This window comes from Psittacula echo, assembly GCF_963264785.1.
Source record: "Psittacula echo genome assembly, chromosome: 1".
NCBI classification, from domain to species: Eukaryota; Metazoa; Chordata; class Aves; order Psittaciformes; family Psittacidae; genus Psittacula; species Psittacula echo.
In genome coordinates, this window is record NC_137735.1 from 144,127,431 (window position 1) to 144,271,609 (window position 144,179).

At 41.0% G+C, this 144,179-nt stretch overlaps 1 protein-coding gene across 1 annotated transcript; it reads right to left on the reverse strand.

Annotated features, from left to right (window-relative positions):
- Positions 1–20,930: 20,930 nt before the first annotated feature.
- PLXNB2 (plexin B2) lies at positions 20,931–102,265 on the reverse strand (the record flags this gene model as incomplete). The annotated part of the gene is made up of 35 exons (XM_080636246.1): positions 100,900–102,265; positions 99,054–99,236; positions 96,495–96,617; positions 92,640–92,740; positions 90,348–90,474; positions 88,500–88,650; positions 86,065–86,179; positions 85,242–85,344; positions 84,673–84,774; positions 80,982–81,074; positions 79,706–79,787; positions 74,509–74,681; positions 72,097–72,245; positions 68,993–69,101; positions 52,636–52,772; positions 51,804–51,971; positions 50,094–50,202; positions 48,067–48,294; positions 47,411–47,587; positions 46,819–46,958; positions 45,660–45,760; positions 43,209–43,438; positions 42,182–42,363; positions 41,366–41,432; positions 41,108–41,254; positions 37,719–37,875; positions 36,788–36,888; positions 35,810–35,894; positions 30,161–30,315; positions 28,738–28,898; positions 27,459–27,606; positions 26,892–26,956; positions 26,078–26,153; positions 24,015–24,089; positions 20,931–21,035 (listed from the first exon to the last, which is right to left on the reverse strand). The coding sequence occupies exons 1-35, from the start codon at positions 101,995–101,997 to the stop codon at positions 20,931–20,933; spliced, it is 5,523 nt and encodes a 1,840-aa protein (XP_080492372.1). The 5' UTR covers positions 101,998–102,265.
- Positions 102,266–144,179: the final 41,914 nt, after the last annotated feature.

Below are 144,179 nucleotides of genomic sequence, written 5' to 3' on the forward strand. Positions count from 1 at the left end.
CCTTATCATCCCACTGTGGATCTCTGTCACTCCTTCTGGACATGCCCATCCTTCTGCCCCCAGTTGTGTAGGGACTGTAGGAGAGTAGATAGGCTGGAGATAAACTTTTAGATAGCTCAAGTTAGGCAATATGAATTAGGACTAAATCCCAGGGGTCAAATTAATGCTGTTACGGATAGCTTGAATTCTGATATTTCCCAAGGTTGCTGTAGCTCTTGAAAGAGGTTTCTTGGATGCGTATGAAGGGGTCCGTCAATTCCCAGGTTGCCTCAAAATAATTTACACACAAGTTGCACAGAAAGCTGAACTCTCTAGAGATCAGAGAAGTGCTAAAATGTTCCATTTCTTCTAATGTAACATTTCCAGGTGAAAAAATAAGGCATGTCCACTGAGACTTGACAGCCTTGATGACCCAACAGTTTGAGCTGTTCTCACTGCAATCTCTGTTCTTTTGACAAAGATTTTTCACGTTTGTGAAGGTGTCACAAGCATGATGTGCAATGAGCTTGTAATATATGATTTTGAATGGTGTCTTTCATTGCCTAGAGACCTTTAAAACAGGCTCTCTGTGTCTGCTTAGGGCAGTAGTATTGAAGTGGAGGCAATTTTACCTCAGCAAAATAAGAAGGTAAAATCTAGGCAAGAATGCAGTTCCTGAGTCTGAATTATATTTAGCTCTAACTCCTTGCAGGCTGTATTTTCACTGTCAATAGCAGATGTGCTGTTTGCAGTGTATGGCTGAACAAATCTATTTTCAAACGTCTCCTTGATTCCTTCACAATCTGTTACATTGCATCGGTGGTACAATAAGCTGCTCAGTTGCGAGAAGAAATGTGGAATATGGGAACAAACTTGACTTTATTAATTTTGAGGGGAAAAAAAGGATATTAAATAAAAAAGAGGTTTGGGTTCTTTTCATGTATTCATTAATAAGTCAAATTAAGAAATCTAGTTTTGCAACTTCCGGCTTCAGGAATGGTGATAGAAACAATAATAAATATTATCTTTTATTAGCAGAGAACTCTCTTTTGATTACTTACAACTGCTTATTTGCATATACTGTTTAAACTGTACCCGTGCCAGAAGTGCCTTTTTAAACAACCATGTGTGATCTTTCTCAAGATCTCAATGCATTGCAACATTAAAAACTATATACCACAAATACATACATTAATTCTCACTCAGCATAGTTATAATAAATCAAATTTTTACTCTGAAAGTAAACAAATTTTAAGTTGACAATTAAATGACTCATTGAGATTGACAAGAAACATTAAAGTTTCCCAAGAACATTAACATTTAAGAGCCAGGATTAGTTCCAAGGAATAGCTGTGTCTTCTCTGACTGGGTTTGAATGATTGTCCTTTCAATGCTACCTTATGTCAGGGTGAAAACCTTCTGAAAGAGCTTTTATAGAGTGATGAAAACTTCTGAAGCCTAACACTAAAAGTGACATTCCCAGAGTCTTCCAGGTGAGCACTTCAGTAATTTGGTCAAGACACAAAACCCGTGAATTAGGGAAGAGGCTGAAGTTATGATACTTATCAAAAAATAAAACATGAGGGTTTTCTTTTTATTAAACTTCTGAATTTTAAACCTAAAAATTAATGTTTCACCACTGGCACTGGTTTATGGGGCTGGAGCTTAGAAAGGGGTACAGTATTTCCACAAGAGCCCAAAATAAGTGGGTATAAATCAATTTAGTTCCATTGCCTTCAGCTACATATGTTGGTTAATGCCGGGTAAGGGTGTAGCCAACTATTAATCCTATAAATACAAATACATGTTTGTTCACCTGGACTGATTCCCGAGAACAACGTGGATATGTCATTAATAGCAAACCCAGTGTGTCCAGTGTTGGTCTCTGACACTGAGATCAACTGGTAGGAAACAGGCTATGCCTATGCCATTAAACTCTCTTGTCTGCCAAAACTGGATCAACTCATGCAGTTTGCCTCTTGAGAGTGGTATGCTAATGCCTGAATAATGGCCAAGAATTGTGTGGAGGAGTATTTCTTGGTCCTGGCCATCAGTGTGCTGAGAATTTAGTTTGTGAGTGTTGATCCTAGCCTCGCTTCAGCTGCATGAGACCATACACTGCACATTCTGCTGCACCTCCAGGAAAGAACAAGGCGGAAAATGATAATCTTGCCTTGGTTACCCCTAAACTTGCAGAGCTACTCCTCAGGCATCCTTCTCACACTGATACTGTAATGGTCAAAATGTGTGTGGTGGGTTGGCCCTGGCTAGCAGTCAAACTCCACCCAGCTGCTCAGCTGGCGCCGTCAGAGGGATAGGCCATGGGGAAAATAGGAATAACTGGAGCAAGTGAGCTCATGGGTTGGGATAAAGACATTTGTTGTCTCCTTAGCTATTTCTCATACTTTTTGTTCCCTCCTCCTCTGACTGTCTGGTATTTCCTCCCCTTTCTTCAACAATGTGATCACGGGGGGCCCAGCATGTTGGCTGGCAGGGCTCAGCTGTGCCTCTGGTGGATCTGTTCGGGGTGGCTGGAATTGCCTCTGCCTGGCACAGGACAGGGGCAGGCCCTGGCCTCATCTCACATAGGCCACCCGTGCAGCATCCCTCTCTGCCAAAACCTTGCCATGGATACCCAAAACTGTGTCCTGGAAGGGTAACAACAGAAAAGCGTGGTCTGGAGTATGCTGTCCAAGCTCTGAACATACCTGATGAGGTTGTGCTTAACAGTCCATGAGATGAAACTGTGAAAATAAAGGGATCATTAGTAGAATTAAATTTGCATTTTCTATTGAAATAACTTTTTCTTTCTGCCATGTTAACACTGTGCAAATGGTGGTACTCTATTTGCAATGTTTTCCATGAATAGAGTTAACTTTCTATGTTATTGCATTTATGTTATATAGTGCCAATTTTTAGATCAGTGTAATGTTGTATTAATTCAGCAGACCTATAAAAGTCAAAGATAATTGTGGATATATGACACACTTAAACAAAGTTGTAATATCAGTTTAGAAGTAATTCAGGTTCACTTGACAAGAGCTATTTCCCTAAACCCATGTTGACGAGGGTTTATTACATTCCTCTCCTCTAAATCTTTTTAATGTTGAACCAATGAAAAATAGTATTTACTGATTCCAGAAGGAAGGTAAAAGAAAGAAGGTAAGTGAAAGAAAGAGGTAAGTGAATGCTCACACTATAGGAATGAGGGCAAGATGGCACTGATGATTTAGTTTAGGGAAACATAGTAGCACTTCTCTAGCAACCCCTCTTCTGGGTTTTTTTGCTATCTGCAAGCAGAACTGAAGTCTCCAGATCACTTAAAGAAAGTGAGAGCATAGTGACGAAAGGTTTCTATTCCAAGTCACAACAACGACAACAACATCAAGCCATTATCTAAAATAGTTCACACAAGTAAAGGAAGGGTTAAAGAGAAAAAGCTGAGATTATCAAAACCCAAGATTCTCATTGTTATACCCCAAAGGCTATGTTTGATAAATAAGACAAATGTGAAATTGGGAATTAATGAGCAAAATTTTATGTGCTGCATGCTGGGTCTAACAATGAAAGCATGGGCGGCTGGGCCTATCCGTATTTGTGTGACTGTAAATATTAATGACAGGAGAGCAGATGGACTGGAAGGAGCAAGCTTTACTCTAGTGACTGCCACATGCCCACCGTTAGGGTTGTGGGACCCATGGTGACAACCCTGCACCTTCAGAAGCACGGAAGTGTCACCCGCTCAGACAGCTGGAACCTGATTCGATCACATCCACTGTGTATTTCCTGAATATAACTTATTTTTCCGACTTCCTTTTCTTGATTCTTATCTTTTCTTATCTGGTTGTTTATGCCTTCTCTTTAACGGAAGTTTGTTTCAGCTGACTAAGCTTGAATCCTTTGCAATGTTATTCTAAGCCTGTAGCCAAAAAGGCAGCTAAAAGAAAATCTTTAAACAACCTGATGCTTGTATACATCTGTGAGTGATAATGTTATACATGCATCTGTCATTCTTCAGCAGAGTTGTAGCAGAAACAGAGCCTGCATTTGTTATCTCTTGCTTTTATGTGGCTTTCTCCAATTGTGTTCAGAAAAGCCAGATCAGGTTCCAGCAGAAAAAAAGCAAAAAGCCTCCCAGCTTGTCTCTAAGTTTTTCTCCCCTTTCCCTTTCCCTTTCCCCTTCTCCAGTCTCTTCTCCATCTCCTGACATGGGCTGTTATTGTAGCACCATCTCATGTGTTGGCAAATGGAGAAAAAGTTGGTTCTTTATGTAATTTTTCTGAAGTTAAAAGAAAGGGCAAAGGGATAGTTATCAAATGAAAGTCTCTGTTGATGCTTTTCAGAGCTCAACCGGGTATTTGTTTTCTAGTTTCTTTCTTTTTTTAAACCTTAGTTTAAAAGTTTAATCATGCTATTCTGCCATAGGAAAAGGTCCTTATGAAGTCTCTGCACTTCAAACATCATCTATTTGTTAATCTCTGTACAAGATACAAGAGAGAGGTGCATTCAGTACATTTGTACTCTGGACCAGCTAATACTGAGGAAATGAACATGGCTTATGTTTATTGAAAGCCCTCTGGCTTGTTACCTGGGGGGGCTGAAATACTGTTTCATGAATCACAGAATAATAGAATGGTTTGGGTTGAAAAGAACCCACAAATATCACCTAGTCCACTCCCCCTTGCTATGAGCAGGGACACCTTCTGCTAGATCAGGTTGCTCATAGCCCCATCTAATCTGGCTTTGAACACTTTCAGGTATGGGGGATCCACAACCTCTCTGGGCAGCCTGTTCCAGTGCCTCATCACACTACAAAAATTAGTTTTGTTCAGCAGTTTAGTAAATTCTCTTCTCCTTCACAACAGACTTGTGTTATGTAGGACCTTTTGGCCTCCAAAATACCACCCTTGACCTTTCAGCTAACTATTGAAGAGTGCAGCTCTCTCAGGGCCAAATCATCTTTTCCCTTTCATGTTCTGTAAGCTGGAGAATCTGGGAGGAAAAAAAAGTCGTCTGCACAAAACTAGGTAAAACCCCATGGAAATATGAGAAAGTTTCTTTCTGAGTAGGGTATTTCTGAAGGGCCCTGGTTCTGTGTAAGGTCAAAATCAAGGAAAAGGTGCCGCTCTAAATGCTTCATGCTTCTCCCCCAATCAATCAGCAGGGTCTAAAATGATCTCCTAGGAAGGCTTCTCCTTCTCCAGTCTAGTCGCATCTCTCTTTGCAGGAGGACAGCAGACACCACCACTGTAACAACCACCCACTGGAATTAATAGGGATCATCACACAGCTCCTTCATGGGTATCATTATGGTTCACTGTTATCATTACGTGAACAAAGAGCATAAATCTGACTCTCAATCCAGCCTTCTTGTACTGTCAGGCATTTTTCTTTCTCTTTGACTGTTCTCTAGTGTAAAGCATTCAAACCACAATTGCCTGCCAACCTCTAAGGTGTCACAGTCTGGAGGCAAACAATGAAAGTGCTTCTGGGCATATGGGCTTTGTACAGTAGCACACTTGGCTTTGGCTAGACTGTGTTTCACAGTCTGTTGCCATAGCAAGCCCAGCACTGAAAGCAGCATAACTAGCTTAGAGTGGTAATGAGAGAAAGTAGGCTGAGAGGTAGGGTAGGTTGGGCATGGTGCCATGCTATATGCAGGTTCAAACTAATGCCGCCTGATGATCCACCTCTGTAGGAGCATCTAGCTGTACTCAAATAAGTAACCTGTCTTCAGAACCTAGACTGCACAGGTGCTCATCTTAGGGGTCCTTTGTAACTATTCAGAGTAGTAGATAATTGAAGAACTATTTTACCAGGCCTCAGGACCACTCCCTGCGAGTGTCATTCTGAATCTCTTTAACCTGTTTCTTCTGGCTTGCTGTGAGCTTGAAGCTTGCCTAGTGCTGCAGAGTAATTTCATGTTAGGTTAGGAGGTTCTCATGAATGCTCTGCTCTTGCCTCATGCTGGCTAGGGAAGAAGACTTTGGTATACAGAACATATAATGAAAGTGAAGCATTTCACTTTATATATTCCTTATTATTTCCTTAAAATCCTGATTTTATTTCTTCATTTGCTATATTCCTTTTTTTTTTTTTCTCTTATCCAGTTGCAGGTGTGTGTGGATGACTGCCATTCAAGGCAGGCTTTTTACTCTTTAAAGGACATCAGAAATCCACAAGGGCCAAATAACCCTGCATCTGCTCTGTGCAGGGCATGAAAACAGGGAGTATGGAATCTAACTCTAAATTCAGGTTCTTGGTAAAGCTTGTCTTTAGGTTTAATTGGTGCCCTAGAGGAACATGAAGGCCAGAGTCACCTCTGAGGACTAAAGTAACCAGCCTTTGGACTTAACCTTGTTAACCATGTGTGAAACCACTATTGTGATTTCAAAGTCTCACAAAGTATTAAATATAGAGCATGCCAGAAGTGATTTTGCAGTTAATAAAAATGTTCATCCATTTAAATAATCAGGCTGTAGTCTCATTACAGCTGTATTGCATGAAACATTATTTGTAGAGAAGAGTTCTTAATCATCCTCTTCAGTAAATTTTATAGGGAAACCAGCTTTAGTGAGTGAGTTAATTTCAAAGAATAACATGTTTGGTCTTGGATTATTCTTTCACAGCTGAAAAGAAAATCAGTATTTTGAAAATTATTCTGAAAGAACAGAAAATTATAAACAACATAAAATGAATGACTTGTAACTAACTGCCCCTTTGCAAAAGAGGAAAATAGAACTGACGGAACAGATCCTGCCTCCAGTAAGAGGAACTTATGTACAGACAACACTTCTCCCAGCACAGGAATCAGGCACCAGTTCAGACTTTAGGGAACATAAACTCAGAGAGACTTTCAAACCTTCCAGATGGAAGATTTTACCCTTTTACCCAAAGATCCTTTTAGCCAGTAGACAGTGTTGACATTGCTAATGAGAGATGGCAAATACCTTTTTAACTCTCTCTGTGGTCTTGTGTGCTGTTGTAAACAATACACCTAATAACAGCGGAAATAAAGTCTTTGATGCTGTTACTGGCTGGGAGGGGGGATTTTGGATGACTTATGTATCATGTTAGTAACAGATATTTTAATGTTAATATGCATGGTTTTGTAGACTTGAAAGGAAAGTGTAGGCCAGGGAGTGCCATCTAAATGAAATGACGCGTGTTCCTCTGGCCACAGGCTCATCCAGGGAGTTCATGAAATGGGTGTTTTGCCCATGCATGCTGCCTGTTGTTCTGCCATGCTGCACTATGAAAAGCCTGCCTCTGTGTTCCTCCTATTAGGGTAGTGGGGGGCTGCTCTTGGGTCTGCCTGAAACCAGGGTACTCAACCCCATCTTCCTCCCCTCCCCTCCCAGGAGGGTGCTCCAGCACCCAACCCTTGCTATGGCCCTACACTGAACATGTTCCAGTTGATAGATATCTTTCTTGTACTGATTGAGACAGACAGACCAAGCACAGTACTCCAGGTGAGGTCCAATAACTTCTAAGTAGAAATGGATAATCTCTTCTTGAAGTAATTTCCAACCCGAATTATCCCATAATGCTATGGAATGGGTGCTGGCTAGTAGGTCCAAAAGTCGTAAGGAAATAAGGGTGGTTGAGGGGGGATACTTATAGGAGGGGTGTTATAGGAGAGAAGTTCTTGAGGCAACAAGGGAGAAGTCACAATAAATAACGCTAGAAGTCTCACCTCCAAAAGTTCAGTAAAATAGTCCAAGGTTTTGCTAGAAATCATGGTAATCTTCTGCAAATGGAGCTGATGAACTTCAGAAGAAAATCCCTGAAACAGAACCTGATGATTTTAGGGTATAAGAGCACACGAAATTGTGCTCACTGGAAATGTCTTTTCTGTTATTACTGCTTTCAAATGCAACACTGAGAGGAAGAAATAGATACAAGAATGCTTGCAAGCTTCTTAGTTTCTGGGCATGCTTTGGCATACTTTAGCATTACAGTCCATGGCAAAAACCCTCCCTCTTCTCCTGGCTGAGAGGGGAATAAGATAAAGAAAAGGGGAGGGCAACAAATGATACCATTCTGTTTCTCTGAGCTAGAGACCAGGTTTGTCACTGCCTCATCAGAGTGCGTCCTAAGGTTCAGGATATTTTGTGTTTTCTTAAAGGTCTGGTTGCTAAAACTGAGAAGAGAGCCCTTATGGTTTTAGAACACCTATTAAAAATTGAGGACATTGCAAGGTTTAGGGCCCAGAGGGTAAATACTGCCAACCCTCTGTTTCGCACTTTTCTCTTTCCTTTTTTCTCCTACTCCCAGGAGTAAGTTGGTCAAACTGGCCACCATAATGGCATTTCTACCTCCTGGGACACTAATGGCTCAGACAAACCTGTGGTGAAAATGGAAGATGTCATTTCTGGGTTTTAAGCTACCGTTTTACCTGCTGATGGTGAGAAGCTTTGAACACAAGTTTGTGCTAGGGCAGATGATGGAGGAAGTGGGTTCTGTGCTGTTGGGGAGCAGTGGCAGTCCAGATCCTAGATGCCCATCTCCTGTCTGGTCTTCAGGGGCTCTATGCTGGAGAAAGAGAAGGAGGAAGAGATTTTTTGCATTCACCATAGCCATGGCATAGGACTGGAGTAAATACCTACTGGATTTGGAGCTGTTTCCTACCATAGGTGGTCTTTCTTCTCTCATGACAGTGGCTACATGCACCAACATGGTGACCTGCAAAGACACAGGTACTGCATCTGAGAAACAGGGGCTGAGAAACAGGGCTGTACTGAGAAACAAGGGATGGGGTACCTGAGGTGCTCCACAGAGCCACTGCCTTGGTGGGTACGTGACTGGATAAAATTATCCTCTTGTAAATCACCCCTGAGAGGAGAAGAAGAGAAATGTGATGTGCCCCAGCTCTGAAGGATCGTTAGTGCAGCAAGCTCCTTATACCTATTCCAGTGATGAACGTCTTTGACTTGAGTTATACAAAATCTGCTTTAAAAATTCATGTTTCCTTTTTCCTCCTGCCCCTGTTAGCTCTGTGTGCTGTTTGAAAAATGACTCACCCCTCTCGAGACCGCTTTAAATTCAAACAGATGAACCACTGCTTTTGACCGATGTTTTGTTGAGAGATTCCCCTGGCCTTGCCAGCTCTTTTGGGCAAACACCTTTTTCGCCTTGCCTTGCTGATACACTTGTGTGTCCCATCAGAGAGTGCAAGATAAAGGTTTTGAGCCAATTCTTGCTGGAACGGTGGAGGCAAACTTCAGTTCAATGTGAAAGTCAGGCCAGGAAGCGACAGCTTAGGTGTGTGGAGTGTGACCTGTCCTGGGTGAGCCTGAACACGGCGTGGCTTCATGCTGTGCGTGCAGCAAAAGGTGTGTGATACAGCACAGCTGAGGGTACTGGAGGGGCTGGGTATTTTGGCTGCTTTGGGGTATATTGTTGTTACTTGTAAATAGATGTTTAGGACAGTTTTGTATTCTAAACAATGACAGCCTGAGACAAAAAGACTGTCATATGGGTATCTGAGAGTTAGTGTAAAAAAGCTATGATCACACAAAGGAAAAAATACAGTTTCTTACTCACCAGAACAGTCAGGAGTGGACAGGGTTTATGTCGATCACAAATACTCACAGATTTTACCATCTTGCCTGCAATAACACTAGGTCTACATTTGCTTCTGGAAAATACTCTAGATGCATGGCATGGAGGCTAAATTTTAGCCAAGCTATTTCTTTCATGATGTAGCTGTTCTCTTTCTCATTTGTGTCTTGAATGGGTGTTGATAAATGTTCCCATTTGCAGTAAAATTCAGAGGCAAAGAGGGTTTCATCTTAGTTTTGCAGTGACCATACGTGATCAGGAACTATTAATATTGATCATCACAATCTAATTCAAAGCAGAGAGCAAAACTCGGGATGTTAAAGCCTTGGGCAAAATCATCATAATTTACTGTTATGGGGAAAACCTGATGGTTAGCTGCTTAGATTAAAAATCCCTGAGAGTTTTCCACAGGAAAGTTTTATTAAAGGCATGCCATGTTAAATATAGTTATACAGCACTCCTTGCTCACATATATAGTTACATATATATTTATGTATCTGTAAAAACTAATTCCCTTGCCTATGTTAAATGACATTTTAGATCATTTAAGGGGGGAAAAAATCTTTAAAATACCATAGAATTATTTGTATCAGTTGTATTGCTTTTTTCTAACTTCTTATATTTTATTCAGCTCAACCAAATGCTTTTTTCTCCCCCAAAATCCCCAAAGCTAAAACCAGAAGGATCAGTCAGCTTCCTCAGGATAACTCATTCCTGTCATTGTGTCTGTGTGGAAATATTTTATCTGAGCATAACTGGTTTTGCACCCTGGAAATATTTAGCCCAGCTTGAGGAAACCAGTTTGGTGTTCTCAAATACCAGGTTAGTGCTGTGAGGTGGGGTAAGGCTGTGCTTGCTGCCTGGGCATGCACTCAGTTGGCCTGTGGGACAGGGACGCTGCAGGAGAGGGAGCACAGGTTCCCCTGCCACCCCATCCAGGAGCATGGCAGTGCCCAGGCTGGACTGTGGTGTGTGGTGATGAGTTTTGTCAGGGCAGCGCAAGCTGGAGCTGACACCGGCCTGGAATGCCTGAACCTTGTAAATGGGACTGGGAGAGGGGAACAGTGCAGCCCTTTTCTCGCTTCCTGAGATGGCTCTGTGTGTCCTGCAGGGCTTTGCCCACTCCTGGGACATAGAGAGGGCCCAAGCCTGTAAGGATCATTTTCACACTGATGTTCACTTGATGAGGTAGGTACAGTGAGCTGTACTGCAAGAACTGGAGACATGACTCCCATGGTTCAGCCAGGGGTGATCAGTTTTATTAGATATCATCTTAGTGAGAAGCACAGGGCAGCCATGGCCCTGGGGACTGCAATGGGATTGTGGATGTTGCCAGAGATGAGCTGCCCTCATCCTCAGGTGGCACCAAGCTCTGTGCCACAGGTAACCATGCCCAGCTGTCATCCCCTGGGGTGCATGCATCACCATACATCACCATGTATGTCCATCCTTATGAGGCATTTTGGGCAATTGTAGATGGTACCAAAGTTACACTCTCAAACTCGTTGCAGGCTGGCAGAGTTATATTCTGCCCACATTTATAGAATGGACTATTAAACTGATACGATGGGTCAGACTACATGCTCAGACACACTAAAAACCCAGCCTCATGTACCCACTTCATAGATACTGAATGTCCACAGGTTGCACACTGCAACCTGGGCAAAGTTCTTTTCAGCAAACTGCTGTATCTATTTAAGTGCAGGTAGTTTTCCTGTGAAGGATAGTTTTTGAACGCAGGGCACCCTTGCCTGGCAGGTTTTTCTTTTCCCAATCTTGTGTCTGCATTTGTTTCTCTACAAAGCCATGGAAAATTGTCAGCTTGGAGATAGCAGTTTAGCTGGATCAATTTTCACTTTTCTCTGTACATGGCGTGCTGCCAGCAGGTTAGAGTTGAGGGCCAAGCATCTGGAATCTGAAGTTCTATTCCCAGCTGTTCCATTAACTTGTTCTCCAACCTTAGGCAAGTGGGTTTGGGGTTATTTTTAATTGCATCAACAGAAACAGTATGCCACCTCAGAGGGTTTAATTAATGTCTGTAAAACATTTCAAGATTGTTGGATGAAGACAGGAATGATTCCACATGGTACCCATGGTGTCTAGTGGCCAGGCCCAGGGCATGCCAGCCCTCTGTTTGCAGAACAGGCACTAGGACATTGGTATCAACCTGACGTATGAGCTGCTTGGTTCCCTTCGCTCCCTACCTTAGGCACCTTCATCAACTGCCAGTTTCTTTTCTCAGCTGATCATGTTAAAACTCTAATTGTATTGATTTTAGAGCAAATAGAATTGATTTTAGAGTAAATCACCTGGAGATTGTAGGGGGATCCAAAGCCCGTTTAAATCACTAGGGACCTTCCATACACTTCGGTGGATCTGGAGTGAGCAAGGGCAATATTTGCAGCATAGTAATAGACAGATCAATGCTCCAACTGTGTTAATACTTAAGACCATGTTGAAAAGATAAAGAAATGAAGATGGAGCTGATCCAATCCATTCATCAGCTTCTTTATTGCTTAGCAATCTTGTCCCATTTACTTCTTGTTATAGGCATGGGTGATACGGCTGACAGATAGACACAAGCTAGATCATTCTTGGTATCATGAAGTCCACATTCACACAGCAGAATTTGGCTTCTTCCCTGTTTTGAACAATAAACTGAGATGAAAAGGATTGTGTTGCTAGTTATGTGAAATGTTTTAAGTGAACTTGAAAAGAAAAAAAAGCCTGGTTTATGACCAAATCAAATAGGTTTTTAGCCTAATGAGCAGTGTCTAAAACTGCCCTGTGTCACATTCTTGGATCTTACATCCAAGCAACACACATTCTAACAAGAACAGAATTCAACCCAATTTGTAAAAATTAAATATGCAGGCTTATAAGGCTGAAATTTCCTTAGTGAAGGAATTTCCTGTAGTAAAAAAAATCCTCATTAAAACAAACAAAAAGACTCAAGGAGAAGTGCCACTGAGAATTTAAAGTATCTGGGTTTTTTATCAGGAACTGCATATGTAATATTTTATGCATATAGATAGCCTGTGACTGAGCCCAGCTGTACACTGCTAGAATAACAGATCTGTCTGCATCATGCTCTGTGAAGAAGCTTGTAAACAGAGGAGGAGAGTCACTGTGAAGTCTGGGAAAAAATAACTATGAAACATAAGACAGCTGTGAACATGACTTACCTCTGTGGTGCAGCCATTCCTCAGTGAAGCTAAAAAGGTCTCATAGCACTAAGGAAAAAGAAAAAGGGTGCAGGAAACTTTTATTTCCTTAAAATCTTAACATGTGCCTGTTCAATGTTTCTGCAGGAGCACCACAATGGTCAGAGCTATGAAAGTGCAGATACTTCATGGATGATCTAGAGACTTTCTAATACAGCTATCAACATGCAGACCAGTTTTCTCAGAGCTGCTGGTAACTGCAAAAGGTAGGTCTGAACTGGGTTATGTTTCTAAGATGCTTTTTAGATTAGCTTCTCTTTATAACTCCAGAATCCAGAGTTAGTTGTGACCTTTGAGATGTCTTTATTCTTCTCAGCATTGTTTTGACTCTCTATACTCTAAACTAAGGTATCATTAAATAAACTACATTTAATTTAGGTGCTCCTAACAATTAGCCCTGTAAGCCACTCCTGTCTCTAGATCCACTGAGAGCACCATGAGGAGTGCCTGCATATAAGAGTGTCTCTTGGTGCTAGCTTTGCTGCTGCAGCACTGGAAATAGATGACTGGACCATGCTTGACCAAGGTCTGCTTATTGTGCCATGTGCATGGCCACCTATGCAGATGCAGTTTTACTGTTTAAGTGTTGGAGCAGACTTGGCTGAGCAATGCTGCCTGTATCATGCCCTGGTGCAGTTCATGCCAGGCTCAGATCTTTGGCAATGGAAAGAGGAGGGAAAAAGGGGGGGAATTTTGGCAGCACATTCCCAGTTTGCCATCTAACACTGTTCCGCCTGAGAGTTTTAGCCTGCCTTTTGGCTTCCTGCATGTCAGCAAGGCAGGAAATGGTGTATTCACAGTGATTCCCAACTGGGGAGACCAGTCCTGGGGGTTGCTCTTGTAGCAGCCATTGCTCAGAACAGTTTCTTCTGGTCTTGAGGGTTACATGCCTATGAAGGCAGCCATCTCCTTCCTCAAAGCTTGGCAAGGCTCAATGATCTGACCCTCCCTCAAGGCCCCACTGCTGAGGCCTTGCAGTGATCTCATCTGTCCTTAGGTTTGTCACTTGCTTGGAGAGGCTACAACTAGCATCCCTTCCCAGCAGTGTTAACAGAAAGGTTTTGGCCACAGACATTCCAGTTGGTCATCGGTAGTGGAGCTAAACTTCTGATGAGACTCTGAAATCACCTGTCAGAGAGCAGTTTTGGGTTAAATAGGAGCTAACCAAAGGCCAGCCCATCAGCCAGTAGAACTGCTAGTAGAACCCCACAAACCTCTGCTGGCCCAGCAAGTGGGGTGATGGCCATTGCTGGTGACCAGCACAATAGGACTGCTTGCAGGGCAGAGCCTTGCAGCCTTGCTGGCAATCCTGCAGCTTACCCAAGCAGCACGTGCGTGCAGGCCCCCAAAGAGAAATTGCTTAAAAGTTTAATATTAATAATTCAGCACTCCTTTGATTTATGAGTTTTACCTAGTGCAGAATGTGTCCTGCCACATCACTTCAACCTTGAAATGGATCACAAAGAGATGTGATTCAGACTCTAAATGTTTAAAACCAGAATCTAATCTTAGATACCTTATGTATGCTGTCATCTCAAAAACCCGATAAAGACAGACAATGATGGACAGCACAGATTGAAATTAAATTCAAGCTCTGTATTGAAAAACCTGTCCTACTAATTCACATGAATGATTAACCACAAAGAAACTGAAGTCTGTGAGTTACAGCAGTGCTGAAGCGGTCTGTGTCATCACTGGCTTGGTTAACTTTAGAACAGAATAGTCCAAACCCACCACACAGGGAAAGGACATCACCTTCTCTTTCCCCTCTTTTCTCTCAGAGATGCAGCTAAACTATTATAATTTTCCAGTTAAATGGCAAATGAGACATTTCTAATCTTCCTTTCACTGGAAAAAGAGAAAATCACAACCATAACCTAAATCAAAAGCTATATAGCACTTGGGCAGTTACAGGCTCTTACTACAGATAGATGGGTCAAAGCAATCAGCATTTGAATCTTCACACACAATGAGCAAAAACGTAAGTCAACACAGCTCTCCATTGAATATTATTGTAAGAGGAGTAAGCGCAACAGGGTATGACCCTATTAAATACCAAACCTGTAGCTCCAGAATAGCACAAAACCCAGATGGATGATCTCACCTCGAGCAGTAATGTGCCAGAATACAAATAGAGGATTGCAAATGCTTCAAGTGCACAAGAAAAACAGAATAAGACTGTTAAAATAAAAGGTGGAATATATAATAACAGCTGAGCAGAATGAGGGATGCTAGACCTGCTGCTGCTGCTGAAACTGATGGTGATCTTTCTGTTCCCTTAGCTGGACTTTAAGGCCTCGTTATGGGTCTTCTGGATGTTATAACCTTATAGCAGCCTCATAAACTAAAAGCAGCAATGAGGCTAAACACCCCCATCAAGTGAACTAGATGTGGATATTTAGCCTTTTCTAAAGGCTAAATAATGGCAATGTCTGTATTGGTTTTTAGTTTGGGGCTAGCATAATGCACCCACCAGTCTAGGGTAGGGGGTGCTGCAGACTTCAGGTGGAGCAAAGGTCAACTCTGAAGGGCCAGTTGCATATCAGGTATGAATAGTATTGTACATAACCAGTGGGTGTTTCTTAACAAAACAAACACAATTTAGTTTGGACAGATGGAAATGTTTTATATTTCAGTAAGGCTTTCTGCTCTGGCATAAAAAATCCACTGCTATCATTTCCCAATGAGCTGAGACTGAGAGGGCCTGCGTGCCCATGGGGGCTTCAGGTACGAAAAGTAAGCGCATGACTAATCCAGGCAGTGACTGTTTCCTTCCTTGGGCTTTCAGAGGAATGTAGGGTTGTGGTCCAGCAAGTGCCACCAAAACACAAGGTGAAAACCCACACGAAGAAGGATTGTATGAAAGAGGGTAAGGAAATGAGCCAGACCCACAATAATGAAATTCCAAATAACATCCTGGAGGCAGCTTTACAATTATGAGCATTGCCATGGACCCAGATGCCGCTGCAAGAAACATGGATTTTGGTTTGGTTTCTATCCCATGGATTGGTGTCCAGGCTCTGCAACTAGCAAGTATGATCTCTTACTGAATAGGAGCATAGCCACAGGAGAGGGAAGATTAGGCGTATCAAAGGAATACATTTTTCATTTCACTCCTTTCTTATTACAGCAGATTAAAAGGGGGAAAAAAAAAGAGTTTTGTTCAACATTCAATTTTGAGGAGAATTAAATAAGCCAAAAACATTGTTCAGAATTAGAGCAGTGAATAAAGGATTTCAAAAACACAGTGTGTGGTTCATGGTGGGATTTTTATTTCCTTTTAAGATGAGCCATATACAGCTATTGTCCCCTGTCCCACTGAGGAAATAGTTTCTTTCTGAAGTGTTCAATCTGTTAAGACACATAGGTGCTTTAAAAGCTTAAAAAAAAAGAAGGCAAGCACTCAAACTCTCTTCTGGTTCAAATGGCAATTATCTGAAAAGCAGCAAAGAAACAGGAATAAGTGGATAAATGAAATAGCTTTTGATTGCTTGGCTATGAATGATAGTAGGATTTGTCCTCTTTGGGAATGACACTCAGTAGCTCACAATATACACCGGCAAGACAAAAGTCAGCCCTGAATGACTGGTACAACGGCAGTGATCTTATATAACGTGGATGGTTATTACAAGCCTGCACAGGAGCAGCCACTTTCTTCTCTAATGGATGGAGAAATGCTCCTCATCATCAAGCCGTAAGTGGGCATGAGCAAAACTCTTAAAAATTTCCTGATAACTGTGGATCTGGAAAGTCTCTTTTCTGTAGGGATTGTTAAACACTAAGACTTCCACAGTCGTTGTCAGGCTCCATCAAAACAAAGGCTAACAAAAGAGGAAGGCTGGAAGACCAGCTCTAGTTTACAATTCCACCATTCAAATCCATCATTCATCAAACAAAGGAGGTTTTCTCAAAATAAAGACAGAAACACGGACTAGGCAAGCACAGAGCCTGAGAAAACAATTACTGATCATCTTAGCATGTATGCTGCTGTCATTGATTCTCTAGAGAATCCCATGCTCCAGGCAGATCTGGCAAAGCAGACCTCTAAGAAGAGAGGAGCTTGTGTAATAGAGAACCTGGAAAGCTTCAGGTGCTGAGCTTGATGGTGTTGAGCTGGGAATGAGGGATGAAAGCAAGTCACAAGGACCATCGTGCTGAGATTTGCAGTGCAACAGCTCTAGTGACTCAAAGTGCCACATTTCAGTCCTTCAGAGTGTAAAGCAGAATAGCCCAGGACTTGAGCCAGCCGTTGGGAGAAGAATGGCAGCCAGCCATCCTCCTTTAAACTTCTGAAGTTGACAGTCTCACTGCTCTGCCTGTGAGAGGAAGAACACAAACCGCTTCTCCTATAAGCTTTATCTGAGAGAAGACAACAGACTTGGAAGAGGCCTTGGGAGAAGGCAACCTCTGCTCAAGATTGAATTCTTTAGCAAAGAAGTTCTCCAAGAACTGTTACACCACGTGCTTAGGTACAAAAGGGAAATCTGACTGGACCCTTAGTTTATCAGGGTAAATGGAGGTGTTGCAGCCATGGGCAGTATGTGAAAGTGGGGTTTCCTGATCACATTCAGAGACTTTATTTAAGGCTGTAGAGGTACATACTACCAGGGCATACTATGGTTGAAAATGGTGATGTTACTAACAGGACTTGAGAACCTGGAACATTAAAGGACTGGCTACAAAATCTCATTAGTGCTGACAAATCCAGGACAGCTGCATTTCAAGCTCAGAACTATTTCAAGTCTTTATGCAGCTGGCTAAAAATCCCATATTATGACTGTTTGGGTATTTGTGAATTTATGAATTCCAGTCTCAGTTTCTGAATTCCTTGTATTGTTCTGTTTATAGTCATGGCTCTGCTGGCCTTCAAAAGGTTGAACAGCTCAGGCTGAGCAGGCTGAGACACATATGTCCAATATAGCAGCCTGCAGAAGGGAGAGGCTCAAGTATGGCTGGAACAGACCAATCAGAGAAACCATCTTGAGGAAGCACTATGCCTCACTCATGCAAGCTAGCCAAGATCCTCTCCATCCATAACTGCTTGCTTATAATCTATAGCATGCAGAGGAGCAAAAAGATCTGGTAAGGTGTCAGAGGGAAACCTGGCACTAAAGAATAAAGAGTAATTTCCTGGCCAGAGGCAAAAAGCCCCAAATTTCTCTTCAGCTGGGTGAGTTGCTCCATATTAGGCAAGTGTGGGCATCATCTGAGCTCTCTATGTGCTTGTTTGCTGGTGAGGAGACAAGCAAACAGTTTGGAGAGGCTACAGTGAGCAGTGGGATTCAGACTTTCTGGTGATGGTTGACAGCCTGCACCCACCTCTGAACTGCATCTGGGAGATGTCCAGTCAGGGGAGTTTTGTTTGTAGGTGCCGCTATGGAGTACAGCGGCTCCCATTATGCAGAGGGGAGGTTCTTGTGCTCGAAGAAATGCCCTGTAGAGGGGTTGCAGTAGGGATGAAAAGGAGGGAGACCCCCAGTGAGCTTTTTTCTTTTATCTTGCAGATGAACCAGATGGCAGGAGCAGCAGAAACCAAAGGAGGAGCGTGAAGCCTTTAAGAATCAGATTGCTAAAACACAGGGAAAATTGAAGCCAAAAACTAGGCCTGGACAAAACCGAGCACCAGAATGGAAAAGCAAGCACTGGAGAAGCTTAGCCAAAAGAGGAAAGAATAAAGTAAACCAGCTCAGTTCTTCAATTCAAATTCCAATTCTGTGCTTTCAGGAGAGGAGTCTTAGAGAAACTGAAGAACTGGCATTGCCTCCTTTGTAGCTGCAGCTGCTCACAGTCAGTGCCTCCGTGTTCCCAAACACAGGCAGTGCCAAGAGCCTGGAAATTTCCCAGAATGTAGAAAAAGAGCACCCCAGAGTGACCATCACAAACTTGCACATGCCAGGAGACCCACATGCTTGTCTAACAGGTAAGAAAGGTTCTGCTGCAGTATGCCACAGCCCACGGCAGCTCATTATCGCCCGCAGCTGCTCTGCATCGAGTCATTGACGGTGGTGGGCATGTAATGTTCCCGCTGAAAGCCCTACTTGCTCAAGCAGGGCTTTCTGAGCCCTCTGGAGAGGTGCTGCTGAGCCTGTGTATTAATGGGCTTTCAGGTCCCAAGACAGACTTATCAGGCAAGAAGCCCTCGCTACAGGATGTTGCACTACACACTCTTCTCAAGAGTACCCCCATTTTTCAGAGCAAATGCCCATAGAAAGGGCATGATGTCAGGCATACCATCTGCAAGATGCGCTGTGCTCCTCCATTACCAACCGCAGACTGACAGACGCTGCTGCTCTATCGCCCCTGGAGGAAGCATTACAAATCGCTTTCAGCACCCACCCCCCCAGTTTCAGCAAAGATCCATGACACTTGGTGGAAAAAAACAACATTGTATTTGATTTACAATTAACAGGATTTACAAATAATGACAAAGAAACAGATTAGCCATGAAATTAGGATGCCTTTGTTGATGAAGGAGTAGCTGGCAAAGCACCTTTATGCAGAAGTCATGTACCTCAGTCCTAAACAGTGTAAAATAACTTACAGCCCAGGCAGGTTCAGGAATGATTATACACAAATACAAGGAGTTGAGTACAAAACAAACCAAGAAACCCCTCCCAACCAACTGGGCAGGAAACCAGCTCTGGTGAGGCTTTTGCTTGCTGGAAACTGAAGGAAAGGCCCACTGACAAATACTAGGAAATTGTCAGAAAGGGTGGGGGGGAGATATAGCAACAAACAGTAAAAGCCACTGTGTGACAACCTACCGGGCAGGGAGAGCGGGCAGCAGACACTGCGTCAGCTTGCTGAGAATCAGCAGAGTCTGGGCGCTTGGCAGGACAGTGAACGAAGGAGTACAGATGGCAGCGCTTCATTAAAATGCTACGTTACTGCCAAAGACTTGCGAGACAAAGAGGAATAAAGTTCTCTGATGTGCAATACAGCAATTTAAGAAGACGTACCTAACCTTTTGATTTGTACGGAGCTTACCTCTATTGTAAACACACACTTCCTGACAAGTTATTTCAGTTTTCTTTGCTATGGGTCATGGTGTGTATTCAATCAAATGCAGCATTCCAAGGCTCAAAACTGACTGAGTGGTTTCCAATAGACAGGTATATGATTTTTCCAATATCATACTAGTATTTTACATCACAAATACAATAAGAACAAGTGATGGTATTTCTAGGACAGTTCCAAGATTCAAATAAAAAAATCATCAGAACCATTCTAAAATAAGATATTATACATAATTGAATCATGTTAAACAGCACACTCTCGGCAAGCAGCTAATTACAAGCATTCTGCTGGTCATGTTTTTCACACAAAAGTCATTCAATAGCACATAAATATTTCTTTTCTGATCTGCTTCTTTTTACAAAACCATTCATCAGATTCACAGAATTAGTACAAGTAAGGCACATTAGCATATATCATAAAACTCACAATAATAACAAAGAGTTGTAAAGTTTTAAGGACTAATTCCTTCTTTGCAGTGATTTCTGAACTGCACGAGGCTTTATCAGTAGAAGACCTCCTACACAGACATTACTCTTATTTCCGTCACAGCCAGCCGTGGTGGGTGCAATACTGTGCATCACCATGGACATAAATAATTAATTTAAAGAACTGTGTGTGACAGCAAATCCCATTTTCAGATCTTGCAGAGAAATCTGACACGTTCAGGATGTTCATTATGAGCACAGACTAAGTTTTAGAGCTATATGGAAGTCAATTTCCAGTTATCAAAATAAAAGGGGATATTGCATGGGTCTCTGAGAATGTTATTGTTTTCCTAGTACAAATATTGCTTAACCTAGAAAGGATGCTATAGTATTGAATTTACTTGCATAATGAATCCTAAATGCTGATGTCTCAGATTCTACTAAATTAAATGAACGATAGGTTTTCCTTCTTCCACCCCCCACCCTGGCCCAACCGAAGGACTCTCCGTCCCACAGAAGATTCATTTACACACGACACAGCTTTTAATTAGAAGCATAATTTACAGTAAAAATTCTTTACATTACACCTCTGCTATCAAAAAAACATGAAATCTTTCATTTAAAGTTGTAATTATACATTAAAAAATAGAACACTATTTCCTTAACAGGAAGAATGAATTTGAACATCTTCAGATCAGATTTCTTTATTGCGGCTTTTGAGTCAAAGGTCAGTCACTTTATTTTCTAACGCAGCTGCTATTTGCTGTAAACGGAAGGCAAGCTGCATTTTTTGTGCAGCTGGATCCTCTTCAAGTGCATTTATAATCTGGAAGAAATAAACACAGAATGTTTAGAATCATTTAGCTTAAAATATATGACAGTTCCTGGACCCAGCGTTTGATACTATGTGGGTTGTAAAGAGTCTTTTTCATTGACTCTATACCAAAGATAAAGTCCATCTAGGAGGTCCCATGTTCTATTTTTACACAAAGGCAATAAAAATTATTGTCTCCATTACTTTATCTAAGTTGTTGTAATGTTTCCCCTTATGCTGGGATCCAAGCAAATTAATAGGTAGGAATTTATCTTGTGAAATATTACATTCCAAGATGGAATCTTATAGCTATTTATCAATTATCTTTTATATCTTTATAATCTTTTATATCTTTATAATCTTTTATATATATATCTCTTATATTTTTATAATCTTTTATTCTTTATAAATATCTTTATAGCTATTTAAGAAACAGTGCCTTTGCTTACAGTGCACCCTACAAGGCTTAAGGGTCATTTACCAGCAGTAATTGAGTCCCATCCCCATGAGCTTTGGTTATGAGAAGCTTCTGGGTGGTCCATGCACAAGCATGAGGTAGTGCAACGCAAAATCTCTCATTTCTGTAGGCAATATGAGGAAGAGAACAGCCTGGCCGCAGCATCAGGGAGCTGCCCTTTGGCTCTCACTGAGAAATGCCAAGGCTCTGGCCCAGCACCACGTAACTCAGGAAGCAAAGAGCTCATCAGAGGAGCTCCCCAGCATCCCACATGCTGCCCCTGCTCTACAGAATATATATAGGAAGGTATGACTTGAAGACACCAGGGATTTGGAAACAAGAGCTAGAAAAGGTCAACTGTTATGAGAAGGCTTTTCTTCAAATAGAGTTTTTTAGGGCTTCTCAAGATCAAATTTCAAAGGTTTTGAAAGGTTTTAATTTCCACCATCCTTTAGGAAAACTCTTCCACCAACTATTAGATTTCTCCATTAGAAGAATGTGTTACATGACAAAACTGTTTCTTTTCTAGGACTGGCTTTATGAATAGAAGTCAGACACTCTAATGAAGCAGAAACCTTTAGCTTTTGTTTAAATACTATATCAACTTGAAAGTAGAAGAACTGGAGAAATAGAGTTTGCTTGTCACTACCTGCGGTTCTTACTACTTCTTGCACATCATTGACAATGGAGATTAATGCAGTCACTACCAATCTAGCCAATAATTTCATTTTGAAGGGCTGGTATAGCATTTGAGTTTCAAACAGTGAAGCAGACTTGTTTGGAAATAATTATTTTAATGGATCAGGTTTTAAAGTGTGAAAACATTTTTACAAGACAGAGTTAATAAATATTATTACTGTATTTAAATTGGGCCTAATTTAATTTGATATTGTTCTCTTAATTTAAACAATTACATCTAGCTATAACTCCTCAAATCTAGAATAAATAATTCATGATTATCTCTGCTGGTGAATATATCCTTCATATAAATGTGGACAATTAGAATGTACCCACTTAGTCACTGTCAAGCCCTGCAGAGATACAGAAGGTACAGCGCATGCTGGGAACCACTGCGTCAGTAATAAAGACAAGGGCAGCTGCAAAATGTTCCAATTTATGCAAATGAAAACATTTTCATGGAAAATAAATAAGCTCCATTAATTTTACTGAATGGTTCTTGACAGATTATCTCCATAACTCTGAATTAGCAGCCTTTTGATCAGATGCACTTTGTTGTTACACAGTGATGTATGCAGAAGCAAGAGCTGTAGCCGCACACTGGGACTTGCTGCCTGCCACTGTTGAAGTTCCACAGACTGGTGACTCCACCTGACCCTGCCACCAAATGTGAAGACACGAGGGGAAGCAGGGACACAGGGGTGTGGAAGAATCAGGGCTTTATGGTTCAATTGTCATTCAGGGTCCCTGTGGGTCTCCGTAAGAGGTCAGGCCACGGATCCATTTAGGAAGGTGTTGAAAGACAGCTTGGTTGGTGCTGGGGATGAGGAAACCAACACCACCAGGTTGGCCTGCATTCCTCTGGCTGCTTCCCCTACCAACCCCTGTTGCACGACTTCTCAGGGTAATTTGATTTTCCCTGCTTACATCTGCTTAAATGCTCCAACAGGCTGGCTGCTCCTGTACAAAGCAGCTGCAGTGAAGCTGAGGATGAGACTCACTGACTTCAGTGCTAAATATAAGTGAAAACATGAACTGTGCTGAGGTGCAAGACAAACCAAAGAGAGCTCACATGTGCTGTACTCCTTTTTTATTCAGCATCTGTTCTTGCTTTGATTTAATTCTGAAAGTTTTTTGGAGGCATTCATTTCCATGGAAACCTTTGAATAAAAGTTTCCTTCTCTCTTTTTGTTTTCAGATTAAGTTTGGAGAGCCATAGCCACAGCCCAGCTACACTGGGAATTTCTTTTTCCCCCTTTCTACAGGGTGTGAAAAAACAGAGAAATATTTTGGACTGAATCCTCTTGAGTCAGGCTATATTCAACAGTTACTCTACTTTGGTTTACCTGGGGCAGGGACTTCATTGGGCACAGCAAAATGGGGACAGGCGCACGCATGGGAGTTTCAAGTGCATCTTAACTAATAAGAAAGGCATGGCCTCATTGCTACAAGCAAAACAAGTTTAATGGACCATTCCTAATAAAAAAACCTCACTGGCTTGAAACTTGATACAGCTGTTACAACTGCTTTTTGCTCAGTGACATTCTTATGTCCTAATTCTTCAGAATTAGAAATGTAGATCTGAGGAGAAATGATTTTTAAATCTATTTCTCTTTCAGATCTCATTAAACTCTCACTACCAAAACCAGATAGACCATAATGAGATTCTTTGTTTATAAAAGCACACCCTTGACCACTGTAATTGTGAAGCAAGGTGTATAACTGCAAAGTTAGAGCTTTCTGCTCAGCATTGCTTCTGCCCAATTATCCAGGGAATTCCAGAAGTTGTCTTTTAAACGGATGTTATAACTTTTTACCATTGATATTAAAAAGTGAAAACAAGAGCCACAACTTACCTCATCATAGTATTTGTTAGTGTACTGGTAGAGTTGGTGTAGAGCCACAAGCGTATTTAAGGAATCGGTATGTGCCTGTTAAACACAAGCAGGAAGCAAACGTGTCAAAATGTGATCACAGACAGCTGAAAGTTATGCACATCCACAACTGTTGGAATCACTTTACAAGATTTCCAAATGCAAACTCTGCATCCTGTAACTTTCGTTCAATGACAGCTGGGGCAGAAAAAAGGGGTGAGAAAACTCTTGTTCGGTGATTTTTAGATCAAGACTTTCCTGCTGGTCTTTTTCCACTGAAGGTGGAAAATATTTTGATCTTGGAATAGTAAACCGCAGATTACAGGCTAAACATCTGCTGACAACATGGGTATGTATAACTAAGGCATTTACTCAGTACAGTCTACATACTGTTGAGATGTTAAGCATTGTTTCTGTCACTGTCATGACTGTTTGAAATCCTTTCTCCAGCTCTTTTTACCTCTTTGAAACTATTCATGCCTCACTACAGCAAAGGTGTAACTCATCAAGATCTCGAGCACATGTATGTTTGGAAAAAGCCATCTGAATCATGAAGATGGGAAGAGATGAGGGGTAGAGAGAGATAGAGAGAAAAAGGACTATAAATGAATGAGGAAATAACCCTTCCATTACCTCTTCCTCTCTCTCCCCCTGACATTTAACTTAATTAGTGAATGTGTTCTACCTAACAGATGTTTTTCATTCACAAGTATAGGACTTCAGTCTTTAGCTATGCCTTTAAAGTTAGCTAAGAAAATGAAGAATTGCAAAATATTGCTACTGGCATAAATGATTACCCAAGGCATAAGGCAGCAGAGAAACATCCATTTTCCCTTGCTCTGTACAAGTCACTTCTAGAACTGGCCAAGATTTGCAATGTTCGATCACTCCTTCCATATTCATTTTATCATAATTTATAATGTAAGTAGAAAGGATCAGCATATTCTGCTGAAGTTAAAACATTCTATTGAATTTACTTTTAATCACCAAACATTTTAATTTTACATTCTTCTCAATTTGTGTAATAAATAAAGTGAACTGGAAAATTAAATGCCACTGCAGATGAGTTTTGTAGTGAATGACTGAAAATAGAAATGCTCTCATGAGGATGTTGATCTGCAAAATTGTTGGGTTGTAAGTGCAGTGAAAAAAACATACCACAAAAAATTCCCCAAACATCCTCCTTATGCTAGAACTCTTCAACTAAATTAAGCAAATAAGCAAACCTGCCAGTAATACTCTGTCTCTTCACTCAGACTAAACATCTTTTCAGACTGGTGCAGCCCTGTCCTGGTTCTCCAAGTTAAACTGAGTGCTTCAAAGGTGCGAGCCTGCTCTAACTAAGTTGAACTGTTGCACAGACAGGCTCTTTCAAGACCGAAGCAGTGTTTGTAGTCTCTTTCCTCCACCAGTCTCCAACCAGAGTCCCCAGTTAGCAACCACCCCCTTCTGCTCTTCTCCATGAGAGGTAACCCCCAATAACCTGTAAAGCAAAAAGAGTGTCACTGAGCGAGCACAAAGAGTGTCACTGAGCGAGCACATGGTCAGCTTCTCACATGCAGCGTGAAGCAGAAGTATTGCCCTTGTGTAGACAGCTCTAAAATAGGCTGTACTTAATGTATGTGCCTCCTCTTTCATTTCTGGAACCTATTTTTTGCTGTGGTAGCACTGTGAACTCAGTCATTACTTGTTATCAGTATGACCAATGCTAAAAATCCTCTATATGCTGGGAAGAGAAAACACAATTCAAAAGTGCTGTAAGTTTTCCGCAATGGATGTGAAAAAATCCAAACATTTTGCTCTGGCACCTACATCACCCAGATAGACTAGTGACAATAACTACTCTTGGTTCCAGTCAGCAATCAACATTCCAAATGGCTGAAAGGCATGACTACACTTAACAGGACAATTTCAGAGCATGAAATAACTCATGTGATGTTTGCACATACAAGAAACCCACTTGTTAAGTTAGGAAGAGAAGACAAAGAAATATAGTGCTACACTTGGCTCCAATTTCAGGACAAGAAAATGGAATTGGCTCTTACCCTAGAAATCTCTGCTAGATGGGTATTCATGTCTTGGTCACTCACTGGCACCATCTGACGAATACCTTTGTAATAACTGCAACAGATGAAAAGAGACTTTCAATAGGTGAAATACATTGTGTTTTCTGCTAATTCTGTCCTTTAATTTTGCAGTTATTTTAAACATGCTTCCTACTAATGCAGGAGATGCTTTGTCACAACAACCCAGTGATTCCTCTAGCAGACCTGCCTTCCACAGTCATTACTACCTTCACAGCAGAGGCAAATCGTACCTGATTGTACAGGGCCATACCACAGGAAAGAAATCTATTTATAGCTGCAGCCATAGATTAATTTAGGTCTTCAGAGTTTGAAAGTTATCAGCTAGCAAGAGTTTTGTCCTGCGGCAGATCTGCCATGGAATTCACAGAATTCCCAATTAGAAAATTAATAAAGTCAGAGATGGAACAGAACAAATGTGTTTGTGAAAATGTGTTCAGGATTTGATCTCTACTGAGTTACAGAAGTGCAGTTACAGAAGTGCAGCTTTGGTTAGACAGATCGAATGGGTAACAACCACCACTGCACAAAACAATATCATATTTTCACCTGAAAAAATCTACCTATCTGTCTGCAGAGACACAAACACACACTGGGTCATAATGGTGCTCCATTTCATCCCCCCCCCCCCCCCCCAATGAAAAGCTTTGACACTTGGGTGTAAAACTTTAAACGTTAGACAGTTGACTTTGACTACCTCAGTGGTTTCTTTTGCTCTTACACAGGCCTAAAGCCCCATAAACTTCAAAGAAGCATGAAAAGAGACTATACTCACTCTTCCACCATCTTCTTATAGTTTGAGATTTCTTTTGCGTAAAGTAATTTATTACTTGGAGAATCCTGAAAAATTTATAACAGAGAGAAACTTGGTTGATTTAAGAACATCTACAGGAAGCAAAAGAAAGCCAAGAACTTAAGATCAAGCCTTTATATTCACGTGCACTTCAGCTTTACAGATAGTAACACTTGGATGGTTATTAACATTGGTGGGACTATGTGTTCTGAAAGGATGAAGTTTACACACATCATGACTATTGAATTTTACAAATATTCAGTGCAAGATGATACTAAATTATAGATGGACATGAAATAATCAGCTCGTAAACTTGCTTTTTATAAAAGAAGTTGCTATTTTTTCCTTTTTATAAATACCAATTGGCAGACTACTCAGTAACACTGACACGTTCACCAATCTGCTAAGTGGTGAAACGCTAACTTCATTATAAAACTAAAAAGAAATGATCAAGGTTGTATCTCCTCAGAGAATGGGTATTGTCTACGAGGATGCCCTTTCTCTTGTCAGGCATGAATGTAGTCAGGATGTAGAATGCAAATCACTTACTCTGCTTAATTTGTGCTCTGTTCTTGTGCAAGCATCCATGAAAGTCTGTGCAATGACTGACAAGGAAGCATCAACTACTTCGTGAACGTGAACATCAAAGATGAAATGGGGATTTTTCAGTATGTTTACCCAGAATCTAAGAGGCAGGCTGCAAAGCAAGGAAAAGATAAATAACCCTTTTTATACAACAAATGCTTTACAAAAAGCAAATCACATGAAATTAAGTATGGGTTTTGCATTTTGATCTCCTCACAACAGTGAAGCTTAATGCTGTATTTTAACATTTATACGAGCTATCTGTTGTCTGGCTTCCATGTCTGAAAACCAAGTCATTACATCTCTGTCCTGGGTTTAGCAGTAGCAGTCATTTTTTTTTCCTTTTTAGTAGCTGGTGCAGCGCTGTGTTTTTGACTTTCGGCCTGAGAACAGCGCTGATAAAGCCGATGTTTTCAATTGCTGCTCAGTAATGTTTACTCTGATCAAGGACTTTGTGAGTCTCATGCTCTGCCAGGGAGGAGGGGAAGCCGGGAGGAAGCAGAGACAGGACACCTGACCCAAACTAGCCAAAGAGGTATTCCATACCACAGCACGTCATGCCCAGGGTGTAACTGAGAGTGCCCGGAAGGGCTAGAATGCTGCAGGGTGGGGGTGAGGTACCGGTCAGCAGGTGGTGAGGTGTTGTATTTTCTTCCCTTGTTATTTCCCTTATCATTATTACTATTAGTGGTAGCAGTGGTGATTTGTGTTATACCTTAGTTATTAAACTGTTCTTATCTCAACCCGTGGGAGTTACATTCTTTTCGATTCTCCTTCCCATCCCTCCAGGAGTAGGGGGAGGGAAAGAAGTGGGGGAGTGAGAGAGAGACTGCGTGGCTAACTTGACAACAGGGTTTAAACCACGACAATCTCTCAAGAATCTCAAATTCCCCCAGATAGAAAGAGAAGATGTCTGTATGGTTAGAGAAACTACCTGAGCATGATTTTACTAGATTTTGTGCTTTGACAGGTAAATCTAATCCCATTTGTCTCCTGCCTTCCTCTTCTCTGAGGAAAGACATAAAGTGAAGTGTTAAATCTGCCACTGACAACCTCATAGGTTTCATTTTTGCATTTTCTAGGCTTACAGGGAATCCTCAGGATCATATAAACATATTAAATGATTTATATTAAAATGATTCTGAGAATTATAAATGAAATGTACTTGTTTTGTGGTAAGAGTGCCAGTACATAGCTGGGAATTACACTCTCATTTCTCTTCAGTACAAGTATTACTCTGTACCTGTTTGTTTTCCAGATGTGAATGGTATCTTCATCCTTGATGTCATGTTTTTCTGCTTGCTCATCAAGAAAGTCAAAGAAGTATTTCACAGCTGGTGGCACCACATGGTTTGAGTTGAGCACGCTATGAAAGAAGTTATCTACAAACTGCTGAAGTGTCCCCTACAAGCAAATTTTAAAAAATCTATTAGATTTGTGCTACAACTGCACTCGGTGCCATCCTCCACTCGTATTTCTATTGACACTAACATCCACTTGCAGTCACTGATGGCCTCCATCCTGACTGCTAAGGGTACTGGGTGACAAAAACCAAGCAACTTCTTAGTGTAGTGACCTTCTAGAGAACCATTTTATGTTCTAGCCTGAAAGGCTGCAACTTCACCAACTATTCCACAGTTTGCAAAAGTGTGCTTTGTGCTTGACAGAAGAAGCAGAAGCTGGTTGCTAAGCGTACAATACATTTACACTTCAGGGTTGTTGTGCACATAAAATAATTGCTAGCTGGTTATTAATGGCTTTGCAGCTTCTCATGTCCAGTTTCTCTGACTCTGGAACACCATTCAGTTTTTAAAAAGAGACTGAGAGGAAAAAGTACCATTGAGCATTTGTCTTTTTGTCAGCAAAAAGCAAAGACACACTGACAGTCCTTGAGGTGTAGGGGTAGCTGTGGTCCCAGCCGTAACACCTCTGAACAAGTTAGTAAAGCTCCAGACTGGTAATAATCCATAAACTGGCTATTTGGAATAGAAAAGTGTCAGCTGCAAAGGAGTTATTAACAGAAGAGAGAGATGTAAGCATCTTGCTGGCTCTTTGTCCAGAGTCTATGTCATCTATGCGCTAACCTTCCTTCACGTCCACTTTCAACCTTACCTGGGGCTAGATCACCCTGATTTTCAAGAGGAGCCTGGCTTTAGGATCATTAAGCACATTATTCTAAATTCTTTCTTCAAGGAGAAATGCTTTGCACAATTACTTTGCTTGTGACCCATTCGGCAGTATAAGCACTAAAAATACTTTGAAAAGACTATTTGAAAACATTTTTAGTTTTCTAGGTTATCCTGTAGCATTGGTCACACACAAGCATAGAGAAATATAAGACTGTAGCAGTTTATAAAGCATTTAGTTCAAAAGAAAACCCTACAAAATATTATCAGTGGCACAGAGGAGAATATTCATCTTTGTATTGCAAGAAAAAACTTTATTTAATGATCACAGTTCTCAACTTTGATCAGGAGTTAAACTTTATCTCTTTCCCAGGAGTGTTCTTCAGAGCATATTAATCACTTGAAGCCCTGAACACCAGATTGTGTGCACACAACATTCAAAATTGCAGGCAAAAGCATGACTAACGGTTGCATCATTTTCTTCAGCTGTACTTCAAAATCTGTAGAGGTAAGGTATAACATGGCACATCTGAGCCTTACCTTCACAGAAAGAAGTCGGGTCAGGTAGATTTCTGTAATAGCTTTGGTCCTTTCTTTTTCCTTCACGCTGCCCCGCTTTGATTTACCTTCATCTATTTCATCTACTGGCCGCACTAGATGCCAGACCTTATTTTCATCTTCCAGGAGTGCGTGCCCTAGAAAAAGTAATTGCAGTAATTACAAAAAACACCCCAAAGCCAAAGCAGCAACATGAAAATAATCGTATCCATAAGTACATGTAAGATCTTTGTTCCCTATCCTTAACATACCTGTCCTCTTGCCAAGAGCATCAAGATTACTCTGTTCCTGTTCAACCCATACAACCCAAGTGCTAAATGTTCAATAATACATAAGCTGAAAAGCTTGCTTTTGTCAAGAGTAAAGGGAGAGGAAGGAACCACACAGTAAGGAAACCCCTGTTCAGTCATGTATGCACACTGTGTGTGTGTTTTGAGGTCCACACACTGAAGTACTTTACCCCTTTGTGAATTCTTGGGGACATGATTGAGTTACAGAAACTCAGATAGGTCTGATCCAACAGTCACCACAGAAAGAGCAATTGTAGCTACTCCAGGTACAAGGCAAGATATTGTTGTAGCAGCTCTGGTGGATCTGGCAGTGGCAATTTTAAAAATTGACGATATCAACCTTCTTTTTTAATAGGTATCACTATTACAGTTTGCATTTTTACCCTAACTGCTGAGTTCAGTGTATGGTACCTCAGTTCAAACCTGTCTTTATCAGCATCACTTGATTTTTTTAGCTGAAAGGAGGGAAAATGCAGCTTTTTGCTGAGAGGGCGTGAATGCCAGCAGACAGAGGTAATGACTGAAGGAAATTCATAACCATTATAACAAGATTTAAAAGAATGTGTTTGTCAGCATTCACAGCTTTAACCAGAGAAAGAGACTCACATCAAGTCTGTTAACACAAGCAGAAACAGGAGTAAGCACCTGGATGCTAATGACAGCTCATCTGATTACAGTTTTGACTTGCAAAAGATATCCCTTGAAAAAGATTTTGTGTCACAAACTTAGATTCAGTTCCCCTGGTTTTGCTTTGTTCTTCCTTTGGTTTCTGAATTTTTATATCTACTTGGCAGAGTCCCTAAAATCGATGGTGCTTTTCCAGTGGAAGTTACTGAATCAGTGCGTTTAAAATCATTGACATCTTAAAAATGTGAAAGTTATTTTTTCCCATAAAAATTGTGATTCGGCCCAGCCCTATTGCATAAATTATTTTTCGTTACTGCTAAGTTTCATGCTTTAATATACATACCTAATGTAACTGAATCCCAGTTACAACAGAGACAGCAGTTTCTAGTTGCATAAATTTTGTCCTTTCGAATGTTTGGCAATTGTAGTTTATTAACTGACTTCCTCAGCAGCTACATTAAATTTACAAGCTTGCATATATGTTTAATATTTTACATCACGGAGGAAAATAACATTTCTGTGTAATCTGGCTGAGCCAACACTTCTGTTTGAATCTACTTTATATATCCTCATGAAAGACATCAGCTATGCAGCCTTCCAGGGCCTTTACTTCTTTTTAACCAGGTAGGGAAGAAAAAAGAAAATCCCACATTAAATCATATTGCCCCCTGAGAGGCCTTAATTTGACTTGGAAATTCATGTGAATGAAGCAGGAAAGAAATCAAAGCTATCACTTTATTCTGAAGCAGATGCGATTTTGCAATCGATACCATTAACAACAATCATCTGCCAGTACAGTAAATACCACTGCTAGGCCTGAAGTCGGGAATTTCTTTTGCAATGCCTATTATTTACTTTTGTAAACTAACAGATCAAATCATGTAGTTAAAGCAGAAACTATTTTCCAGCCTTATGTCAGTCACTTGGGATACTTCTGCTTCCTCATTTGATTCAAAGGAATTTACTCTCTCTTTGCCCTCCTGATGGTATATGGCCCAGTTTAACTTTGGAGAGAAGAGAAACAATCAAAGGGGTTTCTGGTGAGATTACTGGCCCTGATGTGCAGCTTAATTTGGCCCATGTTTGTTTAGCAACAACAGAATTGGCTACTAGTGAAATAGTAGCTATTTCACAGGAAAGTAGGGATTATGTGACTACAGTTTGACCAGATGAACTTCTGCAACACAAAAAAGTTCTGCAACTAAAAATAGCAGGAAGAATGAGGAAGATACATTCAGGCCATGGGGTAACAAACCATGTCAGCAGTATGGTTGCTAGGAGAAAATAACATTTTTGTGAGATAATATTTTCCCCAATGGAAAACTAGGAGGTAAAGAAAATAAAAGATAGGGGAAAACACCTCATTTTATTGTGGTAGCCACATCATGTGTCAAGCTGTAAGTGGGGAGAAGACTGTGCCTGCTGGGTCAAAGCCTCACCCCAAACTCTTTGTCTTGGTCATTGGGCATTTTTGGCCAATCTAAAATAATGCTATGTGTGTGCATTAATGCCAAATATTGACTGTGCTGACGAGTTACAGTGGCATGAACCACAATGTGAACATGATAGAGGTGAGATGGTGACAGGCAACACAGCCCCTTTCCCGTTGTGTAGCCTGCAGGAAAACAGCTTCCTTCCAGCCACCTCCCCATCTGTGAATATCCTGCTCCATGGAGGTGGAAGAAGGGCTGCCCTACCTGGATCTGCTGATCAGTATTTCTGATCTGCAACCCTCTGTCTATTTTTATTGAAAATTAAGAAAGGAAAAACAACCCCACCAACAGAGGAAAAGCCCAGAATAACAGAGTGTGCTGTCTTGGCTTATAGTTCAGTACAGAAATACCAGCATGAAATCGTTGAAATCATGATACAAATCTTGATCATCTTGATACAAATTAGTAATTTTGATACATCTTGATACAAATTAGTAATCGCATTTATTATCTCCAGAAGTAAAAGATGCTGCATTTAATTTGTCACAACCTCCAGCTTCTTCCTGTTAGAAGCTGGGAATCAAAAGCAGCATGGAAGCAATGCCAGGTTTTAGAGCAACATCTCTGAACATGGTTTTACATTTTCACTCTATGCAAAGCGTAGTACTTTGGCAGACAGTCAATGGCTTTAGCTGACACTTCTCAATGCAAAAGGTGCAAGTTAATAAAAGACTGAATTAAAAGGAAAACCACTTCATCACAAGCCTCATTCATCAAGCTGGAACAGGATTTCTGTTTATTCCAACCCTGTAAATCCCTGTGTCATATAAATGTGTGTGTGTGGGAGGGGAACCCACTGATCCTCTCCTCTCCCTTTCAAACACATAGCATCTCGCAAATCAGTCATTGCAAGCTCTTGCTTTGCATTAGCTTTGTAACATTTCATAGCTTTCAAAAGAACAACTTGGCACTAGATAGCTCTGAGGACCCTTTGGTGCTAAAGAAAATGGGCACAAAACACTGTATTCCTAAATTTGTACACTACCATGGTGCAAGAGAATGGAGGAGAGACACGGTGGAAGCTGTCTTCACTCCATACTTTGGGATTTGAATTCTCTGCAGATTTTTTTTCTCATGTACAAGAGCCTCGTGTGACAGCACTGTCACCAGAAACCTGCTTTTCCTTTACAATTTAGTATGGTACATGTGTAACTAGGGAGTTCATCATGGAGTATAGATCATGCATGTTCAAAGAGCTTCCTCATAGTGAATCATAGCTAAAGATATAATCGTAGATAAGAAGGAAAGAAAAAGAAAATCCAACAAAATAAAGAAAACTACATGGTCTGGTCCTCTACTGCCTGCCACAAGGGTTGAGAGGTGGGGAGGATGAAGACTGGGATTTCAGAATAAGAGACTGAACACCACTGTCTGCTAACAAAGCAAAGCAAGCTAAGCACACTGCTGGGCTCCATTTATGGTCCATTCGTTCAGGGTGGAGGCAACTACCACCTCAGAGTTGTCTCAGCAATCAGTGCAAGCAAATTGAACAGGGACTAGGAATCAGCTCCTTGCCTGGCTGCACTTCACTGCCCTCTATATTAAGTTGGATGGCTTTGTAAATTAACATGCTGGGTTGGCAAGTGCTCTGACAGAGTAGTCACCACTTGGCCAACTGTGGCAGGCACTTGCAGTAAGGGGTGACAGGATAGCACCAGCCCAGCTATCTCAGTTTGTCTTCACACGAGAGGTGCTCCAGCCCTCTGATCATCTTCATGGCCCTCCGCTGAATTTACTCAAGCAGGTCCACATCGCTCTTGTGCTGGGGGCCCCAGAGCTGGATGCAGTACTGCAGGTGGGGTCTTATATCAGAGTAGAGGGGGAGAATCACCTCCCTTGACCTGCTAGTCATGGAATGGAAGTGTGCATATTTTTGTTAAATAACGATATACGTCAGAGCTATCAGCTGAGCCCCATCTTCCTGAAAAATGTACATTTCTGGCATATTATGTTCAATCTATTTGACTGCCCAACCCTTGAAACCTATTTAATCTAAGATCAGTAAATCTGTTTAAAGGAATGAAACTATTAGGTGAAGCAACATTTTTTGGAATCAGTGCTAGACAGAAAAGCATATTAAATGAGTTAATAGAAGGAAGAATGATCTCAACAATTATTGTTCCATAAATCTAACTTCCACACCTTGTAAAATAACAGAATATAAGGATACAAAACCTTCAAGAAACTTAACATTTGAAATGTAAAGGAAACACATGTGACAAAGACTATAAATTTACAAGTAAATATTTCCATAAAAATCTGAGTGCATTTTAGGCTGTAATGGATATTGTGTCTCAAGAGGTTTTGAGATAAAGGAAATTTGTCTAGGCAAAATACTAACATGTGGAAGTAAAAGCTTTGAAAGATGGGTTTCAAGCTAAGAAGTTGTCTTCTGTGTTGAGAGTCCAGCATACGGTAGCAGACAGTAATACAAGAATTATGTGACAGCTGCATTAGTGATGTGAAAGAGAAGAAACGTAAGGTAATTCCTGATACTAACTTAAAGTGGACTGCAAACCTCAAAAAGAACAAAGGAATTGTGGAAAACACTGCATCTAAAGAGGTAACGTATATAATGAGTAAAGTCAACCAACAAACCCTGGAAAAACCAAGCTAGCATAGCTAATGAAATACCACTCATAGAGAAGGAGACATAAAACATGAACGTACAGAGATGAGCTTGCAAGGCAGCAAAATTGTAAGAAATGCAATAAAAAAAATGACATCAGATCCCTTATGTCACAAAGAGGGGAGTTGGTCTCTACTGTGGTTGATCTAGAACACTGGATTCAATTCTCAGTCTAGTAAGAAGTGGAAGAAATTTGGAGAGGAAACTAGGTATAGGAAGAAGAAAGGACAAAAGAGATACAGCTGTAGAAAGATGAAATGTATGGTTTGACTACAGATGTAGTGGGATTAAGAAACAAAATATGCAAGGAAATATTTGCTATGAGCATTTTCTATTAAGCTGGGGAATGGACTCACAGCAATTATGGTTAAGGCCCCATTATTTAAGGCTGTTATAATGAGGACAAAGAAAACAATTGCAAGTGTACAGTGGGTAACACACAACAAATAAGCCCCACATAGTCAGTCTAGTGGGGAATATCTACCTCCACAGATGTGCTCGATAAATGAGATCAAGACAGCAGTGTCAGTCTCTCTGTGTAGGTTTTGACTTCTAGTCATTTTGGGAGGTAGGGAAGCCACAAGATACTTACTTTCCCCTGGGACATCTTGCTGATTATCCTCTGGCTGCTGGGAAATTCCCATTTTTGACAAAATGAGCGTGGCACCATCTCGGACCTTTGAAAATACAAACACAGGGATGTTATTCCACGTGTGCACTACTGAACCTCTTTCTTGAAATCTAACTGTGGTTTCTGTAATCTTTTGCAGGGAATCTAGACCTATGATTAATGCTGCCTTTCAAAGGCTTCTTGGGCAACCGGGTCTACAATTCAGAACAAACTCACTCCCCCTTCTTTAATAAGAGATCCCATCAACACCTGTGAGATTACTGAAAATGCTAGAAGCATCTCCAAGACTTAAGTGGTTCCCAATCCAGTCTGGGTGCCCTTTGTACAAAGACGGAGTTTATCATGGAGAATCAGGCCTGTCTGTTTTCTGAGGGAAAGCTAACTTACTTCAATGTGTCCTTATCCAGATATCTGCTGTTAGAAAGCAATAAATAGCATACAAAGGGAAGATAAGTGGATTCCAAATGCTTGGTAAAGTGCACAGTATGAAACCTAAAACAGACGGTACAGAAACATCAACATCTGCTCTCCTGACTGGGCTGTTGAACAAACCAGACCAACTCAAAATCTATTTAGCAGCAGAGCAAGGACAAAGACAATTCCCAGGGGTAGGATGTGGTAGAGAAGAGATGAATACAAGACCTAGCAAAAGGAGCTTTTGACTGTTCAAAGAGGAATTTGGATTTGGGACTGCAATGATGAGAAAACCAAAGTGCTGGCATTTAGGTGATGTGTTTTTGATAAGATATTTAGGCAATGTGTCTAGACCTAGCCTTTCATGCTCCCAAGCTTTTACTGCCTACACCCAGAGCTAGGGCTTTTTTGTTGTTTTTGATTCTTTATGTAGCACAGAAGCTGCTCGAAAAACAAATAAAGATTTTGTTTATTACTAGAGAACAGTTAACAGATGTGAACAATCGCTCTGAAACACCTCCTTACATTATAATGCATTAGCGTGTTGATACGTTTCCATCTGCCATCTCTTTGGGATGTTAAATCCAAGTCTGAGAGGATCTGTGCAGTAGAACCTGGACGCCACTCTAAGGGGTAATTAAAATGAGAAAAAAACCAGTTTTTAACCATGTGCAAAAATAACTACTCCAAAAATGTTTCAGTTTAGAGACCCATTGATGCATTGTAGAAGATTAAAATAAGTAATTTGGCACGTACCATGAGGTGTGGTTTTTATTGCTTACTAGTTTGGTCCTTATCAGAGAAGTTTGCATAAAGTATTGCTAACTATGCAAGAATTGCATCCTCTACTTTTAGATTAAGGGAGTAATAAGGATATTGCAAAACTTTTAATTGAAGCATTTATTATGAGATTATTAAACCTTTTAAGTTATGTCATTTTTTTTTTTTTCTCAAGAAAAGAGCAATTTTGAAAGCCTTCAAGGAGGATGATGTTCAGAGGCTGGGTGGCTCATCATCCCCTGAAAGCGTAGCTCCTGTAAGTTATAGTACCTTTGAATAACCATCATAAAGGCAAGTCAAAATCAGTACCAGTTTCTGAAATGGCATCATTACTTTTCCATCAGTTAATTGTTCATGCTGTCATTATCACATTAATTAGTACCTGAGATACTCTGTCAGACATGAATACATTTGTGCTAACAGTCATTAACAGGCTCTTTGCACGCTAATGACAGTATACCAAAACTTTAAGAGTCAGGAAAAAGAACTCTGTTAGAAAGCATGAATTTTTAATGCCTATTAAGATTGATGCAAAATGTTGTATTTTAGCATCCAGCTGAACATGCATTCACCTTTTTTTTTTTTTCTTTAAACAAAAAAATGCTTTTATAGACGTTTCTGTGAAAAATACAAAATCACACAACATGTTTCACCTGCTCAACATGATATCACCTACCAAGAACTACACTCTCAGCTTTTGGCCACTGAGAACATGGCAGATTTCGATAGACTTGGTCTATTATCTTTTCCTTTACTTGTGATATAGTATCACAGTTCAGCACTTTCACAGGTATGGAATCAGTTCCTCCATCTTGTACATATACATTTACTGTCTGAAAAACAAAAAGAAGGTACATGGTGATAATGGCAAATCAGCACTGGATTACCTCTGAATCTATTTTTCTGGGTGATTTAAACACAAGCAATATTTAAAATTCATTGTGCAATGATTATAGCACAGCAGCACGTATTTGCAATGGGAATATGGATCCTTTGCTGTTATGCAGCCAACCAGCTATCATAAATTCTAGCTAATTCCTCTCACTATGACAAAACGGAAAAGATACAGAATAGATTTACTCATATAATAATAATATGCTATTATTATTGTGCTATCGGAAATTTATTAAAGAGGGACACACACAAAAAAAATAGCTGGATCACTAATTACATGCATCTCATACAACCTCATAACCTGAAACATAGAAAAGCACAAATAATACAGTGCCCAAATATAACAAGTTCCAAATAATCATTTGAGCTGCACTTTGCTGAACTCTTAAATATAGTGTGCTTTTGTGTTACTTTACACTGTCTTCATGGAGCAGCTTTACTTCTCAAGTCAAGCAGACTAGGTCTATACATACAGTGATTTAACATGGCTCAGTGACTTCTTCACCTCCCATAACTTTACCTCCTGTGACCAGCTGTTCATGAGATATATATAAATAACACATATATGCACACACATAAATATATATAAGCACATATAAATGTCATTTATACCATCTTTGGTGTCTGATGACTTCATTTCCTGCTTACTGTTGCCACAATAACTCTAATAGCTCTAGGAAACATACCTAAGTAGTTTATACTAGTTCTAAAATATTGCTGATAGTATCGACATGGCTTTTTTTAATGTTAAAAAGAATTTCTTTAAAGGCTGTAATTTGCTAAATCTAGAGGGATTTTTAAAAAAGTAGTTTTGCTTTATAGGTGTCAGGTTTAATACAGACAAAAGCAAGTGAGAAAACAATGGCCAAGAAACCTTATAGAAGGGGAAAAAAAAAACCCAAACCCAAACCAAATAGATGTTATGAAAAGCCTCTTTTTTTCAGTAGCTGAATCAGTACAACAGCTCAGAACTCTCATGAATCTTTTGCCAGTCAGGTAGCTTCAGAGGCTAGGCACATCTGTAGCATTGCAGCTCTCAGATATGCACGGTCCTGCCAACCGTAATGCCTTGGTTTATCATTCCAAACCTCAGAAATACACTTGCATGGCTGGTATTTTTAAACAGCGAAGAAAGGCTACACCATACGGCAATCAAATTAAACATGATTGCACTGTCCCTTGACAGAACTCTCAAACTAATCATGAGATTTCACCTTCCTTTTCCTATTAGCGTTATGGTAATTAGACATGATTTTGTTGCTGGTTCAGTATGCAGCATGTCAGTGTAACCAGTGATGCAAAACAGATTCATCTTTTAAATAAGAACAATTAGAGAGCAGACAACTGCTCTCTATACCATACTTTCCCACCGTGTCTCACTTTCAGGCAGAAGTGAACTAATTAATTCATGCTTTAACCTATCTTGGTGTACAAATGCTCCCTAACTGTTCACAGCTACCACAACAATGTCATCATCATGCAAAAGAGCCCAATAATTTATAGCAATAGTAACCTCCTTCATAATCTTTCATCATACTTATAAATAGACATATATCTCATCGTCTTCCATGCACGTGCACATATAAAATCTCTGTTTGACAGGAGATCTGGACCAAATGCTGCTACTTTACAAGGTTATAATGTTCAATATTTAGCTACTATGCTTGTTGTGCCCACATCTAACTGCATACACAAATTTTCTGCTTTCACACTGCATTCATTTAGCTTAATTGCAGGCGTTGGCTTTTTTTTGTGAAAAGAGGCAACTGAATAAAGAATTATTGCCATTAAGTCTTACATGATGTACAATGCAAGTAAATTTTGTTCTCCACACACAAGAGAAAATATAACCAGCATTGCCAGTCAGTGTGGTTTCTGTGTGTGGCACTTTCAGCTCAGATAAGAAGATGACAACTCAACTAATGCCCAAAATATCAACTGAACCTAAAATATTTCTTCTTGCCCAGCACACCCGTTTCCTTCAGGCAGTCGAGGTCACAGGCTAGTGATTATGTGAGTGGAAGTCCTGCAGCAGTCTCTTCACATCAGCCCTCCCACCAGCATCCCTTCAGAATACATAAAATGGTGGGGATTTTTAGTCAGGACTTAACAGAGCTTTTTATTAAGTTTCTCTTTCCACACCGCAGATAGGTCACTGCATCTTTCTCAGTTGGAGACAACCACAAATGGCTCCTAACATGTCAATAAAAGTGAAATCAGAGAGGGAAAAAAATCCTGTGTTGCTCTTTGAAGGACAGTCTGTGCATCCTTGACATTCACTACACTTTGTCCTGAAGAAAGCCAGCAAGAAAGAGTAAAACTAGAATTTAAGCTCCCCAAAGAGCTAGAGGGTGCGCTGCTCCAGGTTTTTAAAGACAGTGAATGCAAGTGCTGGAGTCTGGTTGGAAAAGTGGTGGAAGTTTGTGAACAGAATGAAGTCAAAGCAGAATCTGTAATAGAAGAGAACTGAACCATGGCACTGCTGATCAGATTCAGAGGATTCCACTTCATCCCGCTTGAAGTATTTAATACAGGTCTCTAGAAGTGCCTGTAGAGGCAGCTTCCCCTCATTACTGTAGGGAATTATTTCCTTAGGTGGAAATACGCCCCTTTCAATGCCAGCTGGGCTGCCCATGTTCAGGAGAGTTTGACTCACACAGGAACAAGTGCAGAAATAGGTTCATAAAGGGTTCTGGAGATTGCAGAGCCATCTCACAGGACTGTAAAGGAGCTCATCCTGGTATGCCACTAAAATGACTCTAAAATGTTATTCGATATGCTGACAAGCAGCAATCACAAGACAGAAACACAACCTGAAGTTCAAGTGTAACATTAGCACAAGAATTCTGCAAAAATCAATTGCCAGTTAATTTAGATGGGAAAAGGGAAGGAGCCAAACACCCCAACCACTGTTCAGACAGACAGAAAATTATGGAAGGGGTTTACGGAAATGCATTCCACAGTGGCAGGGCTTGGATTTAATGCTTAGAAGATACTTTAAAATTCTATTTTCCTGTTTGGAGTCTTGCTTTGGTCAAACTGTCAACAGTTCCACCCATGACCAGAATTCCTATGTAGATCACAGCAGTCTAGAAAAGTATGTACAGACTTAACACTACAGGACTTAAAATAAAAATAGAGTTTCTAATATACTAATCATGCTCAGCTTACCAACTGTGTGTACTCTACATCATCTCCCAGTAAGCCCGTGTCATTCAGTGTATACTTGGCTTTCTTTAGTACGGCATCCACTGGGCCTTTTTCTACCTGGTGTTTGATAGCCTTGAACAATTTATAAAGAGGCTCCCCGGCATTATCCTGTTTAAAGAAAAGGAAGTGAAATAAAGCAAACCCAAAAGATATACCCAGTGCAGCATGTTGAAGTAGTATTAATGAAAAACCCCACAGGCAACAGACTTCAGTTCTCACCTTGAGGTACTGGTATAAACAAATAGACATCCAGTTAGACAACATTCTCTCAACAACCGTTTCAGATCTGAAAAACAAAACCAACCCCGCGCACGGTGAGGGTCGTTAATGACACAGTTTTAACGAAAAACATTGCTTGCTTGAAATACAATATTTTTTCATGCTTAACTGCATGCACTCTCCTAATGCACTGATTTCCCTATAGAGTCTTGAGAGCTTTAGGATAAGTGCTTTGTATTGCTCATCACTCCTGGCTACCTTCAGCTCATTACTGAAACACATTTTTTATGCAAAATCTTAAATTTGGTCTATGCTCTAAGAGCTAAAAAATTAAACCAGTTGTGCAGTTACTGGGAAATTACCTTCAGATTACAAAGCTACAACATATGCAGAGCAAGGTCTTTTGTAATTTACTTGGGATAACAACAGATTTAAGCAAGCCCTCACTAAATGCACAGTGCAAGCTGGTTATGTGTGCTCGTTACGGAGATGATGTGTGGTATAAATGCTAGATCATTTGGAATCAAATTAGATTAAAAAGTAAATGAAATGTTTGGTATTGTGTTGTAAGGAAGGTAGATCTTTCAGTAGTTTTGATGCAGATTCTACACTACAGTTTTTGAATATGGAAATCTGTTGCCATCAGTCTTGGATGTGCTTTCCATGGCTATTCCTGGTGGGCTTGTCTTCCTAATACGCTTGGGCCAGGCTATTTCTGACTTTCATGGATAGCTGGCATTTTAATACAGTCACATTGCAAAGAAATACATTAACAGAAAACCAGAGAGCTATAGAAAATATGACAATCATTCAAACCTTCTTAGCATTAGCTTTGGGTTTTTGGCCACAACATACTGCTCCATCAGTTCTAAGAACAGCGTCCTCATGATGTCAGTATAGTATTCTAGTTTTCCATGTAAAGCAACTGTCAGTAAAGACGCAAAATACACTTTAGCTCGAGCAGAGAACTCCCTTTGGTTTTCCAGCGTGTGAATAAACTGGAACAGAAAACAAATGTACAATTAAGTACAGATGACAGGTTTCTGAAGAACCTCAACACTTCTCTGCACTTGAAAAAGTTTTCACAAGGTTGACAAGAACTACTTATAAGAAAACATTGCCTGTAATTTGTTTCTAGATATACACACAGTGTATTGGACTAACCCAGGGTACATGCTTTAACTGAAGCCTTATCTAAAAAGGATGCTTTAATTAAATGAAAAAAGGTGTTCTGTGACAATTTTTTAAAAGACAAAATCAGCTTCCCTTTCCCCCTAAGTCCCAGTCCTTTCACATCAGATTACAAAGACAGTAATATAAGTACACCTGGGAATGCGCTCTCATCTGCCATAAACTGTAATGCTACAATTAACTAGCTCAGCACTGGAGCCTCATTTAAAAAATGAGAAAAACTTAGAAGGCTAAGTCTATATTTAGGTGTCTGACAATCAGGCACAGTTTTTGAGAGTGAGCAATTAGAAGTCTCTTCAGAGCTGCTGTGAGCACTCATCAATCTGGATGAATAGGCCACTTGAGGAGAGTCTGCCTCATGGGGACAGAGACCCAGCAGATGGCTGCCCACACGTGACTCCCGTGATGAACCACGGTGAAATCAGCATTCTCTGATCACACTTTTTAAAGAGGCTAAAACAAACTTGTAACAGCAGTTCTTATGCCAGATTGGGTAATATCTGTTTTCCTACAGCCACTGCAATGTTGACTAATTCCATACTACATGACCTGGCACAGAAATAGGATCTTGCCTCTCTGCCCCACCAGGAAGCTCTGGCTGTGATGCCACATATCTGCAGCGGTTACGAAGAAAATCTCCTTCAGTACTCACATTAATGAGAAATGATTTGCTATTGAGGAGGTTGGAGAACTGATTCAAAGCCTGCTCCACAGTCTGCCGCCTGGCCTCGGGAATATCCAGCTTCCCTGTAATCATCACATCTTTCTCTCCGTCTTTGGAGGGCAAGAAGAAGACTCTGTCTGTGTAGGTTTTGTAGTCCAGTACTGGAATTCCAGCTTCATTGATATCATTTGTTTGATCCTCCATCTCTATCATTAAGTCTGGAATATGCAATACAGTTTACAGGTTCATTTAAAAAAAGCCTGCAGCTTTCTGAGGCAACACAATCTCTTTGGGTACCTTTTATTGCTATTCAACACCAAAACCTCTATTTCATCTCACATTTTCTCTTGCTGTTTTTGCCAACTCTCCTGTTAACTATGGCCATAGCTAATCCTATGGTGACATGAGGATAAATACCTTTCGCACAGATGGTTTCCTTGTTGCTGCCTTAATGGATGTTTGGGTGAGTTCATATATACAAATGTGGGATTGTAGTGTAGAGCTAAAAAAACCCCATCACAATACTGCAATATGGGTTGGTTTGGCTTTTTTTTCAGTGCACATTCTATCCCCTCTGAGTCAAGGTAGTAACAAAAGTTCTTTTAAAAGACACACAGCAATCAAGGAAAGAAAGCTTTAAAGTGTAAAGCATGCTAATTTAATTGGAAGGAAGGGGATGGCAGGAAGGAAGAAGGTTAAATGATTCATTGAAATTGATGGAAACATTTCTGTGGGACTCAAAAGCTCCAAAGTTCTTAAAAGGGACAAGAATTAGGCAATCACCCATTGGAGCAGCTATTCTAGTTGAAGGCTTTCCAATTACTCAATATTGCTGATTGACTAAAATACCATGTTAATTAATACAGTGACCTATTGTCTCTGCAATTTTATTGCTTTTATTCATTCATTTACCTCTTTGTTTTACAGCATTCAGCAAAGCTGAGGGAGAAAGCATCTTGTAGTTTCCAGCTTTGCAGTATTTGTACTTCCTCTCTGATGTCCCTTTCCTCGGCTATCTTTAGTCCTCTGAGTTTTGCACTGCACTTTGTGCTGTTGATACTACAGTTTCACAGTATGGATCTAGAACATGTTTTGAATTCAGCATTTAGGAACTGGAATACCCCTTGGATATGCATTCTACTTCTGCAATGTCTGTGTTTGGTGGAGCAGAGAGGAAACTTTCAACCCAACACGCAGCAGAGTCTAGCTCTGTACTAGGAGTGTCAGCAAGAGAAAGTCACCTTCTCCTTTCAGAAACATGCATGAAGTTCCATGGAGAGGTGGTGAGACAGAGAGCTGTTAACCTTGATCAGCCCTCTCACAGTTCAAAATGCAGTTTGAAGTGAAGGCTATTCAGGAATAGTTCTCGATTCAAACATTTGCTTCTGTTTTGTGTCCAGGACCTGGAAGGAGTTGCTTTTCCAGAGAAAGCAAACAGGTACAAGAAAAGAACATCCTGTCCCAGAAATGCCAGAAAAACAAGTCTGGGAGAGGCTTCCAGCAGGGCTGAAATCTTTGAGATACCCTGAGCTTCTTAAATCAATTTCAAACTCCAACCTGAAATTGTTGTTTAATTCAGTCCTGCTTTTTAGCCACTGCCAATATGAAATAATCTATTTCTCTTTAGAAATAAAACGTGGGGTTTTTTTAGTAGAGATATTTTTCAACATGACCCAACGGCAAATGTAATTCAGATAATGAGGTGACATTTCCCGCTAATCATTCAGGCCAATATTTGCAATGTTTGCACTCAGATGCCTAATTTAAGCACTGCAATGAGTAGTTCAATGCTGAGCCTTCACACCTCCCGCTGCCTTCCCTGGGATGATGCCTCTACATTTACACAGAACAATTAGTTAGCTCCTGAAATCAAGCTTAAGGTTTTCCCATGATAAACAGGGTGAAATGCTATTTGTTTCCTGCAAGCTTGCCAAATTAGCCCTTTGTATGCTGATTGCTGCAAATAAATTTTGCAGCTCTGAAAACAGTTTTTAACCACAGAATCACAGAATGATTAAGGTTGGAAGTGACCTTAAAGATCATCTAGTTCCAACACCTGCCACTAGACCAGGTTGCATACAGCAATTGTACTAACTACTAAGTACATGGTTAGTTACCATAAAACATCCTTATCTCCATATCAATCACCACTGACATTAATGGTTCTAAGAATCACCTATATGAACTAGTTTCTATTTCCCCGTTGCTAACTCTGTGCTTCCTATAGACTATTTCCTTTATTAACTTTAGCTCCCTATTTTATTTACAGCTTTCATATATAATTGCAAAATATATCCTATATGTCAATGTCAGTATCAAGACTACTAAGATCTACTAATTATTTGTTCCCTGGGGACAGCTTTTGCAAGCTAGCACCATTGCTCCAGCCCATCTTCTGACTGCTCAAGAGGACCACAGGAGTGCAAATATCTGTCATACCTGTGAATTCCTTCTTGCACCTATCTCTCACGCTCTCCTCCAGGCCTTCAAGTTGTGATTTGATTTTTTCATACTCTCGTTCTGCTTGTTGGCTCTTGCGCCTTTATGGAATAGAGGTAAGATTTTAAAAGTTACAAACTGCAAAAGTAAGTAATTTGCAACAGCTCTGAGTGGGGGACATTTTCCTAGTTTTGATTTCTTTTTAAACACTGGCAGCAGAAAGAGCATGGAGAAGGAGAACAGGAACAGTGGACCAAGTCTTCATTCCATGCAAACCAGCCTGCCACCATCAAGCGCCTGCTGCTTCAAAGCACACTTGGGCCAACAATTTAATATCCGATAAGCAGTAGCTACAAATGCTTTCAATCACATATTAAGTACAGAAACTCAATTTGCATGTACTGAACAAAGACTGCTTGCAACATGTCCTGCACTGGCTCTGAGCCACCCAGGAGTATGTCTGGAGCTGAACAGAGAAGTTTGCAGGAGGTCCACGAGAACACCAATGCTGTACAGCACATACTTCAGCATTGCTTCAGCTATATTGATAGGCACCGTAAGAGTGAAATCTACCCCCTCCTGAGAGACAGTATGAGGCCCTCATTACTAACTTTGAAACTGGGCTAAGTAGGTCTTAAGTGAAATAAAGACATTGTTCTGGCCCTTTGTGAAGCATGAATTTCACCATTAATCATGAAATTTGTTTGTGGGTAACACTTACCTCAGCTGGATAGGCCTAAATGACCCCTTAGCCAAATCCAAATCCATCCAGCTCAGACCTACTGTGCTGACTGAAGCAGCATAAACAGTGATGGATATGTATAAAGAATAAGTTATCTCCTTCACAAGAGGCACTTTAGCTGCCATGTATGTGTGCAACTCAGCCTGCAATTGTGTGCTTGGCAAGCCTGTGACCAATTGTTGTACTTACATACAAAGGACAGACTGGGCTGACTGATTGACATCAAGGAATTTGGTGTGTGTGAGAGGAATAAATTGGTGTTCCAGCTGTACATACACATTTCCAGCTGTAACTGACTTTCTTAACCTTGCAGCTCATAAAGAAGATGAAGATAATTTCTGTAGACTGAGCTGAAAACAGTTAGGTAATACCTTGAAAACTTTAGGACAGCAAATCCACCTAATTAAAGGAACTTACCTGTAACAGATGATAGAAATGATGATGATTGCTATCATTGGAATAAATACCAGTGGCAAAATAAGATTCAGTGGGATATCACTCACACGTGTATCGTATTCCACCCTTCCAAGGATCCATTCCCGGAGTCCAAATTTCACCTAAGTAGGTAAGCACAGACATTTGTCTCAAGAAGTGTATAGAGGCAGTGGTTCACTTCTCAGTTGCACTCTAAATTCTTAGGAATTCTCACAGTTGAGTTTCTAGCCCAAACTGCCAAACAAAGGGAACATTTCTGAGTATTTTATGCTGAATTTAGGTCACTAGCACTTTATTCCATGAACTGATTTTATTTTGCTTAGTAAAGGAAGAAAAATCCCCAGCCTGTCTTGCTACAATTCCTAAGTAATGAAGGTTGAAGGCATTTGGTAGCTTGGGACTGCTCTCATATGAAGTCTTCTAGACAGCAGGCAGAAGCTGGAGGAAGAAAGAACTGCAAGGAGTTTCTTCACAGTACTACAACTACTTTAAAGAACAAATTGCTTCAGTTAAAAAGCACTGTACTGTATCGGTGTCACACATGGTATTAAATTCTATTGAAAAGGCGACTTACAATGAATTCAGGAAGGTTATTGATTGTATCTCTCTTCTGTCGTTTCTTTGGTTGAGGCTGTACTTCTGGTGGCTCACAATATAAGTCTGTTTCAGTTAGTGTTTTTATGTTGCAAGGCTCATCTCCCACAAAAGCCTGTGCCTCGTCTATTGTCATGGCTTTGTTCAGGTTACTGCCCTAGACAGAAAATACAAGACTAAGTCATCATTGCAAAGTCTTCAAGACAGGAAGCCCTGAGTTCCAGCTTTGCATTTGGAACGTTTTTAGCGGCAGATGTGATTAGCATTGCAGTGTACAGAAGAGTAGAGTGGTTGGGAATTATTCAAGTCCTCTCTTTTCCTTCCTGGAGTGAGAAGAGATGTTCCCTCCAGTCCTTGGGAGCTCTATGGCAGAAGGCATTTCCAAATGCCAGGCTCAGCAGGAGGGGGCATCCTTGAGAAACCCAAAGTATTGCTAAAAGATAGCAACTCTCTCTGAGAAGGGTAGAGGGAAGGAAAGAGGAACTGACGATGTTCAACATCTAACAGAGGTAAGGGACTCTACCAAGCATTTCGGGTATGGTACCAAACAGCTATTAAGAATTCGAGAAAGGAAGGAAAAATTCTATAAACACATCAAGGACAAAATGAGCAACCATTATCTCTTGAGAAGTTTACCTTTGCATTAATAAGTTTGTTGACTTGTTTCTTGATGCCATCTGTGAAGTTTTCAAAGGTTGGGTCTGCAACATAGGCAAAGGAGTGGCTCTCATTTTTTACAACCAAATGATAATGATCCATTAGAATAATAGTGGTAATGTTATAGTTTTCTGGGTCTTCCAGTATTGGTGGGGAAGAAAAAACCACTGTGGTTTCATTGAGTCTATTAACAAGCTTTCCTTCAAACTGTAAGAGACAAGAAGAACATGCACATTTTAGAGTCTGACACATTCCTGTACATAACTATTGATAACCTTAGACTGTAGAAATAAAACAGCTAGATTCATATCCTCACCATACAGCAGAAATAACATAGTACGACACATTTTCTGTAAACAAAATGAAACAAATTTGTTGATAGGTATAAAATTGTTGATTCATTATGTTCTAGCAGCTGCCTGCAGAAAAAGCTTAGGCTACAGATCAGTTTCCATTGCCTCCAAATTCTGTGGCTCTGGACCATATTGGATTGGTATCATTAAATTGCTCTAAGATTGAGGGTTAACATGACAGCTTTAATCCAGATCATCTTCTGTGCCATAAAGTATCTCAGGTAGATTCTTTTCTACTGACATTGTAAAATACCTCGCTGAAATTCAATACAGTTTCTAAGTGAATTTCAGAATAAAATTTACCAATTGTCAACCAACTGCTCAAGGTAACAACAACTCAGTTAACCTGTCCCGTACCCCCAATTCACAGAATCATAGAATCATAGAATAGTTAGGGTTGGAAAGGACCTTAAGATCATCTAGTTCCAACCCCCCTGCCATGGGCAGGGATACCACACACTAAACCACGTCACTCAAATTACAAAAGTGTTTTTATCCTTGAAACTCCTTCAAGTCATTCAGTAACATCAACTACAGCCAACTACACTAATAGGAACCCTCAACATTTCTTCTACCTTGATATTGTCATGTAAGTGAAAGCAAAACAAAAAATTAGAGAAGTTTCTAGTCTTAACCATGAATGTATGCTGTATGTAATGCTAACTTAAGCTAATGTGCTGAGATGATACTGAGCATACATAAGAAGGGTGGTAAGAAATGTTGATAAACACTGACAAGAATGCTAAATAGCCTTTAAGATTGGAGTCTAAGGATAGAAGATCCTTAGATCTTCTAGGAGTTAAGGGTATCAAGAAAATAACATCTTGTAGTTTATGGTCTAAGAAACATAGACAGTTTTCTTCTTAAAATTCTTCAAGGATAGGGTTCTGATGGACTCAAATCCAGCTGGCTTTGGTATACTCTTGAAGTTGAATCATGCATATAATGCAATACGTGCACATGGATCATAAGACAGTCTTAAATTGACAAGCAAGACTTAGAAAAAGTATTTGTATTTTCTTACTAGAAGATCACTTTTACATCCTCAATCATCGCATTAAACAGTGGCCTTCACTAGAAGAGTGGGAAACTGGTAATGTCAATTCTTAACATGAGATGCAAGAAGGGTTCTTTCTTTTTATGTTATTTTTCACAACTGTTTGTGAGCATGCTATAGGTGGAATATGCAGGAAGCAAGAGAGACAAGAAGATTTGGCTCTTTGAGGCATGAGAAAATAAAAGCCAATGACTGCATAAAGCTGAGTACTCAGCATTGTCTAGATTTAGGTCCTGTTTCAGGTAAATCTTTAAAGTTTGCAGGGGAGAAGAAGCAGAAAGACAAAGAAAACTTAACCACTTTCCAATTCTGAAATATATGCACTTCACCACTCAAAGCTTAATTCTTTTATCCTTATTCATATTGAATTAAAAGAATTTTAAAGCAGAAGACTGCAAGGTGCAAGTCAATGTAAGTCAAGATGGTATGAGTGGGCTCTTCTTCCATGGAAACCCTGAACAGACCCAGAAATCTATTTAAACCTTATTCCACTCCAAGCCCAGTGAAGTCCAGTGAGCGAACTTAAATGCATTTTTGAACAGAGTATGTGTTAGGCATCTAATGCGATGCCTTTGTGAGGAAAGAAAGAAAATTACCCTTTTGAGATTCATTTTCCCTGCTTCTGGACGCTCTGCATACACCACCAATGAGAAACTCTGGATGAGCTCGAAACCAGTTCCAGTTACTGTAATATTTCTTCCTCCACTGAAAGGCAGAATTAAAAGAGAAGTCAAGTCATTGGTAAATTACCACTAACAGTATTTTATCCTGCACTGCTACTACTTCCACTGGAAGCACCTATATAATGCCTGTATGACAATTAGATATCCTACAAAAGGATTTCTGTTAAAACTGTAGATGACAGCAGCATTTATAAGCAGTGATGTCAACTTCAAACTCGTTTTAAAACAGCAGAATAAAAAAAGGTACAAATTGCTTTGCCAATATTTGTGGTTTTTGATTGTTGCCTATCCTTGTGTGCTTTACTTCTCCAATGTTTTTGTTAAAATCACTCCACCTACCACACATACAGAGACAAAGGTGAGAGTTTATTTTCCACAGGTCTCCAGGCACCAGGCTTCTCTACTTAATTTCATTTGCAACACATTGTTTAAAAAATAATGCATTTGCATTAGAAGAAGAATGCATGCAAGTGGCCAGTGGGAGTTAAAGTCATCAAAGTAACATGAATTAAGAGGGATAGCAATCCTCAAAGCAATCCATTAAAGTAAGCTTCAGTTTATATAGAGGAAAAAAAAAAGAAGTATTTTAAACCCTGTGAAGTAAATCACTATTGATCTACCAAAAAGCCCTCCAGGCCTCAACCCCCCCAAACCAAAAATTAAAGGCAAATATTAAAACCAAATCCTATTCAGCATAAGTGACCACTCAACATTCAAGGAGGCAGGTACCAATTTCTCCAAGAGCAGTCACAGCCAAGTTTACTTTTAATGCCCTATTTGTATGGTCATGATATTCTTTTACTGAAAGAAAGTGGAAACATCATGATCTCTCTCTTCCAGCTCTGCCCCATTAAGAGACCAGAATAGTAGGGAACAGCAGAGATCAGTGTGAATCCAGGTCACCAGTTCGTCCCTATATCAGTCACAGAATGACTTTCCTAACCAGAGGTATGCTGCAAGGACTTTTATACAAATGATTTGTCATATTGCTACAAATATAAGAGTGGCGCACACTTCTTTGGTTTCACAATTAGTACTGGGTGAGCTTTCTTCCGGAAGGAACAGTTACCAGATGGGGTGTTAGTGAGTACCATCATAGAAGAGAGCATACCTTTTAAAAGCATTATTGAACTCTGATCTAGATTTCCTAAAAAGATACTTTTTTTACTCATGGGACAAAGAGATGACAAGCCATAATTTTCCTCTACTCCCAGCATACTTATTAAAAGCTGAATAGAAGAACTGTTAGAAACCTTTTCATTAGAAACCTTTTATATACGTTACCCTATGGGATAAGGATTTGTAAGTAACACAAAGATCATGTTGTCTGACATCAAGCTGAAATGCTTTGAATCTCTTTCTTTGAGACATCTTCATTTAAAAGAAGCTCATTACTTTTTCTGGTTTCAGGATTTACCTTTGAAGTGGGGATTAAAGTTCAAAGGTAAACAGAATGCTTTTAAACATCAGCTGCAGTTAAGATCACAAACTCTACATATCTAAATGTGTGTATGGCTAGAATACAGGAGTTTTTATTTCAAACAGTTCTACATGTAATAGGTTTATTACATACTACACATTTTAACCCAATTGTAAATGAAGTTATGACAAACATTTCGTTACCTGCTGAAGCTATTTACTGGCAGGAACTTGGTGACAGTAGGATTCTCACGGTATGAAAACTGCTGCGGTACAGTACTTATTGTGCCCCCATAGTTCATTGTGACTGGAACAATTTCAACCTTGCTATTAGGTCCTGTAATGCAAACAATCTCATCTCCAAATTCAGTGCTAGGTTGGAAAAGAAAAAGAAGAGGAAACATCTTCAGTTACTAATGTTACCATTTGTAAGGTGATTTGTAATCTTTACTACAGTGCCCCAAAAGCAACAAAACCTGGGCTCTACTTTTGCTGGGCACTGAGTAGTTACAAGAGGAGACAACACTTTCCTCAGATCAGTTAGGGTCTTGAAAAAAAGACGTAGGATATGAAAAGGAATAGTGTACAAACACAAGAGCAATGCAATGTCAGCACATTTCATGTGATTCCTTTTCTTTTTTGACAGGGGAAGGGGAGAAAGAAAGGCAGCAATCAATAAAAGGAAAAAGAAATGAGGGGAACAAGCCAAGGGGCACTAGAAGATTAAGATTTTATATGGAACCACTGAGGAGTTGCTGAGCGAAAGCATGGGTGGGTTTGGAGCAGCCGTTCAAGCAGAGAAAGCCGAAACTGGAAAAACCTTTGGATATCCAAGTTCTCCCACTTTGGTTGTTTATTTGGTGCTTCTCCCAGCTGGAGCCTCTGAGCGAGTTTCTGAAGGTTATGTGCAGAACCCCATTGCATGGGATGAGTCACGAAGAGATAGACAATGGAGTTGTTTAATTTCTAAAGGCCAGGAAAGGCTGACGCTTTGTTAGAATACAGCGCCGTATTGTTATTTACTCAGGGTACATACACATTGCAAGGCTGGCTACCAACTGAAACTTGAACATCCTTCTTGGAACCAGTGGCCAGGTTTGTACCAGTGATGGTAAGTGTTGTTCCACCTGCTTGTGGTCCACTTTGAGGTCTTATTTGAGAAGGATGAGGTTCCTGCAAAGAGAAGATGGTCATACCAATGAAGAAAATGAAAATAAAATTTACACCAGTATTAACTGGTATAATAGCTAAATTACTACCTGAAAAATCATAAAACTAAAATAATAATGGACAATTCTTCTACAATAAAACAAAGTATTCCATTGTTCAAGCTTAAGGAAGATGTAACAGATTATGGGAACGTATTTATATTTTTCCCATACTGTATTCTACATATATGAATTCATATAAAGAGTTTTATATGAATTTCAGCTCCCTATTTACAAAATGTAGAGCTAGCTGCCATTAGGCTTGGGAAAGCTTTGTGTTGGATTTCCTGTTTTCATATTTATTTTAAGATTTTTCTTTCTTTAGGCTGAGCCTACCTTCACCTTTCCTTACCCTTTCTTATATTCTGTGTCAGCTACAGAAGAGACAGCGCAAGGTTTTCAAAACTTGTACCGAACAGAAAGAATATTAAGATTCCCTTTATCTTGTAAGGCTCTTAATTGCAGTACAATTGTTATCCTATTCTTAAGCAATGAGCTTGCAAAGAAAGACAGTCTGAAAATGCAAAACTTTTCTTTATGCACTTAGAACCTTGGAGCAGATTTCTGAAGAACAATTGAAACAAGCAGACACGCTTCAAAATTGTTATGAAATTTGTTTGATATTTAAATTTCTCAAATAAGTTCCCTCCTTTTGTTCTCAATTCAGTCTTCGTTTCCGTGATTGTATTCCGGGAGCTATGACAAATAATGTAAATTAACAGTGAGGGCTTTTCTTTTAATTGCTTCATCACTATCCCTGCTTCCAGTTGAGAAAAGCATCCTTATTCAGAGTAACACTGAAGCCACTGAATCAAGAGGCTGACTGAAGCCGTGCGAGATGGCTTACCAGTTGGCTCCATGGCCTGGCCATGCCAGCAGACGTGCCACAACCCTCACGCCGGGGTGGTGGCTGCTGTGCATGCAGGCACAAGGTGGTCCCACGCAGGTGGCTGCCACATGTGACACACACACAGGTAGAATGCCAGGTCCAAGCACGTGGCAGGCGCATTGCTATGGAAGACCCTGCATTTGCTATAGTATACCAGCTCAGAAGCTTAGGGAGGCTGTGAACAGGTAACGCTTTTTCTGATGTACAACTGTGCTTCTTCATCCATTCAAACCATTCAAACATAAGCTTTCCTTAAATGAGTCAAATAAGCAATACCAATCTCATGTATATTTGTAAATGACATCTGCTCTCCTTCTCGTTGTGCATAAACTTGCTAAAACGGTTGACTGATAACAAGGTCCAGGCTTGTGGCTATTCGGTATGAAGTGTATGCAAATAAAGGAAGAGCAAACAAGTTTGAAAGCTTCCCTTGCTGATGGTTTCCCTGATCACCATCAGACTGCACTGATCTCCCACTCTTAGGAGGAAAAACTGTGTTCAGAAACAGAGAGCAAAAAGCCCACACCTTACTAGTTATGCAGCAAAACCCCTTCTCCCATGTTGTTTTGCTTAGGCACAGACTGCCATCTCTGTGACAGCTTACAGCTACATAACTGAGGGCCCAGGAATGGCAAGGAAGAGTGGTACTGATGTGCAGTTCAGCTCAAAGCTCAGTGAGCCATTGACAGGTTTTTAACAAACAGCAGGAATCCGTAAAAATGCATCCAATTGAACTCCTGGTTACTTTACAAATTTGTTTTACTGAAGCACAGATTTTATGGAGACACAGAGAACTCGTACTTGCTTGTGCCTATTTTAGACTTTCACATCTGAGCAACTTCCCTCCGAAGGAATGCATCATGGTTCAGCACACTTCACAAATCCACAATGACAACTGTAATTTGCTCTCAAGTCATTGAGCTTTAGGAATATGCTTTAACACTAATTGGGTGTCAATTGCTTTTCTTCCCTGAGAGAAATCTGTTTGTAAACCCTTCAATCCTCAAGATGTACGTTGCTGGAGCATATGACTGCTCTCATGTGCTAACCTTTGATTTTATTTTATTTAATACATCACTCAGATTACAAGTAGGGAAGAGACTCAAAGTAATTTTAAAGCATTTTTTTTAAGCAAAAAGGAGCATTGATTCAATATAAAAGAGTTGACTAAAACTTGCTCACTTGTCTATGTAACCCTCTCTGTGCATGCTCTTCTTTGGATTTAATTGCTTGGTCATTTAAGCTAAATTGAAATAAGTCACATAAGGGTAAATAAGAAGTTTGAGGGGGGCAGTTTTAAAACTCACACTTGAAGTTTAAATTAACACAAGTCTAGACATGCCCTTCAGAGAAAAACTCCTTTGTGCTTTTGTATAACACATTTTGTTGCTAAAAAATTTACAGTAAAATTTCATATAAAATACACAGCCAATGAATAGTTTATAATCATAGAATCATAGAATAGTTAGGGTTGGAAAAGACCTTGAGATCATCTAGTTCCAACCCCCCTGCCATGGGCAGGGACACCTCACACTAAACCATGTCACCCAAGGCCTCATCCAACCTGGCCTTGAACACCACCAGGGATGGAGCATTTACAACCTCCCTGGGCAACCCATTCCAGTGCCTCACCACCCTCTCAGTAAAGAATTTCTTCCTTAGATCCAATCTAAAATGAATCAATTACATCAATACCACATGGATAGAAACCCATACTTTTTAACAACTTCAAATTAAATCTTAATTCTTATAAACTGTTCAGGACCTCTGTATCACCCACAGTAGAACCCCACAGTAACGATTAGCTGCATAACATGCCTGGGATAGCTTTCAGATGAAAATATACCCCAAGAACCACTAAAGAATCAGAATGGACAAATTCAGTATTGCTGAACCTCAGAAAAACTACTGAAATTTGTAGCCTTTCCTCTAAATACTCCCTCTACTTAAAACCTAGCCTCTAAGGACGGACGTGGGAAGAAAAGGAACAAGAAAAGGTTCTGAATCACCACACACCACTGTTTCTTTACGTGAAACAATCGCTCTGTTAGAGCTCTGCTGGGTTACCCGATGGGTAACTCTGGCAGGGCAACAGCTGGCTCTCTTGCTAACAACCAGTGAATATCAGGTGAGCCATGAACTTGAAGCTGAACTGGCCAGCACGATTTTCTGTGAGGCAACTTTCAGTGGTGGCCTCCTTTTGCCTCCCTGGGAACAGGGATGTATAGGTAACCAAACAGAGAAGTTATCTCTGAGTAACATAGCTGCAAGGGGAAACAGAAACAAGTACCTATTCTGTTTTCCTCAGAAACTGCTTTTTTTCTTAGCAAGACTCCAACTTTGCTGGAGTTTAAAGCCCAGCTACACCTGGTGGGAGAACACATCACTCACCCCTCACCCCATCCACAGCATAGGCACATCTTCAGGCTCAATGGGGAACTGAGGCCAAGAGCCACTGTGGGAGCTAACACCAGTAGCAGCCAAGGAGGAGGTGGAATAGTTACGTTTAACCCTTGTTTTCTGTTAAATTGCTGTCCTTGCAGCAGTTCCTTAAACCAGCTTAATACAAAGTATTCATATTTAACCTATTTAAAGTAGTTCTGCAAATACCAAGAACTCTCCAGACACAAACAATGTGGACACCTCATAAAGATGATCTAATAAGGGGAAGCTCAACTATACTCCATGCGCAGAGGAATTCTTCAGCATAACTGCTAAGACAAAGCATAGTACCACTCTGTTACTGTAAACTTGTCAGGAAAATGATTTGATTAATTTTAACTTGCTACTTTCCATTTCACATTTTTCCCCTTTCCCTTTCTCTTAAGGACCTGCCAGAAAAAATAAGTATTTAAAATAAATTACCAAGAATTTGAACAATTTTAATAACCATTTTATTGCAAAACCAATGTGCTATGAGCAAGTTTTAATGCTCGCCTAAAATATTCACGGGGGGCTCAAGGAACAAAGTTACCTCAGCCCACCTGGTGGTCTTCTTAAGAGTACCAATAAAGAAAAAGAAATTGGGTCATCCAAATGCTCCAGCAGAAAGCATTTTGCAGAAATGCAATTAGGTAGATAGGATCAGCAGGAGAATGATATTCAGTTGACTGCCAAGATAATTTGGAAAAGTACCATCACTGGTGGTACAAGCTTTCAACAAGAATCATGTTATTCAAGTTAAAGGTAGCCCCTTCCCATGGCTGACACGGCACTCACCAGCAGGACAGAGAGGTTCAGACCATTGGAAGCTGCCTGGTCTAGTCTCACCTTACACAGTCTTATGCAGTCTATCAAAGCCAAACCTAACCCACAGCTCTACATTGCTTACCACAGCCCTGCATGACATTCCTTTTCCTTGCAGAGGAAAATGAAGGGCAAAGGGTAAATCCTTCACTGCAAACCTTGTTTGAGGGATAATAAAAATGCTGCTTTATCCAAGAGGCAAACCCCTCTAGTCTGAACTGAACCCTCAGCAATACTGAATATTCAACCACTACAAAGAGCACTGATAAACATAGTACCTCGAATGCAAGATCAGTGATGCCACCTTTTCTAAATCCCCTCAAGGATTTTTTTCTCTCCTTATTTCTGCCCTTTTCTCATTTCAGTCTCGGAATCAGAAGTATGCCTGCTTTCATAATAAATACCCTGCTTTCATTTTCAGCTCTCTGCACCTTGGGATTTTTGCTGGCTCAGTCAGAAGGTGCCTGGGGAAGTATAACATCACAGCACAGTGAACCACTATAACATCACACCACAGTGCTCATTGCAATTATGATGGTAAGCAGAACATTTGATTATGTGTCCTATATGGAATTTGAAGCAGTCTTGTAATGATTCTTCTGGAAAACATCAGCCCTTGTGAGGACTTGGCAATAATTCATTTCTCACGGACACAGTAAAACTTAAACAACCCTGCAAATTCTAATTTAACCCTTGTTTTGTAATTCCTTAAAGTGTAGAAAATCATAATTCATACATATTTCAGTCTTTTTCTTATTCTCCTTGAAAGGGAGGATTGTTCTTTCAGGCCTATACTTCTTTTGTCACCAGGAAAATACTGTTCATCTCCTCCAGTTAGTTTAATGTTTGAGCATAAATATTTTCTGCAGTAACAAATTACCTTGTTATGTGGGGTTTTTGATAGTGTAGTTTAAAAAAGCCTGTTTCAATGTCTGTCAGATGTTCTTAATCCTGTTTCTTGCCCAGTCTGGCAAGCCATCTCCTAGCAGAGGGACTTCCCATGGCTGGGATCCCCCAGTGTCTTACGATCTCTCTCACGATCATGCCCTGTGTTTATAGGAAGTAGATTTGCTGTTCTGGCAAAACATGCGCATTCACAGCTATGATGTTCAGAATAAAATAGAATCAGAATCATTTAGGTTGGAAAAGACCCTTAAGATCATCAAGTCCAACCATAAGCCCAATACTGCCAACTTGGAAGGCACCTACAATGATAATATAGACCAGCTTGCCAACAGATGCAACTTGTTCTTTACTGCATGGTTTATCCTGAAGAAATACTTTGATCCGACTGGATTTCTTGCTTGTAGATCCATGCAGATTGTAGCTTCCCAGTCATGGGAAATACAAACATTTTACATGCCTCACATACAAACCTTCCTTAAATCCTACTTAGGTGTAATAATGTTGAGCTAGAAATCTCAAAGTCTACCTGCAACCCAACTTTCCCATGTAGCACCAAACTGCTGGGTTAGTACTCCTGAACTGGTAAAGCAGCTTTCCCACTGCTTTGATAACTATGAAGCAGCTTTGCTGGAAGGATAGTAACACTATGAATAGGTTACCTCTTCTGCTTTTGTGACTGTGGTTGGTGCCCATTCTGTTGATATGGTTTACTCTAAAGCCATGTTTATCTGCTGCAATTTGAAGCAGTGAGACGACGACAATTTCCAAGTCCTTGTGCATTGCCTGTATTACATAATGCTCAAAGAGTGCTAGTTTGTTTAGCAGGAAATTTGTTTATTCTCTCTGTAATACCAATGAATTCTCTAACGTGGCATTCGCATTCCTGTGTGTCACTGACTTATCATAGAATCATAGAATCATAGAATCATAGAATAGTTAGGGTTGGAAAGGACCTTAAGATCATCTAGTTCCAATCCCCCTGCCATGGGCAGGGACACCGCACACTAAACCATGCCACCCAAGGCCTCATCCAACCTGGCCTTGAACACCACCAAGGATGGAGCATTCTTTTCATCAGAGACCAACCTGAGCTTCACAAACTATATTTTTTGCTTTTGCCTTACAGCAATATCATTGTCTTGCATCAGCACGTCCCCTGAGGTGCTCTGTGCTTCGTCAGCACAGAGGTACTGGGATAAAAAAAGAAAAGCACTGGCAAGCCAGCTTACACTGGCCCAAGTATGTATATGACTTCACACTCAGGCCATTTTCCAGTGTCCTGTTTTCTTCACCACAGCCAGAAGTCTCTTCTTTGCTTGTATCCTTTGCCTCTTACCTACAAATCTGTTCACAGAAAGGCTTTCATTGTAGTTTCATTTTTTCTGCATGCTAGATGGTAAATTATCTCCATGTCTGTTCCACATATAATCACATTTTGACATGAACTTACTTATTAGCAGTGTACATGACTGCTGCTCTTACACAGCTACTGCAGATCCTCTGAGCATTCACATTTCAGTTCTTACATTTTTCAGCCTGTTTATTAATCTAGAATGAACTTTTTAGTCTTTAATTTTTTATGACTTGTGGTTTGTCTTTCTGCACGGTTAGGAAGGTGATCTCGTGTTTCTTCAGGTTTCTGATTACAGTTTTAGTAAAAGATACCTTTTACAGGCTGAAAAAAGCTTTCAGAGAGCTCCGAGCATTTTAGATCTCTGTGGTTTGCTGGTGTCAAATCAAAGCACAGCTTCTATGTCTATCTATTCCATGATTCCACCTGGCTAACAGTGGGGTTACTCCTATTCTTTTCTGGTTTTTATCCAGCTTCTTTGCAATTTTCTCATTAAAGATATGCAGGTGCAACAGAGAACCATTCCCTCAACCTCTTTTTCACTCAGCTGACTTACACTTGGGATCTGATCTGCCAGGCTGGTTTATGTTCTTTTTGACTTGGTTTGTTTGCTTTGCAGCTTTCCTGTTTACACTGTCATGTCCAGCCAGCTCACTTCTAGCCCCTTGCACAGTATTCAAGAACAAGAGGAGTGCACTCCTATGGAGCATCAGCTTGGTTCTGCATGTTTTCTTTTTCCATTTCTCTACTTTTCTGCTTGTCTGCCACTGAGCATATCTTCAACTTCTCATATTCCTGGGCATGACCCTCTAAATAGGGATACTATCTGCTGTAGTATTCATCTGAGGTAGGCAATTTCTAGCCCAAGAACTACACCACCGAGAGAAAATTGGTTACACTTTATCCTTCACTAGTGCAGAAAATCAAAGAGAGAAACAACCACCCACCAAAGAGCCTACTGGCAGATCACAAGAGGGGCCAGAAATTCAGGAACAGTTGGAGGGAAACAGAGGAGGGGAGACTAACAGAGATGCAAAGAAACCTTGGCATGAAGTCTATGCTTCAAAGGGGGGTGCTGGAGGAAACGTAACTGTGCCAGACCACAAGCAGAGACAACTGGGGAGGGAAAAGAGGAGGGTGGCAGAGTATAGCCCCGTGACACCATGAGAGATGCCAGCTGCAGCACAAGGGGAAGCCAGCAACAGATGGATGTGTTCAAATGGACATGATGGGAAGCAAATGGCAAAGCCACCTAAGCTCCTTTCTGCCGGCTCCTGTCGGCAGTGACCTCCAGTTAGGGGTTTGCCTTTGATGCAAGAGCACATCTTCCAAGCAGGAATGGGCTCTTGTGCTTCCACATAAGCAGAGCACAGGGATGCTGTCAAGGACATGATGTCAATGCACACGCATGTGGGTAAGATTTTCACAAGTGTACAGAGTACATTATTGCTCTGTATTTATCTCATCCATCCTTTCCTCCGTAAGTAACCTTTCAGCTTCCTCACCCTGGTCCCAGCAGCGGTAAGTTCTGGCTCCTGAAACAGGTCTGTAAAACAACTGGTTTGTTACCAAAATTATCTCCCAAATTATTCTGCCAGCCCTTGCATATAATGCACACAAATATTCAAGGCATTAAAGGCACAGACCATGAGGTGCTGTAGGCACCAGCTACTTTCTTGGAGGTCAAAATGTCATTTCATGGGCTATAAAGGTAACCACAGGAGCTAAATTAATCTTCTGAATGGGGCACACAAATCGTTAGGAATTGCTCTTTCCCCCTCCACTTCCCTCCGTTCTCTGACTCGAAGGAGCCTGCCTCTTGTTTCTGCAAACAAGCCACCCACTCACAGGATATTCAACCAGATTTCCATTGTGTGCTCTTGGCAGCCTGGTGTTCACCGCAGTGGCTGACCTGACCCACCAGCTCGTTTCGTCACAGCATCCACAACACAAGCCAGGCTTCAGCTCCTGGGTTATTTCTGCAACAGCAGAGAAGTGAGCTGAGTCCTGCCTTTCTGGGGCTGCTTTGTTCAACCCTCACACCATGTGAGCTGATCAGATGCTTTCTGGCAGTGCAGGTGCCCAGGCACAGAATTTGCCTGGCAGCGCACGTTGCGTGCTGTGTGCTGTGGATGGGATGCTTATGCAAACGGCTGATATTTTAAACAAGTAATTTTTTGGACTGCAGGCAGCATCTTTTGATCATGAGGCAAACACCACATGATTTTCTGAAAAGACCACAGAGCCTTGCTGACAGGTTTGATGGAGAAGTGGAAGCATGCATGACTGGAAAGTCTGCATTGTCATATGGCCAGGGTTCACTGGCAGCTTTCAAGCAGAACCACGAGCTCTGGATGGTGGGACATGTATTTAAGTGCATAGCTCAGATGATAGAGAATTAAGTCTAATAATAACCACATGAGGAAGGGCCAGCTTTGCTAAAACTCTCAGCTACCCAGGAGTTCTGGCTCCTGTGCAGGCTGGCACACAGACAAGATGTGCTTCAGGACTCAGGAATAAAATAAGATCCTCTGGAAGCAGTTATAGACTGCTGCAGATGTGTGGCTTATGAGCATCAATTGCATTGGCATCCAGCATGTAATACTCCCCTCACTTACAAAAACCCACCCAAGCCCCACAGCTACGGTGTAAAATCCATGTGCTGAGGTAAAGACTTGGGGAGAAAAATCAAGGAGTGAGCTAAACTCCTCCACAAAAGCCTTGTGGCAGTACTGGCACTGCACTGGTGAGAGCTTCCAGAGCAATTGCTTCAAATATCAAGAAGGAAAGCGGAGGATGGATGCAAGTAAGAGGAAACTTCCAAGTCAGGAGTAGATTAAGCAGAAGATTGCACCTTGTTAAATGTAACTGTGCTGTTCAGGTTCACATTCAAAGCACCAGTATGGTGAATAGTCATGTTCATGTTTGTTTTTAGATCAGACTCTAATTTATCCACCATTCTTCTCTTTTGATTCATCTAATCTTGTTTAGGTAAATAGACTTCCTGATTTACTAAAAGTCATTCTTTCTAAGCCAGTCCCTAAATTACCTTCAGCACCCCAGAAATGTATGACACTTTTGCGAAGTTCTACCTTTAATTTCACCATCTTACATTTATTTGAGCTTTCTGAAACAATATAGTCTTTTTAATCTGCATACCCTAAAACTCACAGAATTACTCTTGCAAACAGATGCTAGAGATCCCAGAACCAGCTGCAAGCCCTCGGTGGCTCGAGTCTGAGAATAAGGTATCCTGAGAAAGGAATCATGCTTTGTACGGGATCAGCAAATCTGGGCTATATATCTAGGAGGAGCTTAACTCCTTCCTTTGATACTGTTTTTCACTGTTACAGTAACAAGCAAATCAGATAAAGTTAACAACAAATGAAAAAGCAGGACTGGCCTTTAGCCATGTTACTGCTCCACCTGCTCAGAGACCAGGCAAGCTGTCAGTGCTTCAGATGTGCTGCATAGCTGGATATTAAAATTTAGCATCACTTCATTTCTATTTCACCAAACTGGAAAATGGTTACTGCCTGATCCTGATTATAGCAAAAGAACAGAAATGGCAGTAGAGGAGGACGGGATCACCAGAATTTAATTTCACTGGAATGGCTGGACTTGAACAATGCTCAGCTTGGATAGAGAAACTGTGATGGGTAGGGAGAAATAGCGCTTTCCTCCCCTGTTATGCAGCAAGTATAGATGAAGTGTTTACTGCACAGCACAGACTCTTGTTGACCTAGGCATTTTAGTTCAGAAATCATTTTAAATTGAAACCATGGCTTCCCTTTTAACTGGATTTTGACCCATTTAATAGAGGCTCAGAAATGCACTGCGCTGGCAGACGGAGCAGAAACAGGAGTCTGAGCCCCGTGTTGGGCCGACTATCAACCTCATCAATCCAGCTTTAAAAATGCATCTCACCGTTGAGACTGGTTATCAACTACAGCCAAATGTAGAAATATTTCTAGAGTCATAGAATAGTTTGGGTTGGAAGGGACCTTTAAAGCTCATCCAGTTCCAGCCCCCTGCCACAGGCAGGAACACTTCCCACTAAACCAGGTTGCTCCAAGCTCTGTCCGGGCCGGCCTTGAACACTTCCAGGGATAGGTTAGCCACAGCTTCTCTGGGCAACCTGTGCCAGGGCCTCACCATCCTCACCATAAAAAACATTCTTCCTTATATCTAATCTACTTGATAACTGACTTTGTGGTTTTAGTGGTATACATTAGTCATGCGTACGAGACCGAGAGTGTGGGGAGTATGATGACATCTTTGGTATACGCACAAGGCTAAGCAGCTGCATTGTCTTCTTATGCACTATTTGTGCAATTCTGCCCTGTGCTACCACACACTGCATTTAGAGTGGTCACTGCTAAAGCTGAAGCTATTGTGGTTCGGGTGATCAGAACGCACAGTGAAAACAGTGATAACTGGTCCCTCCCCATACAAGGAGAAAGGTTCCTGTTCCTCCTGAAAACTTGCAGTTGACAAACAGGTCTAGTTCCCTGCAAGCTGAGAAGGAGCTGGGTATGACTTCAAGTGAAGGCACTGAACTGCTGGATGCTGTGCCACACAGGATGACAAGTGAAGGAACTGAGCCACTGATCCCTGTGCCAGTGTGGAATGTGCGGAATGACCTGGAAGAAGTGGCAAGTGATTGTTGTGGTGACTCCCTACTGTGCAGGACAGAGGCACCCATCTGCCAAGTGCTTGTCTAGAGAAGTCTGTTGTCTGCTGGGGGCTTGAATTAGAGACGTCATGGAAAGACTACCAAGGCTTGTCCACTCATCCCACTATTACCCCCTGCTGATCTTTCAAGTGGGTACCAATGATACTGAAGATAACCTGGGAACTATCAAATGGGATTTCAGCTCTGAGGATGGTGGTCAAGGGTCTGGGCAGCGAGGTAGCTTTCTCCTCGATCCTTCAGTTAAGGTAAGCGACAAGAAGAAGAGTAGACAGATTCACCAAGTAAACAACCGGCTGTGTGGCTGGTGTTGGCAACAGGGTTTTGGTTTCTAGAACCATGGGACCTTGTTTAAAGATCAGCAGCTGATTGGGAGACAGGATCCACCTCATCCAACAGGGCACATGCATCTTTGCCAACGGATTGGCCAGCCTGGTAAGGAGAGCTTTAAACTAAGAAAGGTGGGGAACAGGAGAGTTATAGACACCACACAGGCACGGCAACACAAGGCTTGAGTGGGGATACCTCCAGCAAGTGCATGCAGCCAAGCAAGTGCCTACAGGACCTGTATATGGGATATCCTCTTGCACCCCTCCTGGTAAACTGACACACCTGAATACCCCTCTGAACTGCATGTATACCAATGCACGGAGTATGGGAAACAGACAGGAAGAATTAGAGATCTATGTGCAGTTATTAGGCTTTGATCTCATTGCAATTACAGAGACGTGGCAGGATAGTTCACATGACTGGAATGATGTCATGAATGGTTACACACTTGTTAGGAAAGACAGGACAGGAAGACAAGGTGATAGAGTTGACCTTCATGTGAGAACATCTGGAACATCTGGAGCTCTGGGCTGCTGGAATTATTAAGGGTGTGGAGCATCTCTCATGAGGAAAGGCTGAGAGAGCTGGGTCTGTTCAGCCTGGAGAAGGCTCAGGCAGATCTGATCAATAGATATAACTATCTGAAGGGAGGGTGTCAAGTGGATGGGGCCAGACTCTTCTCAGTGACCCCAGGTGATAGGGCAAGAGGCAACAGGCATAAAGTAAAACACAGGAAGTTCCACCTGAACATGAGGAAGAACTTCACTGTGAGGCTGACTGAGCATTGGAATAGGTTGACCAGAGAGGTTGTGGAGTCTTCTTCCCTGGAGATACTCAAGAGCTGTCTGGATCCAATCCTGAGCAATGTGCTCTAGGTGACCCTGCTTGAGCAGGGAGGTTGGACTAGATGATCCCTGATGGTCCCTTCCAACCTCAACCATTTTATGATTCTTTCATAATTTAAAATTCTTTCATTCTTTTCATTATGAAGTTGCTAAGACACTGGCCATCTTATTTGAAAAATCATGGCAGTCAGGTGAAGTTCCCAATGACTGGAAAAAAGGAAATATAACCCCCATTTTCAAGAAGGGGAAAATGGATGACCTGGGGAATTACAGACCAGTCAGTCTCACCTCTGTGCCTGGCAAAATGTTGGAGCAGATTCTCCTGGAAGGCATGCTAAGGCACATGAAAAACAAGGAGGTGGTTGGTGACAGCCAGCATGGCTTCACTAAGTGGAAATCCTGCCTGACCAATTTGGTGGCCTTCTATGATGGGGCTACAAAACTGATGGACAGGGGCAGAGCAGTTGATGTCATCTACCTGGATTTGTGCAAAGCGTTCGACACTGTCCCACACAACATCCTTGTCTCTAAATTGGGGAGACATCAATTTGATGGGTGGACCACTCGGTGGATAAAGAACTGTCTGGATGGCCGCACGCAAAGAGTTGTGGTCAATGGCTCGATGTCCAGCTGGAGACCAGTAACGAGTGGTGTCCCTCAGGGGTTGGTGTTGGGACCAGTCTTGTTCAACATCTTTGTCGGTGACATGGACAGTGGAACTGAGTGCGCCCTCAGCAAGTCTGCCGATGACACCAAGCTGTGTGGTTCGGTTGATACGCCGGAGGGAAGGGATGCCATCCAGAGGGACCTGGACACGCTTGTGAGGTGGGCTGATGCCAACCTTATGAAGTTTAACCATGACAAGTGCAAGGTCCTGCACCTGGGTCGGAGCAATCCCAGGCACAGCTATAGGCTGGGCAGAGAAGAGATTCAGAGCAGCCCTGCAGAGAAGGACTTGGGGGTGTTGGTCGAGGAGAAAATGAACATGAGCCGGCTTCAGTGTGCGCTCGCAGCCCAGAAAGCCAACCGTATCCTGGGCTGCATCAAAAGGAGTGTGACCAGCAGGTCGAAGGAGGTGATCCTGCCCCTCTACTCTGCTCTTGTGAGCCCTCACTTGGAGTATTGTGTGCAGTTCTGGTGTCCTCAACATAAAAAGGACATGGAACTGTTGGAACAAGTCCAGAGGAGGGCCACGAGGACGATCAGGGGACTGGAGCACCTCCCGTATGGAGACAGGCTGGGAAAGTTGGGGCTGTTGAGCCTGGAGAAGAAAAGGCTGCATGGAGACCTCATAGCAGCCTTCCAGTATCTGAAGGGGGCCTACAAGGAATGCTGGGGATGGACTGTTCATCAGGGACTGTAGTGACAGGACAAGGGGTAACGGGTTCAAACTTAAACAGGGGAAGTTTAGATTGGATATAAGGAAGAAATTCTTTACTGAGAGGGTGGTGAGTCACTGGAATGGGTTGCCCAGGGAGGCTGTGAATGCTCCATCCCTGGGGGTGTTCAAGGCCAGGTTGGACAGAGCCTTGGGTGGCATGGTTTAGTGTCAGGTGTTCTTGCCCATGGCAGAGGGGTTGGAACTAGATGATCTTAAGGTCCTTTCCAACCCTAACTATTCTATGATTCTGTGATAATTACCAGCAGGAGGGTAGCCAGACAATGTGCCAAAGAAAGGTGGAAATACATAACAGAAAATTTATTTTAAGAAGGCTCTTGGAAAGAAAAGTGTTCTCTTTCCTTTGTATACACAAAATGGAACAGGCTTTTAACAAAGCTCAGATTTCACGTTTGCTGAAAGAAGTAGCCAAAGAAGTGCCTGAAAATAGAAGTGAAACAAGATTGTAGTTTTTAAGACAATATCAACTGACACAATTGTTGCTCTGATTATCTGTTTGTACGCCGAAGTCCTCCTGTCACACTTGTAGAGGTGTGTGTCAATTCACCACCCTGTACTGACTTTAATCCCAATACAGTCCACAGTTGGCTTAATTTTCTTGTGAAACTAAAAGAAATGAAACTAGAAACGAATTTCACCAGTTTTAAGGCATGAGCTGTATTACTTGCCGTTGCTTTGCATTTTGTAAATACAGTCCCCATGGAAAGATTTTTGCGGTAAATTAAAATGCTTTTTATCAGCAGTTAGCTTAGATAACTGATATTTATCTGATATTTCAGTAACCTCAATGCAGGCAGACATGGGCACACAGGGAGTCTTGGACTTGCAGGAAAACATCCGCAGGGGTGATGCCTGTGCACAGTGGCTTCTCCTAGAGCCTCACTGATGAGCAATCAAGAATCCTTCCCTTAAGCAGCCAAAGTGGTGGCTGCTTATCTTGTCTCCCAGATGGGCTGAGCAAGGAATGACACCAGAACAAATTCACAGTCAGGCTTTGAAGTCTACATGGGGGCTTCAGCTTACATTTCAACACACTCCATAACATCTTCATGTGGTTTTCATGCAAACCATGGGAGAATCTTTACACACAGGAGAAGCATAGGAAAGGTGGTGTAAAATGTACCCAACACAATTGGTTAATGTCAAAATCTCATCTTGTGCAGGGTTTACCATGATAGTCTTTGTCCTAGAGACCACACACATAAACATGGGAGATCATGTTGTTCTCTAGTTATGACACATAAGATTGGCAAAGAAAGACTTCATTGTAACCTACATTTCCACAATGGAACGGAGCACATTTTCAAGCAAAAAGGGTGTTTTTTCTTCTTTTTGTAGCAATATCACCAGGGAAAGGAATTATTTGCTTGGAAATTATGGAAAATACTCATTTGATTTGCGAAAACAAGAATATCCTCCTGTCAGGTGAATGTCATTCTTGACTTACTCCACCGCTTACTGCCAGCTCCTTTCCTTCTCACAAGATGTCAAGAATTAATGAGACAGAAGTAGAAATAAGGGAGAAGATAAAAGCCTAACCAACTCTTTATATTTTAAAGTTTTACAGTTTACAGGTGTAATTTTAAATATCAATATGAGGACAGAGATTATTTAAACCTCTCAACTATCAGAATCACAGGCTCTTAAAAATTTTGAAGGCCTGATATAGATAAAACTTCATGCTGCTAAACCACAGGGCAGACCAGCTGTAACCTAGGGCCATGTTTAGGGTAAAGTAATTAAGACACAACTGAAATTCTCCTTCATAGTGACACTGAAAACAAAGCGTATGTGTGATATGAACACACATCACGCTGTCTGTGGCTCTGCATGACGTATTTTTGAATGAAATAGATTATTAAAAAATTAATGTATCTTCATTACTTATTCTTCAGCTGCTCCGCATCCCTTCTTGTAATTAAGAGCATTGGCTAGACTAAACACTGTCATTAAAACAGTGCGCCAACTGTGCTTCTAAAGAATACGTAATTTTTTGCAGTGCTGATTCTTTTTTATTCAATAGTGACACTTAAGAGATACTATGTCACTACTGAATAAACTTATTACAGCTCCTTTTCATAGAATCCTAGAATAGTTAGGCTTGGAAAGTACCTTAAGATCATCAAGTTCCAACCCCCCTGCCATGGGCAGGGACACCTCACACTAAACCATGCCAACCCAGGCTCTGTCCAACCTGGCCTTGAACACCGCCAGGGATGGAGCATCTTTCACATCATCCACCACATCCACATCATTCCACCACATTTTTTTAACTTGAACTGCAAACAACAACATCCTGTTTCAGACACTGGCTGTATTGATCAGAATGAATTTTTGGCACACCCTTTGTATAAAGTAATGCTGAAGTTAAGTGTTTTTTAACATTCTTGAATGAAAGTGCTATTGATGAAACAAAGCTTGTAAGGGAAATACATGTGACTCTGTGCCTCTGTGCTTAACAGGTTAACTTCCAAATTCAGTCATGCACAGTGTATAAAACAGGTCTCTGAAAAAAAATGCACTTACCTGGTATGTAAACAGCACTTCACTTGGTGATTTACCCAGTTTTCCGTTTATGTTAACTTCAATTTGACCTTGTTTTGGTTCATTCATTGGTCCAACTTGACATACAATCCTAGTGAGAAAGAATGCAAGCTTATCTGCTGGAAGTAACAGCTGCAATACCAACGCAATGTATGTGACCTACCACACACGCCACCAGAAAAGCGCTAACTTTGCCTTATCCTACACAAGGTTTTTGAATGCTGCCTCAGATTCCCAGCAAAAACACCCAAGAATAGTTTACTCTTCTATCTAAAGGTAGGTAAAATTGAAACCTGAGCACTTTACACAACAGCTAGTTTAGCAATCCGTTAGTAGAGGTCCCTTCTACAGAAGATTCCAATTCATCCCACAAGTCAGATTGCTGCTCCAACCCTACACAAGGGTTTTACTGGACCTTGTGACATTGAAAAACACAAAGAACTCCCTTGCTGTAAGAATCAGACTGTCAGCTGTCTTATAACTTTGTGTGTTTTAACTGCTGATACTTTTGTTGTGCATCTTGCTATCTTTCATCTTTAAACTACTGTATTTTCACACCTAAGATCAAATTCCCTTTATAATTACTGTTCTCTGGGAATAAAACCTCAGATAACCCCCACAAAATCAGAGGTCAAGGACCACTGGCCAAGAAAACCCTGCCTTAACTAACATTGCTGCAGAATGACAGCTAGGATGTTTACATTTTTATTTCAAACATGTAATCCACAGAATCCAAGTATGAAAATGCAGCATAGATTTGGCATACTTGAAAACCGTGACAAATGCTTAATGGAGAGCTGATAATACAGTTAGATAAGGCGGTATATAATGTTTGCCGCCTGCACAGGCAGTTTCATATAGGACACACCCCAAGGATCACTGCTCATTTCCGTTGCTTTTTCCCTGCAGGATTATTGCTGGTTTTCCTTAAGCAGTGCACAACTACTTAAAAAAGAAAAACTCAAATAGAAAAAACAAACCAAACCAAACCCACCAAACCCCCTAAATTACTGAGTATAATGTACTTAAATCGGGACTTATAATAAAAGGATTGTAAAGTCCCTCTCCGGATCACTCCAGACTTTTCTGCTTGGGTACTGGCAAATGGACAAAATTCTTTAAATTCTTGCATGTCCTGGCATGTGTACGGCTGCCTGAGTCTGTTCCTCATCATCCTTCTACTGTATTCTTGGAAGTTGTATCTTCTTGTCAGGCAGAAACAGGAAATGGTGCCTTTGGAGGAATTTTTACCATATGTCAAGCTAGGGAAAGCAGCCGGGGGCCAGGGCCGGGAGGTGTGGGGGAGAAGCGCCGTAGCATGGCTAGCACAGATTTTAGTTGAGAAAAGTTCCCTCCCTTCCCCAGCATTGGCATTGCCTCCCTTCCCCCACATTGCAAATGGAAAACTACAAAGAATGAGAGCATGACTTCTTGAAGGCCAACAATTAAATCATTGCAGAGCCAGAAAGCAGCCTTAAGTGCCTTAAATCTCACTGCTTTCCTGCCCCTGGGAGCAACTGTCTCCTAAAAATGACTAGCTTTTTACTGCAGAAGAATCGGGACGTAAGACTAGGCACTTATTAATTTTGTTTAAAATTCAATTAAATAAAAGAAGGTAATAATAAAACAAAAGAATGTAGGAAGATAAAGAAAGAAAATTGTAGATATCTATTCGGAGATTTTGCGTAAGTTCTTTTTCAAGGCTTCCCTAACAGAGAGCATCCTTTAAATCCTCCTAATTTGTTGATAAATGACATTATGCAAGTTGCATTTGTTCGCACCCATTACCACTCTGGCAGAGCTCAGGAAACCAGTAATGTTGCTATGATACAAGGAACCAGTCATTTCACTTCTGGCTCCTTTCCATGTATTTAAAAATACCAAAAGCCTTAGAAAAAGCCAAGAGGCTGGGGAAATTCTTGTAAGGCTATGCTGCAATTCAGTGCAGCTTTTGCAAACACTGAAAATAGGGAATGGGAAAAGATGACTGTATAAAAGTTGGCAATTTTGTAGATGGTGATGTACATGTAAACACACAAGTGACAGCAATGGATTTGGGAAGCAGTAAGAGATAAACAGCTATATACACATTCTTAAGTCCTAGGGGCCTGGGAAGCTTCTAAATGGCCAATCCATAAACTAAGGCTAAACATTTTTCAAGAACTAAAAAAACCACTCAGGTATCTTCAAAATCCCTTTCGAAATGTACCACAGAAGTAGCAAAAAAGTTACTGGAGTACACTTTAACTGGAGAGAAAGAAAGACAAGGTTTTAATTGAAGCTGTAAATATCAAATGGGAATGAAAGATCACACTGCTTAAAATATGCTATTACTCTTCATATTATACTGAACCTTTGTGCTAGGTTTTTTATTAGCTAATGTCAAGAGGGTATTCCCGTCTTGAAATTAGATGCTCAAGATAATCTGTAGGAAACACCTAGAAGAATTTAGGCACTTTGTTTTAATTTTTGGCACTGCTTAAGAGTGTGACAGGTTATCTGCAAAGCATCTACCAACCTGCTTAGGCCATCCAACATCCATGGGCTTGCTGGCTCTGGGATGAAACTCAGCCATCTAAAGCTAAAGCTATACCTATAGCTAAAGCCAGGCTCCTTCCCTGCCCCCCGAAAAGAAGCTTTGTGGCTAGACTAAACCATAAGCATTTGAACTTCCTCTTGCTTTTCCTACTTGCCCATAAATCTTGCATGCTTGGTTGCACTGTGGTTCAGATTTACCAAAGATTTTAATGACTAGATGTACACCTACAGTGCCTTTCATTTAAAAACAAGTAAATAGTCTTGAGATGTCTGCAGTTATAGTTTATGAAAGCTTTTCAAATAAGGGAAAAAATTCAATCAATCAGAAGCAGGACTGCAGTACACTACTGTAAATTTGTTGCTGTATTTGCATATATAACAATTTTAAATAAAGATTCAAATGTCAGTATGAAATATTGCAGGTACATCACACTAGTTCTTTCTTATATTGATAACCTTTTATAATCACAGGAAGATCATCTTCATCTGCAAATGCATAGAGATTCCTTTTTTCTTCTAAAATCTTATGAAAAGTATCCAGCAATTACCTTGTGGAGACAGAGTAGAACTCCTCTTTGAAAACACACTCCTCGTCTGCCACTGTTATATTTTTTACATCTTCTGCTGTTATTCCCAAATTAGATCCCATTATGGTCAAAAGAATTCCACCATTTAGTGGTCCAGTTTTTGGTTCAATCTGCGTTTGCATGAGAAAATGTTAAAAAAAAGCAAAATTGAATACTTCACTGACTGTGTTGCTCTTCCATATTATGTAAAGCTACTTCAAGTTACACACATTTCAAAAGATGTTTCTTGTAAGACCCATACAAAAACATGCTATTTAACTTGTTAATATTAATTAACCATCTATTATCTTAGAACCAGTATCATCAGCTGCAGATTTTGTCTCCTGTGCCACACACACTGTTACATACAAAACTCTTGCTTGGTGTTTACTTTAAGTTTGCATCCTCCAGTAATGCACTGTGATTTTGAAAAGCAGATAGATCAGGCTCCTCTTGTAATGATCCCATGGAGCTTCTCCAGCATTTTTTTGCCATGATTTTCTCCCCTTAGGTTCACGTCAGAACAGTATACCTCCCTAACACACAGTGCTGCCACACATAGTGTCTTCAAAGGTTCCTCTAGTACCCTGATCTGCCTTTTTGCTTCAAACGGTAGGATGCTGCAGTACATGGGCTGATGCTAATTAATTAACTTGCAATTAAAATGATGGCTGAGAAAGTCCTGCAGTTGCAGTGGACTCCTCAGGTTGAAATATGACCCAAACACGCACTTGAATTCTGAATATTTGTTGGGAAACTAACCTATTTCCTATGTAATATTTGCAGCATCTCCAGCAAGACCTTTTCAGGTCTTCAGCTTTGAAGGGCTGCACGTTTACCATCAAGGATGGTATCAAGAAGGATGCAGAGTCTCATAGGCAGTAACTGGAAGCCAAACAAATGCAGCTGCTGAAAGTCTGGACTTAAATGTCTGCTCCATCAAAATCTGAGTTTCTTAGATCTAAGCCAGTCTTAGCACAGAGACATTGCTGCTGCCCAGCTCAGCTCCAGAATCACTTGCTCTGTTTTCCCACTGGTTCAGCTTCCTGAAGCTTCTGCTTGCTGGCCATTCCTTTACACTCAACCATAAATAAACTAGCTGAAAAATGACCCAATGGCTTGTGTATGTTTCCAAATATTTTGTTCAAATCTGAGGCTAACAAAAGCTTTGAAAAAAATAATATTTTTGTATTTAATCCACAATCATGTACAAACAGTACCCCAGGTGAGAACACTTGTATTTTTTCTTTATTTTCCTTTTCCTTCCCACTCAAATAATCTGTATCTTAGCACAGGTATCACACAAGTATTCTTCTCCACACTTCCTGTTGAGATTTTAGGGTGTTTGCCTGCCTTGGCAGACTTCAACTGTTTGCCTACCATTTCCTCTTAGACACATCAGCATGGCCAACCTCTTCCAGCATGCTGCTGATCTGTCTGTAGCCAGGCTGCACCCCTAACTGCACAGCCTCAGGAGACTCAGCATCTCTATCAGTTTGAGCCACAGGTTTCAGAACTAAACAGTTCCTATTGAGTGAAACATCCCTGTTATGATTCTCAACTTTTGCCATACTCAACATCTGTGATAGCCTGGGGTATGTTCTCATCAACCAGTGTGTCTGAAGTTCAAAGTACTGATACCACTGTTGCAGCAATTTAGATTTGTTCAGTGGAAGTACATGTCATGCTTTACTAGACAATTATGCCCAGGAAAACAGCCTCTGCTTTTTGCTGGTAAGGACAAGGATTTATTACTTCTTCCTTAGGCTACTGGTTCGCAAATGTGGACAACACCCTTCCCTCACCCTGAGTGAATGCTCCTATCACACAGTAAGTCAGGGGTGCTCATTTGGTCTCTCTGACTCCTTACATTCAACTTCTACAGCCTTGGGTTTGATTCTGGTGTGGACTGGAAAATATCACTGACACCTGGAAAACACTTTGTGAGCCAGAAACAACCTGCTGCCTTATTAAACACTATTTAGAAGTCTAGTTTGAAGCCTGTTAATGAGCCTGCTAAGTGCTTGTAGTTCCAGGAGCAGTAAACTTCTCTTATACACTTATTTCAGGTAGAAAGAACTCCAGGAGATAAAAAAATACCATGCTGATTCCCAAGAATCAAGTGTCTCATTTAAGCTCATACTGCTAGCCTGGCTTCTGGCACACTGAGGGCAAGGCATGAAAAACAAGGAGTCTCAAAGACTCCATTCAGTCTCTTATTGTGAGTCTTCACAAATCTCTCTCACACATCACTACTGGCATTATTTCCTTGCAGCTATTGCAGAAGCTTACTTAACACCCTAAGAAAAAAGACCTGCCTTTCAGCATGAGCTTGCTTGGAAGCTTTCTTCTGAAAAATAATACAGTGGTAGGGAGAGAAAAAAGCAGTCTTACGCGCGTGATTTCTGGATGAGGACACGTGTCGGTGGGAGGAGCGTGACAGAGTTTTTCATACACACACTTGCTGGGCTTGCCATCTTCTTCACACCAGACACACTTATAGTCGCGATGGGCTGCGAGGCATAAGCTGCAGTCGCTTCGTCCGTAAGAGCAGTTGTACAGAGTCACTGAAATATGAGCAGTAAATGCGCTTAAAACAGTTTCCTCTGGTTTAAGGATGTTCAGTGTGTTATATGAAGAAAAACTAATCTTCTGTACAAAGTTCAGTGGAGCTGTGTGAAGAATATGCACACTCTGTACTTAACCCATGAATGATGCTGAGCAAAACCTGTATTTTTCTCTGTACGGAAAAGCCTGAAATCTATATGCAGAGGTATGAATAGACTATCAAGTAAAACCCAAACGCATTTTTGTCACTCAGCCACTGTCAAAACATTTAAGCACAAAATGTTTAAGTACAAAGTCCTTTATTTGACTATCTTCAATGAAACTGCCTATACAACTGTTCAAAGACTGGTTCAAACAAACAGGTCCTCCTGGCATACCAGGAGTCAGATGTGGAAGGGTATAAACTCTGCATGGGTGTCAATAGGGACAGACATCAGCTGGCATGGGACCTCTGCCAGTCACTTATTTAAAGGAAAAGAGCTGCCTTTGTGGGCCGTTTCCAGGATATTTGGGCCTTTCCAAAATCATCACTAAAGCCTGAACTTAATAGAAAGTTAACACTTAATGAAGTATTATCCTTTGTTCAAGTTAATACCTCTTCATTTCTCCATTCTACTCTATATTCTTCCTTTTGTTTTCTCTTTTGTCTTGAATTGCCATCCTGATGTATGCCTTATTCCTTCTGTAGCTGGGTTTAATTCTAGGTTTTTTTGAGTTAAGAAATCAGGCCTGACAGTCTTACTGATGAATCATGCACCAACTGTCCCAGACACTAAGCTTGTTTTGGCCCCCATCAATCTCTAGCATGATGCACAGTCACTGAACAAAATTAATCTGCCTAAATAGATGCAAAGCTGAGACATAGCTGGGTGGCTCAGCACCATACGGAAAGCCTGGGCTTGCAAGGAAGCATTTGGAGATGCACTTGAGGGCTAGCCCAGAAGAAAACAGACTGAAAAGATGCTGCCCATTTCTCTAGGGGAAGCATGCAAGTTGCACAGATTACCCAGCGCGTGAGTGCTGTGCTCCCCTGAGAAGGCAAGCTGATTATTGTAAAGAGGAAAACTTACTCCCTCCTTTTCTGCCTGCTCCCTTCATCCCTGCTTCTCTCCACTCTTTACTCTCTTTTTTTTTTTTCCTGGCCATACAGCCTCTCCCTCTCTGCCACCGAGGCTCTGGCACCTGTTGAGTCTTCCTGTAAATCAACTTAACTTACCAGAACAGCAGAAAACTATCGAGGTTTCCTCCTGTGCTCTTTCAAGAGTTAAATGTGTTCACAGATGGGAGTGGGGAGTGCAAGACAGAGTCTCAACATCTCCCCTTTCCAGTAGTGATGAGCTGGTTTACGTGCTCATTAAGTCTCAGTAAATGGTACCCTTACTGACATTGGGTTTTTTTCAAAGGAGAGTCATCCTTAAAGATGCAGGAAGCAAAGCAAAGTAAACAGATGTGGGCAAAACAGACTAGGATAAATTCCTTTGAGATTACATATGGTAAAGGCCAACAAAAACACTTATTTAAAGAAAGCTTTTATTCTCAGAGGAGCAGGACTCTAGGGGTGACACTGGCGAAACCACTCTCCAGTCGCTAACATTTCAATGCACTTGGTATCTTCCTAGATAACAGCGGCAGCAGCAGCTTTTAAAATCTAATTCTAAGAGGCTACCATGTCAGATTTCTACTGTAATGAAGAAGTAAAATGAGAATGCTGCTTTTCCATTATTTTTTAACCATGCTTATTTCCCTGCTAGGCATGAACAATATTACAGATACACCAAACCTGGTTACAGTCTCTGACAGCTGCATGAGAGTACATAACCTCATAAGGACAGTTTTTCTCTAAATGTTGCATATTTTAAAGCCTCAGTGTTCAGTTGCACGGCAAGTCTTTAATAGAATAACATGTTTTTATTCTTTCCCTTACACTGAATGCCATGATGAAGCCTGGTTTTAACCCTTCTTACATTAAATATGCCCATCCACTTGATTTCAGATAGCTTTATCAGCACAAACTCAGCTGACACGTCACTGGAGGTGTATGCAAAACAGAGGGACTCTGGCATTTGCAACAATAAATCAATGAGAAAGAGCATCCATTTGATTCAAATCCTATCTTGAGTTCTCAAGGAATCAATGAGCACAAAGCAGGAGGAACATCATTTGCCTCACATCGATATGGAAGTCACTGAACAACAAGCATAACCCAAGTAATATTTTCAACAGTTTGTGTGTTAACTCTTCACTTTGTATGTTGGATGTGAACATAGTGCTGAGGAAAAGCCCTCACATCTATGCTGCAAATTGCTTTTGAAGGAACCAGATTGTTTTCATAATCTAGCACTCTGAAAGGTTGTTATTGTACAGGAACTTGAGCAGGTAACATTGTTGAGCAAATCTTCCCCTTGCCTTCCTAAACCCTCATTTCCTACCCACAGTGCCCCATGACCTTGTGGTATGGCACGGGAACATGCTTACTGAATTACTTCGTTATCTTCCATCAGCTGGGCAGGGATTTTCATCCCACCCCTCAGTAAACAATGTCAGCACTGCAACATCTTGATGTCCCTCACACATCCAGCTGCATAAATGTAACAGAGAAAGCTATGGCCTTAATGCATTAAACACCCCCCCATTCACTGATCAGCTCATTAAATGTACCAGTGGCAAGCCACTCATTAGATTCAGACTCTTATCCATCACCTTGAGATACCAGCTGTGAAATCATTGATAAAAAGGACAAAGGATGAAAGGGATATATTGGATTTCATACTGTTCAGAACCCCTGATGGCGTGAGATGTAAAAATGCTATCATAACTTAGTATTCACTAAGTGTAAAAAGAAAAAAGTTCTTTCACCAGCAGGTTCAAAGGTGCTTCTCAGCAGCAATCACATACCCAAAGCCAATTCTTTTCATGATGTATAAAACCACGCTCTGGATTTCATATGGCAAGGAAATTTAAAAGCAGGAGATAATTTGGATTAAAAAAATCCCTTTTATACCAAAAAGAGATATTTGCTGACAATTTTTCAATTTCCCTCTTGCAAGGGCTCTATATTTCAATTTGAATGGTAACATTTCTTTAATAATTCAGCTACTTTTTTTTTTTCAGTATTTTTCCCAGTCTTGGAAAAAGAGATGTTTAGAACATTTGGTCAAAATTCTGCAGTTCTAAACACCACAGCCTTTGAAATGGAAATCAAGACAGTGTGGGTTGTAATATGCCAGGTCCTCTTTTAAGTGCTTTCAAAACTGCACACAGAGCCACAGGGAAAATCTTCTAAAAACATATTTCTATGCTGCCAATAAGAAAGGGAATAAATTTAAATATTGTACAGATGGAAAAATATGGTCTGAAGATTTAACTTATAGGGAAAACTACTTGGGGACAGTATTAGTTTTCCTGATGTTGATTCATCACACAAGTAACAAGTGTGTTGCCTCCCAGTTTTTGCAATATTGTGCCTTAAACTCCAGTTCAAAGAAGTGTAAGGTAGGTCCCAGCTTCTAGGTACTGCTCCAATGGTTTTGATGGGATTTTCCTCACCTTAGCTCAGGACTAGGCTCACAGACATAGTTACTTCGTTGTTGTATGTTGAAATAAATAAATGTGTATTTACAAAGGAATTTATATTGAAGACTAAGTCTTTGTGTTATAAAAAACACTTCACATACTTCTTTTTTGCCATAGAAATGAATGACTAAAGTCTTGAGCTGAAAGCACACTGAATGTTTCCACGTATTGCTGGTTGCCAACAGACATAGAGACTGCAGAACCTGTCTGAGACGAGACACAGCTGAAAGTTGAGATTTCAGGTGATGTCCCTATGAGCAGCAGTGAGAAGGATCCCTTTCTGCTGTTGGAGAGTGAAAGTTCATTGGGGAGGGGAAATGGCCACTGAAAAAAATTATAAAACCAAACTACTTAAGTTCATTGGAACTGTGTCACCTTGCTTTTAAGATTGCTCTTCAGAGCACAGCAAACTTGCAAACAGTAGAAACATAGAACAGTTTGGGTTGGAAGGAATCTTCAAGGGTCGTCAAGCCCAACCCTCTGCAACAACCAGGGACATCTTCAACTAGATCAGGTTGCTCAGAGCCACATCCAACTAGACCTTGAATGTTCCCAGGAATGGGGCATCTACAACCTCTCTGGGCAACCTGTTTCTGTGTTTCATCGTGACAAGTTTCTTCCTTATATCTAGTCTAAATCTCCCCTCTTCTACTTTAAAACCATTACCCCTTGCCCTATTGCAAAAGGACCTGCTAAAAAGTTTGTCCCACATCATTCTTATAAGCCCCTTTTAAGTATTGAAAATGTTTCCCTAGGTTTCTTCAGAGCCTTGTCTTCTCCAGGCTGAACATCCCCAACTCTCTCAGCCTGTCTTCATAGAATAGGCGCTTCAGCCCTATGATCACCTTCATGGCCCTCCTTTGGACCTGCTCCAAAAGGTCCACATCTTACTTAGGACTCCATTGCTGAACACAGAACTCCAGGTGAGTTCTCACAAGAGCAGAGTAGGGCAGCAGAATCACTTCCCTCAACCTGCTGGTCACACTTCTTTTGATACAGCCCAGCACACATTGGCTTTCTGGGCTGCAAATGCACACTGCCAGCTCTTGTTGAGCTTCTAGTCAACCAATAACCCCAAGTGCTTCTCCTCAGAGCTGCTCTCAAAACACAATCCTCCAAGTCTGTATTTGTGCTTGGGATTGCCCTAAGCCACGTCCAGAGCCTTGCACTTGGCCTTGTTGAACATCATGAGGTTGTCACTGGCCCACCTCTCAAGCTTTTCATGGCCTCTCCGGATGGCACCCCTTCCCTCCATCTTGGTGTCATCAGCAAACTTGTTGGCAACACTGATATTTAATTAAGGAGTTTAGTCTTCATAACTTCTGAACTGTCAGATTTGTTTCACCCAAACCAATAAAACCTACAAAGGTAACATTCACATGATTCTTACTGTAATTCACAAGATTACTTACTGTAATTAGCCTCCCTGTAATCCCATATTCATACTTACCCATCAGTTTGCTGTCAATCTTGACCTTATCTGTTCTTATGGATAAGTTAAGTTGTAGAGTCTCATTTGCACTGTAGGAGAACTGGAAAAAATGACAACACAGAGATATATATACCTTTATTTGTCAAAGTTAACTTCATGTGTTTTCTATGATTCTCAATAATCAGAACTGTGAAGGTTTTAGAAACTATCCCAAACATTATGGTCTTTTTTTTCATCTAGTCCAAACACATTTATAGAAAAATGATTTAATGAACCTAATCCTTCACAATCAGAATTGTCAAGTTCCAAGGGACATCAACATCTGAATATTCACTTTTCATGAAATTCATTTACATTTGGTTATGAGTATCCAAGCTGCAAAGGTACTGTTCAGATTCAGTAAGTATAGCTGCTGATCCTGCTGAGTTCTCCCTTCCCACACCATCTGGTCCCATTACTTCTGTGGACATGGCAGGCTCATGACACATGGAGGTGAAATCTCTTGCATCTTTTACAGTGCAATCCCCTCATTATTGCAAAGCACAAGGTTCACATGCTCCAAGACATGAGCTTCTGCTCATGTTGAAAGACAGCAGCAACAACAACTGGTGGGAAGGGAAAAGACCAAAGAAAAATATAATGGCTTTATAAAGCAAATGCTTTGTGCTATGCTCAAATGCTGCATAAATGTTATTAGTTTTCAAAACTACTCTTGTTAGTAAGCTTGTAAGATATAAAGGTTAAAATCAGCATAACATTTGTGAGTCCAACTTTGAGCTTGGTAAATAGACTATTTACTTAAAAAATACTATTTCCTTTCTCTGCAGAATAAACCAGAGTGAAAAAAACATAGCTATTAAGTAGCCAAACAACATACTGATATCATTCCCTTTTTCACAGATGAAAAATAGGAAAGAGAATGAGTTTGAGTCTGGAGAGAGAAAGCTCTAAGATCTCAACTTTTATGCTCAATGGTTTCAACAGGTTGCATAAAAAGTGAAGAACAAAAGAGTAATGGTCCTGAATTTCTCCAGAGACAGTTCAATGAATCCATGGATTGCATAGGTAGAGAAATCAAGGAGAAAGATTGGAGTCTTTAAGGGGAGACCCCAGGAGCTCTGAGCCAAAGCTGCTGCCTTTGACTGCTACTGCCAAAGGACAATCTCCATCAGAGGTGACTTTCTTCTCCAAGAGAAACTAATATTACCTGTATATTTCTGGACACATGTGAACACTGGAACAGGACTATAAGAACAGAATATATTTGCCAGATGAATCATATTTGTGCATTTACCTCTTTACTCATGAATGAAAATATTCCTTTTTCTGATTCATCAACAGGAGCTTCAAATTCAAACTGGCTGTTTCCAACCACAAATTTTTTATCCTATGGAAGAGAAAAGTTCAGCTTAGACTTCGTGTATCATCACCAAACATAATAAAATATGACCAGGGAATATCCTGTTCAGCACTGGAAGTAATTAGACCAAAGGGAGAAGGCTAACCAGTTAAAGTCATCTTCTAAAACAAAGCTAGTGAAACACTGAGCCAATGCAATCTGCTACTTTGCTGCACTCCTCCAAGTTTCAGTAAAGGTGGCAGCACCAAGCAGTACAAATAAAGCAGGACATATCTAGCATTCCATTTTAGGGAGCAATAGGAAAAAGCCAAAGGATGTGAATATTGGATGGCTTCACACATCAGATGTGTTATTAACAGAGCTGTGTGAGTTCTGCCCTTTAAGGTTTTCTCTGTAGGGACCCTGGGAAGAGCAGGAATGCAAGAATTGCAGGAAAACTGGAATGAAAGTCTCTCAGATCCTGCTGGCTTTGTTTCCCCTGCCTCACCATGACTCCAGCTGTGATTTCACAGGACAGTCTTTGATGGCAGCACCAGCTTAAGAGTATTCCTGCCTCATAGACACTTTCCTCCCCTTCTTGTCTCCCTAGGCCCTGAATCCATTCATTCCTGCCTTTAGGCTGCATACAGACCTGTGCCGCGCTAAAAAAACTCTCAGCTCAGCTGTTCTGTGACTCAATTGACAAAGACAAATCCAAACAGGAAAATCTTTGGAGGGCTAATAAGGTTATCTTGATAGTGGTACATCTGTCTCTTCTACTGTGCCAATCTTTCAAGGACTCAGCTGGAGAATGCCTCTCAGAAGTTTCATGCAACATGACTGATCAGTATTAAACTTTCCTCTCTTGTTTTGGATGAGGCTATGCCCAAGAGAATGACAACAGTTAGGACTTACTTTCAGAGGAAGGAGGGGCAGAAAAACAATCAACAGCTTCTCCTTTTTTAGACTATTTCCATCCAGTGGAAGTCCTCACAAGGAGATCTATTCATTGTACCATAAATGTTCACAAGTGGGGCATAAAAACTGTGTGAGCTAATTCCTCTACCCTCAGTTCTGCATTAGCAGTTTTAGAAGCCATCCACCTCTTCTACTCACTAAGCCCAAACCTTCACTGCTAATCTCCACCTAGAAATAGAGATGCTTAAATGCACAATACATACTAGTGTACTTAGTCACCCAGGATAAGGCAGGTCGTGCATTGCTTTTTTAAGCAAAACACAGATTAAACCAAGATTATAGAACTAGCAGTTCAGACCGACAGTGTAACATTCATTTTTGCTTTTTCTAAGCAAGGATTTAGGCAAGGGAAATAGGAGGAAAATGGATATATACCAATGTCCTAATCAATAAAGACCTTAAATGTGCTCATAGTTGCATGACTGCTTGCTCCAAGCACACAGTAATGCCCAGCATATCCTGTGGCAAAATCGTTCCACATGAGAAGCCAAATGCTATTTTGCATTTGGGTTGCAGGCTAAACCCTACAAAATGTCTATCCATGGCTTCTCCTGAGCCATTCTGCCCTCAATGAGATGTTTACCAAAGTAGGTTATGCCCTTACCCAAATAAACTTCCAGTAAGCAAAGTTACTGTTTCAGATAGCATGACCCCACAGGCATGAGTGCCTGTACGATTACAACTATTTCATGCCTTATTTGTCTGTTTTCACATATACTTAGAGGTCTGTGTATACTGCTGTAGTCACTGTGTGTGCCTATTCAAGTCCTGGCACTGAAGGCATTATTATCTTGGCTTAAAAAATGCCCCTCTGTACCAGGATACATGGAGCTGCTTCCATGACAGAGATGACATTCCCACATGGCTCTTGCCTAAAAAAAATATTGTGACATCATGGGACACCTATTGATCCACAACTTCTTTCCAGCCTAGGTCCTATGCCTTCATCTGACTACCTACAGAGACTTGAATTCCACTTAAGCCTTCCCAGTTCCATGTGAAATAAGTGCATACTCAGTCTGGTCTGTAGACAAGCTGTTAAACATTGCTACCCATGACAAAGCATTCAATCCACAGGATGTGTCTCTGCCTTTGTTAAATGTAATTGATACCTCACAGGAAAAAAGAAAGGACAGAAGCTTTTTCATTCCCTTTTCTCTACCAGTAGTTCAGAAACATTAAAGTGCTTATTCACAAAATGATTAAACAGATACAGGAGATTTTGGGTTCCTGCTGCTGTTTCTCCTCCTTGCAGGAAAAGGGTCCTCTAGAAGTCAAATTCAGCACATCTAGATTATGCATCTGCCCTGAATTTGTTCTCAAGAGAGAATGGGCTCTTCCACTTATATCAAAGGAGCAGGGAAAGATTTTCATCTTGTGCAGAAAAACAGCTCTTCACAATGCTCAACAAAAGAAATGCGATGTGAGTAAATTTTTTTGAATACTTTTCTATTTTTATCAAACATTGCTGTGGCCTAAGACAAGTGCTGTGTGCCCCAGCCAGACATCCTACCAGGGACAGGTCCTGGCATCTTGGAGAACAGACTAAATTCACCAAATTGCATTTCTTTGTTTATGCATATTTTAAGGTCTTCAAGCAGCAATGTTTGTTTTTGAACACATCTATGTATAGATATGCATGGTCTTGATATATGTGTAGTGTAGTGATATACAGCATGATCTTCACATGACTGTAGTGCTTAAGGGTTGCTTTTTACCTTTCTCTCCAGACCTGTTTACCCTTTTCCACCTCTTGGCAGGTGTAGCAGAGGTGATAGAAGGACTTCGTAAGCTATAAAGTACTTCAGTTTGGCAAAGGGGGAAAAAAAACAACCCTCAAAAAACAAGAGCCTTCTTTCCCTTGATAGATGGCTGCTAGCTAAAGCAATCGATGCAGTCTCCAGCATATCTATCATCAATTCACATTCACACAAAGACAACACAGAGACAAACAATAGAAACTAAGAACAATACTTGAGCTATCACCTAAAGAGTGGGTTTTAAGCTTCGTTTTTATCAAAGTAACAATACCATTTTATGCATTTCTAAGTTATAAAACAATTTTAAGTTGGGGTCAAACTCTTGACTTCTTATAAGCTTTATAATTTACTTTCTGGAAGCAAATAGTGAGAACGAGAAGCCTTTGCTGCAGCTGAGAAAATACCTGATCTTCTGATTTGATGGTTACACACACAGAAAATTAAAAAAAGGCAAAATCCTGTTTTGTCCAAACTAAGAAACATTTAATTTCTGAGTGCATTTTTTGTTTGAAAAGTGAAAACTGAATTAAGCACACTGAGTGATTTCATTCTAGAACAAAAATAAAGGTGAATATTTCATTAGAAAACAGATACGAATCATTCACAATTCCTAAACCTCTCCTTGTTTCATTAGATAAAAAATAATTGTCAAGTGTCCAACTTCCATTCTTTAAACACCCCCTGCCTTATGTCAAGTAGCTAAAATATTTTGTCCAGCTCTGATTCTGTCTTGGTGATGACTCTACCACAGTAACCAATATTATATTAAACTTGAAAGTGTAGCTCCTTCCCTTCTTTAAAAACAATTACAAGCAGAATCTCCAAGGAACACAAACTAATGCTTTAAGGATGTGGCTGCAGTTTAAGTGGAGTCCAAATGACAGCTGGTTTTGAATTAATCCACTTACCTGATAATAAGCTAGATGTCTTCCCTCAAAAGACACCGTTGTTCGGTACTCCATTGGTATTATTGGAGGGTTTGGGTTTAGAAACTGAGGGCATTCTTCTTCCTGGGGAGAGAAACATTTTTTGTTATTCCAAATAAAAAGTCTTATCACAACAAGCTCCAATGGCCTTCGGACAATGGAATGATTGTTGTGAAGAACTTCATGCTTAAAATACAGTGACAGATTTGATTACACCCTTTCAAATTAGATATGCTAAAAATGACTGCAGCACATGTCAAAGCTGTGGGTGATTATCTTTCCCAGCCTTGAAATCTTGTTCCTCCCATTGAAATAAAATAGTAAAAGGAACAAAAATATCCTTTCAGGAGTTATTCAGTCTCACTGCCCCTCCTCAATCACACCCTTAAATTCCCACCTCCGCACTGTCACTAAAAAAAACCCCTCGTTACACTTCTGGCGTTAACTTTAGAATAATTTTAAAATCTCTATTTCAACCAACTGATGTGAGAAGAAAAGAACAATAACTATTTCACTAATAAAAACCTAATAAACTTATTTTTAAACATTACCATATTTTGTTTAATCACATCCTGCACTGAAGAGGACTCTTCACAGATATGTTTCTTCCAGTCCCACTGGCAATTCCATCTATTGCTTGCACAGGAATAGCATCTACAAATATAACATGCTAGTCATGACAAACTGATGAGCTTCTTCCCCCCACTGACAAAAAAAGTAAATGAAATTCCATCTATCTTCATGGAGGGTAGATAAATCTGTTACAGCATCCTTACTATATTAAGCTGAAAACTTTGTAGTAATAACAGCTCAAGAACCCCAAGAAGCTATTTCCTCTCTTCAGTATTTAAGCAAGGATCAGAAAATTTTGAGATCAAGCCCGAGAGGTCTAGATATTATCTTGATTAACCTTCACACGAGGATGAACAAAATGCGGTTTGGGTTGGCTGCACCTGCCCTTGTGCGGCCACATCTCAAGCAGGGCAGATGACAGGGGCAGGGTCAACTTTGACTGTCCTGTTTGAGCACACGACAACCCAAAGCACCAATCTGCCATTTGTGGGAACAAGCAGTTAAGCAGATGTCCACCTGTGGATACATTAGCAGCTTTAGAAATGGCAACCCAATGAACTGGCCTTTAATTATATGTGGCATGAATACTCATATTCCATGATGTACATTACCGGATCACCTAGGGCCCTTCAACCATTTTTAAACTCCATCAAAGTGTAAGAAAAAGGATTTGGACACTGGTAAATTGAGAGTGCCAATAGCTTAATTATGAAATGATTGAGTAACTCAGCAGCCAGTTACCTGAAACACCATGCTACAGGCCCTAAACCTAAACCTAAGTTAAGAAGCTGAAATACTTACGGCTGATTTTCAAAAAGATTCATTGCTTCTTCACAGTCATAAAAAGGGTAAGTATGTGACGCAAAAAATATCTTGTTCTTTCCAAAGGTTAACTGAAGTGGAACTGAAACATGATCTATCACAAAAGGAAAACATCTAAGTGGTTATTGAATTCTTGAGCTGAATGATACAATGATAATATTTTTATTATTTTAGAGTACATAAGCAAATATTTAACTATAGCACTGACACTCTGGATCTCATGACCTGTTACACTTTAGATATACAAGTCCTGTTTTGTCTTTTTAAGCTTTACAAATTTTTCGGCACATAGTTGTCAGAAGAAAAGCAGAGATGGGATAAAGGGAAGAAGCAAAATTACAGAATAGCTTTGTTTCACGGAAGTGTTTCTCAGTGGTGCTATCGTCATGCTAGAATTGTAGAGTCTAGAAGAGCAAGGAAAACTGAGTAGGGAGATAATTGAACACAGATGAAAACTGGCACAAGAACAGTCATTTTAAATAAAACAGCTTCTTAAATATGAATATGTCTGCATGTAAAATTACCTCTTTCATTTGTGGGTTAAAACTGTCGTCATATGAATTAAAGCAAGTGATCTTTGTGGTTAATGCCCTACATTGCCTGCAATACTAAGTTACCACAGGCACTATGATCTTCAGTTTGCCATACATGATTTCTCCACAAATGTACCTCTTGTCTAGATTATTACTGAACCAGGAGTGGAAAATTTATCTTCAGAAACTGGTGCTTTCCTCAGTGAAGCTGTTTGAAATACCTTTTGCAGAAGTCATTAAGCCCATGTGACAAGCTATTTCACAAGCTATTGAGCAATTCCAAACTCTGCTTTCCCTGAACAGGTTCTTGGAAGGCCATCAGCTGCTTGGCTGGAAGTCACCTTTGCTTGCACTGGATCCCCTGAATATTTCAGACTGGTAGGAATGCCAGGGTATTTCCTAGCAATGGGACTGTGAAAAAACATCCTTGCTCTCTAGCAATGCCTTATTCCCTCTGGAACCAAACACTATTAAAGTAACTCAGACTTTTTCAAACTCAGCAGGGTTTCTTAACAGTAAGTGGATGGCTCAGGACTTTTTGTCACATGCTGCCAGGAACCACTGTCTGTGTTTATAACTGTCTGCCTTCTGCTGAAGTGTCTGCCAAGCTTCTGAGTATCTGTATATTACTTTTGAACATCCTTTAAAATGGACCCCTGTGCAACCAACCCAGACAGGCATATTATTTCTGTTTGACTCGGTTACTCTAATGCCATCCCTGACAGACTTCTAGTCTCACATTTTATGCTGGAAGATGTGAAGATGTCATGTTTATCAACCTGGTTGCTTTATGTCCTGCTTCACAAAATATTTAGGGAACATGAACTTGCCCTAAATAGCATAGTGCTGCTTGAACAGTTAGCATAAGCCGGTGCTGTGACACACCCCAGCTAGTTTAGAACTCAGGAGGGAGATTTTAACATCATTGCTCTTGCTGCAACTAAACCTGGATTACAGACCTGTTTCAGACTTAAGAGAAATAAAACTTATCTTAAAAAGTGCTTCTAAGTACTGTGCTGACAGTTCATGGCTGTTGTGATACGTACAAAAGGGTAACCTTGTGATACATACTAAGGGTACCTCTGCAAGCTGCAAGAGCACGTTTTGTTGGTTTGTGTGCCTTTTTTTTCTTTTATCTTTCTGTTTGTTTTAAATAAACAGTGCTGTGTAACCAGTTCTATCTCATGTGTTTATGCATCAAGATGCAAGAACTTAAAGCATGATTAAAGCACTATCTAGGAAATAGCACAAGAATTGTGGTTGCAATAGACCTTAAGCGTATAATCAGTGGTTCAGAACAATGATACAGCCTTTAATTACATAATCACATATTTTTCCACTGGACTTACTAATGCAGAAGCTGGAGGGCACACATTAGAAGGGGCAGAAAGCTTTATGAGAGAAAGGACAGCCTTGTGACTTGGACCGGAAAACAAGCCACTGACTAGAGTCTGCTGACTAGAGCAAAACTAAGGCATCAGAGATGAAAAAATTCACATCTGAAGCACATATGCAGCTCTTCTGGGCCCACAGCTCCAGAGTGATTACGTTAAGATTAGAGTAGCTGGGGTTTGTTTATTTGGAACAGAGAACAGCATCTCTCCGTCTCTGTGTCTAAGCCTCTGCCAAGCTCCTGTTTCAGGTTCCTGGTAGAAACACAGGGAATGCTACAGCTTGTAAATACAGTAATGGGAAAAGTTTCAGCAAACCTTTTGAAAAAAAAGAAAAGTTTGAACAGAGAGTTCAGCAATCGACTATTTGGGGAAAGGGACTAGAAGAAGAAAAATACTTGTATGCAGCTCATATAAGAACATTGCATTAGAAGCAGCAGGCTATGTTCTTTCCTCCTATTATGCGTGGAGGGTAGCAATATTTCTTTACCTTGGTGTTTTGGTGTTGGAGGAATTATATCGGGTGGATCACAGATAATAATCCCTTCTTTTAACTGAGCATAATGTGTTGTTTCACCAAACGTACACAAGACCTGGTCACTCTCAGTCAAAGTTGGCAATGGACTTACAGTCAGTTCCACCTGGAAACAAAATGTAAAAAGGGTAAAATGCCTGAAGGAAATGAGCCAAGGCCCAGTAAGATTTATGGCCAGAGGATTTCGACTGCTCCGTTCTTTTTGGCGAGCAGCGACAGTTTGGCCAGTATCACCTACAATGGTTCCCATCTTTAATTTTTATTTATTCCCACTTGCTAATCTTTTCTTCTTACATCTTTACCAATTGTTCCGGACTGGCTCTATGCTGAATTAGACTGGTACAAAAACCTCTTGTCCTGTTAATGCATTAGATCAGAACAAAAGAGTCTGTACAGACACACCTAAAGCCTTTTATTGTTGTCCTCAGTATCCAGTTTAGCAACAGTAAACAGAGTGGTTTACACTTAAATCCTGACAAACTTAATTAAAATTATATTAACTTAGGTGTTACTGGTGAATAATGAAATGAAGGGTGGATGGGCTGGAAAAACAGGAGTTTGAAAGGGCTGAACAGAAAAGTGGCTTCCCTCAAGACTTCTTGCCTACATGCAAGAAACCCACTGAGTTCTATCATGAAAAAAGATCTCTAAATGATGGTGAGATCTTAACCTCCTCAAGGAAAGTATTGCTAATGAGTGCATGTGAGAAACTAAAAGCAAAAAAAAAAAAAAAAAAAAGGAAAACTTAGCAAGAAAACTGAAATGAAATTTTGCATGCTGCTCTTGATACAATGCTCCAGGTGTGCTAATTATACACTATAACTTCTTCCATTTTGTACTGCTACTAGAAATGACAACCATCCTTTCCTCTCTGAAACTGGCCCAACTTTATGAGTTGCAGTGAACTTTGGTGAGTAAAGGCATCATGAGGGGACAGTGGCGTCAGTGCTGTTACAGGCAGCATGTAAAAACTCATTTGAAGTTGGGTTTGGTTTTGGGTTTTATGTATTTTGGCCTCAGATGCTGATATGAGACATGAGAGACTTGCCAACACAAACTGACAAGATCTGGACCAAGAGAAGGTGTGGAATTTAAGTACACTAGTTACACTATACTTTTGTTCAACACAGAAATGGCCTTAACATAATGCTGTTTACATCTGTTAGGAATGGAATTAAAGTGATTCAGAGGGATTAAAAGCCATTTTACTGATTTTACTTGCTGAGCAGTCCAGGAAGCCCTCAGCCTGCACTGGCGTGCTTCATTTGGAGTTAGAGCAAGCTATGACACCCTGGCCACACTCTGAACACTCAGTTTTGTTGTCACAGACTCATTTTGCATGCTGAATTTATCTTCTCCATGTACCCAGACTGACTTTGCTGTGTAGGCAAATCCACTGCTGAAAGCAACAGCTTATGGCTTCACTGCTTACTTAAGTTTATGTTCAAGTAAGCTGAAAGGGCAGCGTGAAACCTCCGCTATCAATTACTTTTTATGGGTTATACAACATTGTGCAACACTTTCATAATATTCAGATTAAGTGTAAGTGCTTTATGATCCATACTAGTGCATCATTTTTGGTTTACAGAGAAGGTCAAAAAAAGCATTTCTCAAAAGAAAACATGAACTGCAATCTGCAAAAACAGTGGGCAAGAAAGAGCACTGTGAGAAGAGATTCAGATACCCAAAACACTTCCTTATTCCTATTTTCCACTGTGCACGAAGAAATGCAGATATTCACCACCCTGGCAGTCATATCAATGTGCTTTAAGAACATGTAGGGAAAGCAATTTCTTGTCATACCTTAGTAGGGGCTCTGCGACTCATGTTTAGAGGGTTTGCACTAATGATAGTCATGCATGTGCCACTTGGGCTCCACAGCCAGTGGTTCTCCTTGTCGGCTGTTTCACAGTCTGCCTTCTTTGTGCACCTGACAAAACAGGAACAGAAACCAAAGCAAAGCAATATTATAGCTGGACTCTGCTTTCTCTGAACCATGCAACAATTTCAGGACTAGAGCCTGAAACTACAAGACAAGATGACTGGGAATTTGCTTTAATATTGACTATTCAGGTTGCTATTAGACAATTTTTAATAGAATAAGGGGTGGAATAAGTATTGATGATCTCAGATGTCAAAAGCAAGTGGGGAAACATGCTTATACTATTGTGGACACCACCCTGGATTAGACAAGCCAAATGAATACAGAGGCAGTAATATTTAGCACATAAACCATCAGCCAACGTATCCATTGCCTGATCATCTGAAACCAGGCTAATTAATCTTCGTTGCAGCATACAACAAAGTCCTGCATGAGTGGGAACAGCGTGTTTTTCCCGCAGGTCAAGCGGCAGACACCTATGTGTTGCCAGGGGTAGGACACTGCACTCATGAGAGCAAACCCTGCTGCAGGTACACAGGCCTGAGAAGGGCTCCTGTGAAACAGTAGCATCACAAATGTTACTTTCGTAGTCAGTTTTCCTTAGAAGCTGCCAGTATCGGAGACACTCTCTGCCAGAGCACTGTTACCCTTACGGGAAGACAAAAGCAGCTGCACAGCCCCACCAAAAACAGTGAGAGATTTTCCCAGCTCAAGTACAGGAAGGGCAGAAAAAAGTGATGCTGCACTGCAGAAGCTGCATATGTGGTTGAAAAAGCTTGTTGAAGTGTGTGTGGGGACAGCCTCATGCATATTCTTTCCATTCTGTGCAAAGTTCAGGAGAAAATACTGAAGCATCTCTGGCTGTTGTAGCAGGAGTCTACTAACTCGCCAGGGGCTTCAACACAGGGCAGATGCTGCACAGTTCTGGTAATGCTATCCTTAAATATACAATTTACAAAGAGTCTACATTCATGTAGCATATCCCTAAACACGCTATTAAGTGCTGTGTGTGATCACAAGACAGAATGTGCTGCAGATGAGAAAAATATTAGAAATCCAACATTTTTTTTCTCCCCATTGGACTAGCAAATGCAAAAGTTCATGTTTGCCTGTGAGAACATGAAGACCATTAATACTTTGAGATATTGAGGTCAGTGATCATATCAGAAACCTGAAGGGAAATCTAGGGAAAATTGCCTTTTGTATGATATATGACACGGCTTTCAACTTCCAGCAGCCCAGGAGGAGTTCGAGGTGCATATTCCAAATCCCCAGGTTTCATTCACAGCAACTGAAACCCAGGCTGAAGTTACAGTATATCACATAAACCTGCACGCACCACAGAAGTTTCTCGGCAGAGCTCCATATTATGCTACACATCAGGCTGACAGGTAACTTAATGTGATAGTTCACATTTTCAGACAGGAAGCTAGAAGCCTGAAATTCATCTGCATACTATAATTAAATAGCCCCTTTGTTCCAACAGCAAGAACTTAGAAACAAGAATTTCCAACCACTCGTGCCAAGGGGTTAATTAACTCAGTAGCCAAAAAGAGCTGCAGGACTGCTTTTCCCTCTTGAAACTCCAATCAGTGCAGAGTACAAAAAAAGAGACATTCCAGAGCTGCTCAGTGCTGTCCTAGTTTACATGTGTTTGAATATTAATTCAGTTAACCTCTGCAGATAGTCAGCCAAATACCACTTTCTGCTCTTCTACGTTAGGTGAGGGTTCAGTGTAGCTACAAGTCTTGATAGATGGATGTTTATATACAGAAAACTAGCATTTGAGCTATATACTTTACTTCAGACATGAACAGATCTTTCTTTTATGTTCTTTTTTACACTTTCCTGCTCTACTTAAAATATATGCTATAGTTTTTGATTTTAAATAGGGAGCACTCTTGTAATTTCTGGGAGGACATTTGACCATACAGTTCAGACAGTGATAACACATCAGTTAGAAGATATACACTGATTTTCAGTACCAGCAGCAAAGTATGTATTTTCCCAAACTAAACAAATCTGCAGAAGTCAAGAATTTCTGCGCACAGAAGAATGATACCGATGTCTGTGTGATAGTATTATATCAATATCAGGAGCATAAGGCTGCATACAAAGAGCTGGGATCACTATGCTGAGCAATAGCCCACAGCATGTGTGAGAATTTCAGCTATTCCATTGCCTGTACCCAGGAAATCTCCAGCAGCACTCACCTGCCCTCTCTGACGCACCAGCCGCAGTACGGGTCCCTTGCTTGAGTGCACTTCTCACAGTCTGAATATTTGTGGCAGTCCTGCACAGGCAGCCGATGCACCTGGAGAACCCAGAGGAAGGCAAACTGTAACAGATCTGAGGAGGGCACAAGGAGACTGAATGTTTGTGGACAGGGTTGTACAGTGCCATGGCAACAGAAGACTTGGCCCTGTATTATTATGATCAGAGCTCAGCCTGAGTTTAAGAAAATACATACAAAACCAGAGTCTGGTTATTTTCCCCTTAAAAGAGTCCAAATTTACACATTTAATCTGCTTTCCCCCAATATTCTCTAATCTCTCTTCAAAGTAACATTGTTATAATCAAGAATCACAAGCAAGTCTTACAAAAATTGAGCTTTTCAGTTCCCCCAGTTACCTCTGAAAATCCGTATTACAGCAGTCACTGCAGGGCAGTCACTGCAGGACGGACACTGCATCAAGAATGCTCTGAATTCAAGAAACAGCTACCACAGGACAGACACCTTCAAAAGGCAGACTTGGCACTGGCTAGACCATTTTTTTAACAGAGTATCTTCCCCTCTGTATCACTAGCATGGACATGAATTGTTTGGAAATGTGACCATCAGTGGCACTTTTAGCCAGAAGGCATTTCAGGAAGTCTGCAAGCATGAGAGCGCCAGGGTACTTTGGGTTACTGCACTGCTCCACGCCTAACCCTCCACCATGCAATACATTCATGAGAGAAAATGGAAATAATTATGACAGGAAGCAGTGGGGAAAAGAGCATCTACAGTCCTCATGTCTCAGTCCCCCAGCAAGTATATGGCTTCTGGTTTTGATTTCCTTTGGTGCTGAGAATAAACAAGTTTGTCCCTCTTTGATGCACAGAAAAAGGAGCCAGCACACAACCACCCTTTTTAGTTATACTGCTGAAATGATGCAAAAGAAGAACGGGACAGACATCTTCCTGTTGTTGAGTGTGTTTTAAAGAGTGTGAAAAGTCTAGAAACAGTAACTCTGAAATGTAGCCTTTCTTTTTTCTGCCTTATATCATCTCATTTAAGACAACTAGCAATTAGGAAACTACTTTGGAAGTCTGAGTTTGGTGTTTTCTTTCACATTCTAAGAGTTCAGTCTGACTCAGTTAAGGAAAAATGTCAATATTAGGTAGTTTTCTGGCATTTGTTAATACAGAGGTCTACTTTTTCAGCATTCTCTCACAGATTCTTACCTAACTGGAGCTGAGTTACTGGCACTCTGCTTTGCTAACTGGTACCCACGAGTAATTTAATATCCACTGAATGGCTTTTTTATGACAAAGTATTTATTTCATAATTCTGGCAGGCAGAAACAAGCCCCAGAGATTGCCATCTCTGCAAGTTTTATGTAAACTTAATGGATCCAAAAAAATAAAAGGAAAAGCAGTTCCATTTACAGCCGCTTCAAACTGCACAGAAACTAATTTTAGAGATTTTCTAATTGGCACTCTTAATCAAAAAGAGTGTTAAAAGCCAAAACAAGCAAACAAACTAGTGATCGTGGTAAGCGACTGCCACAGGCTTCTGCTTTCCTCCCAGTGTGGTACGTACCATAGGAATTTGGGATCCTACCAGTGATGTTCACTTGTAATGAATCAGTGTGAGCACGGCAGGGGTGGTACGCTCCTTTCCAAGTCCCTCAAGCTGCCAGAGCTTTCTCCTGCTCTCTGCCCAAGCTCTGGGAACAGAGCGGGGAGGAGAGGGCTGACTTTTGAAAGCATTTGCTCCAAGCCACCTACTGCTACTGACACAGCAGCAGAAGCTGGGAGGAGAAGGGGGACGAGAAGTGAAACAGGAAAGCCAGAGCTTATTTCTCACTACGGCTCTTAACCTCCCTATCATTCTCCCCTGTATTTCTCTCAATTTCATTCTTCAAGTTATCACCCACCACATCATCACTTTCACTTTGTTCAAGTGCTTGCAGAGCCCAAGCAGTTCATTTCCAAATGCTGAGGCAGGCTGCATCTGCCAGGTAGCTTAGCAGTAAGCAAGCCTATCAGCAATGCTAGCCTGCCCTTATTGTTTACCTTATTTTAAATACCTCTAAACCATTTTAACTCCAGAGTGGGCTTCTGATATCTCTATTCCCAAAACTTCCATCCACGCTTAACCCAGAAAAGCACGTTTCAGCATTTATTGTTTTCCTCTTGCTTACGTCTCCCAGCTCTGAAGGCCTCCATTCTCCTCCTGTCTATCTGCTTCTAAAAGGGGGAGGGACTGCTCATTGTAACTAACTCCTGGAGATGACAGTAATGTAATGTCTTTCCAGAGCTCCCAACTCCAGTTATTCATATTTAAGCTGAACAGGTTTTGTAGAAGAAAACTATTATTCGCATTATTGAGAAATTGCAGTGTTTGTGAGAGCAACTGGGAAAAGCTTAAACTGAAATCTTTCCTTTGGCAGACATTTACCACTTTCTCAATTTAAACATTTTAAGAGAAGGAATTAGTTTTGCAAATTTTCTCTGAAAAATTTGTGTGTGGCCTTCCTAAATTCTACCAGTTCAAGCAGACTGTCTCCAGAAAACCTGGCCTCCTTCAAGGTTGCTGCCATCTCTTATGCTGCTCAGTGGCTGTGGTGGGGACTGCAGGGCCTTTTAAGCAACATTCTAGCTTGTCAAATGGGGTGCCAGGGTACCCAAGCTTTTGTGGACAATACTTAAGTTTGGAATTCTGTTCCAAATCTGAGCAAAAGGCCTAAGAGAAGCATCAACTACTCCAAAAAAAAAAAAAAAACCCTACAAAAGCAAACAGTAACCTCTCCCATAAACTGTCATGTTTTTAAATGCTTTTTCAGTTGCTTATCTGACACTTTTTCCAATGTGGCTTCTAGTCTGAAAATCTTCAGGTAGAATATAACATTCTTGCAGTAGGAGTTTATGTTAATCCTTTGATAAAACAGACAGGGAGCATTCTTATTGCACTGTTTCTGCCAAATTCTCTCCTTTCACAGCCCCTCCTCATTTCCCCATGTTAGTCCTGTGGAGTGTTTCCCACGTCCCATTCCATGTCACTGTCAATGCTGCAGGTGGTTGTAGTTTGTTACCTCCTCTGTCCTGGAGAGCTGCTGAACCACATGTTTGAGGTTGGCAGCTCCAGCCACCACAGAGAAGTGTCAAAGAGGATTACAGCTGGAGGTGAAGGAGAAATCCAGCATCCCTTTCATCTCCTAATTGCTTTTTTTCTTCCTTTCTTTACAAACCTCCATTGTCTCTCACCTGCCAGCACAGAGAAGGGGAACCTAGAAGAGATCGCCTGTGCCTCTTGTAGCGAAGTCTGACCTTTCCTTCTGCACTCACTAACTAGCAGAAACTTGAACAAAAGTGTCTCTCAAAGTTGTAATTCTCTCTATTGCTTCCTAGTCCTTGACAGCAAAACCCACGAAAACTCCTGGCGGCTTTGCAGATGTAAATGCTGCCAGCATCCGAAATCCTAAAGTACTCCCGATAAGGAATGATGGCAGCTAGAGCATTCACCAGTGCCCCATGGACACCACAGTGAGCACTGGGGCTGCTTGACCCTGTGTGACATGCTGGTGCCAAACATCTCAACTGCATGCTTCTCACAGACAGCATAAGAGAACTTCAGATGTGAACTCATTTTTCATTTCTAATTGCTAAATACCACAGTTCTCCAAGTCACAACAGTCAAGTCCATCAGCTGAGACTTTTGAGAAAGATCTTCATACACACAGAGCCAGCAGAGTCCCAGCAAATGGGGTGACTTCCAGGAACAACTGAGAAATGTACAAACGTCAGGTAAAGATGCAGAGAAAGTGAAAATAGACCTGGTCCTTGTTGCAACCAGGACATACCTTGTCTGTGGTCATCACGTACAGATTTTCTTGGGTTTGGTCAAGGACCAGGTCATTCTTTATGGGTTTGTTCAGTTCAATAGTAAGAGAACTGTACTCAGTTGCAGTGGATGACAGGAACACCTATTTCATGGAAGAAAGAAAGTTAGTTAATTTTGCTTATTCTCCGCCCCCTAATATCATTATATTTGGCTATTGTGGTAAAAGACAACAAAAGGTGCTTCTACAAATACATTAACAACAACAGGAGAGCTAAGGAGAACCTCCATCCTTTATGGCATGTGGGGGGAAACACAGTGACAAAGGATGAAGAAAAGGCTGAGGCACTTAGTGCTTTCTTTGACTCAGTCTTTAATGGTAAGACCAGTTGTCCTCTAGGTACCCAGTGCCCTGAGAAGGAAGACAGGGATGGGGAGCAGAATGAAGCACCCATAATCCAAGGGCAAATGGTCGGTGACCTGCTACACCACTTAGGCACACTGTGGAGCTGGATGGGATACACTGAGGGAGCTGCTGGAAGTGCTCACTCAGCCACTTCCAATCATTCATCAGCTGTCCTGGCTAGCTGGGGAGGTCCCAGTTGATGGGAGGTTAGTGAATGTGATGCCCATCTACAAGAAGGGTCAAGAGGATCTGAGGAACTACAGGCCTGTCAGTTTGACCTCAGTGCTGGGGAGTGTTATGGAGCTGATCAGCTGGAGTGTCACCATGCTGCACATACAGGACAACCAGACAAATGGGCCCCGTCAGCATGAGTTTATGAAAAGCAGGTCCCACATGACTAACTTGCTCTCCTATGACAAGGCTACCTGCCTAGTTGATGAGGGAAATGCTGTAGATGTTGTCTACCTAGGCTTTAGTAGAGCCTTTGACACTGTTTCCCACAGCATTCTCCTGGATAATTTACCTGCTCATGGCTTGGACGGGTATACCCTTCATTGGGTAAAAAAACTATCTGGATGGCCAGGCCTAAAGAGTGGTAGTGAATGGAATTAAATCCATTCTGGCATCTGGTCACAAGTGGTGTTTCCCGGGGCTCACTAGCTGGGCCAGTTCTGTATCAATGCTCTGGACAAGGGGATTGAGTGCACCCTCACTAAGTCTGCAGATGACACCAAGTTGGGCAGGAGCATTGATCTGCTGGAGGGTAGGAAGGCTCTGCAGAAGGATCTGGACAGGCTGGATCAATGGGCCAAGGCCAACTGTATAAGGTTCAACAAGGCTCAGTGTCGAGTCCTGCACTTGGGTCATAACAACCCCATGCCATGCTACAGGATTGGCAAAGAGTGCTTGGAAATCTGTTTGGTGGAAAAGGACCTGGGGATATTGGTCGACAGCGGCTGAGCATAGGCCAGCTTGTGCCCAGGCAGCCAAGAAGGCCAACAGCATCCTGGCTTGTATCAGAGATAGTGTGGCCAGCAGGGCCAGAGCAGTGATCATCCCCCTGTACTCAGCACTGGTGAAGTCATACCTTGAATACTGTGTTCAGTTCTGGCCCCTCACTACAATAAAGACATTGAGGTGCATGTCCAAAGAGCAGAAATGAAGCTGCTGAAATTTTTTCACAAGGAGGGCTGTCAAGCTTTGGAACAGGCTGCCCAGGGAAGTGGTGAAGTCACCATCCTTGGAGGTATTTAAAAGACAGATCGATGTGGCACTTATGTTTTGATGGGACTTGGCAGTGCCAGGTTTATGGTTGGACTTGGTGATCTTAAAGGTCTTTTCCAACCTAAATGGTTCTATGATTAATGAAAATTCTGTGTTTACTCAAGTTCGCAAATTCACATTACGGAAATCATTTTCATTTGAAGTAAATGGCATCAAAAGCAAAAAGCAAAGCATCAAACTCATGAAAAGAAAATGCCCGCTGCTGACAAGAGCTATTATTTTTAATTTTTTTTTTTTGTAAATAGTGATATATTTTAATGCTGTAAAATTAAAATTCTCAACTCAGAGGTTTTGCACTTGAAGGTGTTCAAATTTGTTGTCTTCTCTTATGGTAACCAACAGTTTCAGCTTCAAATTTCAAACTGCATAGCGGCACATGGCCATAACTCCTCTTCAAACAAAATAAGGTTTTTGCTCTTGCAGTCTGGACATTTTGACACCCAAACATGTGAACCCTTGAGCCTCACACCATGCAGTCAGAATTTAGCAGAGCTCCATCTTGGGCTTTGTACTGCCATATCTATTCACTGAATGGCCAGAATGATTACAAAATGAAAACTGTTCTTAAACTAGTATGGGCTTGAATAGAGATAAGGCTAGAGCAGCTGTTAGATTACCTAAGGCTGTTTATTTAAGGTTCTCAGTAGGTATGTAATCCTTTGGGAAAAGTGCCATTCAGGCAATGCTAATTCAATCTGTGTATCAGATAGCTGAGGTACATCAGAAATAATGCGTTTTTTTCACTGAAATTGAAAATACCTCTAAGCTCTAAGAGAATTTGCTCCTTGTATGCGATCTTATAAATGCCATTTACTTTCAGAGTGAAGTATGCTATCTTTACAGTTCATGATCTTTTAAACGCCTTCCAGGCTTTTAAGTCCTGTTTGTTACCTTAAGGATTTTACCATCCGACGTTCCCAGGAATGCCACAGTATGTCCATTCTCCACAGCAACAGTGACGGCTGTGAGATTCATCCCTTCTTTTTGCAGTACCGGCTTCTCTACAACACCATTCTTACTTCCCAAAAGGTATGGCAAGTGTTCGGAGCCACAGGGGAAATTTTTGCTTGCATTCTAATAAGGAATAGCAATACAGAGAGATGTTAAACATTCAGATCACTAATTCCTAGCTAAGAATGGAGTGCAAGCCTATTACCAGTCACTATAATACCCCTCAGACATAGAAGAGTGGAAAGAGAGGAACGGATTGTCTGGCCATTTTCCCCCAATAGGCAGCACTCAGAAAGCAGCCTGCTAATTGCAAACTGCTTCAATGCTTTCACTTTCTAGAAGACAAGGGGGAAAGAATTTTTTTGTTTCCATTTCATTACAGCAGCACAGTTTAAAAAGTAACCAGTCTGTTTAATTAAAATGAACATGTCCTACAAATTGGGTTGACTAGTTTTGTGGTGAAGACTTTTTTTTTAGTGCTGTTTTGTTTCTTAATTTGCTGCTCTCCATAGAAATGCAACCCACTGGCAACTGTCTCATGAGCTTCAACACATTCCCCCTTCACTATACTTTAAGCCTGAGCTGCAGGGAGTGCCACCAGAAGGAAGTTCATTCACACCTTGCCTTTCCTGCTATATTTGGTAACAAGACTGTCTTTCTGATCTGAAAATTGCACCTCCTTTTTGCCGGAAGCCATGACCAATCTACTTGTCACACTCAGGACTCCTGTATTTGATACTTTGCTCAGATGCAGGGTACTGCAGTAACACTGGTGTTTGGAAGCAAAAAGTGTTCTTTTGGCTTTTTATCAGTGCTAGTGACCTACTGTGTGGGTGACGGTTGTGGTTTCATGAGAAGAAGGATTATGGGTCAATACCAACATAAGGTATTCCCAGACATCTTCTTCAGCTGTTTTCAGCCGCTTATGCAAGTATGTACCTTGCTCAGATTGGGGAATTAAGACATCCTCCTAAAAGCTGGCTGAGTTATTTTTAAGATGATTCAGCTCCTCAACCCAGTTTAGGGTTAGCTGCAGCAACAATGGCATGCACAAACAGTGCTTGAGAGTACGGTGGTGTGGACAAAACCATCATAAAGTCAACGGAGATGCTGAAGGCTGCCTCCCAGAGACAGTAAATTGAAAATAGCTGTAAATTGAAAAACAGTATCTGGAGGGTTATAACAGTGTCCTCCAAAACCCTTATAGCCAAGGTAGTGACAAGTGTAAAAAGATGGCCACCATGCTATGGAAGTATCTTGAGCCAGAGCAAAACATTAACAGCACCTGAATATAAGAAACGTGCATTTCCATATACTTCCGTATAGCTGAAAATTCAAATCCAAGTGAGAAACAAGACTGAACTCCAGATATCACCTATGAGATTCTTAATACCATTTAAAACATTTTAAATATATTGGCTGAAACCAGAATTGTCTGTAGTGATCATCTGGAAGCTGATCATGGGCATAACAAATCACTGCATTTGACTCAGTAATTTCCATACCAGAAGGAACTTTTTAAAAGAAATGCATTTATGAAACCAATATTCATCTTTCAGAAGACACAAAATGTTTTTTAAAAGACTCAAAATTATTACTATCTTGCCACTTCTTGCTTAACCTGTTCTGCCACCCCCCAGTCACATTCCACTACTACAGTGAATCCAGCTATTGATTTTTCAGTCATGTGATTTCACTATAGTTTAGCTCAAAGCCAATCCAAAACACGCAGTTGTATAGTTTCCTGTAACTCTAACACAGATTATAACACTGATACTGATATTACCAGTCCATGCGATGCACACGGGTTTTCTGCTGAAAAAAGTTTGTAAAATGAGCTGGTGTTCTTTTTAGTGTAGCAGTCGTTCCGGTTTTTTTCCATCTTTTCATTGATATTCCGCAAGGAAAAGACACACATGGCAGATTTTAGAGAGCCGCTATCTTTGTTTACTTTGCTGAAGAGTGCAAGAAGAACTTTGTCATCTGAGAAAGCATCTGTAGTTTGTCTCTGCTGAGCCATGCTCTCAGCCAGCTCTTCTCCTGGAGTAGTGACGTAAGCAGAATGACAGTGATCATAGGCACCATCATCATCCTTGCAACCCAAGTCCATTTCAAAGTAGGAATAATAATGGGCATCATCTTTGCACAGGCGTGCAATCAGTGTGCGGTTATTGACGGGCTGTTTCTCTTGCTGGTTAAAAATAAAATAAACATAATTTTTATCCTCAAAGACTGCCACAAATTGCTGTGTGCTTGACGAGTGATAAGCTGACTTAACAGCTGCCGAGTCTGTATACATTTCAAAAATGTCTTTCCCATCCCTGTCGTAGAGCTGCCGAGTGCTGATTATTATTCCATTATCATTTGGTCCATTCCCTTTCCCAACAAACAGGACTCGGTCATTATTCAAGGAAGTGATCAATCCCACAGTTGATACATTCTCATCGTTGCTTGCTACAAAGGATTTTTCTCCGCTACTGTCTACATAATACTTCTCTTTGCTAATGTCTTCTAGATCTCTGATGGCACAGATTCCCTTGAAAAGGCTTCCACACACCACAATTGTTTTATCCGCCTTGTTCAGCAACAGTAATTTGTTATAATTGTCAGTCAGTACTGCCTCTTTACATTGATTTTCATCAATGGGAGGTGTGCACTTTTTGTTGTCCTTTCTTGGACCTGTTTCTACAAACCTTATTACTTCCAGGTTTTCTGTAAGCTGATACAGAGCATTTACCACTCCCAAGTAGATTATCCCAGTGTCATTGTCCACTGTTAGATGATTTAGCTCTGTAGCACTCTGAAAAAAATTAAGTTCCTCATTTCTGGATAAGGTGATGCAAAGACAGCTCCAAATGCTCAGTGTCCAGATCCATAAAGCCATTTCTATTAATACCTAAAAAGGGAAAGAAAAGAAGAATGTGAAACATCCATAAAAAAAAAACCAAACAAACAAAAACCCCACAAAATTCAACAACATGATTTTTTTTTCTTCCATGATTTCAGACACAAATATGCTTACGCGTGTGTGGACAACATGAAGATTATGGAAAGCCTAAAACCCTGTTAATTGCCTAGCAATTTAATATGTTGGGGAAGAATTAAACAATGTTATATGTCTAAATGACTATCATATAACCAATTAGATAATCAATCCTGTGCGAAAGCATAATGAGAACAGACAATTTGAAGCAATACAGAGTGCCAAGAAGGGGTGGTGCTTCTCCAGACAGCTTCATACTGTGTGAATTAGTTATTGTTGAGATCTTAAAAGCAAGTTGGGGGATCTCAGTGTTTCATGTGGCTCCCTGTCCTGGGTTCAGCAGTAGCAGTCAGTTTTTCTTCTCCTTCTTAGTAGCTGTTGCAGCACTGTGTTTTTGACTTTTGGCTTGGGAACAAAAAACTGATAACACTGATGTTTAGACTGACCAAGGACTTTGTGAGTCTCATGCTCTGCCAGGGAGGAGGAGGGGCCGGGAGGAAGCGGGGACAGGACACCTGACCCAGACTGGCCAAGGAGGTGTTCCATACCACAGCACGTCATGCCAGGGGATGTAACTGGGAGCTACCCAGAAGGGCACGTCCCCTGGTCGGTCGGGCTGTTTTTTTCCGGCGGGCGGTATCGTATTCTCTTCCTTGTTATTTCCTTTATCATTATTACTATTAGTGGTAGCAGTAGTGATTTGTGTTATACCTTAGTTATTAAACTGTTCTTATCTCAACCCGTGGGAGTTGCGTTCTTTTGATTCTCCTCCCCGTCCCTCCAGAAGCGGAGGGAAGAAAGGTGGGGGGGGGGCAGTAGACTGCGTGGTTCTGATTTACAGCTTGGGCTTAAACCACGACACTCCCCCTTAACAGAGGTGAAAACTTTGCATAAAAATGTTTGAGAGATTGGGTGTTGCAGGACTTTCCCCAGAAAGGAAAAAAGACTTTAATTGACTACAAGTAAGTCTGGATCTGGCTGCTGATGCTCTTTGAGAAAGTGTTACACAAATCCTTCATCAATGTAAAGCTGCAAGTTGGTAGAGCCCCTAATATTTGCCTTTGGCCTCTGGTACGCATTACAGCCCAACATTCCAATTCACTAGAGTGTTGACACTAGTTTCAAATCTGCCTTAAGAACATCACTTAGAGCTTTATGGGATTAAGATTCTGTTACTGGGTTTGTTCTTTGCTTTTACTTCCCAAGCAGATCACCTGGCTGTTTGAAATGAGACAAAACCTTCTGTAACTTGTAATAAGAGAGCTAATTTTAACCTGAAAAGTTAAATGCGGAGGCAAGCCCCAACTGGCTTCCTAAGCACAGAACATTTTTCAGTGTTTTCTGCAAGTGTTTAGTTCTGAGACCACAAACAGAAGGTGGCATGTTTGAACACACTGATGTCAGGGGGAAAAAGATAAATACTGTTTGGAGGAAGTACTGAAAACCAAATATGATCCACAGTATTTTCGTTTTCAAAGTTAACCACGTGACTCCGGAGTCTGATGAGGAAAGCACCTGTAAACTTAAAGGAAATCTCAAGATAAATCTGAAAATATCTGGAATTGTGAATAGAAAGGATAAAGAACCCCAAAAAACAAAAAATGAACTCACAGAAAAAACCAAGAGAAACATTTAACAAAGTAAGCTAACAGCAAAAGCCTTGTAGGAGCAGGAGAAGAGCACAGAATACCAAAACAAGACATAAAAAGGAACCATACTCCTGTGTCAGCTACAACCTCTGTTTTGGCAGCAGTAATAGACTCTGGTGGGATGTGAAAAAGAATTGCCTGAATCATAGAATAGTTAGAGTTGGAAAGGACCTTAAGATCATCTAGTTCATCAACAACCAGTCTGCAAAAGCTTGAGCAGGGAGAGAAGGATACTTGTGAGCACAAGCCGTCTGCTGGCTCCCCAAACCACCCCAGCATTGCCAGCAATGCAGAAAGACCACTCCTGCCCTCCAATATTGACCGCACTTTGCTCCTCTACAGAGAAAGTGTGTGTGCAACAGTGAGAAATGCTTTTCTGAAAGCAGAGTGATTCTAACTTCTAAAACCCAAAAAACTTAGTAAATGTAAGTCAACATAGTAATGAAGACAAAATAAAAGGCTAACTTCAATCTTGTTTTGCTAAAGCTCTTATCATGTACAAAACTAAGGAGGTAACTTTAAAACGAGGTCAGAGAAGAGCGAGTATATTACTGACAGCACAAGCCTGACTTTTAATGATAGTTGACCTCATATGACAATGATCAAGAAAAGGCTAAGAATTATAACGCATTCTTCAGACACATGGACTTCAGCTCATGCCTTGCAACGTAGTGAAGTGTTGGACCTCTCTACAACAACCTTAGACCTGCTCTAAGGAATACAGAAGAATTCTGGTATTTTCTGTCAGAAAGTCCTCTTCTTCCTGCTCCCAAGGACCTCAATTTTCCCAACAAGCTTTGATCCCAGCTTACATCTCTGTGGCTAAATTGTACACCATAATGTATGTCATCTAGTTTCAAATAATTTCCCTTACAGTTATCTGCAATGAAATAAACAGCCTGACATACTACTGCAGTGTTGTTTCATAACAGTTTTACCATTCTACTGTCTATTGCAGAGATTCACTTGGCCCTTTTTTTCCCACAAGGCAATTATTGTCAGATTATTATATTTTCTAGATATATATTATATAGAGCTCTATTTTCAGTAAAGAAAAAAAAAGCCATAAATAGCTTTACTTATAAAATATGCCTTGAATGAATGAAAAGTAATTTATTATACCTCAATTTCTGTATTCAGCTCACCTCCATGTCCATTTATTTCAGTGGATTAGAAACATATTTTGCCCATTTGAGGCACCCAGGACACAGAGGCTGCACTTACAATACACCTGCCTTTGTCCCACAGGCAGAACGAAGAGTCTTGCTGGCTCATGCCAGAGCCAGAACATAAGAAAAAGTACATTTTGCACCTCTAAAGCAGACTCTTAAAGGAGTAATTAATCCCACTGTACAAAAATTGGTAATGCTTCCTCCCTACTGTTTTCTGCCTTGTTTACTTATCAAATTTTTGACTTAAATTATTCAGAACTACAGACATTTGCCATTAATTCTGTCTTTCCTTCTTCCTTTTTTCCTCTTTTTTGTTGGCATTAACTCCCTGCCACCCCAGTATCCTGCCAAACACCATCAGATTATCTCAGACCTCCATGCAAGGTTAACAATTCTTCATTCTCCATACAACATATTAGTTTCATCACCCACCCCCCTTCCAAAGCAAACAGTAAACAAAATTTAAATATGCTATGGAAAAGATCCAGAACCAAATTCCCATGCACTTCTCAAACACTAGGCTTAAGGAAAGCAAAAGCAAACAAAATGGAATGAGGTGCACTACAACCACAGGTCATTCTCACCTGATCTTAACTGGAAAGTAGCAGCTGGAGGAATCCTGCAATGAGCAGCTGATGTGGTAGGAACAACACGACTGCTATTAACACAGATGTGCTACTAAGTTAGCTGCTATAGAAATGTATGAAGGAACAGTTTCGTGCTGGGAGAAACTTCTGTTTTAAACATACAAGTCCTGAAAACAAAAGTGAAAATGAGAAAGAAGCCCAGGCTGCAGCACGAAATCCGAGATGTTCAACACATGGATTCCCAATGACTTAATCACACACCTTAAAATACACATGGGTCTGTGTGGCTTACTCAGAGTCATGCCTTGGTCCTGAGAACTGACATAAACCCTCTGGCCTCAGTTTAAGTTTAGTTTTAAGCCCTTTCACAGACTCAGGACAAAAGAAGACACAATTTGTTTAATGTCTCTCAAGCTCTTGTCTTCATCCTGCCTCTTCCTTCCCCGATATAATTAGAATCACATCAAGATTACCTGAATTGCAAAGTCATTTTCTTTTTTGATTCCTCCCTTTTTCATCATCGCCTTCTGGATCCCTTCCACCATCTTAAAACATACTCCTCTTCTGATTCATATCGCCTTTCTCAAGTAACAAGTGATGGGACAAGAGGAAACGGCCTCAAGATGCAGCAGCAGAGCTTTAGGCTGGCTATTAGGAAACACTTCTTCACCAAAAGCGTTTTCAAGCATTGGAACCGGCTGCTCAGGGAATTGGTGGAGTCACCATCCCTGGAGGTATTTAAAAGATGTGTAGCTGTGCACTTAGGGACATGGTTTAGTGGTGGACTTGGTAGCCTTAGGTTAACAGTTGGACTCAATCATCTTAAAGGTCTTTTCCAATCTAAAGGATTCTATGCTTCTATGATATACCTTACATACAACTGGATGTGATTTTGAAGAGTATCCTAGAAGGAGGGCAGTAATAATAAACGCAGTTCTAAAGCATAGAAAACTTACAAAAATATGTGTGTTGGAATAGCTGCAATTTAAAACAAGTGTTATTCCCAAAATGATGGACAAGAGAGTCTTCAGTGAAGGAATAATCTTACCAGTTTAGCTCCAGTGGTGTTTTTGCAGAGCTGCTCTTCACAAACCATATATATATACTGAGTTAAACTGTCACCTCATCTCATCCAGACAAAGTTTTGTTACTTGAAATTCTGGATCTACAGACAACACTTCTGCCAAGAGAGGCAGATACTGACACACTTTAACAGTAACTGATGCAGAGAACTGTGGTTCTCTCTGCAAACTTTCCCTTCATCAGGGAGATGCCAAAAGATACAAAAGACCTTTAAACTGGGAAAAAATGTTAAGAAGACTGAAACCCTGCAACTTAGAAAATATAAAAATCCAAAGAACGCACCCAAAAGGCACAGATACTTGTAGAAAGAGGAATGAAAGAATTTTCTAGCTCATTTTGAGTAATCTTGCTGTTACTGATAAGTTTTTGCTCTTACTGATAGCTTCTGATAGGTTTCCCACAAGTTAGAAAGAATTCAGCTTTCATTTTTAAGCTCAAAGCAATTCAGAATGGAAACCTTTTGGATTTCCAATCTTCTACTTCTGTAAGAATTGTAGGTAAACGTAAGCCTTTTCCTCCCCACCTGCAGCTTTTATTACTATTTCCTAAAACCAATGAACAATTTAGCTTGCTGGTTCAGGAAAGAGATCACTTTGAAAAACACTCTACAGGATTCAAACTAGTTTCCTAAGAGCACGGCTACATGCTGGAAAGGCTTTGGAGAGAGAACAACTCTGCAGACTATGCCATATGTCCAAAATTGGTTTAGTAGAACCACCAAGAACAGCGATCACTATGATGGGTGTCCATCCCTTTAGTTGTGATGGTTTGCTGTTAGCAGGTGGGATCTGTGGGCCAGTGAGCTGTGGGAGGTCACTTTGTGGAGACTAAAAAACCAATACCCATTCCTCTGGAAGCTGTGATAGCCTGCACTGCTCAATCAGAAAATAAATAATTTTCCTTCCCTTTTGCTGCTCCTAGAAACACAATTTGCTAAGATATAGCACATCTTTGTATGGGACAAACTATTCCACCTGGTCAAACTGTTGGAAAACTGGCAAAAAAGTGGGCAAATACTGATTCTACTCCAGATGTGGAAGACAAAAATTTTGCTTGCTTTCACAAGGCATATTCTCAATTGTTTTTCTTATTTTTTAATTAATTGTCAATAATATAAAGTTTCTTTTTTAATATGTATAATAGTCATATTGATATGGATCTTCTTTTACAAGAACTGGTTGGAAATTAAGGAAATAATGACTGTTACTCCCTCAGTCCCTGTGCATTCTGCAGGTGTTTTCTTCACAGTCCCTGAGCAAAACAAATAGAAGACACACGAAACCACAAATTCAGGTTACTGAAAACCAGGTTTTCCTATACCATGGTTTCATCTGGCAAGAGCCAGCTATGGTGGGTTGACTCTTGCTAGATGTCAGGTGCCCTCCAAAGCTGTCCTATCACCGTCTTCCTCAGCTAGACAGGGAGAGAAAAATAGAAAGAAAAGCTCATGGGTTGAGATAAGGACAGGGAGAGATTACTCACCCATTACTGTCATGGGCAAAACAGGCTCAACACGGGAAATTAGTTTAATTTATTACCAACTAAATCAGAGTAGGGTAATGAGAAATAAAACCTGAATCTTAAAATGCCTTCCCTCCATCCCTCCCTTCCTTCTGGGCTCAACTTTACTCCCTATTTTCTCTACTTTCTCTCTTCCCCCAACAGCTACACAAATGCAATACACCTATACCATGGTTTCATTTGCTAAGAATGAGCTGCTCCAAAGAGGAGTAAATCTATCGCTCATGCCTGCAACATCAGCAGAGGCCAGTGGTGGCTGGGAGACAACAGCATGCACTGGACTGCTTCCCTGGGAAAGAGGCATAGGCAAGAAGATTCTTACATCACTCTGGAGACTCTCATCTTTCAGAAGATCTGAAGTATCAGCAGCAAAAAGAGCTCAGATAACTCACTCCCTGAGCGAGCCCATTAACTCAAGTAGACACTGAGGCTTCCCACTACCTGGCTAGCTGGGAGCCCAAGGGCAAAGGGGCACATTTAAAAGGATGAGGCAGCATTGCAAGAGCAAGGCCACCCAAAGAGACTTTTAAGGACTTTTCTTGACCTTTACTTACAAGGTCATCCCCATCAAGCTTCCTACAAAGGCAGAGGCTAAGTTTTGAGAATCCATGCCACCAATCATTTACCAAAGATCACCAAACCTTGCTCATGTCCCACAGTTACCAAACAGGTAAGGAGGGAATTAAACAGGGGATCTCATCCAGCTATAATATCTCTGGCAACTACATTGAAACAGTACTGCCACAAACAAATGGGCCAGCAAGCCAAACAGAAAAGTTTTCCTGTCCCACCATGGAAAAGGTTTCTCCTGGCATTGCAACTGAATTAACAGCTCAGGACCTAAGCTGCTTTTGCTGGCAGGACCTGTATCTACCAGCATCTCCACGCCACGGACTCTCATGAACTTGGTGCAAACTGATCAGGGTTGAGTCAAAAGTTTAAGTGAGGCAAACAGCTAGCAAATTCAGAGTTCACGTTAATAATTGTGTCATTAGCTTCAAGCTAAATTAATAACACTATTGGTAGGCTGAATCAAAACCTTTCATCTGTGCACATCTGAACTCCAATGTATTTAATATTCTGATCCAGATCCAAATTCAGAAGACGAGGGAGCAACATGAGTCTTAATTTTTCAACTAGGAGTCACTCAAAAGAGCATTAACAACAGGTAATGAGACTCAGAAAATGCATACTTACATATTTTGTGATTGTATTCAAGAATTTCCAATAAAGTGCTGTCTGTGCAACATCAGCAGGTAAACAAAAAGGTACTTTGCAGATTTATATGCACTTAGAAGCAGAGCCATGCTACACAAGCTGAACTGTAATGAATTCCCTGGTTTATTGCAGCCAGACCTGGGAGCATTTTGATTTTGAAAGTCTTTTACACTGTGGGTTCTGCCTTAGTCCAAGGGTGAGGTTTTGCTGCTCTTAGGAATCAAGACAAAAATTCTCTGAAGTGAAAGTACCTGCAAGAATTCACAGTGCCAAGTAGCTTAAAAACTTCAATAAAAATAGCTGCTATGGAAAGATCTCATTCCACAGCATTAGCTACCAGCAATTACAGAGTATAAACCACTCTGAGCCACAGCTGCTCATGCGAGAAAGGTCTCTTCAAATCCTAATTTTTGTCATTGTATTTTTTGTTATGAAGACAAGCATTGATATTATCATCTCAAATAAGAGGGTTGCATCAGCCCCACTGATGCAGGGAGGAGCACACACAGAGAAGAGAAATGCCACAGAAGCAGACCTGCATTTCTGCCTTCCTGGACCACACCTCCCATTCTGTTTGGGCTTCTACATTCATCCCTTCATCTTTTCTGCATTCCCTCAGTAGAAATGAAGCACCCATTTTAATGAGGCCTTATTTTCTCAGTGTTATAAAGATGTAGTTTATCTGCAAGAAAAAGCAGCTGAGTAACATGTTTAACAGCAAGCAGCTGACTCTGCAGGAATCTGAACCCACAGAATCTCCTCTTTGACCCACTTTGTGGTTTTGTTAAACCATACAGTTTCCTAACTAACAAAAATCTGGGGGTTTATTTTTTTTCCAAGCTCATTGAGCACTAAGCCCAGTGATGGCCTATGGACCAACTCCCAGCTGCATCAGTCTGCTGTTGGCATAGGACCATAGGCCCCTCCAGACACTCCCCAAGTCTTTTACAGACACTTTTATGCTACCTGACTCTGCAAATAACCAAATCTAATTTGGCCTGAAGTGTAAACACCTGCTGTAAGGTCTGAGCTGCCCAAGCTTCAAGGGGGGATTGGCTCCCTGCAGCAACCACTGTGCAAGGCAGCCACAGCAGATAGCGGGGGTGCCCCATGCAAGCCCTGGGTTATTCTACCCCTTTTCAACTCAGAAAAACTGGTTTGTTTTCTTTTAGCTGGGGGGCCTGCAGAAAATGAGGGAGATTCTGGAGCACGAGGAGGAAAACCCAGGGAGTTAGGATAGCTTTAATTTGCTGGCTTTCCCTGTGCTAATAAGTGTATTGCAGCACAAGGAAAAAAATGCATTTATACTGGTAGTAAAAGGACTCTGTGTCACCAGCTCCATGCTACAACAACGAATTGCTTGTTTTCAGTGCTAAGGTCATCTTCAAGGACTGGTTTTGGACTTCCCCTGCAAGAAACAAGAAAGGAGGCGGAATTTTTTCCAGTGTGGGGGAATCTGAGCATAACCATGCGGAAACAAACACAAACTATTCTGGCTCTTTCCTTGCCAGAACCAGTTCTCCCTCACCATTAACCATTAATCACAAACAAAAAATAATCAAACCAAAAGGACATTTTGAGCATGTGCGAAGCTTTACTTTCCCTACCAATTGCACAAGTGGGACTCGAGAGGTCACAGGCAGGCGATCCATCCCACTCTCAGAACAGAAGCACCAAACCACACTCCGGATGTCCAACGCAGCCACAGCCTTTTGCAGCAGCCCCAACCCACTCCAGCAGCAGCTCCAACCTTCACGTACCCCTTGCTGAGCTGAGTGCCGTGAGAGGAGGGCTGGAAATAGCTGGGGATATCCTCGCTGTGATACAGCTGTACAGGACAGCACACAGACCTTGAAAGCTAAGCAGCACTTTGGCATGAGGCAGAGCAAGAATTTTTTTCCTCCTGTTACATTATAAAGTTATAGAGCTTAATAGAAGAATCATGTATAAGCTGCAATGATAAGACTGTATGAAATCTATGCCATAAACCAGTGGGATAAATCAATTTTGAAACATAAGTCAATGAAATGCAAATATGGCAAGTATTCAGAAAGCTCTGACAACATCCTTTCCCTCTAATTCCACCTCTCGCTTGGTAGTTTTTGCTCTGTGATTCCCTACCTCATCATCATTCTTTCTTCTTATTCTCCCATTTCTCCTGATTTTGTTTTCCCATTTGGGTTTAATGGATTCTTGTGTTCTTCATTTTAATGTAGATATCTGGCTGTGCCAGTGATCTATCCAGAATTTCTGAGAAGTGAGACAGAAGCTGTATGAAAATCAGAAGATGTCAGTCACACTAAATGGAATACTATGATATATATTGCGCTTAGGCAGCAGATAATGCAAGCCACAAAGAGAAAAAGGCAGAAGAGGACGGGGAAAATTCTTGAAATGGAAAACTTATTGAATGATGTGAGCCAAGAAACACATAGCTGAGGAATGGAGCATTTTCCTGGCTTCTGCTGCTGGAGGTAAATTGCAGAGGTTTGTCTGGTTCATCTTTCTTGAAATTCTTTAAATGTTAGTTTGGACCATTTGAACATCCATGGTGGTGGTGCTCATTTTGATTGCTCTGAGATTCAAGTGTGTGTGGTTTTTTTTTCTCTGCCCTTCAAATTAATGTTCATGCGTTTTAAAAAGCCCTTTTATTTTTTCTCCCTTACACATCTTTTCACATCTTCTTACAGCTCCTCCTCCCCACCACCTTCTTCTTTTCTTTGTTTCTCAGGCACAGCCTCCAAGTTTCTTCTCCTGAGGCTGCTGCTACTACAGCTTGAATACTGTCATGGAGAGTCTCTGATGACAAAGCAGAATGTAGAATGGAAAAGGGAAAAAAAAAAGAGTGCAAGAACCTCAGGTGATTTTTCAGACCTCTGTAGGGAGCTCAGACATACTCACTGCCTCGTTGGTTTCCTACCTCTCTTCAAACCTTATCTAGAAATACCTTTTGTTGCTTGACTGCTTTTTCCTCTCCTTTTGTTCCCTCCTGCTTTTTCAGAGAAAAGAAAAATACAGTAAGACATAAGTAGCTTCATGGCATCTGCTGATTTGACATATTCAATGTCCACTCAGCTTGGGAAGGAGGAGATAAGGTATGTGCAGAAGAGATGGTACTGGGTGAACTGGTGTCCTGCCACAGAAAGCCAAGAAAAGAAAGCAGTACATGGTACAGGTGAAGCAGCACAGAAGAAACAACCAACTGAGGTGGCTGGTTCTGCTCATAGATAACTCCTGCAGCTGAGAAGGGAGCGGGAAGAAGATGGGGAGACACGTGACAACAGGGCAGATAGAGCCTGGAGAAGCAGAAGAGAAGTGGAGCAAGAAAGGGCATGTGGTAAATATTTGGATTGATTTTTAAGGTAATGGGGAGAGGAATGAAACAGAATCCTCAGGAAAGAGGCCTTGCAGGAAATTGAACCTGCTAAAATAAATACCATAGGTAGCGTAAAGGGTTAAGCACTAGAGATGCAAACAAATATAGAACAGGCTGTGTGTTACCAAGTCACATTTGATTGCACTTATTCATTTATCCATTATGGCTTTTGGCTGCCGCAGGCGAGAAAAGACAAAGCAGAATTGCAGCATTTTGACTTGTGTTTACCTTTTCCTGTTTGGTTGGGTTTTTTGTTTTCTATTTTTTCAAAATAATACATGAGGCTCATCTAAATGAAGAGAGTGTCCCTGGCTCTAACAGAGCAGCGCTGGCTAGCACTGATCCAATCTGCCCAGACAGACACTGTGCGCACTCCTGTGTTTCTATTCATTGTATTCCACAATAAATATATATAATCAGTTAACCAGTAATTTGCACAAACCTGACAGCAGCACCTACCTGTGCTTGTCTATTTAAGGGTCTGTCAGCAAAAGCATTATAAAATCCCCTTTTTATGGATGCATAACACAGTCATAAAATGTGTTTTCCTAGCTTCAAAACTGCCCAACTCTATTTAATCTCCAGGAGCACTTTATTTCAAAAAAGGAGCATGTGTGATGAAAATATTTTACTGGCTATTTCACACCAGTCTCTCCAAAAGAGAGTTCCTTCCTTTACAATTACAAGTCCTCAGTCATGCTGAACAAAATGCTACCACCTCCACAGACCGGCTCTTATGCACACGGGACAGATGTGAGTAAAATCAGCCAATGCATAGGTGGGCTCAGGACTTACTCCAACTGAACATGTCAACCAGACCAGGAGCTCTTTTGGCCTATATTGAGAGCTCTGGCAGGATTTAGGTGATGCATAAAGTTGCACATATAATGGTTTGGGCTGGAAGGGACCTTAAAGATCACCCAGTTCCAACTTCCCTGATGTGGGCAAGGACACCTTCCACTAGACCAGGTTGCTCAAAGCCCCATCCAACCTGGCCCTGAACACTGCCGGGGATCGGGCAGCCATGGCTTCTCTGGGAAACATGTGCCAGTGCCTCACCACCCTCACAGGGAAGAACTTCTTTCTTATGTCCATTCCAAGCCTAACCTCTTTCAATTTAAAACTGTTGCTCCTTGTCCTGTCACTGCAAGCCCTGCTGAAAAGTGTTTCTCCATCTTTCTTGTAAGTCCTTTCTAAGTACTGAATAGGCTTCCCCCATGCTAGCTGCAATTTTTACTTGGAAATGCTGCTGTCCAGTAAGTGCACATACATATATGATATTTTCCTCCCTGCTCTGAAGAAAACCACAGGCCTAAGTCCCAGAATCTGTCCTTATAATTACTGGTCCAAGATTTACAATTTTGTCCTGTCTCCTCAAAGGCTTTCAAGAGCCACAAGTTGTGCTCCTAAAGATCAGAGTATGCAATTTGAGATGCATGGAAGGAAACAGCTACAGACAAGCAGACCTGCCCTTCCACTCTTATCAGTAACAACTCACATTTTGAGCTATTTATTTATCTGGCTGCTGATTTTGCAATCAAACTATTCTCAAATAGTATTTTAACCTAAAACAACTGCAAGACTCAGAAATGTACTTTAAATTAAAAAAAAGGACACACACACACTCACAACAGTTTGCACTGTAAATAGAGCATCTGGTTTCAGTTTCCTAACACTAAGAGCTGACTCTTCCTAAGAGGTGGTAACTAAACACTCTCTGTCCTTGATTGGTGAGCTGGGTTAACCATGCTCAAATAAAGGAATGGGATTTGTCATGCTTCTGGCAGCACAGTGCGTCTTTAACCTGTTGATTAAATAAGCGCTGCCAAGGCATCCCTATGAAAAAGCACACCACAAAAGAGGCAAACCCACAAGTAAAGTCTGCAAACTCTTACTACTTTCTTACCAGAGAGGCTGCAGGACAAGTTGGGCACAACGTTTGCCTCACACACAGTCCTGCTTATGGCAACCCCATTTCCTGGCCCCATTTCATTCTGATGTTTGAATGAACACGAAAGTGTGCCCTGTGCAACAGCCAATGTCAACAAATGGAAAAGAGGACTCCACCAGCTCTACTGGCTTCCCACAGACCTGATATAAAATTCCAGGTCTGGTCCTAGTGACAAGACGGAGGCCACCTGCCCCCCAGTGTTGTAGCCTCTGCTGCTGTGGAGCACGGTAGAATTCTGGTTGCAACAAGATGAGTTTCTTAGGTGTGTTTGTAGTAGGGCAGAGGGGCCACTGCAAGACTGCTTGGCAGCTGTTGGGAACATTTTTCTCAATGGTAAGAGCATTTGGACACATGAGTTAGTAGAGCCAATAAAGGCCAGCTATATTATACAAGGTGAATAGAGAGCAGTGTAAATCCTCCTCCTTGCATGACCAGTTTCATCCCACAACCCTAATTATTCAGGCAGCCTCCAAAGGCTTCTGTTGGGCAGCCTTCTTCGTGCATCTTCTGAGCTGTTAAGCTAAACGTTTCTTTTATGGCACCCACTGATGTGGTTAAAAGGTCTAATCCAAGTACATTTTACAATGCTTGCTTTGTATGTGGAGTACTTGGGTATATATATTTCAAATTTGAATTTACAGGGGCCACTCAATGTATTTAGAAATTCTGTCCACTAGATAAACTCTAAATTCAAACCTGAACACTTTCTAGAGGGGAATATATATCTAAGAAAGTCTTCGAACACGATCACCATGCATAAGCACTTTTAACTGTTTGAAAGCAAATAAGCTGAAAATTTATAGGGGTACATTAAGACAAAGTTTGAAGTGCTGATGTGTACGGATAATAGGAAATATGCCACAAAGCATGATGTCATTGAAAACAGAATCTGCATTCCCCTGCAAACAACTGAAGGACACTCAGAAGTACAGTATTTTATATATGCGTATTCTGAAGCATTCATTTGGATAGCCTTACTTCCAAGTAACCAGAATGCACAGCTCAGTTGTTTCAGAAGCACTTCTGATTCTATGTATGGTACATAAAGGAAAGAACAAACTGCTACTGCAACAGCCAAAGACTGCAAGTTTTTGTTCAGGCTGCGTTATTTCATGACAGGAGTCCTTCTATAGACTCAAGTAAAAAGGAACATTTTTATGGGCTAGTTTACCCTGTAAAATATTCTCCCTGATCCTTGTAAAAATATATTTCATGCTAATTCTTCTGCCTGAAAGCACTTTTGCAGACAACTTTGAACATTTCTATCACATTTTATTAGCTTTGAGCTGATCTAATTTCACTAATTTTCATCAGGTTTATTGGGATCTGTCTAGATACCAGATTTGTTAAAGTTGATCTGGTTTTATATAAAACCCTCAAACTGGTATATTTTCATTTCCCAAGCAGACATCTATCTTCATCTGCATCTTGTAAAGTACTAAGTACCTTCTTGGCTCTTAATTAACTAGAAGGAATGACCTACGCATCAGGTAGTAATAGCACCCAATTAGTGGAAATGTATAATGCTTGCAAAGTCTTATCAGACACATCATAGTAGAGAGATATTTGCCCATTCATGCTTCATACCTTGGATGTGATATACCAGCAGTCTGTAGCCATGACAGAATACTAGCACAAGACTAAGAATTCCTACCCCTTGGCCTCATCTTTCCAATGTGAATTTCTAAAGACATTCAGATGGTAATATATTGTGCATTTATGACTGCCATCAGAACGTTGTATCTCCAAGCTTTAAATATGCCTACCATCGAGCTTATTACAGTAGGATAACCATGGAGGTTTGTTAAACATGCAAGGCTAGAACCTGCTGGGCACAGGAAGGCTTTGAAGCATTGGAAGCTCCTCTGTGTAAGAGTTTGCCCTTCCAAAACAAAGCTGGAAATCAGTCCCAGAGGCCAGAAATCCCATTTCAACATCTGGAAATCACATTATGACTAAGTCCTCAACAAGAGACAATTTTCCAATAGCTTTTTGCTGCAAGTGTACAGAGTCTGTGGAGTCACATCAGAGGAAGCTTCACTCTGAGACACATATTACTTCTATACCCTATGATGCTTTGCAAATGTAAAAATTCGTTAATACAATCTATCATCAAATAACTATACACCATCTCTCACAGAAAACAGCAGGAGTTGCAAATGTGTATCTGAGCATAGACTTCTCTTACTAGCTTTCTATAGGACTTGAATGGTGATATAACAGAAAGCCAGTAGGACACTCAAACTTGTTATTTTCCATTTGTTCGATGGGAGAAAAGCAAGCATGAATTTTGAATGACAGATATCCAAAAATTAATCACTAAAATACTGAAATAGGAAGATGTCTGAGATGATGAAGATCATTCTTCAAGTATCTCTGAAATCCGTGACTGCTTGCTCTGAGAATTCAAGTAACAGCATCTTGAACTCTGGACTAGCTCTGTATCAGCATCTGTAAAAAGCTGGAGTTCATTCAGGCTGACTACACTGCAATTTGATATAGGTAGCATGACTGGTAAGTGAACTCTTAATATTGATTCAAAGAGATGGCACAGAAAAGGGTTGGTGCCAAAAGATCAAACCACGCTGGACAAGGGTCTCGAGCGAGAAGGCTACTTCAGCATGAAGCTGAGCAAGTTGAAGATGCTTCTGTCTCCAGGCTGCAACACTGGAGTACAGTCTTTATATTCCTTTGCAAAGGATGTGTGGCACATGGGTGAAAAACACTACAAAAATGAGAACTTATCTCATGGCAAGATTCAAAAAACAAAATAAGCACCCAGACAGCGCCAGTAGATTGCTAAAATTAGCCATGCTATTAAGCTTTCCTTAAAGTGTTGGGTAAACATCTTCAGGCAGAAAATTCATAGGCATTTCAGACAGAAATGTGTTTCTCCACATACTTTTCAAACCGGAGTGTCTGTGAAGGACAGCCACTGCCCTTTGGCTGGTCCCTGCCCACAGTAACTAAGGGAAGGTCTGAAGTCTACCACCTCCAGCTCTGCTACCTCATGGGGAGCAAAATGGAGCCAGGACTCTGCTGCTCGCTCTGGCCTCCATCGCTGTAACCACGCTATCTTCACAGTAACATGGTGGGCAGGATTCCCATGCATGCAAAACAAAGGGTTTTAACAACGCACTGTTGGTTGCAGGCCTAACGACACACAGTCATTAAGAAGTGGTAAGCAAGAGCCCTTACTGCTTCCATGCATTTAGAAAGAACCATGGTTGTGCAGCAGGGAAACTGTCATGCAGATTAGTCCACATTGCCCAGTATATGCCTAGTCAGCCTATTCTCCCTGCTAACTTGAAGTCTGAAAGCACCCTCTGTCACCAAAATGCCAGAAAATTCTCATACAATCTCACCCATTGATTTTAGTGAAAGTATTAAACTGCCTTTAGAGAAAAAAGACAACACTTTTTTAGCCCCAGCACTCGTAGATTTGCACTGCTTTTCCTATGGTGTGATATCTAGCAGATTGCAAAAGTACACAGTTAAATGAGCACGCTTGTTTAGGTTTCAGCTTTGTCTATACTTATTTCTCTCATTTGCTTTTTAAATGAGGTTATGAAATAAGGCACTTAAATACTTTTAAGTCAATACTTGAAATTTAGATTTGTTTAGTCTGAGTATAAATATTTATTTAGACATAGTTAGGCTTATGTCAAATAAGAGTATTCAGCTAAAGTGATATAATTGTTCAGTAATCTTAAACCAACTTGGGAATTCAGATGAGCCTTTGAAAAGTAAAAGCATTAATAGGGCACAAAGATTCGCAGAAAAGAACATGGTGAGATGAAGTAATTTACTTTTCGACTCTCTTGAAAAACTGGCCAACCTGTGGACTCTGGGAGGTCTCTCCCCCCTAGTACAGCCACCCAGAAGACACAGCTATAGGGAAACTGCCTGCAATGTGGAATGGGGATAAGAATGGCTTGTGTTGGGTGTATTTGTTATTGCATTGAAATAATTGATCCCTGATGCTAAAGAGAGTAACTCTGATGGGATTAAAATACTCCAGACATTAATGAAGTCTCTCTTACTTTCTGGCAGTGGATTTAAACTGTCTTTGCACCCACTGCACTATGCCTTCAGCAAGAGAGACAGTGGTTTAATATTAAAGCCCTGCAAGTGTTCAAACTGAAGAGGTTATAATTCAAAGAGCAAAGCAAGGTCACCTTGCTCATTGTCACCAGTATGTAAAGCCTGCTCACTACCACAGGAAGAGCCAGGGGAGGGGATGGGTTCCTGCCTCCATACACAAAAGACAGCAACACAAGACATCTACACCACTGACTTCAGAGGTCACTGCTTGATCTGAGTACATCTGGAAAAAATGCACCAGCTCCATTGGGTGATTAAACAAACATCTCCCCCCTCAAAAATAGCTCTGCTCAGCAGGACCACTGTTTGCTTATTTGAAAAAGTTCCTTAACTTGTAATGTCTTTCTCATATCCTTCCAGTCTAGGAAGTCTAAGAACCGCTGACAAAGCAGTCTGCCATACTTTGTGTTAAACAGCCGATTTCACTGGACCAGGGACACGAAACACCAGAGTCTCAACTCAAGAGCCACATCCCCAGTCCTTCCCACACAGCAAGCACAGTTAACAGAGCTTGAGGAAGTGCACTGAGTATTGTAATGATGACACAACTACAACGTTTTATTAAGGTTTGTATTAGCCTTTAAGCAGCAGTGTGACAAGGAAATAAAAAAAATCCACTAGGAAAAGCCAACCTTTGTCTAGAAGAATCAGTGGTCCTTAACCCCTCCAGCACTGCGTCAGTATGGGATGGCCATAAACCCGTGGTAGATGCTTATGGAGAAACTTGTTCATTTTTAGCACAAACCAGGCCTCTCTCTTTCATGTGTTCTGGTGTATTGTAACAATACTCCTATACAACTCCCACAGTTGTCTAGGTAGGCTGACAGGGATCAGCGCTTTTATTAATAACACTTCGTTTAAACTTACTGGAACTTCTATTTGATTTATGAAGTGCTTTGCAAGCTTCAGAGTGATTTGCAGAAAATCACTGTGATCTGCTCATAGGACTTGCTTCACCCAGCCCTGAATGAGTCGAGTGACACAGTACCTATTGTCCTACCATCTCCAACCCTGCCCACCATCTTTTGACATATGACCTTGTCCAATTAAATAAACAGAGCAATTTAGATAAGGCAGAAGGTAATTATTAGGGCTGGATGGTGGCCAGCTCACTGAAGCACAAGTACCATTCTTTGAAAAAAGCTTGATGCTGTTTAGCAAAGTTTAATGACTGGAAGCTTTCAAGAGCTTTGCGCTGTACTGCATCCAGCGATGAAGCATCCAAGTGTATGGTGCTCACTTTAAACCCCAGTGGGTGACAGTTGTGAGGTCTTGGGCAAGACTGCTTCTTTCAAAAAGATGTTTGGAAATAAATGGCTTTCTAACACACTCTTTTTTAGACCTAATCACCTACATCTTAGCTGGACCCTATTTACCCTAGAATAGGTAAATATGGAATCAGGACTGTGCTGCTACTTTCACATCATCTTTTTTCCTTTCATCCTGGGGAATTGCCAAATCCCATTTCTTATGGAAGGATTTGTTTTTCACTGTCCCTGACTTATTTGCCAGGGGCTTTTTTTGGTTTTGTTTTTTTTTGTTTTTTTTTTTTTTTTTATGGAAGGCAGAGAAAGAAGAAAGAGGATGGCAAATAATACAATCATAATGAAAGGCAATGTAGAAATAAGACATAAGAAATGTGCATTTAAACTCATCTTTTTTCTGTATAAACATGAGATTTACCACATGGTCATTTCCTGCTAAGGTTCTCAAGTGAGCCTGTGCCAGTACTCCCCCATCCCACCCACCCAAAGGACTTCATTACAAAAAATCCCTGACCTCTTCCACAGGGAACAGGATGCAGCAAGAATGAATGAAATATTTGTAAGGGCCTCATCCTCTCTGAGCGTCCTTTCAAATCTCAGCCACCAGTTGGCCCTACACTGAGCTTTTTGTTCCTGGCATGTCTGAAGTAGGTCATGGCATCGTAGGTCTGAGTATTAGTTTAGCCTACTCTGGTAAGTCATTCTTCAAGTGGTTTTAGCCCTCCTAATTGCATTGAAACTTTTATATTCCGCCTGGTGGAGTTAAAAATCCCTTCTAATTTTCTTTATTTGGACAGGACATCAGCTTTAGAGAATTGTGGAATGGTTTGGGTTGGAAGGGACCTTCAAAGATCACCTAATCTAGTCCAGCCCCCTGTCGTAAGCAGGGGTATCGTTCACTAGACCAAGTTGCTCAAACCCCATCCAATCTGGCTTAGCACGCTTCCAGGGATAGGGCATCCACTTTTGTGGGCAACCTGTTCTAGTGTCTCACCACTCTAACAGAAAAGGAATTTCTTCACTTGTTCAGTCTAAACATAACCTCTTTAACCAGTGCCCCTTGTACTGTCATTCCAGGCCCTAACAAAAGTCTTTCTCCATCTTTTTTATAACCCCCCTTTATATACTGAAAAGCCACACTAAGGTCTCCCCAGAGCCTTCTCCAGGCTGAACAGCACCAACTCTCAGCCTTTCTTCTTAGGAGAGATGTTCCAGTCCTCTGACCATTTTTGTGGCCTTCCTCTGGACCTGCTCTAACAGGTCCATATACTTCTATATTGGGAACCCCAGAGCTGGACACAGGCCTCCAGGTGAGCTGCATTTTGAATGATGCTTCCTCTTTTCTGATAGCTTCCCCAAGCCACTTTTCATTCCCATTCCTGGCAGTTCAAAAAACCACTCACTGACCCTATGCTTCCAGCCTCACAGTTGCCTCCAAAGGTTGAACCCTCCCTGCCCCTTCTCACACCCTTCCTCCTTATACACTGAACACAAATATATAAGATTTTTAATTTTTCTACTCATGCTGAGGACAGAGGAGGGAAGCGAGACAAAGGAAAGATGGAAGCTGCTGCAAGCACACCATGAGTGTCCTGCAGCCCTGGCGTCTGACAGGTTCTGGCCTTTGCTCAGGCCCTGGGCTACACAGCTTCAGACAACCACTATTTTTATATTGTGGTAAGACCCAGATGCCCCAGTGGGATTCAAACACAGAAAACAGCCCAGTGCAAGGTGTGCCATCTAACCCAGCTTGCTCATGGCCAACAAGCAACCACCACATCCCTTGCCCCTGCTGAAACACTCCTTGGTACTAGCTTTCCCCAAACACATGTTCAGTTTACACGTTACCTAATGACATCCCAGTATGAACAAATAGCTGCCACAAGAAGGTGTACAAAAAGAAGTCCAGTTCTGACTCTTCAAATCATTTTGGTAAACTTTTTTTCTCCCCCTTCAGGTATGGTTTGAACTAATTACAAAGAAGCTTCCTGTTCAAACAAGCAGCTCTTTCCCATCCATTGTCACACCTCAAGGAGAACAGTATTTAGGCAATGTAGGTACTATTAAGATTTGAGATTCCGTCCAATTAAACACCAATATAAGAGGAAAATTATCCTTTTAACAGATTACTAACAGCACACTGGTTTCTGTTGTCCACATGGGATCTTGAAAATTGACTGGCTGCATGGAGCTCAACATTTTATACTACTTCAGTGCAGAAACAGAGCAGAATTAGGAAACAATTATTGATAAGTATGCAACTGTGGCACCATAAAAGCCCCATAGGTATGACCAATCTGAAGAGAAAGAAACATAAAAAAACAGCATTCACATTTTTCCTTTTTTTTTCTTTGTTTGCACAGTTGGAAATTCATTCCCTGTTGTTTCATATTTCCTATACTGATTAAAAGTGTTACCTACTGCATTATTCTCTTCAAGGCCTGGATTTGCTAGGTGAATGCATCATTAGGAACAACAGGGCTGAGGTAGAGAAACAGGGCTGAACCGAAGAATTCTTTCACTAAATGAGCTGCAAAATGTATTTTTCCAATAGCTTTCATACACGACAGAAATTGCTTTTCCACATCAAAGTCAAGACACATTCAAATAATGACTTAGGCAAGAACCTCAAGGATAAGACATTTACATTTTAAGGAACAAATGGACTTATAATAAACAACACAGGGCATTAATCCTGGTCAGCACCAAAACCAGGTTTTCTGGGAAAGCTTCTGAAGATATTTTTTCTCTCTTTTCTCTGCAGAGCCCTCAGGAACTGGCAGAATCAAGCACTGCATGCCTCAAGAGAGCTATACATCTCAGCACAGGACAGGATTCAGAAGCTCCTTTGAGCTAAATGTCTCACTTTCTAATCTAGGAGAAACTTTTCTATAAAGCAACAATAGTCTTACCATTATTTTAATAATTGTGCTTTAGAGGTGAAAGAAACAAGTTGGTTCTCTACTAGGTTTTTTTTCTGCCTGGTAGAGGTAAGCAGTAAATAACCATTCCATTAGCTTGCTTAAAAAAGTAAACAATCTAATTTTAGTCTGAATGGCAGAGGAAGATAAATACGCTGGATTTGATTAATGCTGATGCTAGAAGTTGTAGTAGGAAGTCAGCAGTTCTTAAAACTTTGTTCATGTTCAGATTCCATGAGCTCCAAATCATTTTATCCTGTTTACATTATGCATTCTGTCAGAGAGGTGACCTACAAAACCTCCATACTTTTCTCCTAGAGTTACAGTTAAAATATAGGGCTTGAGTACAATGTTTCTTGACTTGTGGCATACTTGCCAACTGCATTTGGAGTTCAGGGGTTGCTTAGAACCACATCACCACCAGTAAGTACTTTTTTTTTAACATTGTTTTAAAATGTCTTATCTTGATGAAATCTTGGAAATGAAATTCTTGCAAAATGCACAAATATGCTTTTTTTCAGTCCTATTTTGAAAATTTGAACTTTAAACACAAAAGCCATAATAATCTATGAACTTTGTTTCTTTTAAGTTAGTCTTAAAGAGTGCTGGACTCTTTGGCCAGCATTTACAGGAATGTTTCAACACTTCTTGATCTGCTGAAGTTCTGCTCTCTACGAATAGGTTAAAAGAGAACCATAGAATCATAGAATAGTTAGGGTTGGAAAAGACCTTAAGATCATCTAGTTCCAACCCCCCTGCCATGGGCAGGGACACCTCACACTAAACCATATCACCCAAGGCCTCATCCGACCTGGCCTTGAACACTACCAGGGATGGAGCATTCACAACCTCCCTGGGCAACCCATTCCAGTGCCTCACCACCCTCTCAGTAAAGAATTTCTTCCTTAGATCCAATCTAAACTTCCCCTGTTTAAGTTTGAACCCATTACCCCTTGTCCTATCACTACAGTCCCTGATGAACAGTCCCTCCCCAGCATCCTTGTAGGCCCCCTTCAGATACTGGAAGGCTGCTATGAGGTCTCCACGCAGCCTTCTCTTCTCCACGCTGAACAGCCCCAGCTTTCTCAGCCTGTCTCCATACGGGAGGTGCTCCAGTCCCCTGATCATCCTCGTGGCCCTCCTCTGGACTTGTTCCAACAGTTCCATGTCCTTTTTATGTTGAGGACACCAGAACTGCACACAATACTCCAAGTGAGGTCTCACGAGAGCAGAGTAAAGGGGCAGGATCGCCTCCTTCGACCTGCTGGTCACGCTCCTCTTGATGCAGCCCAGGATACAGTTGGCTTTCTGGGCTGCGAGCACACACTGAAGCCGCCTCATGATCAGTTTCTCATCGACCAACACCCCCAAGTCCTTCTCTGCAGGGCTGCTCTGAATCTCTTCTCTGCCCAACCTGTAGCTGTGCCTGGGATTGCTCCGACCCAGGGGTAGGACCTTGCAGTTGTCATGGTTAAACTTCATGAGGTTGGCATCAGCCCACCTCACAAGTGTGTCGAGGTCCCTCTGGATGGCATCCCTTCCCTTCGGCGTATCAACCGAACCACACAGCTTGGTGTCATCAGCAAACTTGCTGAGGGCGCACTCAGTTCCACTGTCCATGTCACCGAGAAAGATGTTGAACAAGACTGGTCCCAACACCAACCCCTGAGGGACACCACTCGTTACTGGTCTCCAGCTGGACATTGAGCCATTGACCACAACTCTTTGTGTGCGGCCATCCAGACAGTTCTTTGTCCAACAAGTGGTCCACCCATCAAATCGATGTCTCTCCAATTTAGAGACAAGGATGTTGTGTGGGACAGTGTCGAAGGCTTTGCACAAGTCCAGATAGATGACGTCAACTGCTCTGCCCCTGTCCATCAGTTTTGTAGCCCCATCATAGAAGGCCACCAAATTGGTCAGGCAGGATTTCCCTTTAATGAAGCCATGCTGGCTGTCACCAACCACCTCCTTGTTGTTTTTCATGTGCCTTAGCATGCCTTCCAGGAGAATCTGCTCCAACATCTTGCCAGTCACAGAGGTGAGACTGACTGGTCTGTAATTCCCCGGGTCATCTATTCTTCCCTTCTTGAAAATGGGGGTTATATTTCCCTTTTTCCAGTCATCGGGAACTTCACCTGACTGCCATGATTTTTCAAATATGATGGCCAGTGGCTTAGCAACTTCATTCGCCAGCTCCTTCAGGACCCATGGATGGATTTCGTCAGGTCCCATGGACTTGTGTACGTTTAGGTTTTTAAGATGGTCTCGAACCAGATCCTCTCCTACAGTGGGCCTAGGGTCTTCATTCTTACAGTCCATGAGTCCGCCTTCCAAGACTTGGGTCATCACTTATAATTTTACTGCTTCTTTCAAAAAGGCATGTGTGAGTTTATTTAATTAATTGGCCTTGGAGGGAAATTGGACAATTTATTCCATGTTAACAGTTACATGTTGAATTAAACCATTCTTAGCCCTATAACGACAAAAAATGGGAGTAGCTTTCCTAAGGTTTGCCATATCAGAGTGCCGTTCTGGTAACTTTTGGCTATGTATACTATTAGTTTCCTACTTTTTCCCACAAAATCCCCCAAATTATGGGTTCTACAGAAGTTGAACTACCTTTACCCTGTCGGCACTCAGCAGTCCCGCTCTTTTTCTCATGTTCAAGCCTGTCTGGGAACCTCAGACTAAACATTATTATACTTAACTCCAGCAGAAACTGAATCCAGATTTCGAGCACTTAGACACAGCAATGGAGATCTCTGCACTTACATGCAGGGATCTTCTATATTCAGGAAGAAATGCTCACCCTTGGCTCGAGGGAGTGGAGGATGGGAGCACGGGGATAACCCTGCAGTGTTCGTACAGTAGTTCTGTTGGGAAATCTCAGTTCAGGCTGTTGAGTGCACTCACACCCATCTCTCTGATGCTTTGCTACCAGATGTCTTTGCCGGAAGCACGGCTCCCTGATGCAGTGCTTACAAGAAATGCTTCTACATTTATAGGAACAGACTGAGGGAAACCTGACTTTTATGGCACAGAGTTGCCTGTGTGATCTGGGCTCCTGGCACAGGATCAGCTCGGGCATTTTACCCACTGATGAATGCAATGATGAGTTCCTATTTTCAGAGTGGTAATCTGAGCTCCTTTCAGTTTAACTTGAGTACTGACCTCTATGCATCCACAAATAGGACTGGGAAATACCCTAGAAAGGAAGGTTTGTTTCAAATACATTTTTCTCCCAAGAATTCCTTGCCAACTATTTTTAACATTCCTGCTCTGCATCCTGCTTGTTCACATATTTTGCTCTCATGGACTTAGCAGTAACTGGAAGTGGAGGCACCTTATTCAAGGCTGCTGATCATGCTTGAACTAGTCACTGCTCTGAGCATTATGAGCCTGTGTCCTTCTGGTGGTGTAGCCTTATGGCTGGTTGGCCAGAAAACCCACAAAAATCCCCCCCTTACCCCCGCCATGTACCAGGATATGCGATACTTACTTCAGTGGTGTAAAACAAGACTTCAATGTCATGTTTCCCCTGTCAGAACACAGCCTAGAGTCCCTAATTCTTGTCTGAGAAGGCAATACACTTTTATCCAGTTTCCATTATTTCCTGCTGCTGCAGAGAACCTATTCTCTCCCAACCACTGCCGTGAAATATTCATCTATAAAATAGCTCTTGTTTGAATGTTTTCTTTTTCTCCTGAAAAAAGATTTGGGAACAGCAGGGATACTCTTAAAATCTGCATCATAATCTTTATGACATATTTTATCATCAAGCATCTTTAAGCTTTTACCATGGCTCCCATAGTAGTCTTGAGTGAAAATGGGGAGAGCTAAGATGCAAGAGAGTAGTATTAGAATTTGGTGAAATAAAAAAAAGAGGGTTTACAGTCTGCTAAGGGAAATCTCAGCAGTAAGGTAGGAAAATGCTGGATGCTAGTGCTGTACATCAGCAAACAATATTCAGAGCCCCACAATTTACATAGGAAACGCTTTTAATAGGCACGGTTTCCCCAGCTCTCAGCCACCAACTCAGCCTCCCCTAGTAGCTCCCAAATAAGTCTGCAAGTCCACAGATCATCAGAGCTTTCTCAGGGATAACGGCAGCGAAGCCTGGCGCTTGCAGTTTGCATTTTTTGGAGTGTTGCCATGGTGATCTCCAGCACGCTCATCCCCTGAGAGCTCAGCTCAAAACTCAGAGGGAACCAAAGCAGGACAAAGAAATGACACCCAAGCAAAAGCAACAGGGAAATTGTATGTAATAAGCATACATACACACTTTCATACAGAAGCTCTCAGAAAATACTTATTTTTAGAACTGAGTCGTCTGTAGCAAAGAAGCGCAGTCTTCATAGTCCAAACTCTAAACCAGGATGGTCTATGGAATAAACCCAAGAATTTCTAACCCTGACTCAGCTGGTGGATCACTATTTGGCAGAGGCTAAATCCTCAGGCTCTGTACTGTGAAAATCCAGATTTGTGCAGTAAGGACAGAGAATAAGGGATAAATAAGCAGATAAAAAGACAGAGATGCCTTTAATAATAAAACACTGTAGAGCAGCAACAGATCACTAGATAGCTAGAATCTGATATTTACTTTTTAGAACATTACATTTCATTATTCCATGAAAACAGTTAATACAACAATTCTTAACTATTTGAGCAATTTAAATTTTCACCAAATACTTTACATCATCTGTTGGTCCTTATGGCAGTTTTACTGCATTCTCAACAAAAGGGAATTGAATTTGTGTGAACATGAAAACAACACTCTGTCAAGTAGTGCACAGTCTTGATGTATAGGTGATAAACCTATACACTCCTGCCCTACAAAAGTGCTGTGTTATCATGGCCATACAGAAATAAACCAGCAAGAAGAGACATCAAAATTGAAAATCTGGGGCATGTCAGATATGCCACAGTCCAGAAATAATACTAAATGAGAGTGAATCAATGTTTTGCCATTAGGCAGCATGTTTCAGTCACAGCTTATTATCAGACAAGGCCAGGCCCTTTTGTGCCTAAAAGCTCTGAGCTCACTTAACTCCACACAGCTTGATGCTCAGCTACTTGTGCATGGTAGTTTCTTTTCCCAAAATAAATTATATTCTCTATGTTCCTATCTTAGCTTCTTATTACTGTTACAACAGACTTTGTTAGTGCTCTCCACGTCATCACCTATTAGACCCTCACATAAAAACTTCATCATGTTATGGAAAGCTGCCTCCTCCCAGATGAGCAGAGCTTTTCAGTCAGATCTGCTTTAACTTCCATCAAAGCTTTCATGTTTGGTACAGCAAAAATCACTTCAGAGTCTTGCTCCGTCCCTGCCCACAAAATTTGATGTGGTCTGCTGCTTATAACCACGGACAGCACTTTACTCGCTGCCTTTGGACTAGTGCCTGACGCTCAGCACTGTGGAAGGTCACCTGCTGACAGGAAGCTCACAGAGCTTTGGTTTCTTCAGCATATTCATGTTTGCACAGTCCCCTTGACTATGGACATAGATGGGGCTGTGTGGAGTATATTGCCTGAGTATCCATTTGCATGATGCACAAGAGTTTACTCCGTACATGTGCCTCTCCTCACTTGGGTCCTTCAGTTAGTCTTTCTTTGCTATCTACTCATTGAGTGAATTCTTTGTGCTTCCCCAGGCTGTCACCTCCCTAGTTTTCAAACTAGCACAGGATGAACTTTTGGCTGGAGGAAGGGCTGAGGGAGAGACCCAACTACAGTCTTTGATATTTATCTTTTCATCTTTAGCTCCTTCTCTCCCAAAAGATGCTGACACCTGCCTTGAGTAGCCTCCCTGTATTTTAATCTTTCTTGATCCCCTCTAACAGTGACTGATTTATTTCCAGCATATACTGGTATTTCTGCTCAATTGCAGGGAAAGAATTTGAACTTTAACGAGATCCCTACAAAATCACTGATTGCGGTAGGCAATATGATTATGGTTCCTATGAGTTCATACCTTGATCCCTTCAGGGAAGAAGTTTTATTTACCACAAATAAAGATGAAGCCTGACAGACAGCCTTCAAATCAAAGCACAAACCATAAAATGTCTGATTACTCACAGAACCAGTGTTTAACAGCTTAACTTAGTCTTTATTTAGATATTATTTTGCATATTTCCCCCATAATGAAAGCAAACTTGTCGTGAATAAAATAATTTTGTAATCTTACTTATCAAGATCACTCACCCACTGTCAAACAAGAATTCTCATAAAATTTGCACTTAGGAGATCAATTTGTACTGATTTCTGTCTCTCAGATGCTTATGCTTTTTCAAGGCCGGTGAAGGGAAAATTGAGACCGTAGTACAATTCCAACCACACCAGAAAACACAGCTGTATGCTGTAATGTGCAGCTGCTTAGGGAATTTACTTAAAAGGCTCTACTTTCCTTACTGTAACAGCGTGCACTCTCCCACCCACTACTTGTATGACAATATTTTACAAGGATACCACAAATCTTTAAAGCACAGGGACGAATTAACTACACAGGGGATGTCAGATATTTACCGTGCCCAAGAATGTTAGATGCATTAGATGAATGCTGAAGACAATAAATGTAGTTCAACTTCAGTAAAGGAGTTGGCAGAAGAAGACAAGGAGCATCACTGCAGAAATCCTTGCCTCAAAAACATGGTAAAACATCAAATGTGCCTCCTCCCCCCCTGCCCCTTCCCTTTCCTCTCCCCAGTTATTCAGCAATTGGAGTTACAGGGAAGGCTTTTGCCAGCTGCTCTAACAGACACATGAGGAAGATTACAGCAAGCCTAATACCCCACTTGGGACACTTCCTTTTTTCTCTACTGTCCCACAAGGTCAGTTTCAGTTTTATCGAGTGAATCTGACAGCAAGCAGCTTGCCCCTCTCTCCACAGGTTGTCCTGCTATTAATTTAAAACAAAGATCTTGGGTAAATGTTACACTTTGCCTAACAGCTGGGCAAAAAAGTTGACACCTAGTGCATCACTAGAGAGAAACTATGCTGTGTCTAAGTGCAGTAGTCCCTTGCTCTGAAAAGGAAAGTCCCTGCTTTGAGCTGGTAGTGTCATGCAAGAGGTGATAAGAAGACTTATGAAGCTGTTACGGCAGGAACTACCCATTTTTCAGCTCCCTGCCAGGTTAGTTTTCAGCTCTTGCTTAGGCTTCAGATTTGGCTGCACACATACCTTTGCCACCCATGGAAGTGGTAGAATCAAGCAGCTAGTGGAGATGGGGGAACCAACCCACCTTGTTCAGCAATAGCATGGACTGGTACCCAATAAAATGATTCTATAAACTTGTCCTGACACAATTTAGGTAAAACACCTTCAGTAGGTTTCCTGCAACTGAAAAAGAGAAATTCTGCCTCTCACCTTGCTAAAGACAACAGACAGACAGGCTTGCTGTCAGAGGATGTTATCTCCGCTCATTCTTCTTTCGTGAGAATAAACACCAGCTTTCCTATAGGATGACTATTTTCAGGGTACCACATTTGCTTACACTAATGCTAGCTTATTTAATTTTGCTCAAGTTTTGCAAAATAAATGTATTTGGAACAACTTCCTTTATTTTTTTTATTTCCATTTCCCATCTATATTATTTACTTGTTCTTTTCCTCCTGGTCCTATATATACTTCAAAGACATATTTTCCAAAACCAGTTTCTCTCAGCATAGCATGCCCCCCAGCTGTAAATGCTTTGCTCACATAAACCTCCCTTAGGAGAGATAACTTCTTTGCATAGAGCTCCTTTAGGCAACATCTGTAATCATGTGAACAGGTAGAATATTCCCATGTGGCGCAGCTCAATAAGGAAACAAACACATCCAGCAAAGCAAACCCAGGGCAGCACCACAAATATTTATACAACAGATAAAATCCATATCCTGCAGCTTGGACCACTATAAAAAATGCTATCCAATATATCTTTCAAGCCAATCAACCAAAGAATTCACATATGGATGGACGGCCTGATATAAGTTCACCCAAGGGTATGAAAAACCTGGGAATGCAACGGATCAGCTTATGCCTGGGTTACTGACCACACAGACCTTCCTTTCCTAGCACCACCCTGGCCTTTTACCAGGATCTCCTTGGCTTTGTGATCAAGCAGACCTCTCTACAGTCACTCCATTTCTGGATACCTCTGATGAACACTGACAGTCAACGCTACTACAGAGCTGAGACCAAAGTAGACATCTTCACCTGGACAGAAGGATATAGCTCATGCTTTCTAAAGATGCTGACTGTAAGAAGTGCTGAAGGACTTCAGGAAGCTGTTCCACCACCCCCAACATCAGCTGTACTATACGTTTCTGCTCACTACATTGGAAAAGGTATTGTGACCTTTTTTTCCCTCTCTGAGTACCTTGAAAAGCCAAATGGCCAGTAGCCTAATCTGAAGACTTTTGGATGTGGAGCTGATCCAGAGGATGCCAAAGTCAAAACTGTGTCCCAGCTTTATGTTCTTAGTGAGGGTCCCCTGGCATCCCCTGTAGTGTCCTCAGGACTTCTCTGACATGCAGCAAGAGGTTCTCAGCAGAAAACACCTCAAGAAAGGAAGGTAAGAAGAGGACGTCAAAGTACAAATCCCCACAACATTGCCTGTAACAGGTACTATGATTTGTGAAGTCATCATTCCTACATGAGGGAAAAAAATACTGTATTTTTTAGAAATAAAGTTAAACACGGCTCTCTTTATATATGAAAAATAACCAGCCAGAGCTCTCAGAGCAATGCCCACCTTCTGCTTCCTCTGTGCAACCAGCGCAATCACTCTTTCTCCAGGTTCAAAACAACAACAACAAGAAGAACAAAAGCACAAGCTCTAAACCCCATGCTTTTTGAAAACATAGATCTAGCTTTGAAGCAAATCGTGGGTCCCTTTGGTTGTCTGGAAATTTCCAGACACATTGTAAAGAAAACCCTAGCTGTGTATAAACACAAGAGCTGTGATGTTTCACAAACTCAGAAGTTTCCAGGAACTGTAATTTAATACGATGCATTTAACTAGTCACAAATTAAACTGATGCAACTGTAAAGAAAATCAGCAAGGATAAACAAGACTGTATTTTGTGTATCCCTGAAAGACTTCTGTTTATGAAGTCACTGGCTTACCGACTGACAATGAGAAATTTCCTACCTAAAAGTAGATGCGTTTACGTCTTGACATTACTTCATGACATTGTGCTTGATCAGATTGAGTGCTGCAGTGACAGGACACTAGACTATTGTTTACTGTCCAAAAGAACAGCTACTTTTAAATAGAATGTCTTTTGCATGTACTGCATTAACTCAATCAAATAAGGTTGAGGCTTGCCTTGAATTTAGCCCTAAAAAAATATTAAGCAGACAAGTATTTAATTCTTATATTTATCCTTGTTAAATCCTTTAATTAAACGTAAGATTAATTGACCTAAAGATTATTATAGAGATATTTCTCAACTAATACACTTAAATGCATTAAAGCAGGGAGAAAAACAAAACAAGAACACAAGCAGGGCTTATAAACAGGTTCATGCAAACAGCATTAGACAAGTAACACCCTGAGAGCACAGGGCAGTTTTTCATGTTTGCTAGAACAAAAGTAACAGCAAAGGTTAAGAACAGTGGAGGTGGCATATTCCATACAAATCGGCACACTAATGCAAACCATTTCCATTTAGCAAAGTAACATACCAGTTCACCAAATACAACTGCTTAAACAACATCACCGCTATCCTGAAGCAAAAGGATGCAGGGCAGGAACAGAGCAGAGGTCCTCACACCGCTAGCTACAGAGAGACCCATGACACCACTTCAGCCAGGCTGTAGGCTCAGAGTGTATGTCAAAAATTAATTAGACCTGAAATGAACGGGGGCCTCCTAAAATTGCACATTTATTAGTAATTGCACAGTTGCTGCTGGCATAGTTGCCAACAGCACATAGCAGCAAGATCCTAAGCAAGAAAAGAGGCAGAACAGTGCCCTTATCTGTGCCTGGTCACACTGGTACTGTTCACTCACCTAAAAGAAGGGGGGCAAGGAGGCTGATTTCCCTGACTCCAGCACTGGCAGTCCCATGAAAAGGCTCACTTTGGCCAGGAATCAAAGGTTTATGGAGACAAAGCTAACAAAGCATCTGAGAATGACATGAAAAATCATATTAAAACCCTAAAATCAGTGCTAGGGTTGATGCTCACGACTGATTCACAGCAGTTCCCTCTAAGTCTGTAATGCACTTCTTTTTCTAAGCACGGACAATTCTCAATTTTTATTGCCAGACACAACAAGAAACTCAGTGCCAATATTCTAACTTCTGTGAGAATACAGACTAATACCCCAAATGGGCACCACAACCTGCTTATTCTGTAAAATCCTGTGGGCTGACATACTGAGCTGAGAGTGTTACGGGAATCCATCTGCCTCTCAGTCCCATCATGGATTAGGAGAAGGAAGAAACCTGTTACAATGTGGGTGACAACCAAGCAGTTGTAATTCACCAGCCTTTACAGAAGGAAAAGGAGGACAGGTTAAATTGATAGCTTCAAAACGAATTTCTCAGTGCATCTCCTCCCTGCGTTTCCCCCAAATTGAGATAACCCCAAAACTTCAAATCGGGCTCTAATAGAACAAAGAACTGATGTGAAGCCCAATTTTACTGCACCCAGCTTTCCTACTTTGCTTCACTAGGCTTGGGTAAACTGCCTTTTGCTTTCTCTTGATCTCCCCAGGATGCAGTAGCCCTTGCCAAAAATAACTATGTTTTAATTTTCCTTCACAATTCCCTTGCAGAAGTCTGCACTGTTTTAATGCTGGAGCATCACATATCCTTTTAATCCCTGCCTACACATTTTAACATTTCAAACACATGATTATTTATAAGTGAAAAGCCACTAGGGCTTTGGTGAGGTAAAGTGGTTTAGAGGGGACTGGAACTGGGGAGGGGGGAGAAGGGAGGGTGAGTCATCATTTTCAGGTTTGAATCCTTCACTCTCTTTTGGGCTTTGTGATTAGCAGTAGCAGTTATTCACTTTGAGCAGGGCCAAGACAGCAAACAAGTCCTCTGAATTTGAAAGCCGAAAAATTCCAGCTCCTAATTCAGCCGTGCGCGTCTGCTCCAGGCTGTTCAATCATTGAGACCCCTTTCTGTAGCCTAGGCTTTTTCCTTCTTTAAGTGCCAATCCATTAAAGGCCTTTGGCTGGGGTTTTGTCTGTTCCCACCTGCTCCTGCAAAGGAGAACGGACCGGGACGAAGTGACGCCATCCTTAGGTTCTGTGCTGTATTCAGGGCTGGGCATTGCCACAGCAAATGGAGCAAACAGGTTACAAAAACTGTTTGCATAGACAAAGCAAGGCACTTGAACACCACCACTGCTCCAACTAAAACACCACTTGGAAACAAGTGGCACTGCATACTGAAGGGAAGACAGCACTTGTACAAAATCCCCTCTCCTTTCAGTTGTTGCTCAACAGGGCAGCAAAAAATTTGTCCTCCAGCCCAATTATACCACTCTGCTGATGCTTTAACAAAAGGAGAAAGAGCCATGACAAAAATAACAAGAAACAACCTGCATCTCTAATGGGAGCAATGAGAGGAGGTAGAAAAATTAACTGCCATCACGCGCAATGTTTCTTCCCACTTCACGCGTCCTCTCCCTCTCTATGCGCCCCTTCTACACACACCTTCCTGCAAAAAAATCTCTAAAGTCTGACCCTCCCAAGCCCATCGATATCTCATACCTCTCACAGCTCCTCTGAGAAACAACCCTTTGCCTTAAGCTCTGAGAGCTGGACAGTACAGGACCTCTAATCCAGCCTGGGAATCAACAGCATTCAAGTTCCAGCTCTAGACCTTTTAGGGATGCTTAAGTTTGGGAAAAGCCTTAAGTGTGGATGCCTTGGGTTCAGCATTTCTGTACCAAAATACTTGCAACTCAGTTTCAAGAGAGTAAATACTCTTGAGCTCCAAGAATAATTTAGGACAACTAAGAATATGCAGAACCTCTGAGAATTAGACTAGTTATTTCAGTGAATTAACTAGGTAGCATTTGAGAAAATGCTGATGTTAGGCAGTATTTCAGCTTCCTGGGCTATAAATGGATATAATTTTTACTTACCTGACAGATGTGTCATGAGAATTAGCTAATATTTAAAATGCTTTGCCAAGTATTAATTAAAGAAGGATCATTTTGCATTTAAAATAGCTAGTATTTTGAAGTTGAATCCATCCCTCTCCTAAAATGGTAAAGAATCTACTGTTTGTTTTCCTATGTATTCCCCAGGAGACTATTTCAGAGAAACATGAGAAAGACAGACTGACATGCAGATCTGTTTTTCAATGGATACCTCTAAATTTTGTTGCAAGAATCTTCTCTCCTGTGACTTGTAGCCAGACTTGTAGACTTAGGTCAAATGTTACTGAATGTAAGGAGAAAGGACAATCCCTCAATAAACCACCTTTTTATAACTAACCTACTACCATTTTTTAGAAGGCAGGTCTCAAAGTGAAGTGTGAGAAGTTTATAACACGTTGCAGATATTCAAGTACTGCACCTACTGGTAAAGCATGGCCTCATTTCTCCATAGAGGGAAAAGTGCCAACATATGGGAAAAACTCCATTACAGGTTCATCTGTAGCCGGCGATATGAAATATGCCCAAAGCTAAGCAATGCGTTTGTTAGATAGGTCACATATGTTGGCTGCTGCCAAAGAAAGATGTACAGCCAAGGCTGGCCTACAGACCCAGCTCTCTCCTAGCCGTTCCATGCTCAGTACTAAGGGCAGGACTTTGACCATGAGCGTGTTTGTCTCAAAAGATCTAGCAGCAAAGGCATGACATCTGGCCTTTATATGGCCCAGTGAATATAAACCCAAATTAGAGGGAAATAAAAGATTGTATTTGATAGCATATGGGAAAACAGCAGCATAAGTTTCCAAATAAGCTGCTCTTGCACACTCTTGAGAGATCATTATGGAGGGGTTTCCTGTGGTTGCCACCGCTCGTAGTTACAGCCTGACCTGGTGTCCCAGGCTACTCGTTCTGGTAGTCTAGAGTTATCATCTTTCCTGGAGCTGCAGTATTTTCCTTGCTGTCAGCCAGACAACACAGGGAAGATGGAGCCAAAGGGAAAGAAAAAAAAGATGGCGCACAGGTACTGGAAGAGATGCCAGAAGGTGCAGGCATGAAGACAGATGCAACCCCTGTGCAGTCCTGCTGGAAGCCCTTTAGGGTCTTGTGATGATGACAGCACAAATTCCATAAGAACATTTTGCAAAGCCCACATCTTGTTCTCATCAAAACATGCAGAAGATACTGAACAAATGTTATCCGATGTTTTGGTGACTTAAGTCCTATGGTTCTAAAGACGAGTCTCAGAGGTAACTCTAGGGGCTCCAATTCAATTGACTGCCATGTATAGAAAATACTAGAATTAAAATTTATTATGCAAGTCTTTCACAATAATCTCTATGATGGGAGAATTTTTCCCTGTTTCCCTTGTCTCATTTCATGCACAGCATAGGCATTACTTAATGAACTAGCAACTCTTCAATATTTATTTTTCTCTCACTCAGTGTGACTCTATGCCTTATTTACCGTGCTATCATAGAATCATATCCAAATGCTGTTGAGAATTATTTATAGCATTATATAGGAGCCAAGTTCTTATAAGTAACAATTTTATGATACCAGGCTGGATCATGAAACTAAGGTCGACATTTTTGGGATGGGCTCTGTTTTTCAGCAAATACTTTACAATCCTAGAAGTCTAAACAGCATCTTCATAGACTAATGTCAGATAGCTGCAAGAGTCAGATCAAAAAGAAGGTTTCCATTTAAAAGCCCAGTCTAAACATGCACAAAATTATCAGAAAAGTAATATCTACTGCAGTTCATATTTATTTTAACATCAGGGACAAAGTGCTAGTACCCATCTCTCCACAGGGATGCATTCATTCTCCTGCCAGTTTTATGACCACCTAATATTCACAGTCAACAGTCCACTGCTCCCTGAAATACAGCTCTACCTCAAGTCTTTTATCTGTTTTCACATATATACATATATGTAATGACATTTTAACTGGGCAGGTATCTTTTACAATTCAACCCATACTCAAACAGCACTTTCTTGCTAAACAAGCACTGAAAAAACCTACAAAAAAATCCCAAATACTCTGCTTATTTTACAAAATAAAAAAAGGGAACTAAAGACAACGGTGCTTCTTCTCAAGATTCCCAGGAGAAACAACTGAAGACCGGGTTGGTGAAAATAATGTCAAAGTAACTCAACAAAAACTTTCACATGTACAAACTCATCACATCCATGTGTAACTAACTGTTCAAGAAGTGCCACTGGCCTGAACAAGATCAAATGAGATGCACTTTTAGGACCATGAAACAACCAAAGAGAAAGGTGCCAGTAAATGCCTTCAAACTTTGTTTTGTTTTGTTCAATACACACCAGAAGGTTTTAAGGACTTCATTTTGTATCTTACAAGCCTACATAGGTTTCAAACCGGGCCAAACATGGAGAGTCAATGCACAGCCTTGTCTCTAAACCTTTAGCTTAGGTTCAGTGTTGTCAGATCTGAGGATCTTCATTTCAAGCAACCCTGTATCACTAGACAACTCTATATAAACCAGACAGCATTTCACAATGTTCCTGCAGTATCTCACTGTTTCAGTACTATTGGTCAGTTAGTAATTTTAGAAGACAAGTTTATAAAAGTCCAAAGGCTAAAATTAAAACTGTCCCAGCTTGTTAGATATTTAAGACAGGATCACTGTCCTATTTGACATCTAAGTCATGAATCCTGTACTTTATCCAGCATTTGGAAAGGCTTAGTTGGCTGCTTCCAAACTCATCAGGCATGCTCTGGAAAATGGAAGGTGAGATCGTGGGAAAAATGTGACATGAAAAAATCCTGGAATGAATCCGTGGCAGCTTGACATTCATGACTAATGCTAGCCTGCACACCAGAGCTGCTCAAAACCTCCTCGAGTACGACTTGTAGAGGTACGGCTTTGCTTCACACGCAAATATGTACCTACATATAAACATGTTCATGCAGACAGCTAGGGAGTTCACATTATTATGAAATACAGGTAAGAAAAGCAGTTACTTTAAGAAAAATAATGGTGTATTCACCAGCAAAGTAATAGTTTCAAAAGGGTCTAGAAAATGAACCAAAGCTCTTATTGTTAGAGAACTATTGACTCCAGGTTTGAAAAAGTGACCTCAAGTGAGCAATGATGCACTTAGCCTGGAACTTGCAGCCACTGTATTTCACTCTAAATTGAATTGCCAATCCACAGTGCAATTTTCTTCTACTATAAACTCACATCTTTGGGGTGAAAATACAGAAAAATACTATAAACCGGCTGCATTATTTCAAGTTAGACTAAATTCCTCTAGAAATGGAAAATGCGTCCACATTACAGAATTTAAGGATCCCCATGAGTATTTATACCGGAGTAGCGGTGGGTTTTTTTCCTTTTAAGGGCACTTAGTGGCAACTTCATGTTGACATTTTTCCTGTGAGCAGTTCATAAGCATGCAAATAGCTAACAGCACGTGGCCCCATTAAAAGCATTTAAGTATATATAACCTACAGACCTATATTGAAAACCACATAATAGACATTTTATACCTCACACACATATGCACCATGATCAGACTCAGCATTCTTGCCATACTAAAAGTGGTCTTTTTGGTATATTAGGCTGCCAATTTAGCGTGATTTATAATATCGCCAATGTCAACAGTCTGCAAACATAAATAATTGACACATGCTGCAAAATACTTACATTCACTTTTCCACTAAGTCTTCTTCAGTACACTCAAGTTATTTTCCAGGACAGTGTTTAATCTTCTTACTAAATAAAAGAAGGCAGCAATTAAAAAGATATTCATATGCATTAAGCTATGCCCAATCACCTTAATTTTATGAACGTTAAAATATTGATTGAAGATCATCTGTAGTGTCCCATAAACTTCTAATTTGTTTATATATAGTCCATTATATTACATTTTAAACACAGCTTTAGCACACCATAACTTTCAATCCTGAGGCTAAATTGGGCAATGTTCTGTATTTCAATAGCTGCTCAGATAATAAATCAGATGGACAGTTCTTCACAGATGTACAACTAATTAGTGAAGAACTAAAAGCTCAACTGATATATTACGAGAGATAATGGCTGGCGTTACAGATGGGGTATTGTATGATTTGGCACTCTTCTAGCTAGAGCTTGATCACACTAATATCAATGGCAGTACTCAGCACCTCCCACGATCAAACATTTAAGAATAGAAAAGAAACAGTGTCTGCCCCTCTAGGGAAGGATAAAATACCATCTGATACTCCTTAACATCACCGTATATGCCAAAAAGTGATAAAAAAGGGTTCATGTAGATTGTAAAGATGTGAAGATGACAACTGTCCTTGAAAAAATATCCCAGTCAGTAGATGTAGTGCGTGCTGAATGCCCCAATCTGTTTCTTACATACAGTCATTTCTCAGTTACTTTTTAGCAACACATATGATGCCCACTTAAACAGCTTGCAGTGAACACTGCTACACACACTAAGAGATCACCACATGGCAGTTCCCAGGTGAGGGAAACCCAAACACCTGGCAAAATCCACCACCTTTTCTCCAAAGCCACCTCGTCTCAGCTGAACCTGACTTTGAGGCTTGCAAAGCACTGGCTCCCTAGGGAAGTAAGACACAAACATCAGCAGGGCTTTTATTTTCCCTTTGTGTTCACTGAGGTAGCCCAGCACTAAACGAAGTTTATTTTATTAATGGCCAATGGGACTTAATATTAGCTGCAAATGGGATTCCTCATATCCAGTTGCTGTGGTAACACATTCTTTAAGACTCTGTACATTCATCCCTTCCCAGGGAAGCGCTGTTGGAGGGACCCTGCACGCTCACCAAGTGGATGAAACAGGAGGATGAAACAGGATACTCAGCAAAATCATGAGATGAGGGACATGTGAGAAGAGCTAGGGTGAGATATTTATACCCTAACTGCATGATAAGGCCTAACTGAAGAGTGCAGGCTTGGGCTGGGATTGAAGGAAGTCATAGGAGGAGTGTCTAAGTAAAGCAGCCAAGCCAAAAGATGGACAGAAAAAACTTTAGACTTCAGGGCCAAGGGAAAGGGCAGATTTCTTTATATGTCTTGCTGAGAAAGGGAAGAACAGATCTGGCACAACTTAAGCATGTAAAGGAAAAGGAAACACAGAAGTAAAAGGAAGTGCAAAGGGATGTGAAAGATTATGATATTGTCAACAACAGCCAAGAAAGAAGCAGGTGGAGGTAGTCAGCAAGGAAACAAGATTTCATCCCACTGAGGAGTTCCCTTTATACATCCATGTTCCCTCTCATTTTTTAGGATGTTTTTGCAAGCATTGCTGAACGGTGACTTGGGCACGTCTTCCACAGCTGGTTCACATCTCAACTTTGCAGATGCAACAACTGAAGTGCATGGAAATTAGTATGTGGCTGAGCCTAGAAAAATAATAGAATGCTGTCAGCCCTGACTGTTGTGTCCAGCCAGTTATACTCCCAGTAATAAAGGTATGTGCCCTGCTAAGAACATTAGAAATTTATTTATTGGGAAAACTGGTTCAACCATAACCCAGGAACCGGCAGAGAGTCATCAGACTCCTTATGTGTCAGTTCTTACATGGGTACCCCAGGCGTTTTAGTCTGTAGTTGGTAATCAGCTGTGCCAGAGAATGATGCTACTAAACTGTAGTCAATTTTCTGTGTTATAAAATAGGAAGCTTTTTTCATAAGATGTTTGGGACGTGACCCAGAAATCACACTCACTGTCTCCCTGTTTATTCAGACTGAGTCATCAGATTTTCCAGGTTTCTCCACTTAAATGGCACACTGCTTTGGCTAGGTTTAAATGGACACAGGTGGTACCATCTGCCACAAGGCTTCCTGGTTTTGTTTGGTTTTGTTTTTTCCTTTTAGCTTCTGCTCGTAGCTCTTTTTCAGTATTTTGCATAGAGCACCATGAGGAACTGGTCTTTCATGGTACGGCTTTGGCCAGCTGGCCAGTCAAAATGGACTGCTTGAACTAAAGAAAATAAAGGAATACACATAACTATCACAGGTCTTCTGATAGCTGGAGGCTCTTGCAGACTGACCTGAAGTCAAAAGTACTTAGATGTCATAGGGAAGCTGTTCTTTAAAGCTGACAGAAATCATGAGCACAACAGAGCAGGTGGGTAGGGGGATGCTCACACAAGCTATATTCAGTATAAGAAGGCGATCTTCCCTTTTCTCTCTCCACTTGCTTGACAGAGAGGGTCCTGCCACGGATCACTTTCTGGAGGAGGAATCAATCTTCCCTGAGCTGCTTTTCAGGGAAAACTCCTTCTTCCCTCCATAACCCACAGATGATAGAAGGAAGATTACTGCCATTAGACTACATTTAGCTCTTATCCTGCCCCACCACAATCTGAATGCACTTAACTGCTCCCACCTTTCATATGACACAATTTCTGCCTTTCAAAACAAAATACTCCTTTAGGACAAAAAGACGAAGACCACCAAGGTCATGTCAAGCAGTTAAGAACATCAGGAGAGGTCAATAACCCAGTAGTGGCAGGACAACCATAAACAACCTCCCCATCCTGCAAGCAGCCTCTCCCTCATCAGGCAGCTGCGCCTCTGTACTTAAGGTCAGTGTCTCAAATACCATCATTTCAAAAAGATGGTAAACTCTGGCTGATCGGTTGTGTCCAAGTGCAAAATGTTGCAAGTGGATGACATGTGGCTCCAATGCTGTGGATGCTGGGGTGATTGTGGTTTCTGAAAGCTGCAAGGAACAAAGTCTGGCACGTGTCCTGAGGAGCTGAAAGCCGACAATGCCATAAGTAAGAGCATACTGAGTGCTTCCCCGCCCCCCCCCACCCCTTCCTTTTGCTTCTAGAGCTAAAAACAAATCATAAACCACATTTTGAGGGAGGCTTTTGTTTGTTTGTCAGAAAGGGCAGGCACTAGGTCAGGGATAGAAAGTTGCGCTATCCAGTTCCCAGACACAGGCCTTAATTCCCCTGAGCCTTCAGCTATATGTAACACACGGAGCAGATACTTTTCTTACATTTGCCCATGGAACTTCTGACGGTCCATTGAGCTAACAAGCACGGTGCTCTTGGTAGGATGGAGCACATAAGATAACACTACATACTGCTTTCTGAGCTTACTTTTGAAAACGGATCTTCACATTTCAGTGCTGGGAAGGCTACGTTACAACACTGAGATCATGTCCATATGGAAACAGGATATAGAATTCACTACTGAAAACTTTAGGGTGATATCAAATGTCAGGTTAAGACTCTAAACACTGTAGTGTATTTACATCTCTAATTAACTCTGTATCACACTACTACACTCCAGTACTTGGCCAATGCTTTATCTTCCCACACCTCCAGCTCTGCAGCTATGTCACTCTTAGTCATCTCCATTCTGCCCTCTTCACCTCCTTGACCTCAGAGACAACTGCTCCACTTCTAGCACACAATCTCCAAAGTTCTATTACTCCACTAGACTTCCTTTCTGTGTTCTCCACTTGTCTACCTCAGGCTTAGTATCCTCATTTTCTTGAAGCTGGTGAACATGGCTCTACCTTCAATACACTTAAATTTGAGACAGCTTAAACTACTTTTTTTCCTTTGGTTTCCAGTCAGCCCCCATCCTTTAGACCACAGTTTTATGCACTATGAAAGACCTTGACCAACCCTGTGCAAAACTTAACAGAATATTAAAATAACAATGGAAGGGTTTAATATTGCCAGATATACCTTAAAAGAAGAATTGCTTTCACTCAGCCCTTTCATTTTGCTCTGTGTTTGAGGGCAAAAATAGAAAATAAAAAGAAAAACAAGAAAAAGGAAAACCCGCACATGCTGGAGTTTTGTGTTCTTAAAACTTAAAAGCCTCAAACTGAAATCTCAGTTTTACAGATATGCTGTAAGAATTAAGACCATCACAACCCAAAACCGAAACCCAATAATTTTGCTCCATTACCCTTTATGGACATCCTTCACTTTGGTCTAAAGAGACTAAATATCTTATCTCTTTATAGACTTTTCCAGAGAGATTTCTTAACTACAGAATTAAACGTACTAACACAAAGTACTTCTGCTCTTTCAATAGTATTTCACTGCGAAGATCAAACCTCAAGAATGCTACCCTGTGAACTGCGAACAGGTTGAGATCCAGTATCTCGCATATTAGGGCAAGAATCAGTGGAGGAGTGGTGAGTAGCAGTATTCCGCCGATTCAGATCATAATCTATCAAATCTTACAATTTATATGGGACAAAACTGTTCCCTGCCTTGTCACTCACATAAGACAACAGGGTTCATCTCAGACCATCAAAGTGACAAAACACACCAAATGTGGTTTTTTGGTTGCAAATTAACACCGTTGTTCTAAACTCATACCATAACTGCCATGCTACACAGTAATTTTAACTATTCTAGTTACCTGTGAAAGCTAAAACAGCAAATAGGAGAGGCAGACTTTTAGCACAGTAATAGTTGTACTTTCCTCTCATGAAAACGAGACTTTACAAATCAAATATCAAAAAGAACTCCAGGCTGTCTTTTAAGCACACCTGCAATGGCCCTGCCTAGTCTATGCAACTAAGCTCAAGACCATATGCAAACAAGAAAGGATCAGAATTTTTCTACATGTTAGGTGAACCAATACACATTAGAGATATCTCCATATATTTATTTTTTATCTCCAACTTGAGTTTCAGGGAGCTGAGGTGACAAATTCAAAACCATACACGGTCCAGTCTGTGCCCATGACTTTTCAGATGCCATTTGGCAAATTGTTTCAAAAATGAATTCTGTGAGAAGTAACTTATATCACAGTACAGGAGGTTTACACATGCTGGTGTAGGTGTTTCATCAGACCTGGTACTTTGTATGCAGTACAGCCAAAGGAAGAAGATAGGCTCTTCCAGAAGGCAGTGGAAACTGGGTTTCGTTCTCTTATTGTTGGTTAGAGAGGCATCCCAGTTGCCAGGAGTCTGATTTGATAAAGTGAATATCCTCATTACGTAATGGAATAACACCTTAATTTTGTGCCCACCGCCTAAAAAGATTCAGAAATTAGTGAAAACCTCATCAATATCTTTGATATACTCTGCATAAACATAAAGACACAGTAATGAACCGCTGTTTAGTAGCTTAGCAGAGTCTTTTCAGTCCTTAAGAT